Source organism: Helicoverpa armigera, chromosome 10 (genome assembly GCF_030705265.1).
Source record: "Helicoverpa armigera isolate CAAS_96S chromosome 10, ASM3070526v1, whole genome shotgun sequence".
Lineage (NCBI taxonomy): Eukaryota > Metazoa > Arthropoda > Insecta > Lepidoptera > Noctuidae > Helicoverpa > Helicoverpa armigera.
The window spans coordinates 7,334,463-7,469,818 of NC_087129.1; the positions used below are offsets into that span (position 1 = coordinate 7,334,463).

At 35.9% G+C, this 135,356-nt stretch overlaps 14 protein-coding genes and 1 long non-coding RNA gene across 26 annotated transcripts; 7 read left to right on the top strand and 8 right to left on the bottom strand.

The window, feature by feature from the left end:
* Positions 1-5,566: 5,566 nt before the first annotated feature.
* LOC110372332 (sodium- and chloride-dependent glycine transporter 1) lies at positions 5,567-17,315 on the bottom strand. 2 transcript variants are annotated; one of them, XM_021328955.3, is made up of 13 exons: positions 17,163-17,315; positions 16,146-16,305; positions 15,556-15,843; positions 15,259-15,412; positions 14,785-14,917; positions 14,295-14,429; positions 13,827-13,930; positions 13,507-13,744; positions 13,298-13,426; positions 13,002-13,211; positions 12,744-12,917; positions 12,486-12,656; positions 12,207-12,342 (listed from the first exon to the last, which is right to left on the bottom strand). In XM_021328955.3, the coding sequence occupies exons 1-12, from the start codon at positions 17,244-17,246 to the stop codon at positions 12,522-12,524; spliced, it is 1,944 nt and encodes a 647-aa protein (XP_021184630.1). In that variant the 5' UTR covers positions 17,247-17,315; the 3' UTR covers positions 12,207-12,342; positions 12,486-12,521. The 2 variants fall into 2 exon arrangements, with proteins under 2 accessions (XP_021184629.3, XP_021184630.1); XM_021328954.3 differs by lacking the exons at positions 12,744-12,917; positions 13,002-13,211; positions 13,298-13,426; ... (6 more) ...; positions 16,146-16,305; positions 17,163-17,315 and having other exon boundaries at positions 5,567-12,342; positions 12,486-12,625.
* Positions 17,316-20,693: 3,378 nt separating this feature from the next.
* Positions 20,694-27,695, bottom strand: LOC110372359 (probable transaldolase). Of its 2 annotated transcripts, XM_021328990.3 has the most exons (8): positions 27,566-27,695; positions 27,358-27,479; positions 26,837-26,960; positions 26,588-26,695; positions 22,376-22,507; positions 21,939-22,064; positions 21,512-21,737; positions 20,694-21,208 (listed from the first exon to the last, which is right to left on the bottom strand). In XM_021328990.3, exons 2-8 carry the CDS (start codon positions 27,452-27,454, stop codon positions 21,023-21,025), a joined length of 999 nt encoding a protein of 332 aa, XP_021184665.3. In that variant the 5' UTR covers positions 27,455-27,479; positions 27,566-27,695; the 3' UTR covers positions 20,694-21,022. The 2 variants fall into 2 exon arrangements, with proteins under 2 accessions (XP_021184665.3, XP_049697025.2); XM_049841068.2 differs by lacking the exon at positions 27,566-27,695 and having other exon boundaries at positions 27,358-27,559.
* Positions 27,696-28,771: 1,076 nt separating this feature from the next.
* Positions 28,772-37,313, top strand: LOC110372358 (97 kDa heat shock protein). Of its 4 annotated transcripts, none has more exons than XM_049841067.2 (15): positions 28,772-29,066; positions 31,043-31,283; positions 31,392-31,533; positions 31,676-31,812; positions 31,893-32,047; positions 32,228-32,430; positions 32,528-32,646; positions 32,996-33,142; positions 33,665-33,782; positions 33,873-34,204; positions 34,729-34,863; positions 34,965-35,174; positions 35,269-35,411; positions 35,611-35,779; positions 35,932-37,313. In XM_049841067.2, the coding sequence occupies exons 1-15, from the start codon at positions 28,951-28,953 to the stop codon at positions 36,085-36,087; spliced, it is 2,523 nt and encodes an 840-aa protein (XP_049697024.1). In that variant the 5' UTR covers positions 28,772-28,950; the 3' UTR covers positions 36,088-37,313. The 4 variants fall into 4 exon arrangements, with proteins under 4 accessions (XP_049697024.1, XP_021184661.2, XP_021184663.2 ...); XM_021328986.3 differs by having other exon boundaries at positions 34,750-34,863; XM_021328988.3 differs by having other exon boundaries at positions 33,873-34,126.
* A 3,987-nt stretch (positions 37,314-41,300) lies between these two features.
* LOC110372294 (cytochrome b-c1 complex subunit 8) lies at positions 41,301-42,357 on the top strand. The gene is made up of 2 exons (XM_021328908.3): positions 41,301-41,547; positions 42,189-42,357. The coding sequence occupies exons 1-2, from the start codon at positions 41,394-41,396 to the stop codon at positions 42,281-42,283; spliced, it is 249 nt and encodes an 82-aa protein (XP_021184583.1). The 5' UTR covers positions 41,301-41,393; the 3' UTR covers positions 42,284-42,357.
* Positions 42,358-46,051: 3,694 nt separating this feature from the next.
* Positions 46,052-48,945, top strand: LOC110372292 (UDP-N-acetylglucosamine transporter). 6 transcript variants are annotated; one of them, XM_021328904.3, is made up of 7 exons: positions 46,052-46,273; positions 46,359-46,420; positions 46,656-46,844; positions 46,923-47,033; positions 47,142-47,356; positions 47,449-47,721; positions 48,020-48,945. In XM_021328904.3, exons 3-7 carry the CDS (start codon positions 46,784-46,786, stop codon positions 48,380-48,382), a joined length of 1,023 nt encoding a protein of 340 aa, XP_021184579.2. In that variant the 5' UTR covers positions 46,052-46,273; positions 46,359-46,420; positions 46,656-46,783; the 3' UTR covers positions 48,383-48,945. The 6 variants fall into 6 exon arrangements, with proteins under 6 accessions (XP_021184579.2, XP_021184581.1, XP_049696733.2 ...); XM_021328906.3 differs by having other exon boundaries at positions 46,696-46,844; XM_049840776.2 differs by lacking the exon at positions 46,359-46,420 and having other exon boundaries at positions 46,052-46,283.
* LOC110372293 (large ribosomal subunit protein uL22m) lies at positions 48,891-50,699 on the bottom strand. The gene is made up of 3 exons (XM_021328907.3): positions 50,395-50,699; positions 49,377-49,590; positions 48,891-49,162 (listed from the first exon to the last, which is right to left on the bottom strand). The coding sequence occupies exons 1-3, from the start codon at positions 50,569-50,571 to the stop codon at positions 48,942-48,944; spliced, it is 612 nt and encodes a 203-aa protein (XP_021184582.3). The 5' UTR covers positions 50,572-50,699; the 3' UTR covers positions 48,891-48,941.
* A 1,404-nt stretch (positions 50,700-52,103) lies between these two features.
* Positions 52,104-53,510, top strand: LOC110372363 (RNA polymerase II subunit A C-terminal domain phosphatase SSU72). Its single transcript, XM_021328995.3, has one exon. It carries the CDS (start codon positions 52,394-52,396, stop codon positions 52,970-52,972), a length of 579 nt encoding a protein of 192 aa, XP_021184670.1. The 5' UTR covers positions 52,104-52,393; the 3' UTR covers positions 52,973-53,510.
* A 1,833-nt stretch (positions 53,511-55,343) lies between these two features.
* LOC110372347 (ethanolamine kinase) lies at positions 55,344-68,422 on the bottom strand. Its single transcript, XM_021328975.3, has 7 exons — positions 68,035-68,422; positions 67,731-67,864; positions 67,452-67,635; positions 62,258-62,346; positions 59,606-59,832; positions 59,079-59,307; positions 55,344-55,675 (listed from the first exon to the last, which is right to left on the bottom strand). Exons 1-7 carry the CDS (start codon positions 68,167-68,169, stop codon positions 55,609-55,611), a joined length of 1,065 nt encoding a protein of 354 aa, XP_021184650.3. The 5' UTR covers positions 68,170-68,422; the 3' UTR covers positions 55,344-55,608.
* Positions 68,423-68,669: 247 nt separating this feature from the next.
* LOC110372308 (coiled-coil domain-containing protein 22) lies at positions 68,670-71,894 on the top strand. Its single transcript, XM_064036694.1, has 9 exons — positions 68,670-68,770; positions 68,810-68,932; positions 69,011-69,182; positions 69,266-69,524; positions 69,608-69,888; positions 69,988-70,212; positions 70,296-70,435; positions 70,519-70,684; positions 70,915-71,894. The coding sequence occupies exons 2-9, from the start codon at positions 68,883-68,885 to the stop codon at positions 71,131-71,133; spliced, it is 1,512 nt and encodes a 503-aa protein (XP_063892764.1). The 5' UTR covers positions 68,670-68,770; positions 68,810-68,882; the 3' UTR covers positions 71,134-71,894.
* On the bottom strand, positions 71,887-73,460 carry LOC110372309 (uncharacterized). Its single transcript, XM_021328923.3, has 2 exons — positions 72,274-73,460; positions 71,887-72,196 (listed from the first exon to the last, which is right to left on the bottom strand). The coding sequence occupies exons 1-2, from the start codon at positions 73,321-73,323 to the stop codon at positions 71,924-71,926; spliced, it is 1,323 nt and encodes a 440-aa protein (XP_021184598.3). The 5' UTR covers positions 73,324-73,460; the 3' UTR covers positions 71,887-71,923.
* A 3,560-nt stretch (positions 73,461-77,020) lies between these two features.
* Positions 77,021-78,282, bottom strand: LOC110372352 (uncharacterized). Its single transcript, XR_010276850.1, has 2 exons — positions 77,935-78,282; positions 77,021-77,734 (listed from the first exon to the last, which is right to left on the bottom strand). It is a non-coding gene; the product is annotated as an uncharacterized LOC110372352 (long non-coding RNA).
* A 1,609-nt stretch (positions 78,283-79,891) lies between these two features.
* LOC110372336 (uncharacterized oxidoreductase YrbE) lies at positions 79,892-84,121 on the top strand. Its single transcript, XM_021328960.3, has 7 exons — positions 79,892-80,048; positions 80,659-80,744; positions 81,010-81,261; positions 81,861-82,168; positions 83,110-83,349; positions 83,574-83,729; positions 83,856-84,121. Exons 2-7 carry the CDS (start codon positions 80,665-80,667, stop codon positions 83,993-83,995), a joined length of 1,176 nt encoding a protein of 391 aa, XP_021184635.2. The 5' UTR covers positions 79,892-80,048; positions 80,659-80,664; the 3' UTR covers positions 83,996-84,121.
* A 2,030-nt stretch (positions 84,122-86,151) lies between these two features.
* On the top strand, positions 86,152-88,122 carry LOC110372305 (DEAD-box helicase Dbp80). Its single transcript, XM_021328920.3, has 2 exons — positions 86,152-86,311; positions 86,598-88,122. Exon 2 carries the CDS (start codon positions 86,607-86,609, stop codon positions 88,005-88,007), a length of 1,401 nt encoding a protein of 466 aa, XP_021184595.1. The 5' UTR covers positions 86,152-86,311; positions 86,598-86,606; the 3' UTR covers positions 88,008-88,122.
* Positions 88,123-90,585: 2,463 nt separating this feature from the next.
* On the bottom strand, positions 90,586-92,745 carry LOC110372306 (ER membrane protein complex subunit 10). Its single transcript, XM_064036543.1, has 5 exons — positions 92,597-92,745; positions 92,344-92,511; positions 91,695-91,966; positions 91,332-91,428; positions 90,586-91,108 (listed from the first exon to the last, which is right to left on the bottom strand). The coding sequence occupies exons 1-5, from the start codon at positions 92,648-92,650 to the stop codon at positions 91,025-91,027; spliced, it is 675 nt and encodes a 224-aa protein (XP_063892613.1). The 5' UTR covers positions 92,651-92,745; the 3' UTR covers positions 90,586-91,024.
* A 19,387-nt stretch (positions 92,746-112,132) lies between these two features.
* Positions 112,133-121,409, bottom strand: LOC110372375 (delta-sarcoglycan). 2 transcript variants are annotated; one of them, XM_021329012.3, is made up of 6 exons: positions 121,269-121,409; positions 116,485-116,770; positions 116,020-116,209; positions 112,846-113,038; positions 112,546-112,669; positions 112,133-112,465 (listed from the first exon to the last, which is right to left on the bottom strand). In XM_021329012.3, exons 2-6 carry the CDS (start codon positions 116,728-116,730, stop codon positions 112,277-112,279), a joined length of 942 nt encoding a protein of 313 aa, XP_021184687.3. In that variant the 5' UTR covers positions 116,731-116,770; positions 121,269-121,409; the 3' UTR covers positions 112,133-112,276. The 2 variants fall into 2 exon arrangements, with proteins under 2 accessions (XP_021184687.3, XP_021184688.3); XM_021329013.3 differs by lacking the exon at positions 121,269-121,409 and adding an exon at positions 120,512-121,146.
* Positions 121,410-135,356: the final 13,947 nt, after the last annotated feature.

The following is a 135,356-nucleotide window of genomic DNA, read 5'->3' on the forward strand; positions in this document are numbered from 1 at the left end:
CCTCTATTAACCTCAATTAACTTGTCCTATGCATAAAAAGCTAATTGTTTGGACCCACTTATTATAATATCTAGTTATCTCCGTTATTTTAAGGCGTATTAGCAAGTCGATAAGTAGATTAAGAGATCCGTTAGCAAATTATGTCAAGATTATTTAATACCAGAAGATTTAAGCAGGGCTGATTAGTGAAATAATTAGCATTCGTTTTGTTTTCATAGGAAGATTTAAACATCAACAATAATCAACATGTTTAGAGTCCATAAACGAATTATGTGATTTGGTAACGCAACAGACAAACCTAGATACTAATTTTAATTTTATGATCGCCCAGCTAAAAGATATAGTTTTGTTCGTAAATAATATTTTTTTAGAGGAGTACTTACGTTTCTAATTAGGTAGGTGACTGAGATATGAAAAGAAATATTAGTTTACAACGGATAGTGATGGTGTCTACATACCCAGCCGATATTAATAGAACAAAAAATAGAAAAAATCTCTCTCTCTCCTATAATAAATACCTGCATGTTTATTATAGGAGATCTAAAAGACTCCCAATTATGCTCAATAGTAAATACATATCACCGTCTCCTCCGACTAGAACTGACAGAGCTAACTATTCAACAATATGACAGAATCGTGCAAGTGAAAGTTTAATGGAATTGCATAAAGGTACACTTGCCACAAAATGTACTATCCACGTAACCTTCTTTAACTCGAAACTCTTATAAATGAAGTATTCACTTTGAATACGATTAACTGATGAGGATGACACGCTTCTTAAAAGTTTTTATCATTTATGAATATGCCAAATCCCTTTGTGTAAAAAATGCATGTAATTGTGGGCATTAACAACGTTAGGTATTAACTGATTCTTAAGCGATAAAATAATATCTTCGGAGACTTATTCCTCAGCTAATGTAATAAAAGCAATATTATGCCATTTGTCCACAAAAGTGTTCGTGACTCAGTGTCGCATTTGTTTAACTTTGTAGATAGCATTGTTGTAACAGTGAAATAGAGCAAGTGGCGTGTGGTGTGTGCGCAATATCGGCTAGTTGCTGATGGTGCGGCCGGTGCGGGTAGCACGGTGACGCAGGTGGCGAGGGCGCTCAACCGTGAATCCCCGCCGCCCGGTCGACAACTGTTCCTCGTTTTTCCAACAGCTCGAGATCAATGGCCGAACGAATCCACGTAAGCATTACAAGATCATGGATAATCTGCCTTTATTGCGGTTTCATTCTTGAGAACATGCAATCTAAATACAGTCCTGTCTACAGTATACCAACATATAACATTAGATAAGTAAAACGTATGTCTAGATAAATCAATAGATAACAAACCCCAACTGCGAGCCTACTACGTAGTGTTACAACCACAATATTCCTGAACAGAACATAAATAATAACGGATCGATATTGCTAGGGAACACAACCAAAACTTTGGGGAGTCGAACATGCTTACTAGAGGGGATTCTTAATTTCCGGCTAAACTGGGAAGGAAGCCTCACTGTGGACAGCTTACACGCGACTGTATTGTATTACAAATTACAACCCTACGGCAATAAAGGCAGGTATCATAAAAACAACTGGATTTTCTACGGCGATAAAACAGCGTATATTGCAATAAATATGACCAAAAAATTATTTTTATGACAAAGAAAAGGATGTGCTAGTTAACAGAATTAGCAATGGTGTTGGAGTGTAGCGCAGCTCGCTTACAAGACTAGGAATGTCGTAAAACAACGCCCGGCGGGCAAACCGGCCGTGGCGACTCTTCGCCAATTAACCGCCTCCGACCTCTGGGCCGCATGCCTGACCGATTATTCCGGCCGATACTCCTCATAGATACGCAAAAGCGGCTACTGATCAATCCAGGATCACTCGATACACCGATTTGTTTCCTCAACAATGTAAGACTAATAAATAATGCCTGGTAAATATAGCTAGCTACACGTGTTTTACCGTGTCCGTAACACAATGTGTGCAATCTTACACAATCGGGTACCTACTGTGGATTCTGCCTCAAGTTTATATAAAATCTACGTCGATCAAGTAATGAAAAGTAAAGTAATTGTTTCCACTTTTTTCGTTCGGGACTGTTCAGGTATCTTTCTTTCATATCAAGTCACGTAATTTTTCTATTTCTTGGATATGAATGAGCATATTTTCCAAATTGAAGTTATGGAGGCGTATGTAATGTAAGAATTTTCTTGAACTGTTCTTGAATACAACAATCGCTGATGAGAATCTAGTTTTATATGGTTATGCATTTTTTCTGAGGAGTAGGTAATTGTACAATATTGCACACACGGCTGAATGCTGCAAACAAAGAAGAAAGCTGGAAATCCAAGTTAAACAGAGAGGCCGAAAGAAATCGTTGGAAAAAGTTGGAGACTCCATGAATGGATAGAAAGTGAGCTGACGGACTAGACGCCGCTGCACCGAGGTTTCAGTTCACACGCTCCCATACAAGATGCTCGCTTTATTTTCTAACTGAATATTTTTAATTATTATTGTAACACCTATTATTGTAGCTTGGTACATACCTATTTACAATACATATGTAAATAATGGCAATGGTAAGTAAGGCAATGTCTTTAGTACTTCCAGGAATGTAGGCTGTAGAATAGGCCCGGTGCAATACCAACTCAAACAAGTTTCTTACAATTCGAACTAGGCCCGCAGATCAGTGAACACTGAAATTACAATAACTTTACTGACTCACTGTCTTAGGTTATTGCTAACTACCTACTAAACTACTAACTGTCATCAAAACTTTCATTATTCTTAATACCTAGATAATGACATTCTTGAATCCTCTGGATTTTCTTTTATCATTGAATTGACGCTCATGAACATGTTTAATACAAACATACAATATTGCAAACTCCTATGAATAGGTAGGTACTACCTATTTAGAAATGGCATTTAGATCAATACTTTTCTGATTTCTGAGGAATAGAAGTGATTTATGTTATTATCGAATAACGGTGAGTTTATTAGCTTGTTTGTTAAGTAGGAGGGTACCTAACTCAGCCAGGATATTAAACTCGTTCTCAATTAAATTTATCTCGAGGAACTAGGTAGTGACCCTTAGTTAACAGCATTGGATCCATTTTTTCCACTTTCATAAATTATACAATTTTACAACAAATATCAATTGATAAGGATTGATCAAGATTCTTTATCTTGACGGGAGATCAAGTACCCACCTAGCTAGATGATACGAGAGCACGAGATGACCAAGGGCAGACGATGTGGATATGGATAACGCAAAAGATAATGGTTTTACGGTTTTACCAGAAGCTTGGAATAGGCATTTTTCATTGTAACGTTAAGGGTCCCTTTCATCTATTTTAACATTTCGTTTATACTGCAATTATAATTTCAAGTTAGGTTTAAGTATCTAAATGAAAAAATGATATAAAAGTATATGAAAAACCGGCCAAGTGCGAGTCGGACTCGTGCACGAAGGGTTCCGTAAATTACAGTTAAATCAACCTATCTCAAAAACTATAAGAGATACTTTGATCAAACCAAAAATCGTTGAAAGAGTTAATTAGCATGCATCACCTCTATTTTTTTTAGAATTTTATACCCCGTAGTTATAAAAATAGAGGGGGGGGGACATACTTTTTACGACTTTGAGAGCTGATATCTCAAAAACCGTTCACTTTAAGAAAAATGTTTTTTAGAAAACTTTATATCATTTTAAAGACCTTTCCATTGATACCCACACGGGTATGTACATCGAAAAAAATTTCATCCCTCAGTTACATGTATGGGGGCCCCACCCCAATTCTTTTACTATTTAGTGTCATATTTTTGTAGCGGTTCATACAACACATATTCCCATCAAATTTCATCACTGTAGTACTTATAGTTTCCGAGTAAATCGGCTGTGACAGACGGACAGACGGACAGACGGACAGACGGACAGACGGACAGACGGACATGACGAAACTATAAGGGTTCCGTTTTTGCCATTTTGGCTACGGAACCCTAAAAACCACAATTAAAAATATTCTGCAACCTATCATTAAATGTTTAAAAGAAATAACTGAGTGGCAACTCACCTGTACGGAACGAAGTTAAACTATCAGTGTTTCACTTCGGATAAAATTAAAACAACGCAACATTATCGCATCGCTCAGTTTCATTTCACTTGAGTGTACAGAATTGAATGGATTTACTTCACTGGCTCACTGTTTTTACAAAATATTACACACGAAACTCGTTGAGAAGATTTTACGGTATAACATGTATTCACGGTTGGTTTGTGGCGGTAACGTCAGTGGCTGGCGAGGCAGCCGCGCTGGCTGCGAGTTCCACACTGGCGAGCAAGGGAGGGCGCGACCGGAGCGACCGCGGCGTGCGCTCACGACGGCTCACCGACACGAATGTCAGCAAAAATAAAAGCAGTTAAAGAAAGTTCGACGTCAACGCGATAAAAGCCTTTGCGTAGCTGCTCGAGTCCAAGCTAATAACTCATGTTACGCATGTAATAGTGTCTAACTGCGTGTCCCCGATCTGAACCTATTGACAATGGACCCAATGTCCAGACTCAGACAACATTTTTTGAGGTCCTTTTAGCGTTTCGTTTAACCTCATACTGATCGTTATTTCCTTAATTACTCTAACAACTGCGCTTGATTTAACTTAAGTAAGATTTCTTGTCTGACTATTGCTGCTGACTTCCCATAGTGATGACTGGCAATGATGTACAAATAGCAGCCAGGATCTATACATTTTACGTGCCGTCAGAGAATGAAGGAACTATGTGACATGATGACAGATGGTCACCGCCCAGGCATAAATTATCCTTATCATCGATTCACCTTAGTGGATACTTATTACTTAAAATCACGGGGCTGTAATCCCAAAATAGTAATAGTAAGATTTACCAGACAGAAATTAAGGTAGACCATAAACTTTTGCAAATATCCATGATCCATTTCTACTCTTCGTTCAAACATGTGTATAACACGTTTCAATGCTTATTAAAATTCTGTAAAGCAAACCTGATACATAGAACGTGAACGATTACTTCCCTATGCATGTAGGTGTAGAAAAGTAGGAAAGTAGTTTATAGTTGATGTACGTGTCTACGTAGAGTACATATGCGACGATTAATGCAATTAATATTGTAATGTACCAGTTATTTTTTGGAAAGGTCCAAGAAGTTTACCCTGCGGTACGCCTCACTAGGCCAGTACCTATTAGGGGATTCAAAATAAGGTTATTCAGACTTCAAGAACTATTTGCGAGTATATCAACAGAAATATATAAATAAAAAGATGTAAGCCTCTAATGGTCACTTTATTGTTATAAGTAAGCTATCCCTCAGTTGCACACTTTTTTTTTTCTATTGCTAACACTTTTTATCTTGTTGACCAAGAAAGAGTCAGCAATAGATTTAATGAAGCTTTAACTTTAATGGAGCTTTGTACAACTGACGGTAAATAGCTTACCCACTCAATCCAAGTAGGTGTACCTATACATAGTTACTAATTCCGCAATCGATATTATATGAGTAATTACCACGGAAAAGCCAATAAAACAACGAATAACCACATTTGAACATATTTTATTAATAGCACAACAACACTAAAACTAAAATCCATTTGCATTTATCACATCATTACCTTTTCTATGTCCATCTCATCTCATATCTGTTATTAGGTATATCGTGTTATTTTTTTTATATATTGTATGAAAGATATGATGCCTTCGTTCTAAAATATCACCCAAAAATACAGCCTTCTATAACACTCTAGACCATTCCATACTTCTTTGGCTTCAATTAAAGCTAATATTTACAATAAACATCTATATAACATCGATTTGATCAATAATTCTCTAAAATACATCAAGTTCAACAACAATATGCTAATCAATTTAGGCGTTTAATTGTCACGTAGAAACATACGTATTTTGGAAATACACAATATCCATATTGCCCTGTATCGGTGAGTGTCAAGTGGTCAAGTATCGTCTGTCACCGCTCCTGGCTGCAGCCGCGCGCCTCTACTCAATTATATCGACCTACAGTACTGTACCAACAACCCTATGTATGTTTGGACAACTAAACGGGTAGGTACCTATTTAAAAACAAATAGGTCAACTACTATTCCAATATCATACAAATTTCAGGTAGGTTCATTTATAAATTCGGTGCTACGGGATAAAACATGATAGTTATCAAAATAAAGTTATCTAAAAAATTATAACAACTTAATTTAAATATAGGTACTTATTTTCTTAAATACTATAAATCTACAATTTGAGTAAAGTATCTAAACGACAAATGTAATCTACAAACTTGATATAGACTACAGTTTAAGTTAAGGTACCTACTTACACAATCGTTCTTTAATAATTGAATTTAAATATTCCTTAGCAGTGCAAAGAACCCTTTATACTTCCAAAGCGTCTACAAACGAACCATTACTTATTTTTGTCTAATAAATTATTATTTTCGAATATTAGGTATGAGATAATATCAACCTCGAATGCATATTTCGTAAGTAAGTAGATAACATACAGAGAAATAGATTTAAATAAAAATATATGACTACGTATGTTTATAAGGTTTAATCGGTGTGAACTTTTCCTAACTCCTCTAATTACTAATTACATAACAAAATACTCTACTTATCTACATGACAACGTATTTACTCGTAACTTTGTAAGTTTTGGTGCAACATAATGTTTTGTGCAAATTGGTGGCAAGTACAACATTTAGAAAGATATTACACACAGATTTCCTAAAAAAATAACCTTATATGCTTGACAATTATTATGAGGAAAAGAGATATGTAAACGTTGAATTAATGAAGCTATTATTTTTATACCTTTGAAGAAACGATCTATTACAAGATATTTAATTATAGGATATACTAGGACCCAAATAATTTTAAATTTAAAAATAAAATCGACGTATTATTCGTAATTTGTTTACAGTGTTGCCTTATCACAAGATTTCTTACTCTCACGTATTCGTGGTGTAACACTATTCACTAAGTAACTACAAGAACAGCCTCAATACAGGATTAAGAAAAAGGGTTAAAATTATTTAACCAATTTAATGACACGATATAAATCTTAATAAAATTGTTTGTGTTAAAATCGGCCTAATTGTACTCGTACAGTCAACTTCAGGTCAGTGGTAACAGTTTTATAGGAAAATCGTACTTATTACTATGAGTTAAGGTGCATGACAGTTACCACTGATGTGCAGTCTACCGTACCTACATACAGACGGGACGAAAAATGTATAAACGAAAAACTGAACGTTGTATACTAATTACTAGGCACAAGTAAAAATAAGAAAACTATTTCTATGGCAGTTCATAAATTTTTTATTAATATTATGGTTTGGCATCATATTATAGGTGACAGGAATTGTACCTACCTAGTAATAGGTATGGGTGTACATCAAATCATACCACAAATGTGGAATTTTGTCATTATTTCTTCTTTTTATTCCTGAACAATCCTAGCAGAAATACTGAATAGATTTGTGTCAGTTCGGAACCTACTAATTAATCTTTCTCATGTAATAACTTTATATACTGACTTAGCTACTCGATGGTCTAGTGGTTGCTAGGACTGTGCTAAGGGCTCAATTCATAGAGTAATTATAATGGCAGTAGAAAAAATACTTAATATGCTGCATGAAAATCGCTCATTAAAGTCATGGGTGGCCACCGATTTTTGCAGCGATGTCAAAATTGAGAATTTCTTATATAAGACAATTTTGGCTTTTGATGGAAGTCAAAAAGAATTTGTAAAATGTATAAGTACTTTGATTTGCATATGATAAAGTACGAAAATTATCCGGGAAATCTAGCAACACACCGGAGAGACAACGTAGACGTAATCCTGACTGACAAAATTTGGCACAAGCCAGATTCCTCGACTGAACCTGAATTTACTAACATAGACGTTCAGCTTTACTAAGCTTATCCTACTTTAGAGTATTGGTTGGAACAAAAATCCCTGATTATGACCGTCATAAAATCCTATAGGCGTCTTTGGTATGCTATAATATTGGCATAACAAGAACAAAAATTGTGCTTATAATTAAATCAGACGGAATCCATTGTAGATTAGGTACACTACCTACTTTACAATAAATAAGGTATTGTGCTAGATTATGATGTTATACTACAATACGGCTATGTGTTTCAAAAGATATCACGGTGAAAACAAAACAAGTCATAGGTACAATCAAAAGAGAACATTTGTATATAGCCATTCGTTTGTCACCATTACATTAACATTTCGGTCACAAAATATTGTAATAGGTACCTAAGCATTTTAAGGCAGACAAACATCAATCTCTCCAGATAGTAAACTTACATTTTCAATGCCTTTTACTTTTGAACGGTGAAGCATATATCTACCATAGTTGTAGGTATAGGGTACCTTTTTCATATACAAATTCATTAATTTACACTGCTTCGTGAAGACATAAAGGCAGATATCATGCTTAGCTGAACAGTCATAATTCCTTTTACTGAGTAAATGGACTTGGCTCCATGTTTAAGAAAAATATAATTAATACTCATAGCAGTTCATAAAGAATTGGAGCCTTGAGGCTTAATCTGGGCCCGATACGTCTTTGAAAATTATCGGCACCAAAAACTTTGTCACATCTTATGTAAAGTAAACTTGAAGACATTAAATAAGCATAATTACATTATACAATTTCGGATAATTAATCATTTCATTGCAAAGAATAATATACTTAAATCCGTCCCGACATTGCTTTGTCTTAAAAAATACTATCAAATATCGCAATGTTCACATCGATGAAATGTTAACATTAAATAATTCTTGTATTATCCGATTCTACCCTGCGTTTTTATAATTTTCTCTCGACATTTTGATAAATAAATTTACAGAACACCTATAAATAGATACAGAATATGTTTATAACTTGATTTCTGGATATCAATGATACACATCAATTTAATATTGATATAAATTGACACTGTGAGATGAAACTAGGTAATCATCTCTAAATGGTATCGAAAATATAATAATAATAATATTGTCTATGAAAAATATGTATTTCTTAGCACCACTAGCCTACCATACGCATGTCATTCAAAGTACATTCCATGATTTGATCACTAGTAGGTAATATTGCTATGCATGTTAGTCGCACGAGTTTTTAAATGGCACTTGGAATAATTTATATGTAGTTAACACATTCAGGATTAAATTATCATCAATTTAATAAAATTATCATTTTTCAATGTACTTAGTATTTTGTCAATTCCTTTCATTTTATTATTCTATGAGCAATCAATTAGTGTGTTACATAGGTCAAACTTCACTAACATAATCTACTCCAACACGCATTTTTAACTAACTGCCTAACATAATTATTAGTATTACGTCATACATACAGAAGATTAGACATATTGACCATTCAGTTCACAAGTTTCTATTATAGGTATTTACAGCTATTTATAACATACCTACTATTCCACTACGCTGAGCGAGGAGTAAGGAATTGTCTATCTCATAAGAAAATGTGACCGTGCAACCTAGGATTCAAGCATCTTGATGGCTAGATTGTACATTTTACCTTGTGATGAAACTTGGAATAGTTATTTATATAAATTAATATTATTATCATTACAACTATGGATTGAGCGACTTGTTTATCTCCTAGAAACTCAAACTGTAACAATTGTTAAGCTTTTAAACTTTTGTTACCGTTACTTAATTCTTTGGATTTTGAGTCATTTCGCTTACTAGCGTCAGTAGACTTCGATGATGAACCTGACGAAACTAACGTAGAATTTGGAGCTGCAGACTTTCCACTCGTTGTAGAACTGACTGAAGTTGTGCTATTTTTGGCCACAGAGGATTTTTCTTTGCTTGATGAACTTATTGGTGTGATTTCCGATGATTGTGATGTCGTTTTAGTAGCTGTCGTTTTTGCTGTAGTTTGTGGCTTAGTCATCATCGTCTTCTGAGAATTAGTCATCGGCGTGACCATTGTTGAAACTTTTGCCGACTTCGTACTTATTGCAGAACTCGTAGGTTTTGTAACTAAGGTTCCAGTTCCTTGTGGTTTTTCTCTTGAGCCGTCATTTGTAGTTTTGACGTGCACAGAACTTGAAGCACTACCAGATTTATTTTCTGTATTCAGAGGCTTGGCGACTGTAGTAGGCGTTACTGTACCAACCTTCGTAATCGGCGTGCATATTTTAGAACTGCTAGATGATGTTAAAGGGTTATCAGATGAATTCATCGCCACTGAAGGTGTAGATGTTTTATCGGCAATTGCCCCCGTTGTTTTAGATGGGATTTTTGAAGCTGGGGCAGTAACAACGTCATCAGAAAGTTTACTTGTCGTCACAACCGTAGATATCGGAGCAGATATTTTGTTTCCAGCAGCAATAGTTGTAGATGCTGCAGATGTTACAGTTGTACTCATTAGAACAGATGTTTTGGCAGTATTGGGAGCAATTGTGGACGTAGATGATTCTTTGGCAGTCTTAGGTACAGTAACAGAAGTGGTCTTGATAGTAGCAGTTGCAGTATTAGTTTGTGTTGTCGTTACCTGCGTGCTGATTGTGGGTGGGTTATTCACTGATGTAGTTTTAGTAGGAGCAACGGTTTTGCTGGTAGTTGAATTTGCAGTCGTAGGAGCAGATGTTTTACTACAAGTTACAGCGCAATATAAATCGTCGGTTAAAGATTTTTTTAGATCGGCGTTGTGTATTTTAGAAACAGGAACGGAGGAAGTCGTTTGGGTAGGTTTTTTGCTAGAAGTCGAACTAGTAGTTAAGGAAGCAGGTATTTTATTATCAGCTGTACTGGCGCTTATTGGTAGTGTCGTAATAATAGTTGTTGGCACATTATTGGCACTATGTTTTGGCAATTTTGTTTTATCACCTATTTTATCTGCTTCATTAGAAATCGATTTTTCACCTGACTTATTTAAACTCATTCCTTCATTAGATTGAGGAGATGTTACCATATTCGGTTTTAATTTTGGCATTGTACCGTCCTTATCGATTACAATACTTTGACGTTGCAGTTGTTTATTATTAAAGAATGTGTTATTATAATCTTTATCAGCACTGGCTTTATCTTCAGATTTAACACTACCGCATGCATCAGTTTTTTGTGAATCTGGTTTAACAATCTTATTCAAATCGCTTTTCTTTACCGGATATCGGGGTGATTTATCTGACATTATTGTTAGTGGTTGTTCGATTACTTCACTCTTACCATTATTATTTGCTGAAGTCACTTTTGTCGTGCTTAGTGGAACCGCTCCAATTTGCAACACCTGCGGAAGTGTTGTTTTAATTTTATTTGATGATGTAGAATTAGCAGGTTGTGACACTGATGTTTTAGGTGGACACTCGGTACCGGATTGATCTTTTTTGCTAGTATTCTTATTTTCTGTCGCATTGTCTTTACTACTAGTTGTGATAGATTTAGGCTGAGTTAATGTAGATTCCTTATTGGATAAAGATGATAGAGATATTTTATCTGGCGCTTTAGTTGTAACAGTTTTCTTCTCTGTTGAGATTAATATTTTTGAGTCCATTTCTTTATTTTGCAGTGTATTAAGTAAAGGTTTCATATTCTGTTCTGTTATTGGTTTAGTATTATGAGAAATAGTTGAATACCCTGTACTAATATTTGAACTGACTTGCCCCGAATTTTCGCCGGTGTTAATTCCACTTTTAATTACGCTTACTTCGATTGTTGATAATATGGGCACTGGAGTCATTTGAACCGGTTCCATTTGCTTAGTTTTACCATCAGTGTGTATTTTCGCCGTTGTAAATATTAATGGACTTGGATTATAACCAACTTGCCTAGAATTATCAATTTCCACAAGGATTTGACTTTTAGGTGCAACGTAACCCTTAAGACCATCATGACTGTTAAAGACATTAGTATTCATGTGGTTATGTATGGGAGCATTAGAACTTGTGGATTTTGAAACAGAATTGTCTTTTACGTTAGAACTTTCTACAATTCTATCCTTGATGTCAGAAGTGTCAGACAGCCCTGAACTCTTTTCTGTAATTAATTTATCTTTGTCGCTTCCTTTTCCATCAGTTTCGGTCTTTGTTTTTGTCAAAAGATTAAATTTGGCACTTTGGGGCTTTATTGTTTCAGTTTTTTCTTTGTCTTTTTGCAAGAGAGGTTCTATAACAGCGTCATCAGATTCATGGCTAAAGTTCTGAACCTTTCGTTTAATAGAATTTCTTTTGGTTTTTATTATTGCTCCAGATTTTTTAATTTCATTTTCTAATCCACTAGTAATAGAAGTAGAATCTCCACCATCTTGTGACGTCTGGAAAAAAATGAAAAGTTTAAGTTTAGTTCATACCTGACAGGACAGCTCCTCATGGATAGTACCTACTCATGTACCTACAAACAATTCTATCTAAATTGTTTTTTGCTCCACCATGGTATGACACAAATCATTGTATTTACCTTCCGCATAGCAACAAGCGGATGCGTGTGCGGGGGTCAAGCACCTCGCTCGCGAAGCACGGGGCGGCCGTGAAGCAGCAGCACCGGCGGCGACAGCTCCGACTCGTGTCTCATCACTGCTGTCGCTGATGGGCCCCACTCTTCTGTAGGACGCGAGAGCGCCCTCGCTTTCTGTAATGTTTAAGGGATTTATAATAAACAATATAAAAAACATACAAAAATTTAAAAAAGCTAACTTTGTACATGTGGGATTCATACCTCCATAATGGTCAAATCATCAGGCCCACTGCAGATCTGATCGATAGCCATCAACACGACCACGACTACAGGCAGCACACCCAAGATCCAGCCGACTGCATCTGCCCACATCGGATACACATAGTATCCATAAGAAGCCGGCTTATACTCGATCCAGTTGAAAACCAGGATGAACTGATGACCGACAATACCAGAATATCAAAACTATGCTTGATTATATTAATTCAAAAAGTAATACGATAATATACAAGAACTTACCACTAAAGCAGCAGGTGTAATAATGCGCCACATGGCACTCCAGAAAAACACCCAGAGCTTGGTCTGCCGCCCAATCATTCTCTGGATGTCTCCACAAAACTTTTCTGCGCCATAGATCCAAGCTATTAGAATGCACTCTCCAATAGCTATGATAAGTACCGACCAATTAGCAGCATATTTGTCCATCAATTGTAGCCAGTACATACCACTCTAAAAAATATATAATCGTCTTATTATTTCTAACATTACTCCATGTTGTTAGTTGTTTTTCAAGTTATTATTATTATTGGTCTTACATTTGTTGTGAAGATAAGGCCACCAAGATAGCCAAACACAGCCACCGTCAACACGACCCAAACTTTCTTTTGACGGAAATTGGGAAATCTGTCCAGTATGGCAGTTGTTACAGTTTCCATTAAAGCAAACTAAAAAAAAAAGTCAGATTAAGGTACACAATATTTAGGATAATATTATTTGGAACAAGAATGAAATAAAAGGAACATACCTGCGAGTCAAGTCCAAGCGTTAATAACATGACAAAAAATAATATAGACCAAAGAGGTGACACTGGTAGTCTTGTCACTACTTCAGGATAAACAATGAAGGCAAGTCCTGCGCCCTGATCGACCACTCGGTCGACCTCAACATTCAGTTCATGTGCCAGAAATCCTATTACAGAAAATATTACCAGCCCAGCAAAAAACGATGTCGCTATGTTTGACACGGCAACGATCAACGAATCTCTGCAAAATAATGATAAATATAAATAAAACTTCCCCAACAATTGATGTCACTTTTGAAAAATAAATAATGAATGTGGCTTACATGTAGCAGTTGTTAGAAAACTTGTTGTAAGAGGACAATGTAATTAAACCGCCCCATGCAGGACTTAAGGCAAAGAATATTTGAACAGCGGCGTCACCCCACACCTGAAATTTGTTTTAGAAAAATGTTGTACTACTGTAGAAAACCATTAAAATCTACTTTGTCGTCTACCTCCACAAAGGTATCTACATATTCTAATATTAAAAAGCCGAAGTATTCCTTTGTTTTCTTGAACGCGCATGAGGCTTCATGGACTACTGGATCCGATTTGAAAGTTCGGACGTTTTGAAGTACCTGATATCTCGAGTTCGTCTAAGCTGAAATGACGCTCCCCACTACCGAATTTGGCGTTTGTTTTGTTGTGTGCACAAAAGCGTTAGTGAGGCGAATCATTTAAGCTGAAACGAGCTTTAATAATGAAATAACGTGCAAATAAACATTAACATCAAGTAAAAAAATAGTAAGTACCTGAGCATTGAGTAGTTGACTGAAATCTGGAGTCAGGTAAAAAAGGATTCCGGTCGATGCGCCAGGTAAAGTTACTCCCCGGAAAAATAGAATCACCAGTACCACGTACGGGAAAAGGGCGGTGAAATACACAACCTGAAAAAACGGATCATTTTATCTTGCATTGACTTGACATGTAGGTACCTATACATAAAAATCTTGAATCCTGTTCACTGTTTAGAAAATGGCCAATGTAACTTGATTTCATAATAAAAAAAGAATGAAGCTGGGCAAGCTACTTTCTTTTTCACCTAAACTATTTTGAGAAAATGCCGTTTGATATCTTCCCAAAACAATTTACCTACGATTAACTCGATATGTTATTGTTACGATCAGTGATACTCGTTGCTGTAACTGACAACATACATCAGCTTTCTCTTACCCGCTTTTGTCATGTTCTCTAAAAGTTGAAAAACCTCAAATGTTCATTGTATATTTTGGCTGGTCTCACCTTTCCAGAAGACTGTACCCCCTTACACAAACAAAGAAACACGATCAGCCAAGCTGCCAGCAAACAAACTGCCATACCCCAACGGATTTGACCAGTTTCTTCTATTCCGGAGGAAAGCCCCAGTACTTGATTTCTGCAAAGATACAAATAGAAAAGTTTTCCAAAAGACATACGATCTCTAAAAGAATGAAATTGTAATCAAAAACATAGGTACACATATCTGCATTACTCAAGAATACAGAACATATAAAAAGAACAAATATGTAAATAAATATAATCAACCGAGTTGAGAACATCCTGCCTTTTGGGATGTCGGTTAAAAAGGTCTTCCTTGCCACCTTTAACAGATTAACGTCGCTAATACATAGTTCTTTATTAGCAAACAGAGCTGCTCCAGAATATCTATTGCAACTCTATTCTGGAATTCTAGTGCTCTATATTTTTATGGGTAAAGGTACTACGAAGCTAACTTACGTAAAATATTCTTCGGCTGGTGGTCGTCGAAGTGCCCCTTCAGCTAGCGCGTTAATATTGTGCAATAGAGCATAGGTTTGATTGAAGCACTTTCTCAGGTAGTATGTTCCATTAATCGCTTCACAGCTGTCTGCCTCCTCATAAGAATAACAATCTGAAATAAATAACAAACGATCTCAAACCTCGCAAATCTGTTGAGCGTACATACTTAACGCTTTACAGACAACAGAAGTAGGTAACATTCGTAGTATTTTGTAATCTAAATTTCTCAGACCAGAAAAGAAAAACTCAACTTACGCTCAGTGCTCCATTCTGCATCACAATTCTGCCACGGCAGTTGATAGAAAATGCTCATGAAGGACACAGCCATATAGTAAATCGTCCATGCTATGATCAGATTGTAGTACAACATCACGATGCTGGAGACTATCACCATGCCATAACCAAGTCCTTGGAAGAGTGGACAGAATTTGTTGTATACGGCCACAGGACCCAACGCGGCATACTGCCCAAATGATAGCTCCATAAACATCAAAGGCAAACCAGCAATTATAAGCATCACAGTAAACGGAATGAGAAAAGCGCCTGAAACAAATGAAAAATATTGGATAGTCATACGAAATTTCTAAAATAAAATGCGTGTAAAGTGATTTTGGATAGATCAAATTTATCAAAAAAATTACGATTTTCAATTGAGATTTAATAAATACTTTCGAATAATTTTGCAAAAGTACGCCACATTTGTTTAAAAGGGAAACAGTTTCTTTAATTATCTGTCTCATAAACACCAAACAATTCATTATAGACAACGGTCGGTGCGTCCTGCGATTCGTTCATCTCACGCGACTTCATTAACAGTTTGAGCTGTTCGGAACAAAATTAAATACCTCCTCCGTTGTTATAGCACAAGTAGGGGAACCGCCAAACGTTGCCCAAGCCCACGCTGTAGCCCAGCAGTGACAATAAGAAGTCAAATCGTCCAGTCCAGTTGCCACGTGCTGGTTCTGCATCCTCTGCTGCTGGCTCTGGATTTAATTCATCTTTGCTCTGGACAACGACAAAATATTTTTATTCATCATGCTATATCAAACTCAGAAAAATTGTTAAATTGTTTAATATTGAGACGAAACAGCAATAACCAAAGCCTTTATGGAAGTATTAGTGTAAAGTGAATGCTAATGGAACCAATTAGATGCCTCTTATATACCTACTCGTGTAGGTAGACTCTTATATACACGGGAAGTTGTGGAGAGGTTCATTCTTCGCCGGGGACTACATGGCCTACTTTACACACAAATGAAACGATGTATAATTTTACCTGTGTAATAAACACGTTCATATACCAGAAAGGGGTGGTCTCCGTCAAAAGTCACTATTTATTTAACTTCTTGACTATTCTAACTTATAATTTGATTTGCTCCAAAAGTTAATCATAAAGTTTCGGATTTGAGAATTTCTTTTGAAAAATCAATGAAATACCTAATGGTAAAATAATATGAAAAAAATGTTTGCACTGTAAAACAAGTAGGTTCTATAAGACAATTAATGGCCACTATTGTTTATAAAAGTCAATAATTACATTCGAATGAAGCGATACCAAAGCAAACAAAATATGAAAGCAATGAAACCATTTATTTAATTCATAACGTGAATCAGCTGATGGCAAGCATGATGCGCCGTCTCCACTCAACATCGTCATTGTTACGAGACATAAGCAAGTATATGCAAGATATATGTAAGTAGATACCTCCATGTACCATATGACCTACATATCGAAAAGACCTATAAACCTTTTCGAGTTTATAATAATTAAACTGTAATTAACAAACATTTTTCCCATATCATTACTTTTAGAAAAAGGTCCCGTTTAAGGAATCTACTTCTAAAGGGCAATAGAAACTCACATCAGCGATTTTTGTATCCATTGCTGAAATATCCTTTGCCACTGCAGGTATCTGGGTCTTTGGTGTCTTAGATGACTTAGACATGTTAAACTAAATAGAAAAGGAAACTATTTGAACAAACATCGCTGCTCAGGCTTCATCGGCAGTCAGCAGCACGTCGTCAACAAGAGAACACCGAGTCTCGCACTGAACATCACACTCACTACAACTGAACTACGAATACCATTGAATACTTTACAAGTCGAGTGGATACTAGAACCAAGTAGTTTAGAGGAAATTAATCAAAAACCGAGCGAGTTAAGTGAACATTAAATCGAAAAATACAAAACGCAGGAACGCGCAGATGTCAAGTTTCGCATCGACCGAACTCTGAATGAACATCTAGGTCAATATCAAGCCTCCGCCCCCGCCGCCCCCGCCCGCTTCTTCACCCCCTTGTGAACATTTTCTTCACTAATACATAATAATATGGAAATTTTCTTGATTATCACTCATAGGAACATAGTTAACGCTCATTTGATATGCAATTACCATGACGGTGAAATACAACTTACAGGAGTCTGTCCATGTACAAATATACAATAGGTACGAGTACCTTCATGCAAACCGCACATCGAAAATTAGAAGTACTTTTATCTGAAACCGTACAAGTATTTTTACAGTCCTGTAAAAATAATTACACATCCACCAAGATTACGATCGTCACCTAGGAAATAAAAGTAACACTGCGCTATACATATCTACTTATGTAGGGTAACGAATGGACATACATAATGTACACACTATCGAAAGTACATAAATATACATAATTATTTATATTAAAAACAAATCCCCAAAATCCCATTATTATTTAACTTAATCAATACATCCGTAGCCGTAGCTTTCGTAGCATATTTCGTAGCGAGGCGTAGCAAGAAACGACGTCAATATTAACTTCGGTTCAATTTCAAATAATGTATTACATAATTCTACCTAAATAATATTATGTATTATCTTAGACTGATTTTCGTTTTTAACCGACTTCCCAAAAAAAGAAGGAGGGTCTCAATTTAGATGTTTGTGTCCGCGTATCTCCGTCTACTCGTTTACCAACCGATTAGATTATTTTTTTGTTGGGGTGGGACTTCCCAAGCGGTACAGGATCTGATGATGGGAACCCTGAAATACTGCGGGCTACTGACCTGAAATACTGGGTGACAAACATATAAAGCGACCCTACCTAGATAAAAACTTTTATGAAACCAAAAAGTACCTGCATACAATTCGGAAACGAGCTATTATTGCGGTGCACAAAAACACAAATTGCAGTGGTTTGTATTTCTCAGGGATTTTCCGGAATGCTTTAATAACACATATCCTTCATTTACCCAATTGAACATCTTTGGCAGTCATTACGGGTAGTCAGCAGCCCGGCTACCTACGACAAACGAGGCGAGGAGGTGAGAGTCGCTCCATATAAAACACTGGTACTCAGTTTGCATCTGTATAGACTTGAAACCAACCTCAATATACATAGTTGGGAAAAGGCTACGCATATTTAAATATACATAAAATTTCCCATCTTCAGAGTGCATTTTATTTACCCTTTTTCTTTGAAAAAATTTGTTTCGCTACAAATTGCTGGATTTTCTTTCGTACTGTACGTACATACAACGAATTTCCTTCAAGATACAGCTTTTCGAAAATGAATCATGAAATAGCAGGCGATTCAAATATATTTATTTATTATCCAGCTAAGTTAACGATCAATTACGAGTGTCATCAGTATCAACATTCGCGGTACCTAATATCTGAATACCCCTAAGTATTTTCGTTGTATTCCATGAGTGTCAGTATGACGAGTGACAAGAAAGATAGGAATAAATTGGGAATAGGGTAGGAAGAAGATTCCGAAAGTTATTTCAATTGAAACGTTTGTCTAATTATTCTTCGCCTTTATATTGTAAAAATATTTGAATTTTATGTATTTTTCTCCTCTCTTTTCTTTATTGACTCTATGTTGATTTCCATTCAAAAAGTCTTACGATCTCCATATTAAGATCTTATTCCTAGACTGTAGTCAGGGCTGAACCGCCTCCGTGTACAAAGTGTGCGGCGCACACAGGTGCCAAGGAAATAAGGATGCCACCTGCTACCTCTTCCAGAGCTTTGAGAACTTTTGCAATTCCCCCATTTCTAGCATTTTTGGATTTTTGTGTTTATATGTTTGTTTGTGCACACATCACGTAAATTCTACGAATTCAATGTAGACAACGTTTATAAGGAAAATGTACACGTCTTTGGCTATAACTTAATCTTAGTTTCGTCAGAATAAGTTCAATCAATCAAAAGATATAATTAATTAATTTAATGAGTTAAAGAAGTAACATATTACAATACAACACACTAACTAGCAACACTATTAGTTGACAGTTAGCTCCATACTCGATAGATGGCGTTGCAGTGATTTTATAAAGGACAATGCGTGCGAGAAATGCAAAAATCGGAGATTTCAATATCCAGTAAGAATTTTTATATTAAACTTTGTTATTGTTAAAAATATCTACTGGATATATAAACAATCTGTACCTACCTATGTAATTCAGCTGAAGACAGTAAGTTAAGTTTGTTTGCCGCTAAGCTCTGGAACTAACTTAAAGCCTTGAAGATGGATATGTATCAAGGAGCGGTGTATGTTTATTGTTTTCAAAATGCTGGAGGCAAATTAGCCACATAATTACATTACTTTAGCTTTTTTTTTTTGGCAGGGGGAAAATCCTCATGGACTTCCTTCCACCTGGGGTCGGTGGAGGGGGTGTGCCGGACTTTTACCGGCTAAAAACCCACCCAGTGTTGCCTTCTACCTTACCTATTGTCGAGCACGGGTGGCACGGGTATCGCCAAAGCATTCTTCCGCACCCCCGACAGGTATTGGCCCGCCAGATGTTCAAAGGCGGGCCCCGTCGACCTCTGTGGCCGTCACCCAGCGGCCACAGCAAACTCCACTAAGAGGCGCGCGCAACACAACGCCACCGTCTCGAGGCCTGTTTCTGATCGGACGACAGACGCCCTAGTCTGTCGCCCGCAGGCCCGCGCCCTGGTGGCCGGAGATCAGCCACCTGCGACGCCCACCACGTCTGCTGCGGGCGGGGAGAGAGGAGCAGTTTCTCTCTCCCTTTCCGCCGCCTCCTTTAAAACCATCACATCCTCACAAAAGGAGGCGACGGCGTTCCACCCTTCTTCGCTGCCGATCATGCAGGACACAACAGCCGGCAGCGAAAGACTTACATTACTTTAGCTTCCGCTAGACACCTACGCTGCAATAACGTAAAAGTTACTCGAAATTGTAAATCGATATATTTCCTTTCCTTTAAAAATTCAAAAATTTACTGGGACATGATAATGTAAATCTTTTGATAGCTTTATGTTACAATGGCTACTTATAGCCAATTTTTTTTAGAATCGGCCCAGTCGTTTGCGCTAGAACGTGTAAAATACAGACACTTCACACAAAGGAACGTTTTGAATTTAAAAAAAAAAAAAAAAAAAAAACAATTTTTGAAAATAGTTTAATAGGTATCTTCTAAACCCTCCAATAAAGATTTATACAACAATTTGTACTGGAATGTACTAATTTTGCGGTCCCTTTTTTACAATACAACAGGTGTGTTACACACACACAACAGGTTAGTAATAGAAAATGGAATACGGAAGTTATCTAATTAACAATGTAAAAATAACACATATAAAAAAACCTTAGGAAAGCCTCGTAAAAATATATGAAAAACAATTTATATAAATCATCTCCTTATGCTTAAATTTAAGCTTAGCCTAATTGTGCCTCTTAACCCCAGTTAGTGTGCATTTTTTCTTTTTCATATTTACTTCTTAGCCAATAGAGCTTTGATTAGAGTCTCAAGTTTCCTTGTGTCAGCAGCAAATTTCCTGATTCCGTCCGAAAGTTTGTCAGTAGCCATCTGATCTTCATTAAGATGCCAACGGAATTGAGACTCACTTAGGGAAATCTTTTCCATGTCACACTGAGCAGCAAACTTTGGGTCCAGGACCTGTAAACAAACAAAATACAATTATATTTTTAGTTACGTTTCTGACAGTGAGATTAATTTAATCTTCGGGATAGTTTCTTTGTTTTTATGCATCAATACTTTTAGTAAAAAATTATCCTCAACCATGCGCTTGAGAGACATTCAAATGCAAAAATACGCTTATGACGAAGCAGTAAATGATATTCTGACGTTAATACAAAAATCGCAAAGTAATGCTACTATGCAAGATTTCATAGATTGAAGATAAATTAATGACTTATCGCAGTGTTCTCTTATAATGAATCAAAAAGGTATTAAACTCACTCTCTTCAGTGGTTGCTCACTGGATGCCAACTCTTGTAAAAGTTTTGGGCTGATGGTAAGCAGGTCGCAGCCGGCTAGCTCGCGAATCTCGCCAGTGTTACGGAAAGACGCGCCCATCACTTGAGTCTTGTAGCCAAATTTCTTGTAGTAATTGTATACGCGAGTGACTGACACGACGCCAGGGTCTTCTTTACCTTCATATGTCTTCTTTGTGTGCTCAACGTACCTACAACATGTTATGTCCGGTCTTATCATCGCACTACTGAGTATGTACAAAACAACTTAGCGAGTCAGATGATCTGTTTGGAACATTTGTCAAATTATTAAAGAGGAAGCACAGCAAATCCTTCAAAATACTTTAATGGTGAAATTCTGTACATCCAAGTATAAAATTTCAATTCTTGTTTGCTAAATAAATTACACTTACCAATCCAGAATTCTTCCAACAAATGGTGATATAAGGGTGACATTAGCTTCAGCACAAGCAATAGCTTGGTACAAAGAAAACAGCAAGGTCAAATTACAGTGAATTCCATGTTTCTTCTCCAATTCTCTATAAAGTTAAAACATTAAATTAAAAATACCTGTTTGGATATCATTTTATAAACTACAACTTAAATTTTTGTTATTGATACATAAGTATTATCAGGTCAATAGTTTATTTATTGATAGATAATTTCTTAAAATTGGATATAATATTACACAAAAAGCAAGCAAACCCACTAGTCATTTCACTGTATGATTTCCCTAACACCTCTTATTACTTGACATAGGTAGGAACAAAACTTCTGACATTTGGTATAGCAAACTTGTATCATATAAGACATTTTAAAACATTTTTCTAATTCAAATACCAATTATTACCTAGCTGCCTGGATGCCTTCCCAAGTTGAAGCCAACTTTATTAGAATGCGTTCCTTCTTAATGCCATATTCAGCAAACATGTTGATCAGCTTGATAGCCTTGGATATGCTTGCATCCTTATCAAAGGACAATCTGAAAATAAAGATGTTGCAGCATTATAGCAAACTTGTATCTTGTTACTATACTAACATTTTAATGAAGTATGCAATCAGCATGCAATGTAAATAATTGATTGCATAATACAATGTTATTTTCTAATAAGCATTTAGATTAGATATCAATGATAATTAGTAGTAGTAATATACTGATTAAAACTGTATTGTGTTATTAAGAATATTTTTCGTTTTGTATTTCATGACATTTTATATGTTCATTTAACAACTAAGCTAACATAAGACAGCTTAAATAAGAATTGTGTTTAATGAGTTTCCAAAAAAGAAATATTTATATGTGTGTTAGGTACATAAAATTAAATAAATGATTACCGTAAAATGGGGTGAAAAGGGACAAATCTGAACTTCATAAAGAAAGTTAAGGCGTTTTTTTATACAAAATTCGCTGTAAGGCGATTGTAATAATTGAGTCGTGATGGTATCTTTGTGATCAAATATAAATTATGTAATTAGCATTTAAGTTTATGCATAAAAAAGCTTAAATATAGCCTATCCCTATTCACCCAGAAATTGGGGTCAATCGGGACGAAACTAAGGTCAATGGAGAAATTCTCTAGGGCTGCCACTTGTGTAATAAATTATAATTTCTGGCTACCTACCTATTTTTTTGCATTATCTATTTATTTAATTTATTCAACATTATTACTTATTAATATTTGTAATTCTTACATTTGAACATAATATTAGTTTCTGATTACTAATTAGTTACTGAAATAAAATCCACTTTCACTTCCATTATTTACTTTTAATCAACAAACCTTTTGCAAATTATTTATTAATGAACCTGTATAAACATTTCAAAATCAACAAACAAATAATGTCAGGTTTCAATCAGGTTATTATAAAATAGCTTTTAGCAATTAAAATATTAAAAGTCCAAAATTAACAACTCACTCTTAAAATACACTTCAATTTAAATAAAAACGTTATCTTATAAAACCTCTGTAGACATAGACTTAACAAATCAGTTTTACTTAACATAAAAATAATTCTAAATCCTACGCGTATAAGGTACCGTTAGGTAAATGAGATCATACATGGTTTGGTGTAAAAAAAAAAAAACAAAAACCTCAAAAAAAAAGAAAACAATTACTCCTCATCTGAGTCCATCAGATCTCGAAGAATTTCCTCGTCATCCTTATAGTAACTAGGTCTTCTGAGCCCACTTGTACTAGGCTTAGGTTTGTATATAACATCAGATAAAATGCGTATTTTTGGTTGTGTGTTTTTTTGGCGGTGGTCTTCTGTTACAATAAAATTATCTTCTGTCACATTTATATTTTCTTCTAGTAAAGCAGAATGTCCTTCTGTTACAATCAAATTATCTTTTGTTACATTTATATTGTCTTCTAGTAAAGCAGAATGTTCTTTTGTTACAATACAATTATTTTCTGTTAAAGTAAAATTGTCGTCAAGTAATAAAACAGGTATATTGTCAATGTCAGTTAGGTCAATATCAAAATTTTGTTGTTGTTGTTCTTCTAAAATTTGTTTCTCTTGTTCTTGTTGTTCTTCTTGTTGTTGTTCTCCAGATTCTTTATTTAGATTAATGTTACATTTTAGTGGTTTAGATTTCTTACCTATCCCTTTACCTTTTAGTCTTGATACTTCCGCTATTACATTTTCTTTTCCTGTAGGTATTAGATTTTTCTTTTTATTGTTTGTTTGACTTAGGCTTCTTTTTGATTTTTTAGACGTTTTCGTAACTTGTGAATCAACATCCGAGAGTGCATTTGAACTTGAAATATCGCTTTCTACATAATCGCTGTCTTCTACACTTTTTCCAGGTATAACATTTATTTTTTTGGGTTTACGAATAGTTCTAGTATTTTCTGTTCCATATCGCATTTCCTTTAATAATGATAACACTGATTCATCAATTGCTTCTTTTTCTTCCATACAAAATTCGCGTCTTAAGTTACTTCCTGGCAATCTATTGAGTACTTTGTCTTTATTTAGAGGGCTTATTCCTGCTTTCATAAATCCGGCTAAAATGTTTTGTTTTGTATTTGGTTCCATTTTATCTAGTAATTGCTTGAGTAATTTCGGAAAAACATTCTTAGGTATTGTGGGCATTACCCGGCCTTCAGATTTTTTCCACGTAAAAAGAATGTTACGCCACGCAATTTTCACAGGCCTAAAGAAGGCTACATCAAGTGGCTGCGTCAGGTGCGTTGAATTTGGTGGCAGAAATAAAAAATGTACGTCTTGTTCTTGACATTTTTTAATTAAATCTAAAGATAGGTGTGAAGACAGGTTGTCCCCAATCAATATTTTTTTTCCAGGTTTATTATTGAAGTATGGAAGGGCTACAGTTTCCACCCAATCTTCAAACGTATTGCCATCAAACCAGCCTGAGTTAGTGCGATTATATCTACAGTTAGGGGGGCCATTTGTAGTCCAGGTATTGTAAAGATTGCCAGCTTTATAGACTACGTAGCAGGGCAACAGTGTTCCATCCGCAGATGCAGCCATCATCAGCGATGTCGAAGACTTTGTGTGGTTCATAACCCTTTCAGGGTATTTGACGCCTCTTTTAGTCAAAACCTTCTTTTTACCAGGGTCATCAGCTAGATTGGACTCATCGTAATTCACGATGTTACATAAAGGTACATCCTTTAAGGAATTTTCAAGTTGCCTAAAATATTCCTCTATAATTTCTGGAGATACTGCAGCCCTTGCTCTTTTAATGTTCTGGCTTATTCTTTCTGAAATTTCTTTCTTGTGACGCTTTAAGAAACATTCTATATAATCCACACCAGGTAAGTTATTTTTAAATTTTTTTACTTCTATGCCAACTCTATCTAAGTATCCCTTTATTATAATCCTTAAGTCATAAGTATCAAGGGGATACCCCCACTCAGAACAAATATTGATATATTTTATTATATATTGTTCTGCTTCATCACTTAGTGCTCTTTGTCCACCTTGACTGTTCATTGTTCTCGTTACATGTCGATGCAAAACGGATTTAGAAATATTAAATTGTTTAGCTGTTTCAACTAGAGATTTATTTCCAGTTTCATAAGTTTCTATTGCAGTTTTTAATATGAGGGGATCATACCTCTTATAAGGTTTTGTACTTCTTGAGATATACACGCGAGGCATATCTGAAAAAATAAATTTGCATAATTGTATATAAATATTTCCACTCAATATATCAACACTACAATAAACTTTCGGTTACGCCCAGAGCAGGAGGTGTCATTTAATAATTTCCAGTCCCAAAAAAAAAAACTGAGGCACGTATTAAATGTGACAGCCACTGTTCGTCAGTCCTAACATACACCGGACACAATTTCGAACTCCATAGAATATTTCGAAATTCCAACAAAACTTGGCCCGACCCGGTAATCGATCCCGAGACTCCCTGTTTGGTAGTTGCACTTGCAATCTCTAGACTAACGACGCAGTATAATACTTGCTAATTTATGAAAAAAAATTCGACATAAAATATAAAGAAATAAACGTAATTATTACCTACCTAGATTACACAATAAAAATTGTTGAGTCTGCTTAGTGACAACCCTATAAAGCTGTACCTATTCATACATAAGTCGTTCCTATTCATCCCATCATCATCCCGATCAACCCCGCTTTCGTTGTGATTCATACTTGAGACGTCCCCATTCACCCCAAAAAATACAAATTTATCATGCCATTGTAAAAATCTAAATAATAAGTAATATTAATTAATAACTGATACTTACTTTTATGTATATGATGGCCCAAACACTAAATAACGTAAAAAACAAACACTCGTATCCGCTTAATACAAAATAACTTTAACACAGCAAAGTTTTGAACACTGTAAAAACCGTCGTCTTGTTTATACTATTTTCAACTGACATTTTTGACAGTTTGCAGCTAATTTCACGCTTGTTCAATGTTGCCATAGAGAAGTTCCAAAAATTTACTATTATCTCTCAAAAAATGGTAAAAGATGGAACGATTTACAAGCTAATATTCAGTGTCAAAAATGATTCCTGGTTTTTTCCCTATTCACCCCTGGATCCCTATTCCCCCCATTTTACGGTACCTGGCGTCAACTTCCACAGAGACTCTCCCAGGAATGATCTTAAGTATCTCACAACCAAACAATACGCTGAGCATGTCCAGGGTCTCTGCTACCTGCTCTTCCACAGTGCTGAAATTATAATGTAGAATAACTTAGATATTAAATTGTTGCCAATGACATTCCTACAAGTTGAACATAAATATGCATGCCTCTCTTAATAAATTATTCTACTTATATCAAAGAGAATTCAAAAGAAACAGTACCACATACCTGCCAACCTCCTTTGCATATTTGATGGCTTTATCCAGTATGTGCTGGTACTGCTCCATGGCAGCCGCAGACAATATCAAACTTGGATTTGTAGTAGCATCTGTTGGTTTGTATTCTTTCATTGCTGCAAACATTAAACAAATTATTATACTTATTCTCAGTAAAAAATCTATTGAATCTGTAAGAAACTTAATTGAAACATGTGGATGACCCTGACCTCTCCTTGTTGAATCTTAGTTAATATGAAGGTGTAAAGCAATCTTTTTAGAACCATGTTCACTCAATACGAGCATAAATAAGACGTATTTAGACTTATAAATCAAATTCCATATCATATTTTATATAGAACATAAAAAATAACATTATTCTACCTTCCCAACATTACGGGCCGGAACTTTCAATAACCTATTGCGAGGTCAGATCGCAAGTGTGTCGATAGTATAAACAAGTCATCGGGAACTTGACCCGCTCCGAAATTCTAACTTTAATAAAATAAAGAAAACATTATAATTATTTCTAACCTTCAAAATCACCGGTATCGGCCACCACCGTACAATATTGTTTTAACTGCTCTAGGGCGCTCATTTTTGTACGTTTCGCTTGGGGTTCACCACTCATACTGAAGACTTTACCTGAACGGAACCTGAAAGTGTTAATACAATCACTCGACGCTAATAAGTGGAGCGTGAATAAAAACGATTGAATTGACTATATAAACGTCATACACACAATCATAAAATCGGTGAAGGTGACCTCGGCATAGCAAAAAAACTTGAAGTGGATTATTCAGTGTGTGTTCCGAAATACAGACAAGCTGCTGCTCTAATGTTAATAATCTTAACTATCAACCTAACTCCATTTAGATGGTTATCTATGTTTTAAGTTCTTATTTATTACTGATTTTGGTAACACCGAGTACACCTAACTTGATACGACGCGTGCGTCACACTTGCATGACTTACCGTCACGCATCGATATATATGTACTACGTACCGTCACGTCAGTTGCACAAAGTTCCATTAAAATTAAAGCTTCATTAAATCTATTGCTAACACTTTTTATCTTGTTGGCAAAGAAAGAGTCAATAATAAATTAAAAGAAGCTTTAACTTTAATTGAGCTTTGTGCAACTGTCGGATACTCGTCTTACCCTTATAAAATTATGGTATGTCATTCTTAGCAAAAATAAATTAGTAGAGTTATATTTTGGAACACACACTCTGTCACGCCTTGCAACACTGATAGGATAGTGATAACCTATGATCGGCTGAAAGACTTGTATCTATGGCCAAGAATAAATTAAAAAAAAAAAAAAGTGATAACCTATGACATTTATTTATTAAATTAATTTATCTCATTGATCAAAATATAGGTTCTTAAAAAATATTGATTTATTGCGAGCTGCGTGAAATCTTAAACCAAACACAAATATTGTGCCATAATCGCTGAAAATCACTGTGCTGTCTTCAACACAGATTGCTAACACTAGTCGGATCTGTCAATAGAGCAAAATAGGTAAACGTTCGTCGTCTAGGGAGTTCCTTACAGGTAAAATTTAAAAGGGTCAGTGAATTCTCACTCAAATATTTTACTACAGTTTAAAAACTTGATAGTGTTTTGTGGCTAATTTTCAAGCAGAAGACTATGAATATGTATTAGCCTCCATCGGAGCACCGCGCACCTTCGCCGCGCGTTTATGGTTAAGTCACGGCCAAGCCATAGGAGCTTCCTAGACGGTCAATATAATTGAGCAAATTTACGATATTTTTTTTCAATTAAAATCACCTTCTAAAAATCAATAAAATTCCAAAGAATCGGATTGTTGTGAAGTTGATTGTTAATTTATGAATGGAAACATTATTAGAAAAAAAAAGAACTTAACGAAATCGACTAATGACAAATCGAATAAGATTACTAAATACAACACTACTGGCCACACTTCTAGAAAATTCGCGTACAAGCACGAATGAAGGAACTATGCGGCAATAAACCGGCGTTTGTACGATAGATTGATCGATTGTCGACTACAGCAACGTGTTTCTCTGTTCGTGTGATTCGGAAGATAAGCAAGATTTAACAATTCTTGTAAGAAATTAAGACAAATTTCAGTTAACGATGGCCGCTATGTCCGTCATTGGTATTGATTTCGGTAATGAATCATGTTATATCGCTGTGGCTAAAGCAGGTGGTATTGAGACAATAGCCAACGATTATAGCCTCCGCGGGACTCCGTAAGTACTAAACAGTGTTTTTATTTCTATATAAGGGTAAAATAATTTCTCATCATGCTGTCATCATGTTTCGCCCATTGACAAACCTAAAACCTTAAAACATCTGATTTGATTATCTGCTTGTCATGTTCGAGCTCAGGGATAATTTTCTTGTAGACTCACTATTCAATTCCTTAGCAGTTAAGATTTTTTGTAATCCCAAATCATCTAGTCCTTGGAAGATATAATTGACCTATTCTGACAGTAAACTTTTCCGTGATCAACAGTTTTCGTTTCAATGTCCTTGCAACAATTCGATTTATCATTGTAGGTTAGTCACACTTATCCAGAATATCACCTATATACAATTATAGTTTTAATTTCACACACATATTTGTCAGATTCCCAAATAGTAATGATTTAATGATGTCATCTTATTTATTTTGAGAACCTAATTAATTTTATTAAATTTATGAATATAATTTCGAGTGCTCATTCTCTTGTCATTTACAATAACTGCTTGCTAAATTAGATCAAGAATCCATGTAACTGACAGATTGACCTAATTTCTATAATGAGTATGTATTTATATATTTTTTTATATGCATCCTGATGTAATTCATTTGTAAGCCTTGTATTCTGAAAATATGGTAAGAGACTATGTCAGAAAAATATATATTTTTTTAAAGACATTGGTCAATTGGTTTTTTAAAGACATTTGGGTTTATGTGTAGACTCAGGCTGTAGCAATAAAAAAGTAAGATTATATGGAACATAATTATTATGATGTAATGAGTGTACCATTATAGCATTATGTAAGTTGAAGAGCAAGCTTTGAAAACAAAACATACTATTTATTGTAGAGAAAATAGACTCAGTTACTTGTGTCAGTGTTAGCGGATGGAAATTAATCACAACATTGTAACAGTTTAAATGGCACCAATATGATTTACTTACAGTAATCTTCTTACAAACTCAATGTCCATTAAAGCCAAAATTCTAATGAGTCAATTTAAACTTAATATAATTATGTCACTATTAACTGCAACTCTCATAGACCAACGCCATAGACAACCAGTTATTCTGATGTACACATGTCCATGATGCCAAGATACATTGTGTCATTACAATACTATTGCAGTTTTCCATCCCCCCTCATCATCATCAAAGGTTGATCCTTTCCTGTCTATCATTTTATTTGCTACTCTAATCAACACTAACAAAAGGATTTAACAATACATCAGAATTTCAAAAGAATAGAATTTTCATCCAATTACCATTAGGTCATGTACTTTGTAACTGTGGGTTACAACATTTCTATCTATAATTATCACCAAACCATTTGCAGTTGTCAAATCGCTGACGTGACCAAAGGGTGGCAGACAAATGGTTACAGTTATAGTTTGATGGTGCAACTCACCCTGCTATTGCATGTTTAGTAATCGTTGAATGTACAAAAAAATATAAAAAAGAGTTCACAATGAATGGGACTGTCTGTAAAAATCTGTAACATAGTTAAAATTTATTCATAACTTGGAAAATTCATTTTAGGAATGAATGTCATTACTTCCATGTTTGTGGTTAGCCAACATTTGATAAAAGGTTATCATAAATTAATTGTAGAAAAATCTATGATATTCAGTATTGTTATCTCTATATACAGCTATTTTTCATAAAATAATATACCTAATTCGATGAATTTTATTAAGTTTTCGAATGGTAAATAGTGTCTAAAAAAATACCATCACTTAGTAATTAAAAGTTACAATTACAACAGATAATTTTATGTAGATGGCATTGATTATTTCACTGGTAATCTTTCTTTTTTCCTAAAAAGTAATACTTTTTGGTACAAGGCTAGATATTATTGTTGGTCGGCAATAATTATATTCAAAACTCAATCTCTTACAAATATAGGATCACTTCAAATTATGTCCTTATAAGTATCCCGTCTACTTGTGATGATTTGTATTCAAATTGAGGAATTAAATTTTCAGATCATGTGTGGCATTTTCATCGAAAAATCGAATATTAGGTGTGGCTGCAAAGAACCAGATGGTTACAAATATGAAGAATACTGTTTTTGGTTTCAAGAGACTATTAGGTAGAAAATTCTCTGACCCCTATGTTCAAAAGGAGTTGAAATATTTCCCATTCAAAGTCGAACAAAGACCTGATGACGGAATTGGTATCAGAGTGAACTACCTGGGTGAAGATAACGTTTTTACTCCAGAGCAGGTATAGTCTTGTGTAATAGTTATAAAATAAAATAATGTGATAATTTATTTATATTAAAAATAAAAACTAAGTTCTAAACAAGTAAAATGTAACATGTGTGATTTTCAGATAACGGCTATGCTGTTTACAAAGTTGAAAGATAGTGCAACAATAGCTTTGCAGACCCCAATTAATGACTGTGTCATATCTGTGCCTAGTTACTTTACAAACTCTGAGAGAAATGCTCTATTGGATGCTGCTAGTATTGCAGGTAAGAACATCTATAAGTTCTTTCATTAAAGTTGAATGGAATGAAATTGTATTTATCTGCTATTGATATTTGATACTGCACGTTTGTTAGCATATAAGGTAACATAGCCATAGTTAATTTGGTGTATATTTATTATTTTCAGGACTGAATGTATTGCGCCTTATGAATGAAACAACCGCCACTGCTTTGGCTTACGGTATTTATAAGCAGGACTTACCTGCACCTGAAGAGAAGCCTAAGAATGTAGTGTTTGTTGACTTTGGACATAGTTCACTGCAGGTATGTTACTACCCATGTTTTATGTTATACATGTATGTTTACTATGGTTTAAACTAAACTTTGGATAATTAAATTTGTAGGTGTCAGCATGTGCCTTCAACAAGGGCAAACTGCGTGTCTTGGCTACATCAACGGATGCCCAATGTGGTGGACGGGACATTGACATGGCTCTGGCTGACTATTTCTGTCAAGACATCTTCAGCAGATTAAAGCTGGATGCCAGAAAAAATCAAAGGTTAGTCACAGTTATATTATCATTCGTACATATAATATATTAGTTTGCAATTAAATTGTTGTATGACTATTATTTGAAAAAAAAATATGTTTTAGTGCTATTGACATCCTTTACTGTTTTATTATTTATTAAGTTGCTCTAGTTCATCTTGAGTCTTACACACATAATATTTCCTTGCAGGGCTTTCCTTCGTCTTCTTCAAGAAGTGGAGAAGCTAAAGAAACAGATGTCAGCTAACAGCACCCGTCTGCCAATCAATATCGAGTGCTTCATGGAGGAGCGCGATGTCTCAAGTGAGATGCAGCGATCGCAAATGGAGCAAATCTGTGCTGAGACCTTCACACGCATCGAAAGAACTATGAGGGCCATATTGCACAATGCCAGTGAGTAGCATTACTACCGCATTCTTATCGTTTCTGTAGCTTTATATCTTCATCCACAACAACACATGCCATGTTAACATTAACATCATTGTTTCAGAGCTTAGACCTGAAGACATTCATTCCGTGGAGATTGTTGGAGGTTCTACTAGAATTCCTGCAGTCAAAAACTTGATTGAACAAGTCTTTAACAAGCATGCTTCAACCACATTAAATCAGGTAACATTAGCTTAGATATGGTTTTTACATACTTCCTAACATTTATTTCTTTCCACTGACATATACATCACCAGCTGATTATAAACTGGTTATAATAACACCATATATACACATAAACTACTACATACATATAAACTTATGCCGGGGCTGCGCATTCCCGTATAAGAGATTGTTCGAAAGAGACACCACGGCCCTGGAACGCAATAAGCTTAAGAAGGGTCATGGTGGGTTTTGGTCAGTAAGAGTCTGACACTCCCTCATGCTGCACCCGCAGCGGGAGGGATTATCTGATGTGTTCCAACAAAAAAAAGCCTTAAAGGGACAGTAGTGACGCTTACGCGTTGTGCAGGACGAGGCGGTGTCGCGCGGCTGCGCGCTGCAGTGCGCCATGCTGAGCCCGGCCGTGCGCGTGCGCGAGTTCAGCGTCACCGACGTCACGCCCTACGCCGTGCGCCTCGCCTGGGACGCCGCCAAGGGCGAGGACGGCGACATGGAGGTCAGCAACACATAATATCCTTTATTCCAGTCTTCCCGCGGTATCGTCCGTACCCGGATAAAATATAGCCTATGTTAACCGGCTATATTGTAGCTTCCCAACAATGAAATCATTTTTCAAACCAGTCAAGTAGTTTCGAATCCTATTCATGTCAAACAAACAAATCTTTCGTGTTCAGTGTTGATTATTATCCTCTATTGCAGACACTATTAATAAATATATGTTTTTCAAAAGATAATGCACAAACACAAGCTTAGCCCAACCCAAAATTGGGTTTTCTTACAGCAAACCATATTGTAAAAAGTTTATACATGGTTAGATAGTAATTACGTGTTCTACTTGTTTGTGTAGGCTCTTAACAAAGATAACTAATCTCGATAAATCTTTTTATTTAAAGTAAGTTTAAACCATCTTGTTCATTAAATGGTTTCAGTCTGAAAGCATACTGAGATAGAAAGATTTCCTTTAGATTTACACTACTACTCATATGGACATTTAATTGGTAAAATCTTTTGATTACAGGTGTTCTCTGCATTCCACGCTGCTCCATTCTCCAAGATGTTGACATTCTACAGGAAGGAGCCCTTCTCTGTTAGTGCTTACTACTCTGATCAAGTGCCCTACCCAGACACCTTTATTGGTATGTATCACAGTCTCAATTGTGCTAATAAATATGTTATGGTCAAGACAAAAATAAATAATTTCTAACTACTTACATAAATAATTCCAGGTCAGTGGCATATAAGAGATGTCCAGCCTACAGCTGAAGGCGAGTCACAAAAAGTGAAACTCAAAGTGAGAGTGAACATTCATGGCATAATCACAGTCGCCTCCGCCTCCCTTGTTGAAAAGAAGCAAGATGCTGCTCAAAATGATAATATAGAGATGGAGAATGCAAATGAAAATTCTCAGGGACAGGATGCTGCTATGGACACAAATGGCGCCGCCCAAGATCAACAACAAAATGGTCCTGAGAACCAAGAGGTGAGAGACGACGAAATGAAGGGGGAGCCTCAACAAAAACAGTCGTGGACACAGAAAGTAGGACAGTGGTTCAGCGGGGTACGTGTCGGTAGCGCGTGTGTCCAGTCCCGTGTTGTTTGTTGCCCGCCTTCTCTTCATAACGCCTAGTTTTACAATCTAACGCTATTTTGTTATCTCAGCCCTCGTTATTATAAACTTCTGGCAGCAGACATCACAACGTTACATTTCGTCCCCACCCTCATCTTGAGGTCCATTTGCACAAATTTCTAGTTTGATGAGGTTAGTACCGCCTCATGCGATTTCTACTTGTTTTTGTTCTTTTAAACTTATCTCTGTGTCCACGCATGTTTTTGTCAAGCTTGAAGTTGATTGTTTCGTTTTTTCATATTTTTCGTTCTGCAGAAACCCTGGAGTATGGAGGACTTGTGAAGCTTAAGTTATTTTTATTATTGTATTTTATTAAATGTTGAAATAAATGCAAATGGGTCACCTCATTGCTTGGAAATAAAATTGAAAGAAAAAACTTAAAAATACATTCCAAGCAGTGATGGTAGTGGGGAAAAATGTTTTTTTTAGATTTGAACTTGTGTGCTTATTCGCAGGATAACCCTGATGATAAAAAGGATAAATCAAAGGACAAGACCAAGAAGGTTCTCGTCAAAACTATTGAGCTCCCAATTGATGCCCAAACACATGGACTTGCTAAGAATGAACTTAATGCTTATTTGGAGCAAGAGGTAATTTCCATTTGTTAAATATAAAATTAAACATTTATTATGCGAATTAAATAGTTTGAAAGATAGACAGTAATCTCTTTCTTATATTTTTATATTTTCAGGGTAAAATGCAAGCTCAAGACAGACAGGAAAAAGAACGGGCTGATGCTCGTAACGCTTTGGAGGAATATGTATACGAACTGCGCGGCAAACTCTCAGAGGGAGAAAGCCTGCATGACTTCATTGCGGAAGATAATCGTAACAGACTTGTTAATCAGTTGGACGCCCTAGAACAATGGCTGTATGATGAAGGAGAAGATCAACACAGACAGGTAATGTTAATTGACATATGCACAATTTTAAAGTAAATTTTTATATCTGAAGGAGAACTAAGAATGTTTTTTACGTTATTTTTGTTAATTCCAGGTATACAGCGATAAATTGACGGAGCTGAAAACTGAAGGCGAGCCTATCAAGCAGCGACGCCTGGAGTTCGAACTCCGTCCTGGCGCATTAGATGATTTCTCTAGAGCAATACAGTTGGCGAACAAGGCTGTTGACTTGTACAAGTATGTTACTTGTTTTGTGCTAATATTTCAAACACAATTATTAGGACCTTCTGATAGCTTGCAACACAGTTATATTCACAATATACTTAAGTCACCATTGTGACAGAATTACTTACATTTACAGCAACATAAATCAGTTATAATACTTTCCATCGCTAGTAGTCACATGAACTATTTATGAATCTTTTGTTTGTTTCAGGGCGGGCGACGCGAAGTACTCGCACCTGTCGGAGGCGGAGGTGCAGAAGGTGGCGGAGGCGGCGGCGCGCGCGCTGGCGTGGCTGGAGGCGGCGCGCCAGGCGCTCGCGCGGGCCCCGCCGCACGCGCCGCCGCCGCACACCACGCACCACATCCGCCAGGAGAGACAGGTACACACACATACAACATACTACTTGTACTTACCACAACATTGACTTCTACACATAAGGATATAATTTATGTTAATAAAATCTGAAGTTGCAATTGTTGAATAAATAAAGAGTAATAAATTATAGTTATAATTATCAAATATCTTTTTCAGACGTTTGAGAACACTGTTAACCCAGTGTTAAACAAACCGAAACCTAAAGAGAAGACACCACCCCCGGCCAACCCCACAGCTGGAGACGGCCAGCCCGACGCCGGCTCCGCGCCTTCTGACGCGCAACAAACACAAGAACAAATGGATGTCGAATGAACGTCAACCTCTTCTTCATCCTACCTCCACATATAATACACTAGATCATGACACTAAATAATTGCCCTGTCGTCGATGTAAACTGCAGCGATATTATTAACTGCGTTTAAACACATTCACCTGGTGTTCTTATTTAGTTTTATGATTAAACCGCGATGTTCACCCTGAAAGAACACACAGTTAAATTATAGTGTATATTTATTTTTATTCAAATGATGAAATATCTGGTAACTTTGTTGTTATTTTCTAATATGCTACTTTTTTACATATTTTTTGCAGGCCAATAACTTGATTAATAGCGCATTTCAAAGTCTAGGCATATAATTCGAGTAATAAATAGTATTAACCTAATTTATATTTTGGTTACAATTTATACACCTAATTAATGCATTTTTGTGCGGTTACTACAATTTTATTTCATGTGATGTGATAAAATTGAATTTAGTGAATAAATATATAGCCAATAAATTAATACACATGAGCATATATTGAATATAAAGGTGAAATTAGAATTTAACAGAGTTATTACAAACAGTTTAAACAGACATTTGATGCGTGGTTAAACAAACACACATCGAGTGGATATTTAACCTTTTAGTAATAACAGCATTTGTCGTAAGTAGTAACTATTTGTTAAATTTTACTTCTTGACTGCTTTATTGATGACTCCTATAGTTTTAATTCCACCTGTGTGCTCATGTTCTTTAGTGTAATTAAGGTTTTTGTGTTGTTTAAATGGTATAATAAAAAACAACCGTAACAATACTTACAAATGTTTAAGGGTATGTTTGCTGATTTATATGATATAGCTGTATTCTACATACATTTATTTCACTTCTGTTATTGGAGATTTTGGTACTAAACAATCACTTTTTGTTATCTTGGTGATTAGTTGAGAAATCTCGCATTTTGGTAATCGATGAGAATAAATGTGTGTTGTACTACACGATTCCAAATCTTGGTTTCGACTTTGAATAGATGAGCCTTAAATAACGAATACTTTTAATTTTCTTCTCTATAATAGTTGGTATTACTGGCAAAAGCATAAGAAGATTAAATATATTATCACTTCTGCTGTGTTCTTAATGCGAACAAAATGCACATGCTATAAGTAGAAAACTATATTCATCGATCCTTGCAGAAGTTAAGACATTAAAAGGTACATTTGAAATACTTACACTCAGTAATTTCTCAAATATACATTAATTTTGCCACTCACTACAAAATATTTGTTTTTTTTTGTCTCGTAAGATAAAACCCCATGGTTTAAAAAGTACAACAATTTATATACTGTGCAGAACATGCTGAGGCAAAATCGAACCATTTTTATTGAACATCGTCATCCAACTCCTAATTTGGCCTGTGGTATCTGAGAATGCTGAGATTTAGATCCTAGGTGCGGAGTAACCAACCACTTTGATTTTTGTTTTTATCACTGTTGTTTAATCATAATTGCATTTCTTTGGCAATACTACTGCGCACCACAGCTTAACTTCAGAACTGTAGTTCACTAATATTATAAAGAATTGATTATTAGCTCCTTAACTACTGAATGGGTTTGAAAACTTTTTCATTGATGGGAAATAACTGCCAGGGAGAGATCATCACATCACATCGCGAAAGAACCTTATTAGCGATGACGTGTACGTATTTGGGCCAGACGTAAATTGTTTATAAGTAAGTTGTATTTTTTTTTGCCTGCACTCTCACACTTCAGTATTGCCATATCACTGTGTGTTGTTGTCACTATAGTTCTACGAACGTTAAAAAAGAAAAAAAAAACCCTTAGTGCGTTTAGTGTCATAAATTCCAACATTTTCAAAATTGCAATTAGGAAATAAATACTAGATAAAATCATTCCATACCTAAATGAAAGATGCTGTATATGGAACTTTCTAAGCCATAAGTTTGTTCCTACCTATTTTTTGCAAAACTTTGTTTATCTCGTATTTAACTTAATTAATTTACTGGATTCCCTGGTTTTACAGCAGGATAAATTGTTGTTCTGATAGTTACCTTAATGATTCTTTCTATTTTACTGATGTAATTTCATCGAGTTGAGACAGTGTTTTATCTGCTGTTTAATGATTGGTTCATCTGGCCTATTGTACATTTGCTAATATAAATGGTCCAACCATTACTGTTATTTGTGCATTAAAGCTTAGTAAATGGATAATTTAACATAACATACTCTTTTTATACTTCATTGCCACAATCGTGAGGCCCCCCAGTCCCATAGCTAGTTTTAAGGAAAACTACAAACTGACGACGTTTTTGCACTCAAAAAGTCATGGTGGGTTAGTGGGTAACGCACCAACCTCTGAGTGCATGGGTTCGATTCCAGGGGCGCGATTCAACTTATTTTACTTACGTGACAGACGATTCACATCCGACTGAGATCCAATCACGACTTAATTACGATTGAAGCGTATGTGGCATTCCTCTAGTTTTTCTTTTAAATAAATTTTTTCATCAGGTTCTGTGATCCAATAATGAATCATATTGTCTGCAAATGATTTACGATTGCAATATGATTGTAGGGCAAACTACCGTATAGTATAGATAGACCAATCGCAAACCAATCGAATATCATTGGAATACCATTGGACTTAGAGCTATGCCTCATTAGGACGCCAATGGCGACGTCGCCGTCTACGTATCCAATCAGTTATTTCTTACAAATAAAGCGAAGCCGCGCGATGCGCTTCGACTCTGGGGCCCGATTCTCCTAAGTTAATAATGACAAAATCGAATCGAAATATGATCGCAATAGCAGGTTTAACCATCGGGGCCCTGGGGCCCGATTCTCCTAATTTTACTTAAGCGCCATTCGATTGACGTTCGACTCGATTCGACTGAGCTCCAATCCCGACTCGATTACGATTGAAGCGTATGTGGCATTCCGCTATTTTTTCTTTGAAATAAACGTTTTTATCCTTTTCTGTCATTCAATAATGAATCATTTTGTCTGTAAATGATTTACGATTGCAAAATGATTGTACAGCAAACTACCGTATAGACCAAAATCATCAAAATAGCAGACCAATCGCACACCAATCAAATGTCAATCGAATACGATTGGTCTTCTATTAGGCCCTCTTTTATTAGGTTAGGGTTAAATTCTAGTTAAAGTAAAATTAACAGGGTTTAAATTCAAAAAGCGTTGTTGAACGTTAAAATTTCATAATAAAAATGTCAAATTAACTGTGGTCAAAATTGACATCGGTCAAATTTTAACTTTAACTTTACCGTAACGTACGAACAACCGGCCCTAAGTAGCAGAATGCCCGCTATGGTTAAAACTGTTATTGCGATTCAATTTTGACATTATTAACTTAGCAGAATCGCCCCCCTAATAAAAGACCAATCGTATTCGATTGACATTTGATTGGTGTGCGATTGGTCTGCTATTTTGGTGATTTTGGTCTATACGGTAGTTTACTGTAGAATCATTTTGCAATCGTAAATCATTTGCAGACAAAATGATTCATTATTGGATGACAGAAAAGGATAAAAACGTTTATTTCAAAAAAAAAATAATAGCGGAATGCCACATACGCTTCAATCGTAATCGAGTCGGGATTGGATCTCAGTCGAATCGAATCGAACGTGAATCGTATCGGAAGAAGCACTTAAGGGGAAGCAGGTTGAAAATAAGTTCTGAGTAACAAAAAATATTTTATTCGGTAATAATATCGTTAAGATAAACATGACTGGGTATATCGGTGCTTTATCTTGGACGACATAAAGGTTGCTCTTCAGGGGGAGTTTCAAACATAAAGTCTCTTGGGTTCTTTCTTTGCGATCTGCGGTAAGTTTCTTCAATAGATATATAAGTGATGTAACCCACAATGAAAACTGAAAATATGTAGGTATTTGTACATATCGTAAACGCGACTTGAATATTAAGACAGAGGAAGGCAAAACAAGGAATGTAAAAACAGAATAGTGTAACTTCCGAAGAGTGAAAGAAGTTTTCAATTTTCGCAGCTTAACGAGTTTTCCCTCTTACTCTGGCCCACCGCGGCGCACATTTTAGCTGCGTGTATTAATTTGTTTGATATCGTGGGTCTGCGTTGCGTTTCTACTGGATTTTCGTGTACTCCAATGGAAACGTAGACCCACGTCGATAGCGTTGAGCTATGTTACCGCCTATTCAAGCAAGCCACGCATGTATCAATGACGTCAATTCATGTTTAGAATCTCCGTGGGTTGCAGTGGACACAACCTCATAGATTTTCTTCCAAAGCAAAGCTTAATACACGCGCGTAGCCTCTCCGTGCACCGCGGTGGGCCTGCGCCTTTACAGAGTCGGGTTTGATAATGGAGACAAAAAAACAATCAAATCATTAGTTTTATAAAAATCCATTTGATTTTACCTGGCAACCAGGTGGGCATAGTTGCTAAAGTCCTTGGTATAAAGTTAGGTATTCCATGTGCAAAAGCAGTAGCAAAAGGTTTTTGTTCGTGTGGCGATATTTTATAATAAATAATCCCACGAATTACAGCTAAATCACCGAATGTTCTCCCCATCTTTAATTAATTTAAATAATCACCGATTATCAATAATGCAAGAATTGTACCAAAATTACTGAAAATATAACAAAATGGTGTCATACAATAGAAAAATTGACATTTCAATTTACATTTATTTTTAAAACGTGATTAATGGTCAATCACGGGTCAATCCGATATAACGTGGTGCAAAAAATAGTATCGATAGAACTCCTTATTACACTTGACTAAATTCAGTCGTCTTCCTTTACTAAATTCAGACAAATGTAATCGCATTTAGGAAGGTAGGTTTCATTAAATCATTAAGACATCTAATTAGACAAACCTAATTAGACGACTGTATTTAGGTAAAGGAAAAGGTCTTACTTACAAACGGTTCCGAAGACCACATCTAATCTCCCCACCATCACTAAAGGTGGGATGAGGCGGTCGCGGTTTTTTAAATGAATTCTAAAATATTAGATTAGATTAACTTTTAGTTTATATTACATTACTAGCCGTTTTCCCGCGGTTTCACCCGCGTCCCGTGGGAGCTACTGCCCGCAACGGGATAAAATGTAGCCTATGTTACTCGCAGACTCGCAGATAATATAGCTTTCTAATGGTGAAAGAATATTTAAAATCGGTCCAGTAGTTTTTGAGTCTATCCTATCTATTTGAATCTGTCAATTGTCATGACTGTCATTCATTGACATTTTTGACACTTGAGTATTTTACTTACTGCATGCATGTAAGTAGTAGACAAGCGATTATATAATTCAACGTTTAGAGTGAATTAAGTCAATATAAAAATGGGCAAGCACTTTGGGGAACTTGCTAAAATCCGAGGATTGATAACTTACAAGCTATCGCCCCATGAACAACGTGCTTACGCTAATGCTGTTTCTGTTGGATTGCCCAATATATTCCGCAGATTCCGCGAAAGCGTCTTCAAGTGGGCCCCACGTAAGTATTAAAACTAAATAAGATCAAGATATAGTGCATATTCAGAAAGCTTTATTGAGTCTGACAATTATGCAACAACTGGGATGGGTTTCATGCAAAGTTTAGTAGTGTAATCATCATTGTAACTAGAGGTCTCCAATTAGTGAATTTTTATCACTGTCCTAATATAAGGAAGTGGCAAAATATCTTAAGCTCTTGTTGTTTGTGTAGTTATCCCTACAAACCTGTTACTAAAAAGTAGTTTCTTAATATTGGAATTTGAAGTAAGTTACATTGAAAATCATTGACAATAATCTAAAATCTTAGTAATAGAGCTCCGTTTTACCCTTTTGGTTACAGAACCCTAGAAATCAATAAAAGGAATAAGCATTTTTAAAATCAACAATTTTCTGATTTCTTTTTGCCAACTAATACTATAAAACAATAAAGCAAAATTTTGTTAGGTTATTACATTATTTTTTAATTGTGTATGAACAAGTTATAGTTATCAGCACGGATATTGGGCTATGACCTTCACCTTCCAGAAGCGATTTATTGGTTTATTGCCTTATGTGTACAGTGCGCAAAGCGATCCCCACTCTTCGGCCGAGAGCTCAATATCTGTGCCGATAACTATATATGAATTTATTTCCTTTTTTCAGCCTTCATCATTGGTTACTTAGTCTACGAGGGAACTGAACGAGAACATACTCGTCTAGCACGCAAGAATCCTGCTGATTTTGAAAATGATCAATAAATAGATGTATTATTTAAGCAACAATATTTCAATATTTATGTTTTAGTTGTTAATTAAAAGTATGTAAAAGCACAGATATTATTTTAATAACCAGATTTGAGAGACTGTGATGTAAATTGTACAGATTGTACTTAGCTGCATCTCACAGCCTGGGGGAACTGCTTCCGTTATTAGCCACAGACCATTACCATGGGGGTTTACTAAAAATTTACTTCCAATGCTTACTGGTACAGTCAAAGCCAAACTGGCTATACGTCTATACACATACAAACATCCAAAACTGCTACACAATGTAGAGTTCATGAATTGCTTGACAAAATGAAGTACACGTTCTTAAAGTTTTGAAGTAGCTTAACTCTAACTTGAGTAATAATGACTACATAGTACCTACTTATTAGTGACTAACCGACATGCTTATCAACCAGAACTCCAACCCTCTTATTATAAAACGTGGTATCAAACAAGTATCGGCTTTTGTACTTCCTTTAAATCAGCTTAAAGTATCATAAGTACTGTAACTAACCAAGACGTCTTCAGTCTGGTTTACCACCACTACCTTATAATATGGTGGCAAAAGTCAGCATAAGCTAATAAATCCAAAAGTAGGTAGCTTAGCTTCTAACGAGCCTTTCTCAAATCCGGCCTAACGGCCTCTGACGTAGTATTATAACTGAAACTGCAATTGAGTAGCATTTGTGGACACCGTCTCGGGTCTTTACGTGCCCTCTCAGGCACGGGTGACAGGGGTGTAACATTAAAGGCCTATTCAAACCTGAGCGATATTCGCTGCCGCTGTGGGTAGAGGTACGTACCGCGCGGGGTTCGCTCAGGTATGTAGTATCAAGTGCCGCGGCTAGAGCGACCTGAGCGATATTCACTGCCGCTGTGGGTAGAAGTACATCCCGCCCCTCACTCCGCGAAAATTTCTTATCTCTCTGAGCGAAACTCGACTACCGCGCGTTATTCTACCCACAAGGATAGCGAAATCCGTTTTGGTGTGAACAGTAATATTACCGCATACCCACAGGGTTTTCTCTGCCGCAGACGGTAGCGAATCCGCTTAGGTCTGAATAGGCCTTAATACCGTCAACGTCGAGACTGGGCTGCACAATGCGTAAAGACCCCAGTACACATTGGCCCAAGCGTGGCCAATACACGCCATTACCAATGTGAACACGGGGTATTGGTGCACGTTTGTCAATGTTTCGCGTGCATTCGGCGAGTTGTCGGTTTTTTGGGCACACATCAAAGGAATCGTGGCCCAGCGTGGCCTATGGTGTTTACACATTCGGCCAATGTTTAGTTCGTCTCCGGCCGCTGAGGATAGTAGACTTTTGTATTGCGTGTAAAAATAAATATAGTACTGGGGCCAGATTCTCCTAATTTTACTTAAGCGCCATTCGATTGACGTTCGACTCGATTCGACTGAGATCCATTCCCGACTCGATTACGATTGAAGCGTATGTGGCATTCCGCTATTTTTTCTTTGAAATAAACGTTTTTATCCTTTTCTGTCATTCAATAATGAATCATTTTGTCTGCAAATGAATTACGATTGCAAGATGATTGTACAGCAAACTACCGTATAGACCAAAATCATCAAAATAGCAGACCAATCGTACACCAATCAAATGTCAATCGAATAGGATTAGTCTTTTAATAGTAGCAGAATGCCCGATATGGTTAAAACTGCTATTACGATCATATTGCGATTCGATTTCTATTCGATTTTGACATTATTAACTTAGGAGAATCGGGGCCCTATAGTATACAAATAAATAGCCGCAGCCTTAGTTACTTCGACGTCCATCGCAAGAGGTTTGCCAGGCAGCAATGAGCCATGCATTGGAAAGCTTGGCCCAACACAAGCCAATGCGTACTGGGGGCTTAACGTAATATTGTGCAATTTTATTGACATCTAGAAAGCGCCTAAACCAGTGGTTCTTAACCGGTGGTCCGCGGACCACTGGTGGTCCCTGGAGGCATTCCAAGTGGTCCGCGAAGCTTAGCTTCGCGACGTTGCTATACGTTATCTAACTTCGCGTATTCAGAAACTGTGTGCCCTTATTTATGCATTTGTCAACAAACAAAAAGTTAAGTACGTTTGGGCAAAATTTTACGTAATATTTGGTTGATGTCCGATAAAATTTCGCGCTCGCTTCGCTCGCGTGTTCAGAAACTATGTGCCCTTATTTTGACATTTGTCAACAAACAAAAAGTTAAGTACGTTTGGGCTAAATTTAACGTAATATTTGGTTGAAGTCAGATAAAAATTTCGCGCTCGCTTCGCTCGCGTATTCAGGAACTATATACCCTTTTTTGACATTTTTCAACAAACAAAACGTTAAGTACGTTTGGGCTACATTATACGTAATATTTCGTTTAAGTCCGATAAAAATTTCGCGCATTTGGAAACTACATAGGCAAGTTTTTCTTTATTTGCATTTGCTTGCCAACACAACTGCCGACAGGCGTTTAGCTTTGAGTAGAACTGACCCAAAAATTCAGATTATTTTTTGATAAATAATAAAGAAATGAGTGCTAATTTAGGTAAACCGATGAGGTGGTCCCCGGCAAGACAAACTTTCGTTAAGGGTATAATTTAGGCGATCACCAAAAATATTTTTAAGACTCTAAGATGAGGCACCAAATAAAATAAACCACTCCAAAAAAAAAAATTGACTTTATTAAAAGGGCACTAAAGTATATAATATTATGATCCAAAAAAAATAAAATAACATCAGAAAAATCGCAAATCTCGCACAAATATTATTTTTGGTTCCCAAAATGGATTAATGGTCACCAAATTCTATCCAACTAAAAGATTAATATTACTACCAAAATCAAAGTTAGTGACGAAAACGAATCGCTGCAAAACCGACTCCACGTAGTCTTGTGTACCCTACCCCTAGAGTGCAATTCAAAACCGCGTAGGCGCAGAGGGGCGCGGCTGAGGCTGGCCGGCAGAGCTGGCCAGCAAGCCGAAGCTGCGGTGGTGAGCGTGAAAACCATCTGCGACGATAAGCTCGCATGGGACCGCCGGGGCCCCGCAGCGCCGGAGCCGTGACAGAAGCCATGCTTGCTGCATGTTGCGTGCTTACATTTTCCTACTGAGTTACACACAAATTCATATAACAATAAATAAGCGACGTACGTTTGGGAACCCCAGTATATTAATTGGTATTTGGGAAATATTCTAGCGATCGTTAGCTTTTTTAGTCTAACAAAAATGACCAAGTTAGGAGTCATGGTATTACATAATTGGTAACATCTAAGTAGTGACAATATATAATATTTGGTCTAAAGTGTATTTTAAAGGCGTCCATATATTTTTTTAGTAGTCAATAATACGAAAAAATGGTTTTACCTAATAATATTTTTGGAAACGTTATTTGGTGACCATTTATCCATTTTGGTAACCGTTTAGAATTTTTTTGGTAGTAAAATAGGTACTTTTTTGGGTGGTGTTTAAACACAAGCCTTTAGTTAAAGTGGTCAAAAAGGTTAACAACCACTGGCCTAAACAAAACATTCAATAGAGGTGGGTGACATTAAGAGCAAATTCTTAACACGTTGAAAATCGAGTACGAGAAAATGCCTGCACTGGTAGAGGTAGAGATGCGAGTGCGGCTTCATGAAAACATTTTGGAATGGACAAGACTAGCGTTATAATACTTTAAACTTTGCGGCCCTTGACCTATGATAACATTAAGCAATATTACAAATCGTGAACGATGCACGTCGCGTCGGGTGTCAATAATGTGTTTCTGGCTTTACACTCTGTGGCCGAACGTCAACAGTTCATTGGCTTTGCTTGCCGTGCCGACGTCAACAATAAAATTTTATTGTGATTGTGAACCTAACTTATACAAGATATATAATTACATTTTAATCGAATTTTTCAATGAAATAGCGCAACTCCAAAGCGATTTCAAATGAATTAGTATCTTCAGTGGATTTTTTAATGTTTATGTGGCCCTACGGGAACTGGTAATATTAGGTTTATATTTCTTTATAATTTATTAACATGTTAACAATTTAAACTTAGTGGATTAACATAATTTTATTTACCCAGGTATCTTCAACTTACAAACTTAATATAACAATTTAGTCAATTAACAAAATGTTAACGTTGTTGTAAGTACTTTCACTTATGTGTTTAATTCTGTAGTTTAATAATAAGTAATAATTAATCAGTGAATATTATCGTTACAATCTGCTATCGAAATACTTTTAACTTGTGATCAGTTTGTATCCCTAATTAGAATTTAAAAGCAATGTAATTAGATATCTTAACTAAAATCAATTTTGTGTTGAGATTATCATATTACTTATCTTTAGTTGTTTTATTAAAAAAATTCCTTTTCATAAGCTTCCTATGAAGTCTACTGACTCAATTGGAGAACCTTCAGTAAACACAGATCTTGTTGGGGAAGTTGTTGAGCGGACATCGCACAGGAGCAGGCAGTTGTTGACACACAACTAAATATTGAAGAAGATATGGACGGTGACTCAAAAAAAGCACAATCCTATGCACACAACAGAAGAGTGAATAATTATGGTAAAAATATTTTTTAAGAAACCGTTGTCAAACATTGCTAAATTGGCTCCAGAAATAATTAAGTAATGCTATTTTCAGGCTATATAAAATATGTAAGCTTGGTGATATTGACATTGCAAAATGCAGCATTAGGTCTAAGTATGCGATATGCTCGCACAAGAGATGTGGAAATGTTTTCATCTGCAGCAGGTAAAGTATTATGTATTTTATGATTATACACAGTATAATTTGTTTATCATTGAGTTTAAATTCACGCTTATCAGCAACATGGCTAATCAATTATGTATTTCTTTTCAGCCGTTTTAATGGCAGAAGTATTTAAATTAGTCATATGTGTGTGCCTTGTTATGCAAGAGTCTGGTGGTGTTGAAAAAGGTGCACACTCAATGTACAGTGTAGTAATATTAAATGTCAGAGACACATTACGAGTCTGTGTGCCATCATTTTTATATATTGTACAAAATAATTTGCTTTATGTGTCAGCATCTAACTTAGATGCAGCCACTTACCAGGTAAAACAATTTGACTTTGACTTTGAAAGCACATAAAGAACTTAATAATGAAGCCTAACTATAATTCTAAAACCTAAATATGTTATTTTCAGGTCACATATCAACTAAAGATACTGACAACAGCATTTTTTGCTGTTCTTGTATTGAAAAGACAGCTCAAGAAGTGGCAGTGGTTTGCATTAGCAATTTTAGCAGCTGGAGTAGCTCTTGTACAGCTGTCCTCTACTGAAAAAACAAATGTCGCTAAACCACATTTACCAGAGCAGTCCAAAATATTAGGATTTAGTGCAGCATTGGCAGCTTGCTTTATATCTGGTTTTGCAGGAATATACTTTGAAAAAGTACTAAAAGAATCTGACATTTCTGTAAGTTAATTTCTCTCAAAATGAAATGCTGTTCCTAAATTAAAAATTTGTTTCTTTTTAACTAATAATAATGGGGCTACAAAGTGTACAATTACTTAGTTAGCTTAGTTTAGTCTAACACTATTTCAATGAGTATTCTAGCCTGTTATTTACTTCTATTTAATTAATGTTCACTAACAGTTTCAATTTACATATTATTTAACATAAGAATGAGCTCAGGGCCAACATGTTTATATGTTATGAAAGAACAAAAGATGTGTTTGTAATGACTTCAATTCATTTTGTTTACTTGTTTCAGGTGTGGATGAGAAATGTACAGTTGAGTTTACTGTCTTTACCATTTGGAACCATTACTTATCTTGTAAATGAAGGAACTCAAAATAATTTGCTTAAAGGCTTTGATGGTTTTGTTTGGTATCTAGTCATATTACAAGCAGCGGGAGGCCTTATAGTTGCTGTAGTTGTCAAATATGCAGATAATATACTAAAAGGTTTTGCAACATCTGTTGCAATCATCATTTCCTGCATAGCATCAATTTACATATTTGATTTTAACCTCACTGTACAGTTTGCTGTTGGCACACTGTTTGTTATCGTCTCAATTTTCCTATATGGTTATGTACCCAAGAAACCTGAGCCAAGGACGTCTCTAAATGTATGATCATTTCTGTGCTTTACTTAAATTAAGTCCTTTTTATTTAAAGTATTTTATCAGTGCTTGTTTATAATAAGCTTGCCTATTTTCATAAGACTTACAAATAGATATTCATTAAGAATGATCAGGGTAATATAAAGTGTACCCTAGCAAGTATAAATTATTAATTTTGATAGGAACCGCTAAAAACAATGAATTTATTCGAGTATTAGTCAAGGATTTTTTAAACATCCCTAAACAGGAAATGTTCAAAAATGCTATGATAAGCAGTGGCTGAGTTTGTAGCTGATATTTTCACAATGGATACTTAACATTTTAGCAATACAAATTATTTTATAATTATAAATAATAATCAATTCATAATCAATTTGTGAAATAACAAACCTATTTTTGGTACATAACTATAATAAGTTAATTATGATTGTTTTGCTAATTAAGTTTTATAAAATGTCAAATGGCATTTAAAATATTTTCATGATGGTAAGTAAGAATTAAATATGAATCAAAAGCAGAATCTATGCTATCTTATATTTATAAGTAAATATGTTAATAAATTATTTTCAACTTAATATGAATTTATAATCTTTCTCTTCCTCATTTGTTCCAGCCAATTAGCAAGTTGTTGTTGAGGAGTTAGTGGACTCCGTTTGTAATAGTCTGCAGGTGGCTTTCCTTCCTCCAATCTTACAAAATAATGACTGAATTGGTATCTCACTTCTCCCATACGTCCCCTTGCATGTCTTCTTATTCCTTTAATCACCATTCCTTGACCAGAAAATGATTCAGCTGAAACAGGAAGATGCATTGTTGTAACATAGGTGAACTTGGTTATTTAATTGCTAAAGTATTTTAACTATAACTATATTTATTTATATGCAGAGGAGAGGTGTAAATAAAGCTATTTCAAAAACATAAAATATGGGTGTATTTGGGAAGTGGTAGCAAAGTGACTTTAATCAATACTTGGAGAGTTGTTGAGGCTTTTGAGTTATTTACTTACCAATCCACAAATTGCTCCTAAATTCTACATTATGCTCTTTTACAGCTAATTCTTGAGCTTCAAGTATGGCTTCCTTGACAAATATTGCTCCTTTTTTATTAACAAAGCTGAGTTGTTTTACAGCCTCATCTACTGTCATTCCTCTGACAAAACTAGCAATATACCACAGCTTCTCAGGACTATACTTTATATTGGTCTTCTGATGACATACAAACTAAAAATAAACACTTAGTAAATCATTGTGTACTAATTATTGTTACTTCTTAAATTTTTATATTAGTTGATATATTGGTTAATAGTATGATATAATATTGGCACAACTTTTATACACTGTTGGTTGAGACTCCAAATTAAGCTAGTGATGCTAGTTGTTTGTGCTATGGGTGCTAGCATAAACTGATCATCTTCTACTTATTAGACAAGCATACATATTTAAATATAAATGGCAGTTTTGGCAGTATACTTTACAATTCATATGCAACAAAATTTTTGGCAATATATATGTTCTTATTATTTCAGGAACAAGATAAAAGCAATGCAGCGAAATATTGAGAAGATTTGACATCAAGATTGAATAATAATAACTATTATCCATGTGCACTCCACCATTTCTTTAACACTATCTCAAAAGGGCTTCGACGTGTTGGCTTTAGCCCCACGTTCACCTTAGAGAAATCTGGGACTTTGTAGTCCCATGGTGGTAGATTTATTATCAATAAGTATAACTCATTATATTATTAAGACATTATTTTGTACTGCTTTTTTGTATGCTTTCATCGGAACCGAATTCTAAATAATATAATAATCATAAATGTTTTATTACATTAAGAGACATATTGTTTCAGGGCGTGCATGTATTAAGAATTCTCATAAATCCTGCCTTTTAACAACAATATCTCATACGTTAGCCTGTTACTTATTTTTTATTAAGCATAAGTTTTTACAAGAATATCTACACTAGAGAGATAAAGCTTATACATTTTAATCCGTCCATCACCTAGTAAACTGGTGTACTCACCGCTGGCCTTGGCTCTTCATCAGATGATTGTGGAGGATAGATTTTCTTGTTATACTCGAGAAATCTTCGCGGTACATCTGATTTTGACCATGCCAGGACTGTCGAGCTGTTGTGTATATTCCTAGTCAGATTTGTTTTCGAGCTACTGAGACATAGATTCTTAAATAATTTATGCATTTTTCCAGTTAATATAGAAGTAGTTGAAACAAATTTGTAATTAGTTAAACACTATTCTGTAACATAACATAACCTAATAAAACAATTCTCATAGATTATCCGAGGTTTAGTTTTTTATTTTATTCAACCACAGATAAAGTATGCACAGATTACTGTAAGCTAGAGAGTAAAGCGCATACTAGACAGTCATAACGAGGGTTTTTTTTTCTTAGCTACTAGCGGACATGGAGCTCTGACGAACGTAGGCGCCGACATCCGTTTATAATATCAACGACGCCGACGAAGCTCGATGCGCCGACGCGACGTTATATAATTTTGAGTTCGCGTAACGAAACTTTCATGTCATCAATGTATTTATTTCGCATAGTTACTTTGCCATTACAGATATCTAATTCGACATAGTACATACTTACAAATATTTCCTTAACTATAACTTAACTATATCCTTACATACTGGATACGTATTAAGTGTTGCTTAAGTATTTTAACTATAACTATATTTATTTATATGCAGAGGTGCAAAGGAGATGGCCAAATTTTCATAGAAAAAAAACCCAGAATCGACAGCAACGAAATGGGTACCAATGGGTTCATTATTATTGACCTTTGATGGTGCCAAAAAATCCAGCCTGAAATCCATGGGGTATAGGAGCTATATCATATTTTCACAAAAATAAGTTATGTTGAATTTATGTTGATTTATAAGATTATTGACATCAAGGCACATAAAAAACAAGGTACACTAACATTGTATAAGCCAATGGTAATATCCCCATAGTTACAGAGTTTGCCTGGAGATTAAAAGATCTTGTATTAAACCACTCCAGATACGATTAAGCACCGACCTTACCTACTTGGAGAGGTTTCGCAGTTACATGCAACCTTCACAACTGGCTATGAAATGTTTTTGGAGAAATTGTCTTTGAAAATCGCGCCATGTGACATTGTCAAATATAACAAATGACTTAGCAATGCAAAACGGTCCAATCACGAGTCTGCATTCAACTTCTAACGAACATCAAATAGTAAAAGTAAACTTTTTTGTGAACTAAAATCTTGATCGAAAAAACGTTATAAAAAGAGAACCCCATGGTTTTTAGATGATTTGAAATACTTTTTAAAATCCATAAATTATACTGAATCCTATCATACCTATGAAGTTCCTGTCGATTCTGGGTGTTTTTTTGGCCATCTCCTTATGCTAATTCAAAAAAAACATAAAATATGTACATACTACACAGTAAATTATCAACTACAGAATAGTGTTCTTTAATTATTCTATTAGGGAATAGAACAAGTCAATGGAATAAAGGGAGAAAATTAGATTAGATTACATTTTTTTAGCTTTGGCATTTAAGGGAAAGCCTAGTTACGTAGTCAAAGAAATTATATTAAACGTAGTAGGTACAACGCCACGGAACGAGTTCTTGGAAACAATATATTTTATTCTAAAAAGAAAAACTCCGATTCTCTGTTAAATACCATAGACTATCCTCTCATAAATGTGCCGTGTGTGCTGACCTTACAAAAAAATTGGCTGTTGGTGACATGACATCTGTGGTATGTCGATGTCGACTGTTCCGTATTTTTGTTGTTGAAGAGCCAGAGGATTTTTTTAAAAGAAACTTCTCTGCGTTTTGTAAAATTGCGTATGGCGTAAATTCTACAAGAGAATTTATTGTGAGTGACGTAAACTAAAGACAGTATAGTGAAAAATGCGAATAGTCTCCTGTACAATTCGTTCGAATATATAGCTGAAGGCTGATGAATATGTTTTCTTTAATTTTGTCAATCTTTAGTTGAAAAATATTGTTAAAACACAATGTGCGATATTTACATCGCGGTTGTATGTTCCTCGAACATGAACCGTAGTATGGAAGCTCATGCATTTCTTGCGAAGAAAGGCTTTAAAGTTAAGTCTTATGGCACAGGAGAAAAGGTTAAGTTACCAGGTGCATCTGCTGATCGACCGAATTGTTATGAATTTGGAGTCCCTTATGACGATATATATAACGATTTAATGGAAAAGGATAAAGTTTACTACACACAAAATGGTATTCTGCACATGTTAGATAGGAACAGAAGAATTAAACCCTGTCCAGAGAAGTTCCAGATATCAACTGAGCGGTTTGATGTTATAATAACTTGTGAGGAAAGAGTATACGATCAAGTCATAGAATGGTTTGGTTCAAAAAGATCAGTTTATAATCAACCAGTCCATGTTGTGAATATGGATATTCAAGATAACCACGAAGAAGCTACCATTGGTGCATTTTTAATAAGTGACATGGTCACAAAGATGGCTCAAAGTGACGATTTAGATAATGATATTGATGAACTTTTGCATGAGTTTGAAGGAAAATGTCACCGGCCAATTCTTAATTGTATAATGTTTTACTAACATACCAGCCAAATTAATTTTAAAAATATGCTTCCAATTTAAAAATGATTGACAATGCTGTGAATATAATTTATACTATCACTGTATTCATAAGCAGATTAATATTTTCAAAAATGTTGATGTATACTCACAATGCCTTCTCATTTTGTAAGCATTTTTACGAGAAGTTTATATTTCGATTTAGAAAATCCTGATCTTTTAATGAATAAAAACTCAATATGTAAAGCAAAGGTAACATTGTTTTTGAACAAGTTATCTGCTAGTATACCAATAAAGTGACCAGTTCATTAATTTAAAAAACAATTTGATCTGTTTGAAGCAAATCCACATGAGTTAATATTTATTGTCTTTTATACTACATACACAAGTTTGTTCGAGCAGCAATTCTTGTTGTAAATATTTATACACTTACCATAGTGAACTGAATAAAATTTTAAGTTCCATGTATAAAGACTAAAAATGTCCATAATATTCATTAATGAATTTATCTGTAAATGTGTGTTTTCATTCTTATAAAAGGATAAAAAGGTTTTTTATATTTATTTTATTCATTTTTTCCGAATTTCTATCCCAAATGTTCTTCAATAGATTTTTAACCTTATCACAATAGTGGAAGGTTAATGTTCGATTGGAAGTCGGGTAGGTTGACCTGGGGCCCGATTCTCCTGATTTTACTTAAGCAACATACGATTTACGTTCGACTGCAATCCAATTACGATTGAAACGTATGTGGCATTCCACAATTTTTTCTTTGAATTAAAGTTTTTATCCTTTTCTGTCATTCAATAATAACTACCGTATAGACCAAAATCACCAAAATAGCAGACCAATCGCATCGATTGGTCTTATATTAGTAGCAGAATGTCCGATATGGTTAAAACTGCTATTGCGATCATATTGCGATTCGATTTTGACATTATTAGGAGAATCGGGCCCCTGCCGGCGTCTATACTATTTGCTGATTTTCGTAAATCTGCTTTTGGCTGTCTTAACTAAACAACGGCCCGCGAGTAGGATTATCAGATGGAAAAATCAAAAAACCGATTTCCGTGTCTGAGATTGATTCTTCACATAATGAGTGAAGATATCTGTTCATTACAGAACTAATTATGCATCGATTTTTAAGGATTGGTATTTTTGCCAAAGGAATACCTACTTATAAAATATCACTGCTGAACGACTCCCCCAGTTGCAGCCAATCCAACCACCTTAGGTTTCCCGTATCTAAAAAACCGGCTATAAAATATAAGTTTTTAATTGAAAATTCAAAAAACCGGTCAAAATTCTGAAGAGGGCCGACGTGAGTCCAAAAATCCTGATATGGTTTATGGTAACCCTACGAGCCCACTTTGTGCAACCCGTGGGCCGCGAATTTTATTTTTATGCAGGTACACAGTTTCCTACAGCCGTTAGATAGATCACCAATGCATAGATAACCATTTGCGGTATGAGTCCAAAAACGAGAGGAAGTGATTTTGAAAAATGATTTTAATGTTCTATGATCAAAATCAAGAAACACTACAAAAAACAAATACGTAGCACAGTAACAAGTACGTAGGTATCCCTTGATGCGAGTTTGCCTGGGTACCTGCCCATACAGGAGTTAGATTGCCTATATTTTTAGATATTGTGCTTGGTGAGTCGATTAACCGTTGACATTGATCACATTCTAGTTTCGTTCCGTACATGTTCTGTGTTCCGTACCTACCTACATGTTCAGGCGATTCAGCGGTGCGGTGGACTCGCTCTGGGCCCCGATTCTCCTAAGTTAATAATGTCAAAATCGAATAGAAATCTAATCGCAATATGATCGTAATAGCAGTTTTAACCATATCGGGCATTCTGCTACTAATAAAAGACCAATCGTATTCGATTGACATTTGATTGGTGTGCGATTGGTCTGCTATTTTGATGATTTTGGTCTATCCGGTAGTTTGCTGTACAATCATTTTGCAATCGTAAATCATTTGCAGACAAAACGATTCATTATTGAATGACCGAAAAGGATAAAAACGTTTATTTCAAAGAAAAAATAGCGGAATGCCACATACGCTTCAATCGTAATCGAGTCGGGATTGGATCTCAGTCGAATCGAGTCGAACGTCAATCAAAGGTCGCTTAAGTAAAATTAGGAGAATCGGGCCCCTGGACAATGCAGACATTTTATTTTGTGACTATATCTGATCTACCATAGGTTGATATAGATTTTAAGCCCGCTCTACACTTAGCCCGCGGACCGCACGCAATGGCCGCGAAATGCTTTTCGAAGAATATGCGAAACGGCTGCGGCTCCACACTTGGCGTTCGCGATTTTCGCGGCCATGGCGAGCGGTCCACGGACATTAGGGAAAAGGTAAAATACAAAGAAAACTGACTGTAATAGTAAATTTTAATACATAACTACAAATTGATAATCACGCTAAGTTATTTATAAATACGTATTACAGAAAAATATAAGTAGGAATGTAGGTATTTAAATAAGTAGGTAGATATCCCTAATATTTATAAATAAAAAATTTTTCTACTTTACATAATAATTGTACTTTTCATCTTAACTCCTAATATAATATAATTTTACATCTTATGAACTAGCGACTAAAATGAATGGAGCATCTCGATGGCTAAATAACGTTCAGTCAACTAAGTTGTTTGAAGATCTTATCTTTCAGCTCATAATATCTGTTCAATCTTATTTCAGCATATCTGAAAAGAAATATAATTTAAAATAAAACCTCAATAAATATGACCAAATTAGGAATTCTGAGAATTATCCGTCATCAATAGCACAAAATACATAGGTACAGAAGTCAATCTACATACAAAGCGCGTTCGAGTCACGCAGACAAAGGTGTCTAGGGTCATTTCGCCTGTTCGCGTCCATAGCCCAGTTCGCGTCCATTTTGCCGATCTCCTTTTAAAAATCCTCGAAAACAAGTCAATTAACACACTAATCAAACGAAAAGTCATTACCGCTAATACGTTAATGTATAAGAGGCACGCACAGATAGACAAACGTTCTGTGCGTCCAACCAATCCTTTTAGAAAAAATAATTAGTCTAGGCTCTTCAACAAGAAAGCGAAAACACGCAGAATTTTAGATAAAAATTAGTGTGCAGCGGCGTGTTTGATGGTAAGTTTTATATTGTTTTATGTGAATTTTAGGATAGATAGCTATTTCTACAGTTTAATGATGAATAAAAGTATAATGTTTATTATGAATTTGGTAATGTTTTTTTTATATTTAACGAGTAAAATAAGGTGGACGCGAATTACTACATCGAATTTTACGAAACTTCCACTTTGCGTCCACAATGGACGCGAACTAAAACTATCCTCTATAATAATAAACCAAATTGCGTCCACTGTTTTCGTTAAATACTTGCTTATAAAAAATAATTAAAACATACTGTTTAATATTAATATACTAAACAGTAAATTTTTTTATTAAGATATATACGTGGTTATAATTAACTTATCAACTGATATAAGTAATTTCATTTAAGATAAGTTCTTCCGATACAGGAAAAAAGAAGGAAAAGACAACGTACACAGAAGAAGATTTAAATAAAGCGTTAAATGTTATTCGAGAGAAGAATAAATCGATAAAAAATATGCAAAGAATATGCTACCTTGTCTGATAATTTATTGACTCAACAATTCTTTTAGTTGTATGTTTACACAAAATTATTAAATTGTTTTGTTAATTTAATATGAAAGGAAATCGATCTACGGATCGAAAACGCCTGGAAGAGCTACTGGTCCATGAAGGAGAACTCCTTTATGTCTGAAGCGGAAACTAGTCATGTGTATTCTGCCCATCCTAACCTACGGCGCTCAGACTTGGTCTTTGACAGAATCTCAAAAGTCCAGGCTAAAAGTATGCCAAAGGAGCATGGAGCGTAGCCTGCTCAACATACGGCTTAGTGACCGGATACCTACGCAACACCATTATCCGGTCCAAGATCCGGGCATAGTAGATTTGGGCAATAAGTCTGCAAAGTTGAAGTCGAATGCACCCGGACAAGTGGGCCAACATCACCACACACTGGATCCCTGAGGATGGAAGGTGACCGAGAGGGAGACTAAGAAAACGCTGGAGAGAAGACTTGGACAGCTTCCTCTCGGACTGGCCACAAATAGCGATGGACAGAGAAAAATGGAAGGCTATGGGGGAGGCCTTTGCCCAGCAGTGGGACAGCATAGGCTAATAAAAAAAATAATATGGCAAAAACTTAGTATAATCAAGGCGGATCTTAAGCATTCCCTGTGATTTAGAGTAAAATTAACAGAATTGATTACTGTTTATTCTTCAAGTTTCAAAATTAATTGCCTAATTTTAAGTTACTTAAACCAATGTTGAGAAGAATTATTTTTATTTTGTAAAGTGAATTTTAAATGATGATAATGTTGATTTTTAATAATTAAGTGTATTGTTAAATAAAGAAATTGTTCAAATACAATCTTTCTTTATTAATTCTTAACAATTTCACCCCTATATTCCTTTTCAAAGCCGCTGGACGCGAACTGGACCATGGGTGGACGCGAATTGGATTTTGTGGACGCAAACTGGGTAAAACGCCTAATTCTGAGGTTTATCGATTTAAATAGAAAACGTAAGATATTTCTTATACAACTGAAAGTTAATCTTAAAATAGAGTATATAAGGAATACACTACACAAATTTGACATGGAAATGAGTGCTGGAGCATTTTTATTATCGCCGTCAAACTTGCCAACTGCACTAAATGGTCGCCAACAGGCGAAATGACCCTATGTGTGCGTGTTCACAGACGCGCTGTCTCAAAACAACTCAAAACAGTGCGAGCGCGGCTGCCGCTTTCTTGAGATAAGCGCGTCACACAAAGGTAGATAAATGTGCACGCGTTGTGATACCTACCTAACTGTAATTTGACTGTAATATTTTTAATTTTAATAACAAAAGAAAAAGTAATAATGGAGCAACAAAATTCGTATTATAATTGAACAAGTTGACGGTTGTTTTATACAACAATAAACAGTGAATTGTCGTTTTTTTAGCCTGCCGTATTACCTATAGTATGTACCTACCTACTTATTTTCTCATATTTCGATGGTTCGTTTAATAAACGCAGTAGGTAGGTACAGTTAGGTGGGTAGGTAAGCGCCCCGGCGGCGGCCTCTGGCCCAATGCCGTAATAAGTTTTGCTAGTGTCGACCCAGGCGAACCTGCCTACCCTCAAAGATTATTGCTAGTAGGAGTTGATAATTTTTGTGATCATGGCGAGACTATGTTGTAAGGTAGACGAAATAAAACTCGCACATCAAGTTTTCTGTAGGTAGAAGCAAGCTTAGATCAGGGACTGTACCAACCCATTACATACAAAAATATTTTTTTCACAAGTAAAGAGTAGGGTAAGTATATATGTATGAATAACAAAATTATAAATTGCGGTTTCTGAAAAACGGTATCTCGTTCAAACGAATTTCCGTTGAAAGTGTTTATTAACCTCTTGTATGCCACATTAAATATTTTATTATTATTGGTTTATATTTCATTTTTCCTGTTTTATTCTCAACAATACATCAAATAATTAGATACGAGTACCACTACCACGTTAGTTTTATGCGCATAAAACAGTTGACAACCCTAGCGCGACCGCCGAGTTTAGGCATGAAAAGTGAAGTACATACATGAGATTGACTTCTGTACCTATGTATTTTGTGTCAATAGTGATTCTAATTAGTCCGCGTTTTAGATTGCCCAAAAATATTAGACACGTTTTTTTTTATTTTAACAAAACATTTTTTTTTCTACAAAGATTGAGAATGGGGGCTCGACGTCACGTCTTTGTCATAAGTGACGTAACACAAAATTCAATTGTGTTATATCTTCGTTGTTAGTTTTTTTGTGAGAAAAAATAAAAAATAGGTACGTGTCCATTATTTTAGGGTTATCAAAATGTCGCACTAATTACTTTTTTTTAGTCATCATGCCTATTGAGAACTTGCGCCTTTTTGAGAAGTCGCTTGAAAAGCTGCCTACGGCACTGCTTGCATGCAGGTACTAAGGTACCGACGTAAAATAAAATTATTTAGTATCTAACGAATACAATTGAATTAAATTTACCTTCCAAAATCGAAGTCGATATCGGAGTGTTCATATTGTACAAGAGACCATATTCCCCAAAGGAAATGAGACAGCAGTGACATTTGCTGAACTTCAGTGCATACTTTATACACATGCGCATCAGAAGGATGGCTTATATCCAAGTATATAGCTAGATATACTTTGATCCACTCAAACTGAAATTCTTCGCAGGGATATTTGTCGTAGTCGATGTCTTCCACAGTCAGCCCTAAAACGAGATAAAAATATTTTATTTACTGATTATATAAAATAATATATTAACTTTTTAATATAGGATGGGGAGGGGCTTGATTCTGCTAACTTGATAATGTCCTCCTCCCCATCACAGAACAATCGGTTCAACCGTTCTCGAGTTATAAATAAATAGAGTAAAAACGCGACTTTTAGCAGTGCGATCTATGCGATTAGTCGAATAATTGGACTAATCGCATGCACGGTGTGCCAATCAATAGTAGTAATAGAGGTATAGATACAAATAGATAGCCATAATAATAATTTGAACTCACCAACGAACTCATTGAAGTGATTGGCTATATCGTACGCTTGATAGCCGTACGCAGCATATTCATAATCAATGAAAGATATTGTCCCTTCATCTTTGTTGTATATTACGTTTCCTAGAAGCAAATCATTGTGAGCAAACACAACAGGACTTTCAGTTTTTGTTAAGTGCGATTTAAGACGCTCGTACTCTATCCTTAGTTTTGTTACCGAGCCGAAACTATTTGCGAATCTATAAAAAAAAAAACATTGTTTTTTAGTATCAACAATATCGTGCGATTGAATGGATTATGTGTAGGATTAAGAGTCATCAATGATATCAATACACTGGAGGATCATTTTCGTTCAAAGTGGAGGTGATTGTCCATTTTTATCCTAACAATACAATGTAGTTACTTCCACACTATTTGCGAGTTTCCTCGGCGAGGTACCTACTCCGGAAGTTGATTGGAGCCGAAGAGGGCGCAGCTATCTACTTGTATGGATTGAGAAAAGTATATATATTTTTTATACTAGTAATCAAGTACTAAAAAGTCGTGGTGGCCTAGTGGGCAAAGAACCAACCTCTCGAGTATGAGGGCGCGGGTTCGAATCCAGGTCAGGCAAGTACCAATGCAACTTTTCTAAGTTTGTATGTACTTTCTAAGTATATCTTAGACACCAATGGCTGATAAAAAGGTGAAGGAAAACATCTTGAGGAAACCTGGACTCTATATAGTCTGAAATCACCAACCCGCATTGAGCAAGCGTGGTGATTAATGCTCAATCCTTCTCCGTGTGAGAGGAGGCCTGTGCCCAGCAGTGGGACGATAAATAGGCTGTAACTAATCAAGTACCTATAGTATGTTGAAATATATCTAAATATATAAAACTCAAAGGTGACTGACTGACTGACTGACTGACTGACATAGTGATCTATCAACGCACAGCTGAAACCACTGGACGGATCGGGCTGAAATTTGGCATGCAGGTAGATGTTATGACGTAGGCATCCGCTAAGAAAGGATTTTGATCAATTCTACCCCCAAGGGGATAAAATAGGGGATGAAAGTTTGTATGAAACTTTGTCAATTTTAAACCGATCGGACTGAGACTTTGCATGCATAAAGCTACTATGGCGTAGGCAACTCTTAAGAAAGGATTTTGATAAATTCCATCCCTAAGGGGATAAAATAGGGGATGAAAGTTTGTATACATCTTCTTAGATTTGTACACGCTAATCTTCCGAACTACTGAACGGATTTCAATGATTTTCTCTTTGTTGTATTAGTATTAAGCCTGGTCAACATATAGGCTATAATTTATCTTCGAAACTTGAAGACCTGATGCAGAACTCCAACAGACTAACAAAACTATAAGAGATACAAAAATGGTGCCATGGCAAAAATTGTTTCATGTGATGAGCATTTTCAGCTGAGATAATAAATTTTAAGATCTGGAACACCTGATGTGGAACCCCAAGAGCCCAGCTTCTCTATACCATATACAGGTATGACGTTTTAGCAAAAGTTGTTCAATTTGATAAGCACTTTCTATTGACTTACACAAATTGAAGATCTAAAACACCTGATGTGGAACTCCAGGGGCCCAGCTAGACTATAGCATATAGAGGTATGACGTTTTAGAAAAAGTTGTTCAATCTGATAAGCACTCTCTATTGACTTATAAAAATTGAACCACACCTACACCTGATGTGGAACTCCAGGAGCCCAGCTAGAACCATGACGGGGGTAGGTCTCACGCCTCTGGTTTGGCTTGGCCGTCCAGAGTGGAGTCGCTAGAGCAGGATTAGTAGCCCTGCTCGAAGGGTAGGTGCCTCATGGTAAGCACAGGGAGCGCGTAATCTGCGTTTAAAGTCCACCGAGGTATCCTCACCCTTCAGCTCATACTTGAGAGATTGGTTCTCTACCCACTAAACCACCACGACTTCCACTAAGTCACCACGACTTTGTCATCTATTTAATGTTTTTTTACGTAATATTACTTGTGTAATATTTTTGCCACACACAAATGCGGACTAATTAGAATCACTACTTTTATCCCTATGGTCACGTCTATTGCGGTTCAGTTCTCAGCGTTTTGTTTAATCTGCTGTGCTTTTGCTGTTAAAGTACAAAAATTAAGTATATAGAACGTTTCTCTTCGGTCCCTTAAAATTCAATATCAGACTATTCAGATCTTTGATTTTGCTGACCCCGTAGTCGCTGGCATAAGGGACAGGATCCGCGTACGAAGTCGCGGGCAGAAGCTAGTAGGTAATATGCCTTTGAAGAGTAATTTCATATCATGTTTTGTTTAGGTAGAATGTTTGCGGGGAGCCCAAAATAGGCTCACATTCACTATAGACAGAAGGCTGGGCCCAGCCCAGACCCACCGTTTCTTTGGTTTTTTTAATAGAACAGAGTTGAAACTGGGAACTCAGTTGAACTGGCTAGAATGCTATAGAAAACAAGCCGTCACAGAGCTACGAGCCCCGACCAATCCGGCCGAACGCCGTTCATCAGGCAACCGGACTTACAACGCCTCCAAGAAAAGAAGTGAAACGGCTGGGGCCAACCAAAGTGTTATTGATATATTCGCATGGGCGAGCAAGGTCTAAACTCCTTGTTCATTTTTTTTTTTGAAAATTGTTGGTCGGTATATACCTATATAGTTACCTGGCTTGCTTATCTTCAGATGAATACGGATCGGGTAGCAAACTCAAAAATTGTTCAATCTTATCCCAAACGAATGGTTCTTTCGGTACCTGTAATTTAAGACAATTTTGATCTTTATTATAATCGTAAGTACCGTCATCGTCTAACAACCTTTTTTGTTTTAATTATCACTAATCTACGACTGGATACATTTTTGAAGTTTGTTTTGCATAACTATAGTAGCTAAATAAGTCAAAAATATGTCCTATAGGTGTGTATTTTTCCGATGAAACTCTGTTTTTCTTTCAGAGCCTATTTCTTAAGTACATTTCTATAACCTGACTCATTTACTAAATACCTACCTATTTACTTAGGTAGGTACCACTGTAGTACATATAGGTACTTAAACAATGTTGATAGTACCTACCTATGACTTTTTATTTAAAAATATTGTAACTTTAGTTTACTGCACTGAAATGCAGTATAGTTAGTAGTTACCTACTATTCAGAGTTTTAGATAAATAACGTGAGCGTTGTTGCCGGACTTTGTTCGTCACGTAGCTACTACATGAGAGATATTATTACCGTGGCGACAATAATCAAATGACACTTGTATTGTTGTGCAAGACATGAGCGCGTTTGGAAGACGTGCTTAGGGGCTAGAGCTGTGAAATAGCGTTACCGATAAAGGCATTAGAGCGCTTTGAAACTCTCGGCCTTACACGCGACGATTGCGAGTCTAACAGAAACAACTAACGAGTTACCTATAAACATTTCTTCTGACTTTGGAAATGGTCCAAAAGTTAGCTTCAACGTAGTCAAAATTTCTTATAGATAGGTAGAGATACTGTGCTAAATAGCCATGTGTAGGTATATGTTATACATTAACACCCCCATCTATTTATACCTACATACGTACCTACTTGCATGTTTTGTTTGGAAAAAAGGTTAATCCTGTTTTTTTTGCAAGATGATTTATCAAACGTCGATGTCAAGAGTTTCTAAAACATTAGATTGTGTTGTTTCTAAATTAGATAGTGTTTCTACATTTGATAACATGGTTATACAATAATGTTTTAATACTTTTGTAGCCGTAGATAAGACAATGAAACTATTTGAAAGCAACTTAATTAGGTACATCGAGATAAACCTATCTCATATTAACATTACTTATTGTAATAAGTACTTTGTCTAGTAATTAATTACCAACGTATTTGTCTGAAGTAGGCACCTAGAACTGAGACTGCATGAATACATTAGCATTAGGTACCTACTAAGTTGTAAATCTACGTATGTAACATTCCCATATAAAGCTAGTAAGATATAGGTACCTACCTACGTCCGGCAATTGATTAAATAAAATGGTGGAAAACTACCAACGAGGTATTTTCTAGTCAGACCATGATTGAATAAGTGAACAGTTATACGGTCCGAGGGAATGATAATGGTCTGCAATTTGGCCGCAGTAGTCAATACCTTATCTATTATAGAACAAGGATGTCAGGAATCGTCCTGGACTAAGAGGTTTGTTGGCAGCTATATCAGAAAAAAAAATCTAGTCTGAACTGTCACACTGCTGGTCAAGGCCTCTTCATGTCTTATATCCTTGATTTTGCTGATCGCGGCCACAAATCGCGTTTGTAGGTACGCGCCCAGGTCATCCCACCATCTTGCAGGCAGGGCCTACCCCGTCTGCGGTAGTGAATGTGTAACTAATCAATTTTAAGTTTTAAGGGAAAATTAAAAGAATACATGAAACAGCAAAGTGTTAGTCATGACTGACAGGACTAATAGCCAATAAACCTTATGATGAGATACAACCAAAATGCCAGCAATTCATTCGCGACTAAAAACCATGAGCAACGGCTTAACAATTTAAGTAAATTACACGCGTCAGCAAGACGACTGCATCGAATTGCAGCTAAATATGCAGTTGGGCCAAGGCGAAGATTTCTAAAGGCACCTTGATACGGTTCATGGCGATTTTTTTTTTCAATTGAAATCAAATCTGAAGCCCTATCCACCACCAATCAAAATATCAACCAACAAAATTTTGCAAGGCGTGTGACGAATTTGCGTTTCGATGCCACCGCGTGGACCACACCAGTCTGCAGAACGAGCCGCCAGTCAACGTTACGCAAATTTGGCCCCTTATTGTGATACTACAGTTCTACAGTGTAATATTATTGGTATGTCAACTGTGAAGCGCACAATGCTATGACGAGATAGAGTAATATGTAAATATGAAGATCATAATGTCTGTACCTAATTGACAAACACTTCTATTCTCAGTCATACATACTCGTGTTTCATTACCTTGTCGCTGCCTACATAATAATGAACCTACTTACTATAATTCCAATGTTTTGTCCAGTTAACATAAAGGCCTTAAAACAATTATAACTTAAGTAGGTAGTAACGATTTCAGTAATGATTTTGTTTTTATTATTTGTAACCTTGAGCTAAAACTCCTTTAGCCTAGTTACCACTCGACACTTACGGACTATAACAGATACATACAATGTACCTACATACACAATATTTATATTTAATTGGCAGTAAATGCTTGAATATAAATCCAAGCATTTCATCAAACAAACTTTATTTATGTACCTAAGTGATTTTGAAAAAATAATTTTGAATTAAATGAAGCTTTTGAACCCAATTTGGAAATTAAAATTTGAAGATTAGAATGCTTGAATATAAACATTACATATGGCTCTTAGCTCTTTACTAGATCATTGTCTAGTTACTACTCACGTGGTCTACTTTATACTAGACTCTAGTATAAAGTAGACCACGTGATTTATATTATACCTATTATATCATACGACTATATTATGACCTGATAATAAATTTGGGCTATCGAACTTTATAATATTTTTGTTGTTTATTCAAATAGTGCCTAATTAAGATTACATTTTAAGAAAAACTAAGGTCACGTTATGCTTGGGTAAAAGCTAAACATTACGTGACTTCAGTCTTTCTTATATATAACAGAATCGTATTTTTGTTATGTCCCTATCATTTGAAGCTCATGATATATACTCAAATAAAGTAACGTTTAATCGGTAAACTGAAACCACCTGAAAACGTAAGAACCGTCACAAAAATACATTTGTAATTGTGAACTAAACATGAGTCTAAACCGATTATTATGTACATTATGTCATGACGGCGACGACTCGTTGTTATCGGCATAATGCTTATGTAAATAAGATATAATAGACTTTAAAAAATCTTTTTGACAGTTTATCTTTACACGTTATACTCGCTATTATATTCGTTTCATGTCGTAGTTAGTGGCCTTGGATTTAAGGTAGTCGATGGATGGTCACGTACGTATGAGGGAATCAAGGGGAGGTATGCGAATTCGAAAATTGCATAGGTTAGGTACATATTTCTCCCCAAACTTTTTATCGTCATTACACATTGCGCGAATAGATGCGCAGAAACTAATTCTAGGAATCAGCGAGTGGTGGGGCTTGCGGAGGGGTGTTGACACATACGTGGACTTGTGTGAGGACTTGTTAATCGTGAGGAAACAGAGATAAACCTCCATCATAGAGCAAAAAATTGTTTCGGGCACACAATATGTTTGTTTGTCAAACAATGTTTGTGAACAGCCTAGGCCATAGTTGGTGCGCGATTTTGGATAGACCTATGTATTTAGAGACAACCGTCAACCATATTCAAGTTTCAAACTATCTCCACAACAAAACTTAATATTTAAATCCGAAAGCAAGTCTTTTTGGAGGGAACAACACACAACAATGATTCGATTTCAATACCATTATTTTATTGTAGAACATTATTAAAAGTTTCTAATGCATCTGGCTTCAATGCACTTATGATTTTCTAGTACTTGTAGTAAGTAGTTAGGGAATCCATGTTCGCGTTTCAAGCGTTTGCTAAGCGGCCGTTCAGTGGCCGATGATGTTTGAGGCACAGAAAATGAATGTAGTTGACTGTACTTTTTGCTTGAAATCGGGTTAAATTCTTAAACGTGTCAAGTTGGTAAAAACATAAAAGTCTATAATTTAAGTTTCACCAACTGGACACGAATCAAAAGATTAACGTGTCGAGTTGACGACATGACAAAAGTTAAAATTTTGAGTTTCACCAACTGGACACATTCGTGGTGAGTTAAGTGTGTCGAGATGACGAATGACCCGATAAAAGGACGAAAATACAAACAAATTAAGTATAAATTCAAAGTCACATTTAATTGGAGTTGTGGCCGTTGTGCCTCCTTGGTCTAAGTCTAACTCTTACGAGGCTTCAGAGTTTGCTACAAGCGATCAAACCGAAATCGTTAACGTAAAGTGGGTGTGCGTTCCCGAAGGCTCCTCCCCTGACTACCACCGGGTGAATCAACGGAATTTTATTAACTAAGAATCAATAACCTACTGCTTGTATTATGGTAAAAATAAACTTCAAAACATAACCCAGTATAATTAGGTTTACCATATCATCTCAAGATTTTAGGACTGTTTAAAAAGGCCAACTTGACGTTGCGCTTCGGATCGTAACACATTCGCGTTTGCGATTCACCCACGCAGGATGCACCCTAGGTACCTACATTCGCGAGGTCCACAACTGTTGTCACACACAAGCCTCGCTTTTCGAAAATTTGAGTTTGCGAGGTTGTAGGGGTAACCTCCGATCTACTCAGCCTTTTTTTTAAATTCTTTTAGCAACAGAAAGCCATATAAGTTATTAATGTCATCGGCTCTTTGCCATGATAGTATGAAACAGGAAAGTAGTTCCCTTAAAACTTTGATGTAGAAACATCTATAAGTTTATAATAATTTGATTTTAGGAAACAGGAATCACAACTTTCATGGTACAATCAAATATCATTACTGTACATATTCAATTTGATATAGCTGTACTGTACAAATGTTCGTTATTCTGAATATGCAACATACATGGGACAAATCATACCTTAGCATACACAAGCTTGTGAAGATGGCAGGTGATCCATCCAATGCAGATAACTTATGTTCAATGCAGCCAATACCTGAATGGTAACCATTTATTTACTTGACACTCCTGATTTATACTCTTTTTAAGCCAAGTTTGCTACATTACGTTACAAGAACCTATGCATTATGTTTACCTCTGGCTTGTAATGGTTTTTTGAAATGAAAATAATGATTTAGTGTATTGTTCTACCCATGAATATGAATAAAATACTTTTAAATATACATACATCTTTTCCTAGTTCAACTCTGTGCATTTTTGCCATTTGTGTTGCCACTAAAGGCCATATATTATTATCTGTAACAGATTCAACATCCAAAGTAATTCCCGGATAGTATTGGTAAGCAAGTCCATTCTCAAATACGCCGTAAACTTGAGGTGCTAACCCAAGCACATTAAGAGTTTTGATGTTTCTAAAACACAAATAAGAAGTATGCAACTTTTTCTATTTATTAGTATCTACCTGGCTGAATGTACAAAAAGTTTGAAATTAAAAAAAAAGATTTACCTGATTTCAGCTGTACGATCAATAAATAAGTCAGTTTTATTTCCATATATGCGAACAAGCACAATGTCGTGTTTTTCATTCGCGTCCAAATATTGACATGATACTAACTTATTAGTTATCCCATCTGTAAGAGTCTAAAAAAAATATTTTTTTAATCTGGAGTAAACATTTCATCTAATTTACCATGTTATTTTAGACCTCAAGGGTTTCTATAGAAACTTGTATGTATATAGTTAAATTAATTGGATTCAAACAATAAATTATTTACAATGTGTTTACTAGTAGGTATGACCATATGACTTACCTTAAGTTTAATATTTTCTTTATTCCATTTTGGCCTTATATTTTTAAGAAGTTTTGTTACACCAGCATAAATATCATTTTCATCAATTTTAATTGGTACGAATATGTCTCCAGAAGCTGGGCAAGCAGACGACATAGCTTATTTGTAATTTAATCTAAGTAATAAAATATATTGTTACTGTAAGACCTGAAAGTACTGAACAGTTATATTATTATCCAACCAAAACAGTGTTTATGTTCTCTTTAAACACAGGCTTTAGTGTACGACAGTTTTTCCCAATTCGTCAGAGAGTAAATTATTATTTTTATAAACACAAAATTTTAATAACAATATACACAATAATGTCCTATCCGATCCGACCCCGAACAAGCACTGACTGATTGGTGATTGACACTGACAGTCTGACAGTGACACCAACCGAATCTTCTTGTCTTCTATCTTCTGTCTACGTTTCGTTAACACTGAACGAGTCTTTTGACTACTTTACACTATTTTTTAAAATTGAGTTCTCAGTTGCAGATTAACTTTAACTAGTCTGTGTGATTACCTGATGACTAAAGTGACAATCAGTACTATCATCGATATAGAAATATAAAAAATAAATTGTAGAATTTTTATTCCCATTCGATTTCAACCTGTCAGTCAAGTCGACTGTCATTCTGTCAAGCAAGAATGTCAACTGATTGAAAAGTGTTTGTATTGTACCAAATAATAATTCTGAGTTATTTATTGTAATATTATTGCTCTTATTTTCTGATATCTAACTAAGTTATACATTCATCTAGATTAGCTATTTTTATTTAAGTTTCCGCTTAGAATTGAAACAAATTAAGAACGTGAGCTTAAAAATGGAAGAAGTTGATTCCATTATTTTACATTTCCTTCGACAGCTAAATATGTAAGTACTTATGATTTAAGGAACCACGATATTGTTGACCTCTCGTCCATCCTCTAATAATTCTGGATTATTTTGCAGCAACATAGATGATGAGATCAAAAACATTAATGAACTACCTGTCCACATCATTATCGAATCCGCGTCGACATGTTTAAGCGCGATTAATCCGTCTGTTAAAGTAACAAAAAATCTGCCACCGGGTATATCGCAGAGAATAGAAGTGGCTTCTCAGATTGCTTCTATTTGTAAGGTAATTTTTCATTAAGTACCTTTAATGATTATGTATTGATCTAAAGTTTGTGGAAATTATTTGGAGGACTTTATTCTTTACAGGACCTTGGATACAAGAATGATGTTGGTTATCAAACCTTTTTATATCACAATGAGTGTGAATTGAGACAAGTGTTTATGTTTTTAATAGAAAGATTACCAAATGAGGGGAAACAAGCACCAACAAATATACAATCTGCCAACAGAAAATCATTGCTTAAAAGAAATATTAGCAATAAAATTGGAGAAGAACTCAAGTCTATTTGGATCACACCATGTTGCAAACCTAATTCTAATAAAATTGGTGACTTTAGTTCTGCAGGTGAAACTTTATACATATTAATTTTGTACAAACCTCTCTTAAAAATAATAAGAAATAGTAGTATAATTTTCAATGTTTTTTAGATATAACTTCTACCTGTAGCTATACAAGCTTACCTGATGAACAGGTCATAGAAAAGCTGTTAAAAATTAAAGAACTCAGCAAAACGAATGTATCACTGCTTTCTAATGAACAACCAAGCAAACAAACAGAGCAACAGATTACTCAGACAGAGCCTGCCGCTAAAATAAATGAACATTCAACTAAAAGTCTGAAAGAGTTAAAAGAAACTGCTATTGTTTTAAGGCAAAAGTTGGATACCCTTGAGAATGAAAAGAATGTGATGGAGGTTGAGTTATCACAGGTAAGTTTTACTACATGATCCTATCAGTCAAGTAATATTGTTTAGTTTTTTATAACGAACTGTAAACATAAGAATATAATTTACACTTTTATGTTTCAGGCACAAAAGTCATTTGAGAGAGCTGATGCAGACCTAAAAAATGTGCTGAACATTCTCAATAGCATTGGAATAACTGATGTTGATGCTGAAGGAGTGGCAGGTTTGATAGAAAAAGAACAAATGAACATCGCTAGCTTACATAGACAGAGTGAGGAACTAACATCAAGAAACTTGTCTGTTATGGTTGAAATTGACAAAATTACTAATAGCATGAACTTGACAGAAGTATGTATATTTTTCTATGTTCTTATATCATTCACTATAAATAATATTCATGTAATATGCTGAATAACACACTACAATTTCAGTCTGAGAGGAGCAGGTGCAGAAAAATCTTGAGTACCTTGAAAGAGACTGCTAAGGCTTTGAAAGAAGAACATGACAAGAAAGAAATATTAGGGAACCAATTAAAGGAGAGTTATGCCAAGCTAAGGGGAGGAAATAAAAGGTACTTGGTAAAGGGATATATGCAAATATTGAATTGCACATACAATCTGCCAGTTTTTTCATACTCTATGTATATTTTTGTAGGTCCATATACACAAAAAGGATTTTAGAAATTATAAGTAATGTAGATAAGCAGAACATGGAGATAAAGAAGATTCTTGATGACACAAGACAGTTGCAAAAAGAAATAAATAGCTTAGAAGGTCAACTTGATAGATGCTTCTCAATAGCTGATGAGACTCTTTTTAGGGTAAGTATTATTTATTTGAAACTAATTTTCACCCGCGTCCCGTAGCCGGATAGTGACAAAAACTATCCTAAAACCTTCTCCCGGGTCTAAGTTAACTCCCCTCTAATTTTCAGCCAAATCTGTCAAGCCGTTTTCATGTTATGTTGTGACAACGGAAAGCAGGTTTCATTTTTATATATATAGATAACCGCGTAGAATTAATGACTATTAATTATTTTCCTTTATTTAAGGATGCTAAAAAAGATGACCAAGCTAAGAAGGCATACAAGCTGCTGGCCTTGCTTCATTCAGAGTGTAACACTATTGTTTCCCTTGTGAATGATACTGGTACATTGGCCAGGGACATAGTTGATTTAGAAGAGAACATTCAGACTGAGACAGCCAAGAGAACTGAGGATACTCTAAGGAAAATACAACTTGATCTTGCTAAGATACAGGAAGAGGGATAATTATTTTTTAAACACATGTGCAAGAATTGTGATGTGTAAGGAGCATTTCATTTCACTACTATTACTCAGGCCTTTCTCTTTAGTTTTTGTATTGCTAAGTATTGATATTTAGAAATTTATTTATTCCTTATGCATCCATGAGACATAGTACTGATCTTGAATAGCTTTAAAGAAATTAGACTTTAAAGTTGCTTATGTACTGGTAATTTCCCTCTTATTTATCTACTAGCTTCTGCTTACGTGGTGAGTTGATAAAAAGTAGCCCATGTGTTTATCCAGGGTATCTACTTACCATATAATATTAGTAGGATAAGATAGGAAGTGTATATTATTTGTTGTATATGAGCATAGATATAATAGTAAATAGATTGGCAATCAAATGTTTGAGTGACTTTTTCATGTGCGTAAATATGTGCTGAAAGATGCTAAATGTGCTAAAGCTGCTGTTTTTGTAATTCATACATATTTATCTGTCACACATTGTCAGTCATCAATCTGTAGTGGAATCTTAAATCCATGTATATGAGATACCCTAGGCCAAAAAAACTACATTTATTTTATCTGGGTACAGGAAGTTTCCCCAGAATGCTGGTGAAACTGTTTATATTACATTATAAGTTGGAAAGTAAAGCTTTTTTTGGATTAAAAAAATATTTTCTAATATGATTTTAGATATAAATATGATGAGAAATGATCTGCTAAATCAAATGTTATGTATGCCAAAATTATCTATTATATATAATAAAATTAATATTTAAGTATTCTAAACTTTTATTCTATCAACTTATGACTACTTCCTTCTTGGCAAAATCTCTGGTGGAATATAGTTTTCTTCAGATTTTTTAGTTGCAGTCTTCTTTGTAGTAGACTTGTCAACTAGTTTTTCTTTTTCTTCTATTTGAAGGTCTATTTTGTCTTCGTTTTCAAAGAACCACAATTTTTGTTCTTGATCCTTCATTTCATTTTGTTTTTGTTGGATGACTTGTATTCGCCGTGCTCTGTCCAGTCTTTGAGCTTGTTCTTCAAGTTTTTCATCTCTTAATTTGGCCCAGGATTGGTACAGCTGAAATTATTAAGTAATATTTTAGTAATGTGTTAGTTTTATTAATACTTTTTTTTGTGAAGAGTATTAGCAGTTACCTGTTTTTGTTGAGATACATCATTTTTATGTGATTTGTTGATAGCATTCTCAATAGCAACTTCCAGTGACTTTTCCAATGTGTCAGAGTTCTGTTCTGCTTTGCTCAGTATTGAAATTACATTTTCTAATGTTGGCTTGATTTCAGCTTCTGCAGCATCATGTGCACTTTGTACAAGTTCTGTAACTTCTTTGTAAACTTTAAATGATTTGTCAGTACTAATTTTTTCACAGAAAACTGATAATTTATCATATTTTTTGTAGATTAGCCACCCGATAAGTTGCAAGTTATTGTTTAAATTGTTGGAAGCCCTTTCTGAGATCCATGCCAATGTTTTACCCGATAATGTGAGTGTATCATTTATGTCAAAATGATCATCAAAGTAAGGGTTTCGAAGGAATTTGACTCTAATTTTAATTTCTTCAACCTTTTTACTTTTCTCTGTTGGTGGTTCTTCCGGTGGTGGGGGAGTGTAGCTAGTGATGTACTTGTAGCAAGCGTACTGACACAAAGTGCATGTTATTTCATTATTATATTCTTCTTGAAGCATTACTAATGAAGCCACTCTGGCAGCAAGTTCGAAGTCTGATATGGTAAGTAGTTTGTCCAAAAGCATATTTGCAGTGTAATCATCAAGAAAAACTCCATAGTTAAGAGGATCTTTTAATATTTCTATCAGTTCTTTGACATCACCAAACTCCAAAAAATGCCTAATAGTGGCTTGATGTGTTGAGTCTAACATGTTACCTGTCTCGGCAGTTGTCCTAAGTTTATGGAGCAGGTCCTTAAGTTCTTCGAGGTGACTGGGATCTTTAATTGCATTAGCGAACAAATCAACATCTATTGCACTGATTACGCCTTTCGAAGCATAATTTTGATCGAGTATGTTGTAGAAATCATGAATGACTATTTTATTAAATACAGGAGAAGAATTCATGTTATTCCAAGAATCGGTACATTTGTATTCTTTGGTTAAGAAATTCTTCTTCTGAATAATGACAGGACATAATATGTTATTCCTAATAAAAACTTTTCGACAATTACGTAACATTGTGAGGAATAGTTTTTATATTAATTCTGTGGAATACACTCGGTATTTCAGTAAAAATATCGTCAGAATAAAATAAATAATTATTTATAGGTTAACTGAAATGTCAATGTCAATAACCCGTCCGGACATCGACAACAACCACAGAGTATAATAATAGTAACAGACAACCACCACGCATAGTAAGGTATCGCGCAATTTAATTAGTCGTCTAGAGAGCGCCTAAGAATCTGCCGGACTTGAGTCATGACTCGAGTGATGAGTTTTGTAAAAAAAAACACAATATTTTTAGACAAGTGTTCTAATGAATCCTATCAAGTGTTCAACAGATGTTTAAGTTTTTGTAGCAAGGCCCAATATCTAGAAATCGGACTTTTTTGAACCAAGCCACGTAAAGGGTTCGGCGCAATGTTTTTTTTCAAACGTTGGTATTTTCGCAAAGGTTCAACGCCATCTATCACTTTCTTGGTTGGCTACTTAATTATTTTTCTTTTTGAACAGAAACCTAAACAGAAAACCTTCCATTGCATAACGGCGCGGCGCGGCGGCGCACAGTGATTCACTCTAAGGCCATAAATCGAAAAATGTCATCGGCTTATCCCCATTAGATCTACTTACTAAGTGATTAACAAGTTAAGAATCTTCCGAAAACTCTAAATACCAGTGTCATAAGGTCAACTTATTATTCACTTTTGTGCATCGGAAGTTAGCGCATCTCGAGTCTAATTATCGCAACGTGTGAGTCATCAAAACTTAACACTTTGTTTTTGAGTGTCACTATTCCAAATCAAGTGTTTACGTATGGTGACAGTATGGAGGTCCAAGACCAAGGTATGTACTTCTATTATCAACTACTTTTTTATTTTTTTTAATGCGTTTAATATTTTATTTTATTTTTTTATTGAAGGTAGCGTTTTTGTAGATTTGTTTGGTATACTTTGATTTCATTTGGACCTATAACTTTTTGCTGCTCAGTGCTGCACTTGAGGCAAATGTTTTTCGAATGAAGAGGATGTTCTTATAAAACCATATAAGTTTCATCTGCATCTTTCTGCCCCTTCTTGGGTTAAAGGAGTGTCAAAGTATGCATGTCCATAGTAAAGAAAAAAACTTTATATTTTAAGTTCAGCTTTCATGTTGTTTTAGGTAAAGTTTTCAAATGTTCCGTTTCGAGGACGACTATTTTTGACATTTGGCACTCTAAAGAGGGTAGTCCAAATGAAAATGCAACATGTCCTGAATACTTTTACAGAAACATCGTGCCTTTCGGATGACATCGAAAATATCAAACTAGAGACTTTAAGTAATAAAATTATGAATGTTTGTAAACGAATTTCTCATTATTGGGCAATATCAAATCGTAGTAGGTCTAAGTTTATAGAGAAATATTCAGATTGGCTGAATGTAGTTGAAAATATTGATGTAGAGCGAATTGAGTTACATGTATCTCAGAAGTCTGACAAAGTTGAACCATCAACTTCTTCATTCAGATCCCTTCCTAACAGGTTTACGAAAGTTCCTGTCAAAACAAAAGGTGTACTATCAAAAATTGTACTAGATTTGTTATCTGTTTGTAGTAAATACTTTTGAGCTTGAATGTATTCTGGTATATTTTGTGTTTTGTGTGTATTTGCAAAAAAGGTTGTTCGTGTATTTTTGTTGTTTTATTTTATTCATTTATGGTTGTTTTTAATATAAATAACCATTATTTATATAGATTTTTCATTAAAAGTCGCAGTATGACATGTTCTAGGTTTATCGTCTAAAACAAAATTACTGCGAGACATTTTTACACCTAAATAGTAATGATATATTTTTTAATGAATGTGGATATGTTATAATTTTAATAATTTACACTTCTCTTAATATATTTCAACGTGTAAAATAAATAAATTAAAAGTATTTGTGAGTTTCGTATTTATGGCCGCCTTTGTATGGAGCGTGAATCACTGTGCGGCGGCGCATTTATCGGACGTACTTGATTATGGCGCGGAGCTACGCTTTGTCTATGTCGCATTTTACTTTTGAGTGTTGTCATGTATACCTATTTAACACTTTAAAATTTTAATATAATAAAACTGTTAATATAAAAAAAACAATCAGTGCTTGAAAAACTGCCCCGTAAAAGACCTCAACTTGCTGGAAGAATGTATCCGCTTTTAAAATGTATGTCTACGATAACTTTACTGTGTGGCGGATGTACACCTACATTCATTAATGGACATAATCATTTTAATATAATAAGTTCTTTAAGAAAGGTACATACCGGGAAAATAAAATTGACGCCTACTGTTTTCCAACAAAATGCCTAGTGATTACGAGTAGATTATTTCTGACAGGCAGAGACTGGTGAACGCTGATAAAATGTTATATCGGGTGTGTCGCACCTAATCACATTAAATTAAATACGTTAATATACTGGTTAATATACGTCGATTAGCACAAAATAAAAAAAATACGCAAGAATAAAAAAAATGCATTTTACGAACAAAATTAATGCAATCAAAATGTGCGAAAATTAGAACACCATTTAAAAGTCAGTTAATAGAAACAACGGAAATTCTCCCTTGAAAGCTTATAGCTGGTCAAAACATTCGATACTCCTAACTTTATATCTGCTTTGCACATGATGTTGTAAATTATAAAAACGAAAAATGACTCCTGTGGCTAAACCGCTAAATGGATTAGGTATTTTTTTTTACACTTCGGATTTAATGTGATTAGGTACGACACACCCGATATAGATCATAGTAAGACTACTTGTTGAAAATCGATCTCAGTGGCGTGCACTTGGAGAGGCCTATGTCCAGCAGTGGACTGCGATAGGCTGATGATGATGATGATGATGGAGACTACTTATTTATGCAGAGAAATGGGAACTGGAAGCCGATCCCAACATAGTTAGTTGGTGATTCCGTTCTTGTATTATAATTTTGCTGCTTTTGATGCTTGGCTGTTGGTGCAGATATGGTAAACCTTGAAATTATCAGCAGTAAAAAAATATTACGATAATATTATTTTTCCCATTACTTTTGGACAATCGCATAACACTTTATCATCGTTGTTTACAATATAGCTTACAGAACACATAAACACATAAAATGTTGTTGTTTGATATGGAATAGCTATAGTTATACGTAAGTAGCTGTCTGTTATCAAATTATATTAAATTTTATTATGTTATAGGGTTACAGTTATCACGTTTATCACTTAACTCCAAGATATAACAAATTAATTGTTTATTTTAACCGATTTGTTAAAAAGAAAAATATTATTTCGAAAACAAAAACGACTGCGTCTAGCTAGAAAGATAGAAACAATTGAACCACAGCAGTTGGGAGACAGCAGTTCCTTGGTAGGTACACTAGCTATCCGAGACTCGACGAGAGAAACAGTTATGGCCAGTTTCACCGGTAACTGGTACCTAGTCTCTGATAGCGTCAGGAACTTATATGACAGATACCTAATCTACCTATAACTTTTGGATCCACAGGTCCTGGGTAACATTACCTACCTGGGAGAAATTATAACAATTATAGCAGCCTTTATCTGGCAGTTAGCATTAACAGTGAAATAATTAACTGACACTTTATTGGTAGCCAGTGAAACCGGAGCTTGGCGTTCTAAACTAAACTATAATAATCTATTAAAGTTCAGGAGCGGGGGCGTACGTAACTGTGTTAAGTAAAATAAGCGTGAATGAAAATGCAAAGTCCAGTAATTTAGGCTAATTAAAAACATTGACTACTTACTTTTCAAGCCTATTATCTAATCTAATTACATAATAGGCAACATTTATTCCATCGATTGCTGTCTCGATTGGTGGAATGAAATCTCATAACCTTTTGATTGTTTAACCCCAAAATTTCAGATTAAAAACTATTATCGAAACATGTAGGTAAACACATATGTAACAACAACAAAGCTTTCATTGCACTGTAGATTTACAACTTCTGGGGCCCGATTCTCCTAACTTAATAATGTCAAAATCGAATAGAAATCGAATCGCAATATGATCGCAATAGCAGTTTTAACCATATCGGGCATTCTGCTACTAATAAAAGACCAATCGTATTCGAGTGACATTTGATTGGGATTGGTGTGCGATTGGTCTGCTATTTTGGTGATTTTGGTCTATATGGTAGTTTGCTGTACAATCATTTTGCAATCGTAAATCATTTGCGGACAAAATGATTCGTTATTAAGTGACAGAAAAGGATAAAAACGTTTATTTCAAAAAAAAAAATGGACTCTGTCACTCTGTCACTCGGGGATAGTTTCAATAGTATATCATCATCCTCCTCTTGTCCTTATCCTAATTTTATTTGGGATCGGCGCAGCGTGTTTACTCCTTCCATACTCTTCTGTCTGCCGTCATCAAATCGGTTCGGCAGTTTCGATGTTTTTAGGGTACCTACAAACAAATAAATGTTTCCTCTTTAATATGTAGATATAGTTGTACTCTTTATTGTATAGAACTATAAATATGTAGTAAATTATATTGTTGGGATGTAGTAATTTACTGCCGGGCAGTATCTTCGTCTCTAATTATATTAACCTTCAATTTAAATATTACCTATATTAAAAGGTCAACTGGCAATTAATGATACCTACACATCTTAGGTGACAAGTGGATACCAAACGACCAGTCCAGCTAGAATTATGACTATGATGTTCACCTAAGGAACACAAAAATTTCATCAATACAGCTCTATTTGTCGCACATACCGAATTAAAATATCGGGCCAAAAGTTTATAATAAGATACAAGAAAACCAGCTTAGGTTGTGGATGGATAAAGACAAGGAATTTGCTGAGAGTCTGAAGTCTGAAAATGTTTTACCGGAAAAATTGGAAATTGTAGAAAAAAAAAAACTAAAAGCACGTTAAATCTAAAATTGTGACTAGGACTAGGATAGCGAGCACTACACCGTGACATGTTATCATAATCAACAGTAAACACAGACTGGCTAATAGGGCAGATGTAATAAAATTAATTTAATATAGTTAGGTAGGTCTTAATTAAAGGCCGGCGCGCACTACTATCATACATTTTATATTAAAAAAAACAAGAATTTATTTGTAAAAAGTTTTCTCCGATTTCCGATTCTGTCATTTTTGTTTTTTTAGTTAAATCTTCTTTGACAGCCCAGTATTTTCTTTAAGATCACACGATTTTAGAATACCTACTTACCACTTTTTTATGGAAAAATGACGTATCTAATCACTTACCCCCAAACAACGTCATACGCAGCATTTCTGCGGTAATATTATGTGAGCCTGGCCCTAAATAGCAACTTGTTTCCTCATTTCTTATAACCAAAAAATAATAAAAATTAATAACAAGATATACAACAAATATTGACTAAGTATTTATTAAGAAGATCGGTTACACTTCTGATATCTATGGTTAACTGGTGATGCTAACCGGTTCACCGTCATCGGCAATTGTTTACATTTGCCATGATAACCTTATACAAAATCAGGGAGCACTATAACAATTATAAACATCAACATACCTACCATACTTGAAAAACAACCATAAAATAATTAAGAACAAATCGTAATCACTACAATTAGGTACTTACGTAAAATTACATAATAGATACTTATTATTATTACCTATATGTATAATCAGGAGGATTGTTATGTGGATAACAAACTCTAGGAAAGACAAGATAGAAAGAAAGGGAATAGAAACAAAATAAAAAAGCACATCAATATAATACAAAACTCCCCATTTTTGAAATTCTTAAAAAAAGAAAGATTCTCCTTCTCATGGTTTTTTAGGTTGTCCTGTCCGCCAAGTAAATAATTAAGATAATCGTTAGAGAATTGTAACAATTAGCAGAAAATCGACAAAGGTAAGAGATTACTGAATAGTTACTACGTAAGTAGACTCTATTAGCTAGCTAAGTCTATGTTGGTTTGGTTGCTATCACCCTATCATTGATAGACTGATAGCCGACTTAAGGCACTTTTCAATGAGCCATAGGAAGCGACATCAGAATTTTGAAAAAAAAAATCAAATCTGCAATTTTGGTATCAACGAAAAAGATGCGACAAATACGTATTTTTTTATGTAAATTTGAAAAACTACAAATAAAGAATTTTCCACGAAAACACATGACTGATTTAGATGAACAATCGTAAACCTCTACTTATTTTGTTTTGCTCTCGGTACAATGTTCTCTTTCCATCCTTAATTAGTAAGGCCGTAGGCAAGTGGAGACTATCTGTAATAGTCTCCTCCGCAAGGGTTGCAACAGATCTTTCAGACGTGTTTAGATTCTGAAGCAAACCTAAAATCCCTTTTCGTGTTCTTCAACTCATGCTTAAACTCAAGATTGTCGGATAAGCCAAGCGATTGAAGCTACTTATTATGATGATTTACAAAATATGGGGTGATATGTAGGCATTAATTTATTACAGTTATTTTCCACCGTTATCGTAAGGTATAGGTAATTTATTAGTTTAGATTTAGATAGTAATACATATTATATCTGCATTCAGGTGGTCTAGGTGGATTCACTTCACCAGTTTATCTTATCCATGGAGTTTATTATAAAATTCGATAGAGATTTGCTCCCCACAGTATAGTATTGATGACCCGTCGGTTATCGCGAATATCTGTATCTGTTTTTAGTATAAAAACAAGATCGCACTACATTAGATGTCACAATACCCAGCGCGGCTGTTGTAAGTAGATCGTTCCTTCGATTCGTTCTGGTAAGCAAAACCAATATATTTTTATTATTTTTAATCGGCCTTATTTGCTCCCATGGCTAAGACCCAAGTTCACCGAAAACATAAACATCAGTTTTCCTAAATAAAGTGTTGGCTATGATTTTTTTCGTTCAATTCTCAAAGTAAACAGTTGTTTTTTAAAAACGGCTGTTTATGTTGTCGATGAAAATGGGCCTAAACCAAGTTTTTTTTTCCATTTCAAAGTCATTCTTTAAAATAAGTTGGTAATTCGTAATTTTGGAAGCGCTTTAAAACGAAATGGTTAACAGGCCAATTTTTAAATGAATGATACCTACCTACTTAGGTGTTACGGTATCTAACATATGATGTAGATACATTAACTAGATACTTTTCAGATTACAAAAATACAAATATCTGAATTGAGATCTTCCGTTGTGGAAAGACGGTTAAAAAAATAACAATTTTACATTCAACAAGGAGTTTGTTAATAGAATTTTTTATACGTATTATAAAGATATTAATTATTTTCATAATTAAATACAAAAGTTAAGTGATGTGAATAGAGAAATAAAAGAAGACTATTTATGGACGAGTGCGATTAACGGTATTAACAATATTTTTATGCTTTCAGTTAAACATGGCAACCAAAAAGTTCAGCGGACCTTCCCCTTACAACCTACCTCAAACTTACCCGAAGGACGACTACTTACACACCGAGTAAGTTATAAATGTTTTCTATAATATTTTTAAGTTTTCTAAGTTTAGGTACTTAGTTACTTACGTCTATTTTATATACCTACCTAGTCTAATAAATCTACATATTTTTTTTTAACCTGAAATTAATTACTTACCTCAACGACACCGCTAGGCAGTCCCGAAATTGACGATAGAACATGTCCCAAGTAATAAAGTCTTTAACTCGATCTGTAGATGGTACTAATTAATTGATGTTTTTTTTTAATATGGAATATTTTGTTTACAGGTACGTGAACAATGTTACTCTGAACCTTGATGTCAAGCCCCAGGGTAAGCCGTTGGTCGCCGCTATCTTCGGTCTCGGCCGCGCTGGATCCATCCATTTGTCTAGCATCATCAACAGCCCCCGCATCGTGCTCAAATACATCGTCGATGACCGCACCGAAAGATTTGCTGATCTCAAGAAATACTGGAACTTCAGCGACAAAGTTGTTCTGATCCCATCTTCTGAAGCGAAGCGCGTCTACAATGACAAAGAGTAAGTTTTTCGTTATATTCGTACTTATGTCGTTAAACATGTGGCACTTGTATACCAACACACTTCGCGTTATACCTACACCATCCTTATACCTATATGTATACAATATCGGGTGTGTCGTTCACAATCACATTAAATCCTATCGCATATACTTTATGATATTCTATGGCGAATTGTAAAAAAAATAACCTAATCCATTCAGTGGTTAAACCACAGGAGTCATTTTTCGTTTTTATAATTTACAACATCATGTGTAAAGCAGAGATAAAGTTAGGAGTATCGTATGTTTTGATCAGTTGACAGCTGTCAGTTTTCAAGGGAGAATTTCTAACTAAGTAATGACTGACTTTTATATGGTGTTCTAATTTTTGCACATTTTTATTCCATTTACTTTGTTTGAAAAAAAACATTTTTTTATTTTTAAGTATTTTTATTTTATCTTTGTGTTAATCGACATATATTAACCAGTATATTAACGATTTCAGTTAATGTGATTATGAACGACACACCCGATATATCCTTTGTATTTTGAAAAAAAAACATTCGATGATTACCTAAACGACTGGGTATTCTAAACAACGATTATGTATTTCTTATAGAGTCAACGTTGTGTTCATCGGCTCCCCCACATGGACACATCACGACATCGTTGTCAACTCCATCGCTAACAACAAGGATGTCTTCTGTGAGAAGCCCATTGCTGAGAACATCGAGGACACCAAGAAGTGCTACGAGGCTGCCAAGGCCAAGGGTCGCGTCCTTTTCTCCGCCTTCAACCGCCGTTTCGACCCCGCCTACAGGGCTTTGAAGGAAAGAGTGAGGAACGGAGACGTTGGACACGTGCAAATCCTGAAAGTTACCGCCAGAGACTCACCGCTGCCGTCCATTGACTACTTGAAAACATCAGGTAAGATATTTAAAAACCTACCTAAATTCCTTTAATAATATAGCATGTTGAGGATCTTTGGTTGGATGAACGCATTTTAGGAACTGTACAGATCCAATTAGTTTTTTTTTTTAGTTGTAGACAGCTCATTTATCGAGAAGGGCTTTATATTTTTCTCCGATCAAAGTAGTTAGTAGGCTTTGTTACTATATGGGACGTGGGTAAAATCTATAGTTTTTTAATAAAGAGGAAGGGCTTTTAAGAGGGTACCTGCATGACGCGTATAGGTAACTGACTCACAGCTTTGACTTCATGTGTCGAACAGCAATCGAAAGATAAAACATTTATTTTGATGTATATGATATATTACATTAATAGTCATAAAATAAGTCGCCAAATCATCAAGATTAAAGAATTAGATATTTATTTGTAGGCAATGCCAACATCAACAATACTATGCAGATAATAGTAAGCTAGCTTATCATGATGCTGTTATGTCATTAGCAGACGCAGTATGGAAATTTTCATCGACATATGAGTAGCTAGACTGTTAGCAAATAGACAAACTGCCTGGTTCTAAATAAATTCAATTTATTAGTCCTAGTTCTTTCTCATGATTTCACTGCCTCCCGAGGTAACTTCTGGCCGTGCCCGGACAAAATATAGCCTGTGTTTCTCATAGATTGTCCAGTTTCCCAACAGTGAAAGAATTTTCCAATTTGGTTCAGTAATTTCGAAGTCTTGAGGGGGGTACAAAGAAACGAAAAATTATTATATTTATTATGTTATTAGTATGTAGAAGTATACATAGATTAGTAAATTAGTAAGGTACGAGTTTTCATAACAAACACGCGTTGGCCCTGACTTTGTACACACGATTCAATGCCAACTCCCTATACTTCCTTAATGATGTAAGGACGCTAGTTAGTTCTGATTCTAACGTTTTTTTCACATTATTTAAGGTGGTGTGTTCCACGATTGCTTGGTGCACGATTTCGATATGGCCTGCTGGGTGCTCGGCGAGCTGCCGATCCGCGTACAGGCCTCCGCCACCGCCCTTATCCCCGAAGTCAAGGCTATTGATGACTTCGACACCATCGCCTTCCTACTCACCTTCCCGTCTGGAACTGTCGTGCTTGGTGACAACAGTCGCTACTCTGCATATGGATATGACCAGAGATTGGAAGTTTTCGGAAACAAAGGTTGGTAAAACTTTTCCTTTGCACGCATTTGTTTTCTATTTCTATTATAAAATTATAAAGCTAAACATTAAGGTCCAAAACCGACTTAAGCTTTAATGTTTCTTCTTGTACCTAGCTAGCTATACAATCAAACTCTTAAAAAATAATACTCGTTTAAATGATTTCATAAGGTAGTGTAAAATACTTAGGTACATCAAAATGAATAAATTTAAACTTATTTCTAGGCATGATCAAGGTTGAAAACGAGAGACCCTGCCACTCAACTGAGGTGATCCTCGGTCACGAAGGAGTCAAGAAGACCCCCATCTACTACTCATTCCCATCGCGCTTCAAGCTAGGATACAAAAACGAATTGGAACACTTCTTGGACGTCGTTACCCGTAAGTATCTTTGCGATCGTCGCCTATCCTATCCTTCCAAATCTTTTCAGCATTTTTTAAAATTCCGTATTAATTAATTACTCTTTAAATAGTTTTATTAAATTTACAACTGTTTCATTTTAACAGGTGGAGTTCCAATGGAAGTGACTGACTACCAGACCCTCGCCATCAGTAAGATTGCAACTGCTGCTGAACACAGCGCACGCACCGGTCAATCCGTCGAGATCGACTGGAGCAACGACAAAATTCCCGCCAACTACTCATAAACAGCTATAAGATCCGGATTTGTAAAAACTGGAGATAAACTGCCTACGAATAATGTAAAAATATGACTGTCTAGTGAATATTTCTTTCACTTTTTATTGATCTAATAATAAAATACTTTACAAATACATGTTGTTTTTAAATTCTGCATTGTGTCCATACATATTAGTTGAAGATAGAATATACCTACAGGCTGACTGGTAAGGTAATGACCGATACTTGAATAGGTCATTATATCCATGATTACAAACAACTTTCCCAAAGTGTCAGTTGCACAAAGTTCCATTATAGTTAAAGCTTCTTTAAATCTATTGCCGACTCCTTCTTTGTCAATAAGATAAAAAGTGCCAACAATAGATGGATGGGCTATCTAACACTGAAATAATTGTTCAAATCAGACAAGTAGTTAATGAGATTCGCGTGTTCAAACAAACAAACAAACTCTTCAGCTTTACAACATCAGTATAGATAAAGCTAAAAAGTTTGTTTGCGTCCGATATGATAATAAAACTCGCTATTCCCGTTTCTTTAAACGTTATTTACGACAGATACTTACGTATTGAAATTCTGTAAAAAATGGAACAATTACTTTGCACAACGAATAATATTGGTCATTTTCATTGATCGTCTAGAGCAGTGGTTCTTAACCGGTGGTCCGCGGACCACTGGTGGTCCCTGGAGGCATTCCAAGTGGTCCGCGAAGCTCAGCTTCGCGACGTTGCTATACGTTATCTAACTTAATTTTGCGAGCGGGGGTATTCGCATGGACGTATATCGGGTGTGTCGTACCTAGTCCCCCCCATTCATAAAAATGTATGTTTGGGCTACATTTTACGTAATTTTGGTTTTGACTCTTAAAAAATAATTAAAATTTCGCGCTCGCTTCGCTCGCGTATTCAGAAACTGTATGCCCTTCTTTTGGCATTCGTCAACAAACAAAAGGTTAAGTACGTTTGGGCTAAATTTTACGTAATATTTGGTTGAAGTCCGATAAAAATTTCGCGCTCGCTTCGCTCGCCTATTCAGAAACTATATGCCCTTATTTTGACATTTGTTAACAAACAAGAAGTTAAGTACGTTTGGGCTAAATTTTACGTAATATTTGGTTTAAGTCCGATAAAATTTCGCGCTCGCTACGCTCGCGTATTCAGAAACTATATTATGGCCCTTATTTTTGCATTTGTCAACAAACAAAAAGTTAAGTACGTTTGGGCTAAATTTTACGTAATTTTTGTTTAAAGTCCGATAAAAATTTCGCGCTCGCTTCCCTCGCGTATTCAGAAACTGTATGCCCTTATTTTTGCATTTGTCAACAAACAAAAAGTTAAGTACGTTTAGGCTACATTTTACGTAATATGTGGTTTAAGTCCGATAAAAATTTCGCGCTCGCTTCGCTCGCGCATTTGAAAATTACATAGGCAAGTGTTTCTTTATTTGCATTTGCTTACCTACACAACTGCCGACACGCGTTTAGCTTTGAGTAGAACTGACCCAAAAATTAAGTTTTTTTTTTGATAATTAATAAAGAAATGAGTACTAATTTAGGTAAACCGATGAGGTGGTCCCCGGCAAGACAAACTTTAGTCTAAGTGGTTCCTCATGTCAAAAAGGTTAAGAACCACTGGTCTAGAGAGCGCCTAATACCGTGGTGGTTGATGGTCGTGTCGTTTTCCTTTTTTTTATCGCACTAGATATGTCCAGATTTTTTTTTTTTGGTATGGCATCTCGCAGTTCAGCCTATTAGGCCGTGTACTGCTTAACCGGTCTTTTCCCTGTGGATGCCTAGGCCTTTAAGGCCTCCAGCCAGGGGAGTCCAGTAAAGTTCTATAATGACACTTTTTCAAGATGGTATAACCCGACTGATGGCAAAACGTCACATTTTTGTGTAAAATGTTCGCAGTATCTGTGATTTTGTCATCGGTCGGGTTATACCGCCATCTTGAAAAAGTGTCATTCTTTGTTTACCTTTTAGCTCTTGCTTCCGTGGATAGAGTATAGGTAGCTTCTTTCTTGTACTCTGCATTTTGCACTTTTAAAAAAAAAAAAATTTTTAATCGCATGGCGTTCTAGCCTTTGTGCCAAATCTTCATTTTGATAACATAAGAAGCTAGAGCCACAGAGTACATTCATATGATTCGTACATACTGAAATAGAGCTTATATAAGCTGTGGCTGGCCGCAGCCGCGCTCGTCAATGTCATTTAATTTTGTCTTTGTCTATCCTATTGTCAAATTCTAGAAATTTGCACGCATTGCTTAGGTGTTATAGTTGAATGGCCGTTGAATATTGTTTTCTAATATCACTCAAATAATTAACAGGTAAGCGCAACTTCAACTTGTCCCTTTTGTATACCGGACTAGCTAAGATGTTGTTTTAGTTAAGTTATAGTGATTGGGTTAACTTTTTTAACACAGTGTTTCGTACCGGAAAACTTTTAGTTTACGTGACTGTAAATTTGATTTCACATTGTCATTCTTGATTTCTAGAAGTAATTGCTCCTTAAGCAGTAATAAATAATAAGTTGTTGCATGTTTCTGTCATTTTGCATATCATTTTTTTGTTGATTGATACAAGAAAACGATAAAACATTACATGTTGTTGCAGATTCTCAAAATGGCTAATCAATGGGGACAAAAAGCTGAAGAGTTGGAGGTTTCAAATAAAATAGCTGGACTCGGTTTAAATAAACAGCCTCTCAATCAGTCTGCAGAATCTGATGAATCCCCTGATGCAGCTAACCCAGCCGACACTTCGCTTTTGATGAAAATTATAAGACAAGGCTTAGTTGAGTCCAAGTTGGACATAGAAGTTCAGAGAAAAGATCCAAACTCTCCTCTTTATTCTGTAAAGACATTTGAAGCATTACACTTGAAACCCAATCTTTTAAAAGGTGTCTATGCTATGGGTTTCAATGCTCCTTCTAAAATTCAAGAGACTGCCTTACCAACCCTGTTAGCTGACCCGCCACAAAATATGATTGCTCAGTCTCAGTCAGGTACTGGTAAGACTGCAGCTTTTGTGTTAGCTATGTTAAGCAGAGTTGATTCCAGTAAAAATTATCCTCAAGTTCTTTGTTTGAGTCCTACCTATGAGTTAGCTATTCAAACTGGAGAAGTTGCTGCCAAAATGGCAAAATTCTGTCCAGAGATCAAATTGAAGTATGCTGTGAGAGGTGAAGAGGTACCTAGAGGAACTAAGATCACTGATCACATTATAATTGGAACACCAGGGAAAATGCTTGATTGGGGTGTCAAATTTGGCATGTTTGATATGACTAAAATTAGAGTATTTGTACTGGATGAAGCTGATGTGATGATTGATAGACAAGGCCATCAAGACCAGTGTATTCGGATTCACAAATGCTTACCTTCAACGTGTCAAATGATGTTCTTCTCTGCTACTTATGATGCTGCTGTTATGGAATTTGCAGAAATTATTGTTCCCAATCCCATCATTATCAGACTTTTGCGTGAAGAAGAGTCTCTGGATAATATAAAGCAATATTATGTCAAATGCAAGAACCCAGAAGAGAAGTACAGAGCCATTTGTAACATTTATGGTGTAATAACAATTGGTCAAGCAATTATATTTTGTCATACAAGAAAAACTGCTAGCTGGCTGTCTGAGAAAATGTCGAAAGATGGACATTCTGTAGCTGTATTATCTGGTGAATTGACAGTTGAACAAAGGATAGCAGTACTTGATCGTTTCAGAGCTGGTTTAGAAAAGGTACTGATCACTACAAATGTGCTGTCCCGAGGAATAGATGTTGAACAAGTAACATTGGTTGTTAACTTTGACATGCCTATGGATATGGAAAAGAAAGCTGATTGTGAAACTTACTTGCACAGAATTGGGCGCACTGGTCGTTTTGGTAAAGCTGGTATTGCAATAAATTTAATTGACTCCTCTCAAACCATGAATATTTGCAAAGAGATTGAATCTCACTTTGGGAAGAAAATTCAATTGCTAGATATTGAAGATGCAGAAGAAATTGAAAAAATTGGTGCCTGAGAAGCATTTGTTTTGTTATCATAATGTTAAGGATTATTATGATTGCTTGAAGCTTACATTTAAGTACTACACTGTTTAAGTAACATACATATTTGAATAAATAATTAATTTTGTATTTATGAGTTTTGTATTAAGACTGCGCCGAGCGAACACGGCGCGCGGAAAATAGGTATTTACTGCGGCGCGCTAGTTGTGTGCGTCGTTACGCACACAACGACAAGTTCGCTCGGTGGCCGCTTGCGTTGCATGGCAGAAGTGAGTAAGTCAGGATTTTTAGAATTTGAGTGACTGAGTGTAACTTCGAGTTTTTAAATTTTGAGTGTATTGAGTGAATTGAAAAGACGAATAATGAATATTTTGACGGTTCTGTGTAGGTACATAAATCCGATTAATAAAACTAATCCTGTTAATATTATGAACGTGAAAGTTTGTTTGGATGAATTTTTGTTACTCTTTCACACGAAAACTACTGAACGGATTTGAATGATATGATGAAAAAAAGACAAGTTTTTGGATTTTTCGAAAATCACCCCCAAGTTACTGTAATAGGATAGGTACAGTTATCGGCACGGATATTGGGCTATGACCTTCACCTGCGCAGAAGCGATTTATTGGTTTATTGCCTTATGTGTACAGTGCGCAAAGCGATCCCCACTCTTCCGCCGAGAGCCCAATATCCGTGCCGATAACTACATATATTCAAGTTTAAAAGGGTGGATCTTTAACCGCTGAACGTACGTCGGGTTATAGACCCGAATTTTGGTTTGGTAGGTGAGTAAGTAGGTAAGATATATGGGTAGGTTGTTGTAATAAAACCAATCTGTAATAAAAAAAATCTTTAATTTAACCTGACGTAAACCAACTTGATAAGAATTTTACAAAAACATACTTAAAGCGCAGAAACGTGGTTAATTTATTATACAGGTTGTACCGAAGAGTTGTAGTTTTTTTTAATAAAAAATGAGAAATCAAAGGCATTAATAAATTTCAGAAAAAATAATGTTGATTTTCCAAATTTGTCATCAGCTGACCAAAATTTGTGTGAGAATACATAAAAAGAAACTGTAAAAGACACAAGAATGTATCATCCTCATTCAAAAAATATAATAGTTATTTCCAACCTTTTCTCTTTTCTCTTATGCCATCGTCAACACTCATGTCTCTGGCTGAATAAAGACAGTTAATTTCCACAATTTTGTCCTCTTCTACAATACCATCCGGACTTGCTCCTAAAAATGGTAAAAGATTTTAAAATTAATGTCAGATTTGCAATCGCCGCCCCCAAAAACCTATTACACGATACCCATATCGAATATTTGACAAAAACTAGCATCCGCCATCTTGAATTTTAAAATTGATGTCAGATTTGCAATCGCCGCCCCTAAGAACCCATTACACGATACCCATATCGAATATTTGACAAAAACAAGCATCCGCCATCTTGAATTTTAAAATTAATGTCAGATTCGCAATTGCCGCCCCCAAGAACCTATTACACGATACCCATATCGAATATTTGACAAAAACTAGCATCCGCCATCTTGAATTCTAAAATTGATGTCAGATTTGCAATCGCCGCCCCCAAGAACCTATTACACGATATCCATATCGAATATTTGACAAAAACTAGCATCCGCCATCTTGAATTTTAAAATTGATGTCAGATTTGCAATCGCCACCCCCAAAAACCTATTACACGATACCCATAACGAATGTTTGACAAAAATTGAAGAAAAGATTATATCCGTTATAAAAAAAAAGAAATACGTACTTTTTCCGAGAACATTTTTTTTTTCGTAAATTAGCGCCAACTTTCTTCTTATAATTTTTTTCCTTAAGTTTTCCCATTTTACTAAAACAACATTTTAAAAAATGTTACAAAAATATGCATTGAATAGTATAAATAAAACATAGATATGCACAATATAATAACAACTCAAAAAATATGACTTACCTTATTCAACAGTTTGCGTTTGCGTTTGGCAAGGTATAAACACACAATAGATCGCGAAGTATCGTTATCGGCGCGTCGCTTCCCGATGAGACGTGACCACTCTCCGAGCTCTCGTGGACGACTGAACTTTCGGCCGGTGTACGTTGCGTATGATTCAAAACAGGGCGCGCAGCGGCCCAATTTTAAACAAAATAATGTCTAAAATAACCAAGCTACATTTTCGAAAATTTTAAAACGACAAATTGTAGTATGATTATTATAGATTGATATGCATTAAAGTTTGTGAAAAAATGTAACAGTTTACTATCAAAATTCAACTAAATACGAACGTGCTATTTTAAGATTTTTGTCCATGTTTACACATTTTTGTTATTTTAACTAGACAATAATTATAATTTTTGCCAACGATGAATTGTAAACACAGTCATTGTGGTGCTCAATACATATTTTTTATAGTAATTTTGATAATAGTATTGGTGATATCCCTTTAACTGTGACGGCCGTTTTGTATTATTTTGCACGACGCAGTCTTAATATTTGTTGCAGTTGTTGTTAAAAATGTGAGATACAAGGAAGGGTGTACTGGACTGAGATGATATTGGGTACTTTTAAATAAAAATTCGGTTAGGTATTATATTTTTAATAAATAGTTTCACACAACTGTTTGCATAACCCAACACATGTGAAAGACATTTGAAATGTAATGTTCATAAATAATGTGGTAACTTCTGCAACACAATCTGAAAGTAATACTATTATCCTACACAGCACTAAAAAAAAAAAACTATTTAATTGTTTACAATGTAACCTTACCCAATTTATCCTATCATCTTACATATAAAAATTTATATCAGCAATGGTCAGTTTGCTTTACTAATATCTGAAGCCAACATAGTTAGGGAAAATGCTAGACAGATGATTATGGATGTGTCTCAGACCATTAAATAATGACCAGTCTTAAATAATGCTGAATATGATAACCTTGCATAAATAAGATTAACCTTAATAGTAAAGGTGTTCTAGTATTTATTGAAGTTCATAATGTACAGTTGTGTTCTTTGGTTTATCGTGCCCCTTGAGCTGCTGGCTCTGGGTTGCTTGCTCCAGATATCATGACAAATATTGCAATAGGCACAATGTACATCCACTGAAAAGAGAAAGAGGTGATTAGTTGTTGTATAATAATTACCATCCATATAATGAATTATTTTAGTCGTATTTTGTGTAGCAGATTTGTGGGGTCCTTATAAAGTTACTGATTTGTAATTGATAAATTTATTGACTACTGAATGTGTTTTCTCTGAGGTTTATTTGCAGGTACACTGCAAGAACATTAAATCAGCATTATACTTTACTAAATAGATACTTACATATTTGGCTAAGAATGATTTGTTGTCTTTCATGTCACCCTTCTCTCTTGCTTCCCTTTCACGTTCTAGTTTTTGGATGTATGATGCTGTGTCAGGGCTGTTGAAAAAAAGTATTTTGGTATAGCTTAATCTTTACTTATATTACAAAGCTGAAGGGTTTCTTCATTAGAATATCTCAGGAATTACTGGTCTGATTTGATTAATATTCAGTCTTAGATAACTCATTTGCTGAAGAAGGCTACAGGCTGCTTTTTATGTATTTTTAGGTAGAATTTCTATCGGATTGTCAGTGAAATTGCTGTTGGAAGCTAGAATTTTATAATGGTAAACAGTTAAATAATATTTATCAAAACTATAACTTACACAGGGGCTTGTTCAACATAGCGTAGGTAGAAGTTAGAGTTAATTCTATAATTGTTGCCTTCTCTGGGCAATGGCTGCGAGGAGTTGGTCACTTGGAAACTGACAGCTATAACTGCTCCATTGGGCAATACCCAAGCATTAATTACATCAGACAGGCCATTTGCAAGGAAGGCTCCAGCCTTGACTGATGAAAAGAATTCAGTGCCGTGACTATTTTCAGCAGATGTCACCACTGTTCTTATGGTGTAGAACCCATCAGTTTCTGCAATACTCTGGAAAGTTTAAATATTTTATGAAAAACCATGCTTTGCATGCATAAAGCATGAAAGACTAGAAGAGTAGAATTTCTAGGTAAACTTTGAGTGTATAAAGGTGAAAATGCAGAAATCACACAACATGTAAAGTATTAGTTAGTAGTTAGAATCTTTGGACAGATTGACAACTCGAAATTAACTATATTGAACATTTGTTCTCTCAGTAATATTGTGATTATGACAGATATTGTCTCATAATTTATGAATCACATATTTTCCTGCTGTTGATACAACTAAGAATGTTAATGGGCTCATTTATTTACAACACATGGTTTGTATGGTGTATGGTTTATGAATAGGGGTGGTTTTTAATTGATTGACTGAATAATACATACTTTCAATTCTTCTATATGCTGCTTCGTAAAAGGAATTTGATCAATGACTGAGGCACCTGCTCGAATACTCTTCAAAGCTATATTGCCTCTCGAGCAATAATTTTCATCTCCACAGCTTAATGAGTGTTCTATCTTTATGTTCAGCCATCCGTCATAGTCAATACAAGCCTGTAACAGAACATGCAATCCAATTAGTTTTGTAATTTGAGGATTTGCTTTTGCATAGTATTGGAAGAATAAATAAAATTAGTACCCCGTATTTGAATAATCCCAGGAGCGCTATAACTGCAAACGATTGTGAAATCATTTTTCACTGTTATAAATAAAGCTTCTGTTTGTCTGTTCCCTTGTAGGAATGAATTTCAGAATCAGATTTTATCATCGGATTTTATCAGTACGGTGCACTCTGGTGATAGCATGACATATAATGACAATGACATTGACTAGTGACTGACAGAAACTCATTTGACAGTTGATGAAATTGCCATTTTTGATCAGTGTTGCCAGTGTTCATATAACATGGTTGAAAAATATGCGAATGTGAGGACAAGAGCGGGAAATTGAAAATTAAAATAGTTTTATTATATAACATCTACCTACCCAACTATGTTGGTGTCGGCTCTAGCTTCTTGTCTAATCAGATGCAGCTGAGAACCTGTATTCTACATGGTGAGACTGAGTAAAAGATCTCCTGTTAACAGACTTTTTAGCAACGGTCAAACACGTTGGAATCACAAGAAACGCGAAGAAACTTGAATTGTAATCTGTTAACGCAGGTCACGAAGTTAGCACACTTGGGCCTTACCTAAGGCCAAAAGTGCTGGAGCTATGAGATTGTTCGATAGAGCTACTTACCTATACCCTGGGCACTTATGAAGAACGCAGTGGGTTTTTGATCTACAAAAAAGCTCGATCAATAATATTTATAGATTTTAAAGTAGGCAAGTTCCGTAGATAAAAATGTTTGTTTGCTTGTCCAATTTCGAATACTCACGAAGGAGTTTTGCAGCCTAAGTTTCAGAGTTTTATTTTTAACTAGCTTTTGCCCGCAACTTCGTTCGCGTGGAATAGTGACTACCAGCAGATTTTTGATTTGACCAATAGATGGCGCTATATGTCCGTAATAAATTTTATTTTTTATTTTTTGTAATAAAAACTATCCTATGTCCTTTCTCAAGTTTCAAACTATGTCTGTACCAAATTTCACACAAATCGGTTCAGTAGTTTAGGCGTGAAGAAAAGACAGACAGACAGACAGACAGACAGAGTTACTTTCGCATTTATAATATTAGTTTGGATTATGTATACTAATACTACTATAATTAAGATATATTTATGTACTTATAAGAAATTGATACGCCACTCTTCTGTTACGCTGTCGTGCAATCCTAACAAAATAGTGAAAGGCCATCGATATATATGTACTACGTACTAGATAGAACGTTCCGAACAAAAAGCTTACCACACTGAACTGCACTGCAGACTATGCAGTGCCCAAAATGGCAAATCAGAGCGATTTTGACACCTGCGTCAGATGGATGTCTATGAAACTACAATTATAAAATAGAAAATACATATCAAGGTATAAACTTACACATATAAACTATTCGAGAGTCAAGTTAGTAAAATTACACGCTGTTCATGCTATTACAACGCTTGTATATCATACTTTTCATTTACAATTCAATTTTACAAATATGCTTTAATTTGCTCCCGCCCGCCATCTTGAATTATGGATTAAGAAAATCGTGCAGAAACAGATGTGCCATAAAACTAGCAGTAGGTAAAATATCAATGAAAACAGACTTCACTTTGTCATGGTATGTTCTTACGTTCAAGAAAAATTAAATTATAAATTTAAAAAAACCCCCGACCCAAAAAAAGTACGCAATAATTATGACAAAGGGTTAAAAACGCTAAACCCTATAAAAAGCAAAAAATAACTTTTAACACTACGTAAACTAAATTTTGTCGTGTCGGGGGACCGCTCTAATTCATTACTTTAGATACGGGTTTTTTTTAAACGAATGTTGTAATTAGGTAGGTATCATTTGATTTATGTAAGTATTTATGAAGGTAAAAAGCGGTCCCCCGACACGTCAAAATTTAGTTTACGTAGTGTTAAAAGTTATTTTTTGCTTTTTATAGGGTTTAGCGTTTTTAACCCTTTGTCATAATTATTGCGTACTTTTTTTGGGTCGGGGGTTTTTTTAAATTTATAATTTAATTTTATTTCATGCTTTTTAAAGGAGCTCCTTAATCTTTCCTTCTTGCATTTAATTTATTTAATCTTAAGATGGGGTCGCTATGCGATCTCGGCCAAAGGAAGCTGTTTAACAATCCTCGTGACAAACTGGCTCTGGGAGAATTGCACAGATTGAGAAACAATAAAGATTAACCTTTGGACATTCTAGATTTTCAGCAAAAATATAAATCGGTTTATCCGTTTCATTCCGGCATTCCAGGGTTTCATCGGCCAAATCCCATTTCCAGCATCAGGTTCTCGTCAGTCAGAAACATGAAGAGAACTCGTCAAGACAAGTTCAACGAGCCCAAACTCGATGGGTTTACTAAGAGGCAGTTCAGGGTTACGTCTCCTACCTTCGTGCCCTAACAGCAGACCAGCTCAGTGGTTCCAAAAGACATTAGTGTTTCAAATTTCAGATCCCACATATAGGTACTTGCAAGTAAACTGAGCGTGTAACATTCCTATCACATCTAGCAAACGAGCTGATGACCTTGAAGACCTGAACCGATTTCCACCAAACATAGCTAAGAACACTCCCGACTGACATACCTTTTAAACAAAAAAAACCGCATTACAATCGGATCATCCGTTTGGGAGCTACGATGCCACATACACACACACACACACACACACACACACACACACACAGACACGTCAAACTTATAACACCCCGTCGTTTTTGCGTCGGGGGTTAAAAAATAATTGAATTCGCGAAAATTTGTGATAGCCCTCTTAAGAAAAAAAACATCGTAATTAATATTAAAAACCCTAAAAATAAGTTCCTGGTTTTAATATATTACATGATTTTGCATACAATTAGATATAAATAAACTTTTTGATATATTACATGATTTTGAATTCACTTAGATATAAACTTTTTGAGTAATGAAAAATGTAGGCAAAATACGAGCGACACTTCTGCAATTAACATCAATGAGGATGACTACATGTCACAATACGTCAACGAAATGTCAACAGACGACATAGCGGGTAAATTATTTGTATGGATGTTCTTGTCTATCGCTAGAATATATGTCAATGTGAAAGGCATGCGGGATAAAAGAGTTGGTCTTATTAGCAGCGGTGTACCAATCTAAGTTGTTAATTCCCTACAGCGTGGCACGCACCTACGGGATTACGATTGCTTGTTGTTTTGTTTTGCAATAAAATCGTGTTAACGGCGTGTGGTTGAATTGGGATTACCTGCCTATCAAGTAATTGCCTTAACGAGACATACAACATATGTATTAAACTTATGCACAACAGAATAGTCTGAGATGGGTCTAAAACTTACCTAGGTACTTATTTAATTTTTATGTGTTTCAATTATTATAATATAGAGAATGCCTTGCGGCATTAAGTCCGTCAATGTACCAATTTTGTACATAAAGTATAAATAAATATTATATGCACGTTAAAAAATGAGTTACTGAGAATTTCAAATCAAATTATGAGAAAAACGTTCGCGAAAATCCCGATAAGGCAATTAGCCTCGTTAAGTCATATTGGTCTATTTTAAAAATAACAACATTACAGTATAAAGCATATTTACTTGATAAAATACTTAGGTACTATCAATCATTTCAAAGAAAATCAACGAATACGTCACTGCAAAATATCAACGCGGGTAGCAATATGTGAGGTACTTATAAAACAATTCATTGTTAAGAATTCGGGTCCAGATAAAAGATTTTTTACGTGCTCTCATACGGGATGAAATTAAACATGAATACTTGCTTTTACCTCTGACGTGGAACATTCCGCTCCAATACATCCACTTTGAACACAAGGGAAACTCCAAGGAGGTAATCGGGTTTAGTAACATATATCTCCTTTAACCCCCGCCGCAATGAGATAAATGACTAAAATCATCTTGGCTTTATTGAAATACCTTAGCTCCCCAACCAAGTAAAAATATTTAAAAGAATTCTATGATCGGGAGAGCATGGAGCAGATAGGTACTCATCTATGAAGGGTTATTGAATATTTGGCTTAGTCAGAAGGACGTTTTCTTGAGGTTTCGAGATCGGCACACGATCTTGGTATAGGTACCTAAACTTGTTCTGTTCACCGTTACAGTACTTACCTTATTGCTAAGAATAACTGCACTAAAGAGTGCTAAAACCCTGATTTACAACTTGCAACAAAAACCCGTCGTTGTTCAACAAAATTATACAGAGTCTGTTAGCTTTCAGCACATTCACATACATTTCGAGTGCACTTTAATACTATTTTGCAGATAGGTCAACTAACTGGCTCGACTTAAGCAAAAAGTGCTCAGGTCGCTGTGTCGTATCGTACGTTGCACCGGCGAGGGACGAGCGGTGAGACACCCACTACTAACGTAATTTAGTACTAGTTGAAGTGGATAAGCGCGACTAGAATTATTTATCCGATGGGGACTCTTGGTGGAGGTGGCGACAGAGAGGGGCTCAAGCGCGGCTACAAAATTCAACACAAAAACTATACTTGGTTATCGTCATCATCGTCAATTTCTTAACCTTTGCCAACTTCTTTGATTCTTCCTCTTCTTTCTTATAGGTATTCTAACCAAATGCAGTTGAGCTGAGTAGACTGTTTAACATGATACGACTACCTATCTAAGCCCTGAAGTTATTGAAATGCTCAGTGGGCATGAAAATCGAAAGATTTCTTCTGCAACTGAAAAAAAAACCTTCAACAATTAGTTTCAGTTTTAACTTCTAATGCATGAACGGAAACTGTTCTTTAACTCTGAGTCACTGGCGGCTACAAACTGTCGAGTAACTAAACTGTAGACAACTGTAACGAGGACTAATTGTTTATTGTGATTTCTAAGGGGAAAAGAAGCCGTAGCAGTTATTACTATTTATTACTTCCTACCAACATATTATGACCCACTCATACTCACCCTATGTTGATGGTATCAATAGGTGAGTTTATTATAAGTATTCAGTTTTTACATTACTTTGCGTCGCACTCAGTTTTAATAGTGGTACTTATATTATATACAATCGGCTATGAGGTCATCATCATCATTATCATTAATAGTAATAAAACTTGTTTTTTTTTTTATTCCAGATTTACAGATGATAAATAAAGAAGTTTTCTGAATGGCCAGTGCTGTGCCTATATTACGAGCGAGGGAGCGGAAAATTACACATCGCGATACCGACATGAGATGTCAGACTCTTATTGTAACTTCAGATTTATGACGCATAGACGGCGACTACCTTCTTGAGAATCTATTTTTATTGGTAGTCATATACGAAATGTCTTTAAAATAAAAACCATTTTAACTTTTGATAGCCTTATTAAGAAAGAGATAAATAAATAAACAAATGAAATAGTAAAATATTTTTATAATCCACACCAAATTTTTATAGGTACTTCTTTTATCTTCTCACTTTGCTTACAGATAAGTAGGGTATATTCCCAAGTCATCTTCACTCAATTAACTACTTACATACTCCGTTTAGGTGTCTATCCAAGCATTAAGCACTAGACAGAACAATTAAAGGAAGCATTACGAGCTTGCTAACTTTTAGAATCGCACGGCGTACTAGCGAAGCAAATAAAATGTTTAGTTGTCACTTGTTTCTTGAAATGATCGTTAAACCAGTGCACTAAATACGCCATCAAAGTTTTTATGACGAAGTGGAGATCTGAAGGAGGTAATTATTTCGAACATTGGCTATCACACTCCCACCATCGGCGTGTTAACGTGAACACTGCACGGTATCAGTGCTGTCCAGCCAATAACGTGCTGAAGCCCATGCTGGCCAGTTTAATTGAACATGTTCGGCTTAATGAAGTTTTCTCAGTGTGATGGTGCGTGTACATACATAATTTTGATGTTCATTTACCTAACATTCAATAACATTGTAACCAAATTTCTGGTTACCGAATCCAAGATCCTGAAGCAGAACTTAATGTTCACGTAATTACTAGTATGGAAAAGTTATTATACCTACATTGCATCAGCATGTTATTTCATTCTTCATAATATGAAGTCGAGATGAAAATAAATCAACACCAAATAAAAATGAAAAAAAATAGAGATCCTCTCAAAACTATTGATTCATCGTGGTTTAGTCTAGATACCCACTTACCTACGTGTACGTTGTGAGAAAACTTGAAAACGTGATTGCTGGTATTGTGACATCTCAAGAGCACTTTGATGAGAACTTTTACGGAGAACTTGGGCAGCCATGTTCAGCGAATTCTCAGTAATTTTATGAAATTCAAAGTATTTACGAGTGGGTACATTTTTAAATTTTGTTGCTGAAGATTTTCCGAGGCTATTTCTTTACAAATTGGTATTGTCTGGAGTGGTTGTTGTGAAAGGGTAAAGAAACTTCATTAACCGCATGATTTGACAAGAACAACGTGATTAGGCAGTATTCATCAAAAACAAATTAAGTTGCCGTGTTCTGCCCTCCCGGAGGAATTTGCAGGACAATTTAGGATTTATACGAGTGTACCTAATATCATGAAAATTTGTTTAAGCACGCCGTATAATCACAACGTTAGCCGCATGTAAACTGAAAATAATACGCTTTTATAAAATGCTTCTCGACGCGTAAATTGCAATTTAATATTTCAGTAGTTGTACGAGTTACGGGACATAAAAAGGACTCGTTATAAACTTATTAACAAATCTACGAAAAATAATGTAAATATGTATTTTAATTGTGCCTGCTTGTGTGTGCTGTTTTTGATGTTCGTTCATTATGAATGGGGTTTTTGACACTTTTAATAACGGTGTAGGTCCAGTATGTCTACCTAAAATAAAAAATTACCTAAGAACATTTAACTATGTAAACTTGTCATCTAGTTATGGGGCACCTAGAGCTTATATGATTTATGTACAATTTATCCTCATGGAGTCATACTTACCTACCTATTACGTTTTTAAACTCCGGTAGCATGTTGTGACAATACCTCATAAATAAAAATTGTAATAAGGAAATATATGTAGGTATTCTTGACCAGCACACATATAATGAATTTTCAGCTGCGAATAGATACGAGTCTCGATAGGGATTTCATATCGAGCGGCCGGCTAACAAAAGGTTAATCGTTCACATAAAACACGGCACAATAAAGAACGTTTCACCATTCATGAGGCACACCGAGTCAGACATCTCACGTTATTATACTCGTAAAGTTCGCCCTTTCCTTGCATAATGACATGACGAATTGCGCTCGCGATATTTTTGCTTCTTTATACGATGAGGTCATTACGCGTCAGTTACGCCGCTAAAGGCCGGAAAGTAATGGCTTCCGAATACTTTTGGATATAATATTAGATAGTATCTGATTAAAGCTGTACCTACTAGAAAAGTAATCAGCGCTCGTGTCTGCTGAAAAGCCTGCAGCTGAAGTGTAACAGTGCTTACAAAACTTTAACAGCAACGTGCTAAATACACATGAGTGCGTATTTTTTTTTAAGTGGCGAGGAAATTTTAAAACAAATTCGGTCGTGGAGATAATGGAGCGCGAGTTTCGAGTAATAGAGAACGTGGCTGGCAAGCTGCGGCGCGGCTCTGTGAAAAGTACAAAGTTGAGTTCGCCCGCGTTAAAACCAAGCTGCGAACAAACGTGTTTATACCGCAATAATACATCACTTTATGAGCCTTCCTGTTTTGATAACGGCTTTCAAAATTTTCTACTACCTAGTTTGTTTTTTTCCAATGGAAGCCTTATTTGAATGGGATTTTTAACAGCGACACATTAAAAGTTTGATATTTTCAGCTTCAAATAAGTTCATAAAACTTGGCGCAACTTTGCTTCCTTTCAATTCCGATTCATAATTCTTCTTAAAACTTAAATGCAAGTTAAAAGCTTAAAATAGTACCTAGTAAGTACTTTGTTCCATTTTTTTAATTTTATTTTGAAGTTTCTTTGTGGACGGAAAATTGAGTGTGCTCACTCATTTTTTTTGAGACTTTCGGATTATATGTCATTACATAAAAAAATAATAATATGAGAGTAACAGACAAAATAGAATGAAAGCGTAAAATATATTGCGGTGATCCCAAATAATTTTTTGGGTAATGATTGGTTGGGCTCTTAGGATAAGGAGCTAAGTTTTTTGTTACCTTAATGTCAGTTACATACTTAAGCCAACGTGTATTGTGTACCGAACTTCTGAGAAACTTTGGCTCACAAGCAAGTTCACACATCTCTTTTCAATTCCGAATCGATCATTACAAAGAAAAATGAGTTGTATCTTTAATAATTTCATAAAAATAAACGAGCAAATCTCCTCGCCAGAGTGGGAGAGCAGTTCGTGCCTGGAATAAATTTCTTCAGAGGGATCGTTTTCAATTTCATGGCTCAATCTTCGGGATCTCAGTGAGAATATGTAAAGGGGCATTTGTCGGTGTCAACACAATGTAATGAGCCCCTTTCGCATTAGCTACGTGCTTACGGCTGTTTTTATCTACCCTCATCCATGTGTCTATCGTCGCAATCATATTATGGATATAAGGATCTGATTTTTTAAGGGTTTTCGTGTCGTTAGACGATGATTTTATGATTTCATAGACTTTGATTTTCTTCACTCGTATTTAGGTAAGGCAGAAGTTTTCACGTTCGTCACTCCACATCCCGTATATTTTTAGAGTTGATGTCTCTTATGCTAATGATTAAAATAAAAAAAGACTACCATCATTTAGTTATTCACAGATTCCGGTCATTTAAATAAAGAATACAATTTGTGGAATTTTATTAATTGGATTACAAAATGTCGGTAGCCGTGACAAAGATATTACAAACGTAACTGGCTTTCTAACCCAACTTATGGATCCCTCGTTACCTCAATACGTAACTTGGTTAATTTAATAAAGTGAGTAAAATCTTGTCGCGGGTTAACGACTTAACTCTATCACAAAGAGGCATTTTGAATACTTAATTACCGCCGCTAGCTAAATGCAACGAGGTACAGAACTGTTCCTTCAGTTCTTAAAATAAAACTTACCCTTTATAATTTGCTTTAATAAACTTTTACACAATTGTATTGTCTGTGGTGGAGTGCTTCATAAATTGCATGGAACTGAAATGTATGTAAGTTAGGTAAACATTGTCATGTATGTTTAACTATTTACGAGTACCTATATTGTTAATATAAACTCTTTCAATGTTTTAATTAAGGTAAGGTTCCTTTACTAAACTTATGTCTTAATTACTTAATTATTATTTCAATTTTTTGATTTATTGCTTATCGTTTTTAGTGGGTATTGTGATAGTTGCCTTCGATTTTTGATGGTTTCCCTCATCAGATAAATGATGAAGTTGTGAACAACTGCACTTAAAAATACTTATGTTTAGTAAACATCCTAAAGGAGAACCTACTTACTTTTGGGAAGTCAGTTATAAAACTCGTTTAATCAAAATGAACCCTGTAACCCAATTAATATGAAGATAAAATCATGGCGTGGTTTATCTGAAACAATAACGAGGTGTGGGAATAAGGTGACGCGGGCCCTCGGCGCTCGGCGCTCGGCCCGTGAGTGACGGCCCGTGTCTTCACCCGGCCTGACCCTCGTGTTATGACAACGGACGTATCTATCACAATATGGCAACGTTTGTGTTTGCGCTTTTACTAGATAAAGCGAATGGAGTTCCCGTTCGTTATTTAGTTTTCATGTTAAGTTTGAAGCCGCGTTTAGGTGGGTGTTTTAAAGATGTTTTTATTTTAGTTTATAAGATGGATATTGCTATTTAAGTGGTCAAGTGGTCAAGTGATCGCATTATGGGAAATATTTATTGAAAACATACAGTACTAAATTATTTAAAACATAAAGTTAGGTGTTACCATAAGTTCAATTTGAAGCACTGTTTTACTTTATTTAAATGCATTCGCACTCACATCATTGAGGATTTCAACTGTCTACGTATATTCTTTTAAATTCTTGCATTCAAATTCGCCAGCCAATCTCCTCAGCCTTTGACATTGAAGTTCCCGCTATTGTGAATTGTTTCAGCGGAACATTCCGCTATTGGAGCAGTAATAACGTTTGTTCAAGAAATTCAAACGTGAAACTATTGCGAGGCGCGTTCGAGGGTGCGCGCCGTGGCATAAACGTCGCCGCGATATTGTGCGATGTACAGTCGACACACCGCACACCACCCAGCCATTTGCACAAACATTCACTCCAAAACATAACAGTTACCATCTAGAAATTGATTTCGTAAAACGTATGGCTTTGATAGGACGCCAACTTGTCGAAAGCGATAAAAATATCGCGATTTACATGAGTCGTCGCAACATGTGTCAGTCTTATCGTGACTTCTGTTACATGCAATGTTGCTCGTTATTTTTGATAGGTGAGAAGGTACATACAACGTGTTTTGAAAGCTGTGATGTTTAATAACAAGTGCAGAATAAAATAATTCTAGCATGGGATGACGCCAAAGATGAGGTGATTACACTTCACGTCTTTGGAAAAACAATTTAATCCACATGTTTGTGTTTGCGGAACGGCCGCAGCAGTCGTTGCTATTGAGAACCGAAATGTCACAATGAGTAGAAAGAGCCCTTGTTGATGAAGCTGTGTTCGACACGGAGCAGGGGGTGAGGTGAGATTGCGACCCTTCTGATTACACAATGTTGGCTTTCATCCCTTGTGCAAGTCGCGCACCGGAAATCTTTTGTGATTCGACTTCGGTTATTGTGGCGTGGCATACTAATACGGCGTAGGTGACGCCGCTGAAATATGTGACGAGTTGAAACCACAGGCCACCTCTCATTTCATACTCCACACGTAATAAACGTGCCGGCTGAAGAATACCGCGCAAATTGACGCCTGTATGTGCCTCATAGGAATTGGGTTCGTCACTTGCACAAAATCATCCAATAAGAATGTTCTATTTATATTTACTCATTTATTTAACAGCCTTTGAAAATTAAAAGAATGTAATGATAATTAGACAGTAAGAGTTCCGTCAGGTGTTTAACAACACTAAACAGACCAGAGTGCAGCTCCACTTCTCGAGTCCGCGGTTCCGCGAGCGAGCTTTACCGGCAAGCCACATAACCGCAGTCTTGCTGACTCTCAGAATACTGGCTATAGTAAAACTAACTTTTGTAAACTTACTAGTACTCGTAAGCTACATATAAGTATAGACGTGAAAGATAACACAAATTAATTTAAAAAACCGGCCAAGTGCGAGTCGGACTCGCGCACGCAGGGATCCGTACCATTATTTAAAATCACGTTTGTTGTATGGGAGCCCTTCAAAATATTTATTTTATCACAGTTTTCAGTAGGTATTTGTTGTTATAGCGGCAACAGAAATACATCATTTGTGAAAATTTCAACTCTCTAACTTTCGCAGGTCATGAGGTACAGCCTGGTGACAGACGGACAGACGGACGGACGGACAGACAGGTTACCCTTTGGGTACGGAACCCTAAAAAAGAACTGCTACTTAACAAAACTCTGGACTTTACTTCACGCACCACTGTTAACAGTTGTATTGGTTTTCTTAAGCTTGATGTTTTTTGTCCCGCATGTAACGCTGAGACTAGCCAGCTTATCCGGCAGCGGGCAAGAACTAAATTAAATTTGTGCCGCCTGTCGCTCTCATGATCTAGTGGAGTCTGAAGTCACAGGTCACTCGCACATTTCACTTGCTTTGTAGACAGTGCAGTGTGTGATGCTACATCTAAATCTGAACCTAGTGTATATTGTGTAGTCATGGTTATTTTTTGTAAGTACAAAGTGCGTGATAAAACATAATTGATTAGCTTTTGTATTTATTAAGACAACAATAATTACATGCATTTAGATGCTAATGAGTATTGTTTACTTTACATTTGTCTCGCTACATGGCCCCATAAAGGCATTGCCAGTATTGTAAAAGTACGAACATAATTTAGGTTTACCTTAGTTTTTAAACTTTTAACGCGTTTGGTTTAACATTTGCAGCTTACTGTAAGCATAAGACGTTCAGAGCAAATGTCTCGTTAAGGTAAACCCGATCTAATTTACTTACGTCATTAATTATAGTAATGGCTGAAGCTGGAAACAAAACTGTTTATTCCTTTTGGGTATAGGCTAGCAAAGCGATAAATAGTCTAGTTTGAATAAAGGAAAACTAATAACGGAAACTTGCATTGCAACAAAACTTGAAACCATTTCATACCCAACACTACGGTCTAAAAACAAAAACCTTTCGTTCACTCAGATATGTTCCATAAATTCCAATAAGTAATCGTATCATCGTCCCTTTTTACGTTAAACCCTAAAATTGCCACAATAATATTAAAGAAAGACGAAGAAACTGTAATCCAAGACAAACTTACATTCTTGGGAAAAGGATTTAAGTCAGTATGTCAGAAGCTCTCCCGGAGTGTGTCTCTTCTCTGATAAGAATACGTAAGAGCATAAAAATAAAAGTTCACATCGAAGGAACGGGAAAATGTCGCCGAATAATATTTGGGATTCCAGTTTTATTTGACTGCAGACCCTCTGCGAATGGGGACAGAGATTTCCCGAGATGGCCCTATCAAACATTTATGGAGTAGCTACATAAAAGGACAACACTTAAGAACAGTTTCAATAAGTGTTCGACGTAACACGAGCGTAACGATATTACCAACGACGCATAAAACTTCATGGCTTCGTTTGAATCTAACATTTAACTAACGACACGAACATTTTTAGTACGCTTTTCTCATAAAAGTCATACGCTGCGAAAACACGAGGCTCATAAGTTAATCAATGTGGTTAATTAAGTTCGCGTATATCATGCGAGTATGACTACATGCCAGTAATCAAAACATGTCAGCTCGCAGGCTATTAAGAGATTATCTAATCGCTACACGAACCACTAGCTATTGTACTTAGTTATGCCTATGTAACTTGCCACGCCATTGTGTCATACCTAATTAGTAATTAAGAGAAATGTCTCTTCACTGCAGCTAATTACAAACAAACATGTGCGTCTGAATAAAAATGTTGCTGTGAAATGCAACAAAACAGACGTTCACGACGCAGGGCTCATTATTGAAATAGTTTGAAATCTTTTAAAATGTGAGAAAATAAAGTTATTTTCAGAAATTCATAGGTATGTTACTCGCACTTGTTACTCGAATAAAACTATCTGAACAAAAGAAACGTATGAATTTTGCCAGTGTTTGAAGACAAACCGTTTAGATATCGATGCGGTTTGACCGAGCGCGAGCGCGAGTAGCTCGTATAAATGCAAATCAGCCGATTGTAGTCTTGCCTTGATTAATTTAAAACATTTACCAGTACCCTCTTACTCTTAGCGGCTGCTCTTTAGTTTCATTGAAGCTGCCATTTGTTTCACCGTCTACAAATACATACGTCTTTTTATTTTTCACGGATAATAACTGTTCAATATTTGATGGCAGCTCAAACGTTGCCTTTTCACTTCTTTGTCACATCGTTCATATAATATTTATAGTTACTGTAACAAAGAAATTCCATTTTGGGGCAAATGCGCAAATAGTTCGACGTTTGAATTTCCCCTGTGTAAATGTTATTACAGTACGTTCCGTTAGTGTGTTGCAGGTGAAACATTCCGCAATAACAGGCAAGTCGGTGCCTTGACAAAGTGGGATTGCCATATAATGCCGGAGTCCCGGAGAGGAAGCCCCGCGCGCGCCGCCTTGTCTTCACAATACATTTGCATAAGCGAAACATGCTAAATCGTAGATCGGTACAACCGCCATCATACTTTGATAAAAAAAGAAACGATCACAATATTAAAGCGTCTGCCACTTTAATATTTCATTTTAAGATAATTAAATTTCAATGTGTATCAATCAAAGTTTATGTTCACCGTAATCACCTGAGCGGTCCTGTAATTTTTTCGAAAACAAAATTAACTAAGTTACCTTGGTAAGTAAGACTGATAGACATTTGTGCGGGCCTCAGGCAGGAAAATGCTGTGATTGACATTTTATTAATGATGGTTTGTAATTTATGTATTTAAATATAACGTTTATTAGAATTTTCTCAGAAGCTTTGCATACATATTTATGTTTTTGGACGTTATGAGGCTTTTTTATTTTAATTTAGTTTTATATACACATCCTACATATATTATTAGTTAATATCTTAAAATTAAAGCCTAAATACAGTTTCAAATTCAGAAGTTCAGAGTTGGTTATAGCATTTTGTTCTCCATACATATGAGGAACAAGACTACCTAATTTAATTAAAGACACAAAAATTGCTTCTGACATAAATAGCTCAATATGTAAACGATTCAGAAAGGAGCTAACATGGAGATAACGAGAAAAAAAATAATCCGTATGTCGTTTCCTCTTCACTCCTGGCGCGAGCCGTGAGATTATCACGCGCGCCGTGATTATGATTAAGCGTACCACCAGCCGTGGAAAAAGTGCCAAGAATAAAATTAAAATTACATTTTGTGCGTCCTCATTACACTTTTATACCTTCAGGAAAATGTTTTAGCATTATATTTGTACTGTTATACAAATGTATATCTGTTTAATGTACGTGGCCCATAAATATTATTTTACTAACTTCATTTAACACCTGTTTTTGGTAAAGAGGTTGCTCCCTAACTGCTGAATATGAACAGATATGTTTTTTCCTGTTTTACATAGTACAAGTACAGTTAGCATAGCGTTACGTAAATACTGGTTGCAGACAGGTATCGCAGCCAGGTGGCTTTAACAGCCGTATTTGTCATCCGCGCACCAACTCCCAAATGTTCCTATTTATCACAAATTTGATATTTATCTACTGTTTCTTGTATTGTAAATACTATGTGATTCACTTTGTAGGAGCCATGTTTAAATAGCTGGGTAACTTAGGGTTTTAATTAGTTATTTATGCTTCTTCATTTCTTAATTATCTGTATAAGGATTTTTTATTTGTATATAAAAACTAAATAATTAAATAATTCATTCGTTACTTATTCTACAGATTTTTACATTATTATCAAACACCCGTACAGAATAAAATGTTAATAATACAAAAATACAGACAAAACTGAAATAAAATCACACAAATATATTTGAAGTGGCATCATGACATTATGTATAGTTTCCCGCAAGACGACGGCAGAGGGCGCCATCCACAAATAGTGAGTGTAAGGGTCGTTTTGTTCGGCGAAGTTTTTATACTGTGTACGCCTGGCCACATAACGAGCACCTGCGGCCTCATCTACATAATGTGGACAAGTCGATGAACTCCGAGCTGGACACTTTCTGCTTCAGTCCGCAACTTGCCGGCCGACCACCAGCCTTATTTCTAAACAATTTCCTCCGCGGCTACCAACATTATGTCATTTGAAGGTTGATTCAATTATTGTAGAGAACTGATGTGTAAGTATGTGTAAGTGTGCACTTGATGGCTCAAAAGCCCGTTTCGTTTGTTCAGCGACGCCAACAGAATCAGATTCGCTGACAGCATTTATTAGTAGTAATGGTGACATTAATGTAGAATAATATATTCTTGTGTTTGCTGTTCGTGTTTTGCGTCTTCAGACTTTACAGGTGGATTTTTGTAAGTTGCTAAAATGCAGCTAACGATCATAAGTGAATATTTACTATTTAAAAGACCAAACCTAGATTCTTATATCATTTTTTTTTTGAAAATTGATGATCTTATCAGTATTTACGTTAAGAAAATTAAGATTTATCTAAAGAATTATGATATAAAACAACTTTACAGACTCGAAAAAATTATAACAGTAATAAAAATGGCAACTTTTTTTGAATTTTGAAATTCTAATGTATAATCCTAATAAAACGGAACAGAAACACAAAAAAAACGAAACATATGAGCATGTCGTGTGTAATGGGAGGTGATCTGATAAAACGGCAGGCCGTGATGCTATAGGGAGCGCATTTAAAAGGTATCCGGAGAGTCGTAAAGAAACTTGTGCCCTTAGCGACAAATGAAACAACGCGGAAAACGGAAACTTGTAACATTCCACAACAAACGTAAGCAGTGTCGTTGGGGATATGCTAACATCTTACATGACCGAAACACAATTCAATTTCTTTAAAGTTGTCTTATGGAAAATCTGCCGGCACTTTCTTTGACGCTCCGCGATTGTTCTGTAACATTTTATTGCTCAAAAGATTGGATAAACAAACAAAAATCAAAATGTGTACAAATATTTGCACTCGATTGTCTTTGTTTATTGAGTCGTAACTAAAAAAAAGTGTCGTGAAATAAATGTAACAGTTCACAGCTCCTTTATGTCACGGAGGATAAAGTAAACAAATAAAATTCAGTCTCAACGAGTGTGTTCCTTCGGCTCGTCTTCCCTTTGAGTATGGTCGTTGCGTTATTATTTGCACGGAATACGATTTACATATAGATAGCACGCATAGACACATTCCCGCTGAGTGGCTGCAATTATCTAATATAGGTATCTGGATCTACGCACTTATAGGATTATGGGAAGCTGCGGTCTTGATTGGTGTTGTTGTAATTTGGGGTGAGCGGATAGGTTATCATACTATTAAACTTATGTTCGAATGAATGATTTTGTTTATTAGTTACGATAGATTTACTGGATTGAATTTACTGTGTTATAATCTTTAAATGACGTTGATATAGGTACCTACACAAAATAAGTTTTCTACTTTTAGTCTTTGCACATTTATTTGTGTATTCAATTCCAAGCAATTGTAAAAGCGCAAAGCCAACGGTTACGGAATTAGCTAATTACTCAAACAACTGAAACCGCACCGTATTGAATCGAGGACGTGTACGAAGTAAGCAAAATTCTAAAGATGCAATCCTAATGTTGCCCCTCGTTAACAGCGGCAGCGCGGGAAAAAAGCGACAGAAACAGAACGTTGTCGTTGCGGTTTCAATTAGGGTGGCCGGTGGCTAGCTCTAATTACCGAGGACGCGGTGCGGTGCGGCGCGGTTCGCTCGCGAGCCGCGGCTGCGATGCTCCCCACACTAATCACTCGCTTGGGATTTTAACCCGTGTGGATATTTAGGAATTAGCTCGTTTATGATATTTCGAATTCTGTTCTAGTAGTGTCGGTATACCTACTTAGTACTTATGCATTGAACTGCATCATTTGTTAATTAACATTAAATCTAAGTAGGTATACGGTTTCAACGGAAGCTTTGTGTTTTAGATAGAGTGTATTAATTATGACTCTATCTGACATATAATGCGAATAGAATAGGTCTTTATTTGATCTGAATATATAGAAAGAAAAACAAACTGCTTTTCTATTATAAATATTTATTAACAATTTAAAATGCGTACTAACCAACATGCAACATGATCTACAAATTGGCTATTTTCTTGAATGGCCCGAGCAATTTCTCTTTAGGCCATTTACATTGTGCGTTGCAATTAGGGCTTTCAATACCGGTATTACGGGATCCCGTAATACCGTGATCACGGATATATTTTGGTATTTTTTCAATACCGGTATTGAGGAGCCAATACCGTGATTACGGTATTACATCTTTTTATAATTTTAATTATTGTGGTTTGTTGTAATAAGTAACAGGAAGTTGTTTTAAATAAGATAAATAACTACGACTCGTAAGATGTATGTACCACCTCGTAATCTTATTCTCACACTTCACACTTGTGTATTAAGCGCCAACCCGTCCAGCATACTCGCCCGCTGATAGTTCTTCAGCAGGGTTTTGTCTCCCTTTTTGAAGAACAGGACGACAACACTCCAACTCCACGCCTCTGGAGTTCTCCCTTCAAACAGGACGGCATTAAAAAGCTTCTGGAGCTCCCCCAGTATGGGCTTAGCTTACCTCCTGTTTTTAATAGCTCTGTTGTAATGCCATCCTCGCCAGGGGCTTTTCCATTTTTGAGCTGTCTCAGAGCGATCTCGATTTCACCACTGCTGACTTCTAGCAGGTCTTCGGTGAAATGGCGTGTTAATGTAGCTCTAGAATCCTCATTTCCGGGATAAGGTCGAGATGCATGCGATGCGTATAACCGGCCATAGAAGTTTTCCACTTCCGAAAAGACTGCCGGCACCGAAGAAATGACTTCTCCACTTGTTGTGGTCAGCTTCGTCAAGTGGCTTCTTCCAAGAGATCGTACGAATACCTTTGACCCCCGATTCAGCTCAATTGCTCTTTCAAAGTCAAGAGTATTGGAGCACCGGAGGTCGCGTCGTACGTGCTTGTTGAACTCTTGGTTTAGAGCCCGCTTAGCTGACGAGGCGGGTTTTCACGTCGTTTCTTCATAAGCACTGACGCTGCATGTTACAGAATCTCGAACCTTCCTCCCTGAGGATCCGAACCACATGTCCACCCCACATCGAACATGTCGAACCACATATTCGTGGTTCTGGTTAACGTCTGTTGTGGTTTCCACGGCGGCAAATCGGTTCTCCAAATTTGACTGGAACTTTTCAGATCCTGTCATGGTTTGGAGCAGTGTTGGTCGGAGCCTGGCCTTCATCAGACGGAAACGTTCGGCCTTGAAGTTGATATTCAGAGAGCCTCGGACAAGTCGTAATCGCTACCGGTGTTAAACCTATTGATCACGGAGACGTCTCTGAAGCACATAGTCTTCTTGTTCGTCATGATGAAGTCAATCTCATTTTTAGTCATAGTGTCGGGGCTATGATTGGACGATTTTTGAAATTAAAGGATTGTGTTTTAAAAGTTGTAATCGATCTAAAATTAAACTCCGATTTCGAATTAGATGAATTCGATTTGACAATATTAAAAAATGTTTACAACAGCCTTTCTGTAGTCAAAGTAACTATATTAGTACTGTACTATACGGGATGCCAATTAACTAAAAGCGGATATTGCGCTAAAATTTATGTTGACGAAGTTAGATGGTCTAGCTAATGACTTAAGCCAAAATCTTGCAAAAGCACTTCGAAGACGCATAAAGGAGCGACAACTTTTAATATCTGGAGTATTGCAATATTTGCATGACCGACAATACCGTGATCACGTGATCACGGTATTGAAATTTCTAATACCGGTATTGATACCGGCATTGAAAAAATCCGGTATTTGAAAGCCCTAGTTGCAATCGCTATTCCGTAACACTCGCGTCCTGCCGCGGGATCACGTCTGGTATAATGCAAATGCACGCTCGCATAGCATTAGATTTTATCTTAATCGTAGAAAAGTAAATATTTGAAAAACGTTTCTGACTTTCTAAAATTAACCTCAACATTTAATTGGTAGTCTTTAATTTTTAGGTTGATTTAATTATACAAATACTCTGAAACGAAATTCAAAATGTAACAAATCTTACTTATTTCCTATAATGACTCACTAAAATGACTAGTTGGAAAATGTGACAAGTTGTTATGATATGTACTACTTACATGATAATAACGTTCTTATTTCTATGAGAATAATTCATTATTTGCTACACAATATCTGCTTGCATAAGGCGACTAATCATAAGAGCTTGTAAAAGGCATACATTCAAGTATATAATTGACTAAAAGTGCAACTAAACACTATTTTTTAATAATACATTCGATATTTAAATATAACATGTAAATGCTTTAGTTTTTTTAGTTTTATAAAATCCAATGTGCAAAATGTAAAAATCTGTTTACCTCGACTTATATATCTAATACGTATTTTCAAATAACAATATTTTTGTTTCTTATTTGGAATATTTTCAGCTTATCTAAGATATTTCACTATCTATTTGGCACTATGGTCAGTATTGGCTACGACTAGGTGCATCATGATCGTGTATGTTCGGTCATCATCGGCACAGTTCGGTGTCATCGTCGTGCGCAACGCACGGCGACTCCGGCGCGGCCAGGAATAGTTTCCCCGTCGCACACGCACATAGCTGGTACACTTTAGTACTTCTCACGTTTTTATTACGCGTCTCAGTTCTCACAGCTTCTTTTAAATTATTGATCACTATATTTTGAGCGTTGAGTTTTATCTGAAATTTAAAATATGTAATGGAATTGATATTGATATACGTTAGAATTTTATATTTAGATGTAGAAATATGGAACTTACAGCACCAACAACTGAGTCTAGTTTGATATTGCCGTGCGATGTAATGTCAATTTTGCCTGCTCTGCTCTCAAGGAATATGTTCTCAGGCGCTCTCAAATCTAACCGCCTTGTTAGAGATTCCAACCTGGATCGGAAATTTGCTATTAAATTCTTTGTTACAAAATATGCAATATTGTAAGTTTACCCTTATAGATCATTTTGGCCTTGTAAAGTTTTGTATTAAGTTTCTGGGGCACGATTTTTTTGAATACTGCTTTCTGTAGAGGCCAAAGATGTTTGTAGAATTTAAGGGCTACATACTGCAGATCAAAAGCTGGAGGCGCTCTCACGATAGGCACTTGCACGGCACTGCGCACGTTGATGCCGCCGGGTCCGTCCACCGCCAGCGAGTCGGAGAAGACGCGCACCTCGTCCCGCGCCGCCGAGAACACCGGCCCGCCACGAGCGTCGCGCACGTGGAGCGCACGACCGCTGAATTCCAGGTGATCGCGCTCTGAAATTGTTAGAAAAAAAAAAATATCTTGAGAAAATAATCCTTTTGTAGTACAAATTAAAACATTACAAAATTAAAGGGTCATTTCCAAAGTATCATTGAATAGATGTCTGGTGGTGTCCGAACCAAGACCTTTGAAATCATTGAAGCAACAAATTGTTCTCAGCACATAGTTTTGGCTACAAATATGACCTCTTGACTACGATCGTTACGAAACTGGCTTTTTTGTAGCGATCGTAGCCGCTACAAATCGTAGAGGTAAAATTGACAACTTATGTAAAGAAATTGAAAACCTGTAACTCCCTTGTGTAAAAGTTATCCCACCAAAAACATTAAATGTAAAAAAATGCCAAGTCTCTCGATGCAGTCTTTCCATCGTAAAAAGTTTTGAGATCTCATAGAAGCCAAGTCCTATTCAAAATATTTTGTATTTATAAATCAACATTTAGTAATTGTATCAATAGTTTTCTTTATATTATAATTATAGTGACTTGGCAATGAGCACAAGAAGAAACAAATCAAATGGCATATTTGGAGGAGTTGAAAGTTACACACACCGCATGCGTCTTTTGGTTTATCCGTGTCGTCCCAACCGAATTTCGGCAACGGCAGTCAGTCTTAGTGTACTCTCAATTCATTTACTTTCATAAAGCGATGGCCCGTAAGGTATTCTTAATTATTGTATTGGAGCATGCAGTCGGTAGTGACCATCATGATTCACACATAACAAATAATCTGATCACTGGTCTCGTCAGTAACATTTGCACATAATTCCAGGCAGCAAGCAGCTTTTAATTTGTGCTCATTGCCAAGTCACTATAATTATAATATAAAGAAAACTATTGATACAATTACTAAATGTTGATTTATAACTACAAAATATTTTGAATAGGACTTGGCTTCTATGAGATCTCAAAACTTTTACGATGGAAAGACTGCATCGAGACTTGGCATTTTTACATTTAATGTTTTGGTGGGATCTCATTTATTTTTTGTAAGTGTATTTCTTTTTTTTTGGTTGACCTCATAATTTCTTGGACTTCAGCTACTGCTTTGCTTAGAACCCATTCTCTATCTCTATCTCTTTTATATATAATATATACGCATATATATGTGTAATAAATAACTAACAAACTAAATAGAACTAAACTAACTAACAAATAACTAACTAAATAAATATATATCTACTAACTTACTAACTATAACTAAACTAAATAACACGTAAAGTTCTCCGAATATCAATTATCACTACAATATTTTTTTTAGTTTGGAAATGGTTTTTCATAGACAGATGGCGCTATCAAATGAAAATTATCGAATTATTTTGAAGTACTACTTAGACTGCGCTTTGTAACGAAACCATAGCGCGATTCAGACAGGTACAACGCCATCTATCGAGCGCGCATACAATATTTATGGCAATATAATGGAGTTTTAGCTTTATTAATTTAATGAATTATGAACTTTATGTATTAGTTTGTAATAATGATAGTCTAAAAAAAAAGTCGTGGTGGCCTAGTGGGCAAAGAACCAACCTCTCGAGTATGAGGGCGCGGGTTCGAATCCAGGTCAGGCAAGTACCAATGCAACTTTTCTAAGTTTGTATGTACTTTCTAAGTATATCTTAGACACCAATGGCTGATAAAAAGGTGAAGGAAAACATCTTGAGGAAACCTGGACTATATAGTCTGAAATCACCAACCCGCATTGAGCAAGCGTGGTGATTAATGCTCAATCCTTCTCCGTGTGAGAGGAGGCCTGTGCCCAGCAGTGGGACGATAAATAGGCTGTAACTAACTAATGATAGTCTATGTATTACATGTATATTATTCTTTTCTATTCTATGTATGTATTCACCCAATTGAATAGGTACTTAAACAACGAACAAAGTTAACACTGCAGTCAAATCCATACATAATGTTCTTGTCAAACCGCAAATATAAAATTGTTTTCTATGGCATATTATTTTTTAAAGTTTTTATAATTTTTCCTTTATATGTGGCTAATGACCTATCTTGGTGCAAAATTTGAAGTTTCTAAGTCTGCTAGAAGTACCTTAGATTTTTGATGATCTGTCAGTGAATCAGTGAGTCAGTGAATCAGTGAGTCAGTGAGTGACAAAATGGTGTAACTTTGATCGACCGTAACTCCTAAACTATTAATTCAATTGGCATGTAATTTCGAACTTAAGCTTGTTCTAATGCCTACTATTATTCACCGAAAACCTAAACTCCTAGCTTTGTCCACGTCGAAGATATAGGGGGGGCGAAACAGCCGCGAATCGCTTCGAGAAAAGATGGTACGGCCGTGCCCGTTTTGCTCGAGACTTGGCTGGGGCACTGCCGTGCCCCCAGATTAATATTGTCTTATTGAACAAGTATCGATCGATATATTTCTAACATGATGTTGAATTGTATACCTCGTTTGTTTCATATAAGAAAATACAAAAGTTTTTAATAATGGATGATTTAAAACAGTACACGTAAAAAAACCTTTTCAATGAGGGTTTTTGAAATTTTTTCTGCCACCGGGTGGCGCCACGTATGCGTCTGGTCCAAACAGCTGTCAAATAGTATGGAATTGTAGGTGCCGAACTTATTGTTTATTGAAATTCTGTTATATTGGAAGTGTTATTGATTTTATTATGGACTACGGTCAGAATAAGGTTTCCGAACTAAAATTGAGCTAAGAGAGAGGGTGCAAAGTCACTGGTACTAAGGAAAGCTTGTTGAAAATTTGTTAACACAATATGATTTAGTTTTTTTTATTTACTCAACCGCAATAGTAAAACAATAATGCAGTGCTTTAATTATAAAATAAAAAAAACACTAAAATCGTTCACTATTCATAGTAAAGATAAGCACTTTGACAGTTATTAGACCTGACGACTCGGTGCTGCCACCTCGTGGATTGCCATTTTAGAAAACCCTCATTGATTTTGAAGACTTCAACCATGACTAAATTTAAGAAGAAGTACTCACTTATAAAGAGCTTCGAGTGGTCGGAGCTATCAGGTTCAGCCACCTGAACGGTGAAGTTGCGGTGTGAATGGATGGTGATGGGTTGCGCAACCTGCGACGTGATGGTGGACGCCACCAGGTTGTCCACCACCCACGCCTGACCGTCCACGTGGATGCCACCTTTCACTATTCTTATTGGACCCACTCCGTTCTGAAAAAAAAAGTCTTAGTTACATTTGTGCATGGAAAAAATTGTGTAATTCATTAATTTCTCAATAATATATTTCTTGAACCCTTGTAAGAATAAATTCAATATAAGATAGGGTTCATTTTAGTTACTCTGAACATGAGAGGCAATATGTTCACAAATGACGTTTTAAAAACTAAAGCATCCTTTATAGGGTTCAGCTGCCAAGTGTACTGCCACACGATAGGTAATCGAGCAAATAAATAATAATGATTCATAAACCCGCTATAAAATCTTACCATAGTGAGCTTCAAAGCGCCGACTATCCACAAGGTGAGCGCAATGTTTAGAAACACGAGGATCATTAAGAACACCAGTATGGCGTATAGAGTGGTTCGTCTCCAGCCTTTGGTGAATATCGTGGCGAGGCAGCCTTTACTGGTGCTACTGGTGTTCTCAGTGGCCACGGCTGCTGGTGGCGGCTCACCAGTAGGCGTGCAACCCCATCCCCGGATCACGTTTGTGCTCGTACCCTCGACGCTCATGTTTTCTTAGATTAATGTTTTTGAAATCGTGTGAATATAACTGAAACAACAAATAAATAAATATCGGTAAGCTATTTATTGACTTGTGTTATGGATGCTAACACAACTGATAAACTACTTATACTTTACTATATTTCATATTCTTATAAATAGATATTATAACACCTATGACATTAGTTAATTAATGTATTGATAAGTTTATTTTGGAACAGAATAAATGAATTAATACAGAAATAAAATAGACAACAGATTTCATAATAAAGGGCAAAAGATACATTTAAAATAGCAAAAACTTCTACATTTTACAACTTTAAATATTTTGTTTGGGGGCTTAGTGAAACAACACCTCAAGACATGTAAGATCGATAAGTCAGGTAGGACTTATGCAACTGTTGTGCCCAGGGGCCCGCCATAGCCACCTGCACCCCGGCTTTGTTCTACACGAATGCAGAAATTGCACATTGATTCTCAAATAAATCAAACTTTTATAAGTCTGAAATATACGTTTACAGTGCACAGCTATACTACGAACTCGGGTTATTTGTTAAGGTCCCAGTAATTGCTTCGCTTACTGTTAATCAAGTAAGATAAATAATTATCATTGCCGCTAAATAGATCTAAGGTCGACCAATTAACAAAATTGCTCACAGTCTACCTATGTACATTACTGTTATAGTGTTTGGCTATCTCTCAAATTAGTTCAGATTACTAAGAGAAAATCTGGGGAATCTGGAGTTACATAACTATTACACTTTCATACACCGCGATATAATATCGAGAACACGTCTCGACCCACTGTAGCCAACCATACAAACATAACATCTACATACTCTTCAGCGTGATTTTTCAATTAGTTGGCTTGTAATTGAATGAAAAACAAGGTAGAGCGAGACAAAACTTGCAGATAAAGCGCACAGTACTAATGAACGGCGCACAGCGAGCACCCACTAATGAATATAACACTGGAGCTTTTCGAAAAACATCCATTAAGTAGGCCGAATGTTGTTATTAACTGTTCTCAGAAATCTTCTCTGCTAATTTATTTTACTGGCCTGTAAAGTAGCATTATTTAAGATGCGCCTGACTTCATTGAACATGTCTAAAACGGTTTACGTGATGAATAAATGTCAGTTTTGGGAAGAATACAGTTAAATCGGAGATAGTGTCACTTGAAGTAATATTTTAGTGTAGCGTTTTATATAGATTTGTTTTGTATGATTACCATAATGAAAATATACATTACATACACATGAAAATGACTTGGATCTAATACGGTAAGTAGCAGAATGCCACGAAGATTTCAAATATTCGAGTGTAAAACAGAGTGCAAAAGTATCAAGTCAATTAAACTTGCAGACGGGTGAACACTGCTTATTTTTGTCGAGTTCCATGCCAATGCTCTCTGGCTATATTAAAGTCGTTTCACACATTGTTATACAAAGTAGGTAAATGAAGTACATTACCTAAGAACTCGCAGAAACTATTTTAGGAAAGGAATGTCATCTAGCTAACCATGACTGTAAATTTAAGCGAATTAATCGTGTTTGAAGTTCCTTAAAAATTATGGATTTTGAAAGTTCTAGTCACCCCGTTGATAAGATTTTGGATAGGATAAAATAAGTTTCAAGAAGTATATTCATCAGTTTTACAGCCAAACTGTGAAAATGTTTTCCGTATACAATTGTTATCTGCTTAAAATCTTCATAAATCAGTAATTAACCCGACATCTAGTCCGTGAAACAACCATGATTCAATAGAGAAATCGACGATGGAAGTTCTATTCTTAGGTAAGATCAAGGGCAATCACTCATAAAGACATTCCAATGTCATACGTGTGAAATACAGTCATATTGATTGACCGAAATATTTACAGCTGAATCTACCAGCTACCTACAGCAAAGCTATCACTACTAAATATTCTTCGCAACAATAGAGTTAACTCCAAAAATTCTTACACTGAAGGAGCTTACTATTATCAATAAATAAGGTCTATACCTAACCTATTTTATATATCTAAGGCACAAAAGATAGTCATTGCTATAAAATAATACGGTTTAGTTTTTGAATCTAGTGAAAAATATTAGAAGTGTTCTTAAAGAACGGTTCCGTTCCACTGGCATCCAATAGTGTCTGGACCGCAATATAATATTTATAAGCTAAGCCTGAATTGCTCGAGGTCACCGTCTGGCTATACAGTCGATAAATACGAATGTAGTTCAATGCCAATTACGGTCTTAAATGCAGATTTGAGTTACGAATAGGAATATTTGTTGCATTGGAGAACCCTTTTACTAGATTTTTTTGTAGATAACTATTTTTGATCATTACTGAAAGATACTTTCAATATTTGGAAGAGCAAACATGGGACAATCTAAGTTTAGTCCGAGATCGTTGTTGTTGCTGTAGTGTTAATATGAAATTAATTCGGTATCTATTGCCAGTGCATATACAACACATAATGGAGTATCTACTATATTTAATCTATACTAATAGCGTATTATTAGATATTACTATGGATCAGTTCTAAACATAGAAACAATAAATTAATAAATTCTAGCACTAGATATAGGGAGATGAATAGATTATGTGCTCAGGCTCGGCCCGTCTGACCCATTTTCGTTTTTAGTTTAAAATGAACTAACAAATGCGTTCGGCTTATAATTATGACTGACTTCAAACTAAGAAAGGCACTTTTGTTTCACGCCTATATTTTGGTAGTCCAAACATTAAAATTGCATTTAACATTTTTATTGTTCCACAAGTCTAAAATTAAACTGCAGAGCTTATTACTTCCATTATATTCATGAAGGCTATTTTCCCAGTTTCTTCGAAACTTTATGAGGAATGCCTTTTACAGATATTAATTTAATTAAGTACAAGCGTTCAATGTTACTTCAATTTATTTTTATTGCATATCCAGGTAATGAATCTGGTAATTTAGACATTACGAAAGTGCACATTCAATTTGTTTTGATAATATCTTAATTGTGTTTGCACTGCGGCACGAGCAGTACCTATCTGATATTAAGTAAGTATGTGAAAACATATCCAATTTAAAAAGATATTGTAACTTCAAATTAATTAATTCAATGTTAATTATAAAATTACAGAAATAATTAGATGTAGCATAATTACTTGATAACTTAAGACTGCCCTAAACAAACTAGTACATATATTTATTATTAAGTTATTGTAAAAAGTTATTTGTAAATAAAACTTAGATACACAGTCTAAACTAGTACATTATACTTAGTAAGAATGTCCCATGTTCTGTCGTTAGTGTAGTGTAGTATGTCATTGCTCCTGTGTCAGCGCCGGGTAGCAGGCTTTGTGGACGAACCTGTTCACAGTACAATAGCCCACTCTAGCCGAGAATGAACATTCCTTTATATTTAAGTTTTTCCCCACATTAATATCTAGTATCTACTGTGGACGTCAATTTTCCTCTCCCTCTACCAAATCTGTAATACCAGCCTACATATGAGTGCTGTGACAGTTATTGGATATACTATAGGTTGAAAACTATAGATAATGACTCTGTGATGTAATTAAAAGTAATAAATATCCTAGGTATCGATATTTATACTTTTGTAGGACAGTCAAAAGTATTTGAAATAAAATATAACTCCTACTTACATGTGTAAGTACATCTAACATTAGTCTAGACACAATACAATAACAAACACGTAGAAATCCCAGATAATTAAATGACGTAGGTACTTTCATAAACATAATGTTGTGTAAAATAAAACATGAGCGCGTCCCGCGCAGTCAGACATACCGGTGTCTCGTCGACCGCTGTGGTTAACGCCTGGCATCGAGTATGCAAATTGTATGATAGCTGTGTTTTACGCACTTAATTAAACACAATCATAAAGCACACAGCTAATGAACTTTATTTAAACGTGAACTTTCCACTATTGCATTTGGTGTAGGGCCATTAAAACCATAACCTTGCCAAATATAACTTTTGATGGTAAACCGTAATATTTCCGGATATCTCCAAGCAAACAGTATCGTTAATATTAATTGAGCGATGCGGCCGGCTGCACCGGGCGTGTGCTGTGACTGAGACTAGGTAAATTCATAGGTGGTGGAAGCAACACTCGAAATATCTGGCGCGAAGCGAGGTGAGGCGGCGTGCTCCAGAATATAATATCAGGCAGTGGCCTGCGCTCGAGCCCGCGCGCCCGCCCTCAGTGCGCCCATGCCGCCGTCGCCGTCGGCCCTCATAATAAACGATATAGTGCGAAAATAGAAGCGGAACGGGTATCGCTGTGCTCTCCACGTAAATAAAATACCGACGTTTGCAGCGTTCCTGTCTCTCGCTAGCCGCGTTTCTGTTTTATGAATGTCAGTAGGTACCAGCGTGGCGATCGATCTGATGGTTTAAAAATAAATGTTGCGCTTTATCCCACGTCAACGCTTGAATTTGTAAACTAAGCAAATTGGCCTGCGTGTCACAATTTGGGCAAAAAGTTTCTGCTACTGCACATATCAACACTGTATTTTAATGCACTTTTCAAATAGTAACTTACTTCGGACGTTATAATGATAAGCGCCACATTAGAGCTGTCACGCGACACAACAACTGCATCAGGCGCACTATACGTATGGCGGTGTGAGAGCGAGCTGTCTGCTCCAGCGTCATAACAACACTGGCTGCGCGAGCGACGGTGCTGCCGAATCCAGCTCGTTTTGAAGTGTTGCATTTTTAATCGGGCGCCTGTCTCGCGCGGGACATAACTCGACAACGCTCTGGATACAGCTGGGCTCCTCTCTATTACCAAGTCTAGTTAACGTTAACGTGTCATTAACTGACACGTTCATATAACTTGTAAATAATTAAAGCGGACACGACCCTGACAACAGTAATTACCTCTGTGATGCCTTCCTCGTACCGCACCGCACCGGTCTTACGTTCTTGAGATATAACTAGTGAATTTTGGAATACGGTGGGATTCATCAGTTTGTGCTTGTATAGTGTCTATCAATGAATATTAAATGTCTTCAAAATACACAGTATAGTCTTGTTGAAAAACATTTTAGAATTTTCCTTTTGTCTACGACTGGTCAAAGCAAACACTTGGAATAAAGAATTCGTAAACACATTTTGATAGTCAAAATTTTATGTATATTTATATTTTTTACGATCACGACCGTCACACACCACTGTTTGCCTTCCAATATAAAAGAGAATTCAAATACTGCTTAGGTTCAACATAAAAGTTTACGTGTCCATAACAAAGTAGCGAGCGAATAATAATCCGGAATATTTCATGTCCTTTTTCGGGGATTTTTGGAAACAGCAATGAAATCATATTGGATGTCACTGAATGTTTTCATGGAAGTTTTATTGAGCTGATAAATGTCAACCCCGGGGGACTACTGCGAGGACATTTTCAGAGAAAAAGGCAATGTTACTAAGGCTTTCAGATTGTTTTTTTTTTCTTATCATAAAAGACCTAATGTTGCGTTGACTGTATTATTAAATACACAAGTGGGTTTTAGAAAAAAATGAGTGTTTATTTTTTCAATATTTGTATGTGAGATTTTTCTAAAAGGGGGAAAGAAGCAAGTGCGATTTGTTTCAGTCCCGTTTAATTCAGGGCCCGCTCCCACTCGATCCTGTTTTAGGAAACAATCCTCGTGATCCCCGCGTGATGCTGCATAATGTCGGCGCGCCCCGGACCCCGGACCTACAAGCTATTATCAATTTAAATAAAAGTGCGCTCCACGACATTGTTAGAACGAAGAAAAAATATTTAAAAGAAGAAGCGTCGTTGTGCAATTCTACCCCATTTCAGGAATAAAATCATATTTTTACTGTTTTGTTTTTCAGATTATTTGAAAGCAAATAACGAATGAATGAATATCTGTTTGGATTCATTTTTAAATTCCCTAACTATTTTTAATAGGTTTAAGAAGATCATTACTTCCATGTTCTTCGGTAGAATGTCTTTTCTATGAATGACGTTGACTTTAACTATTTCCCGCGCTTTTGCCAGCGTCTCAATATTTGGTAAATAGTCTATAACTGTCTCCAGAGTAAAATTTATGACCATGAAATAGTTTGTTCCTATATTTATTTATATGTTAATTGTAACAATATTTTAATTTGACTGTGATCACTTCACATTCGACCAATTTATATACACAAAAGTAGAGATACACATCCCTCACCATTAAGAACATCATACAAGTTGAGTGTGATTCATATAAAACAATATCAGCTTTCAATTCGGAGGGAGCGGTGCGGTTGCGGTGCGGCGGCGTTGCGTCCGAAGCCAAAGTTCTCCATCATACCTGCGTCACTTGAAAATTGAAAAACTTTCGCAATGCCTTTCTTATGGAAATAGTTCGCGTTTACATTTGAGTGAGTTGTCATTGTAGGGATTCAGCGCGCTGTCTTATTGAAATAATAGTTGAGTGTACGAGCGTATAACTTCTAGTTGGCAAATCGTGAAGCTCTGGCTGCGATAAATTAAAGCGGAGGGTGTTTATTGCTCACTTTGCAATCAAAAGCTGCGTAGATATTTTAAGGATAGCAAAATGCAAAGCATCGCGATAGCTCGTGTAAATCCGCATGAAATATTGATACAGTTTCGTGTAAACGTGTAACAAATGCGGTAATTTAAGCCACCTGCCGGCGCGCGGTGGCCGCTTCGCTCCGCTCGCTCTGCTATGCACCACTTTTGAACTGCTTACCTCATATTGCTGCGATTTTACGTTGATACTATTTTTGTCGAGCTATTGGTTTTTAGCACCATAATTATAGTTGATTTGGCCTAGAATGAGAAATTAAACTTTAAATTCTATCAATTCCGATTTCCACAGGTAAATTATGTAAATAAACCAGCTAAGTGCGAGTCGGACTCGTACACGACGGGTTCCGTACACTATTACAATAATATATTCTGCCTATGGTTGTTATTTCTTCAAGCGCAAACGGGCCAACGGATTTTGAAAAATTTTGGTAATAGGTAATATGGCTTGCACAGTAATAAGTGCAATATTTTAATATAAATGTTATTTTTATATTTTGTGAATAATTCAATTAGTAGTCGCTTGAGTTATTGTATAGGTATGTAATGTAAAACATTTCAAATCGGTTCAGTAGTTTCGGAGGTCGTGGACAAACTGAACTTTATAAAAAGAAACAATATAGTTACACGACTTTAGAACAACTGAGTATCTAATCTCAAAAAAATAAATAAAACGTCTTCATTCATTCAAGATCAACGTTTATTACTTGCAATAAAAATATCATAGACGTCAATATATCGATGGGATGTTTAACAATATTATCCGAGTCCTTGCGCAATGGGGTCCCGGACGCAGACCTTGCCGAGTCCACTTCACAAACTCTTGTATTTGTTCGCGATCTATTTACAAGAATATCTACACCGGTGCTCCGTGTTGGTTTAGGTCTGATACCGTGATGGAGAGTCAGAAAACCTCTTTAGTTAATATCGCTTCATTAACTCGATACTTTAATTTGATAACTTGATAGATAGAAGTGTTGAAGTATTTTGTTGGCTTTGGGAAACTTTAATAATCCGCTCGGCGCTCTCCGATTGTTGTACCGTTTACACAGTCTTTCTTTGGTTAATTATATATTGGGTATAACTATTACTGAGTAGATATATCAGATACTTTGAACTAATGTGTTTGCAGATATCAAGAACATTAGACAAATAGGTAGGAGATTCAGCAAAGAAAATAATATAAATCATAGCCAAATATTTCTAATGTTGTAATTTTCATACATATGATCACAATAAATAAACGTCCTAACAAGGCGGAGTCGTTCGGAAAAGAGTCCACTAGTAATGGTGCAATCATCTAATGAATGCTTCCGGCCAGATAAGCTTCGATTAAATGGTCTCTTTATTGCTAAAGGAAAGGCGCGTTCCCTTTATGTGCCGTTGAGATATCTATTTTAGTACAAAGATACGGGAAATATGATACGATTTAAAAGTACGTTAGCAATTGGAATGGTATCTCTGATGTGGTTAGTTTATCGCTCTTAATAAATTGGCATTGGTTTGCTAGATGGCATCGAAAGAACCACCACTGTCTTTATATTGATATGATAGGAATTCCTTCTTTTATTACTTTCTCATTATTTCTTTACGGATGCGATAAGATTGTAGATACTAAGTAAGCGGAGATACGCGTGTAGGTAACAGTGTACAATTTATCGCCTGCATATCCTTTCAGCGGGTAGATAATGACCGCAGTAAAACGTTTAAGCACGGAATAACTGCTGCTGGAAGCCGTTATTACAATATTATGAATGGCTTCCCTCGCGCCTCGCGCACGCGTCTCGCTTGCTATGCCTTCGCGGGCCCTATCAGAGACTACTATTTAGGAATCTACGAAGCCAGTAGTCGAAGTCGAAGAAGTCGTTAATAGCCATTACGAAATAAGACAATCGTTAAAACGTATAACTATATTATAACCAGCAACAGCGTCCAGTAAATTGGGTACCAAAACTATTGTATTGTACCAATTGCTGAATTTTACCAATTCTTTTTTTGGGACCACTAATTTGAACTGCACTTGAGAAAACTCACGAAGATTATGGAACATTGAAACTTTCTTTTAACAAATCTATACAAAACGCCACTCATTTTTAAATTATTTCCCTTGGAACATAAAAGAGAGCGACTGTATTAGATTGTTTCCCTAACTGAGAAATTGCTCTGGGATTGAATGCGCAAACAAAAAGCGATTTAACATCAATTTAGGATAGCTGGCATCACGTACGTCTTTCTACGATGTACCGCGGGACTGGGTTTGAGTGACGCTATAGGTACTCAATTTGCTTTGAGTTGTAAGTAAATGTGCGTGTAAGTACCATGTAGAGATACAGTTGTGCGGTTTTTATGAAGAACACAATTGATAAGCAGTGCGTTATGAGTAAGTTGCAGTACGTAGACTTCCTCTGCTTTCAGTGAGTCTGCTCGCTAGAGGATGCGAGCTCTGGCTTAGCTCCGGGCGACGCAAGTAATTAGCACGGCTTTCCTTCCGCTCCCTCAGTCTGTCGCCGCGCGCCGCCGCCGACCTCGGACCCCTTACGTCACTTTTTACCTCAATTATCGTCCTAACCCTTCGAATTTGCCAAACACATGAGCTTTTTATCCATCGATGCTGGTGGCTTTTCATTATTATGTGTAAGAACTCGCCTTTAAGATAACAATATGGAAAGCCCTTTGTTCGTTTTTACCAATGCATAACATGTCTTATAATGAAATGGGAACATTATGAGGGTCTGCATGAAAGTAATTTATTTTACTGTCATTCGTCAGCATACAAAGAAATTCTAATCAGTCTGCTTTCTGTTAATAAAATATAGTAGACGCTTTAAAGTGTCCTTTTAGTGGAAAATGAAAGACCTTTTGTGTCACAAAAAGGGAAAAATTAATCTAATTTTAGAGGATACTTTTCTTGTTCATATTCAAATTGTCATCGCCCTTTAAATTCCTCATAATCCGTCCAATTCTGAACCGTCGAGCGGCGCCCGGGTCGCAGTAATCAAGACGGCTTCAGCTGGATTTCATTCTGCACATCAGATGAGCGGACGACTGTTATGGTTCATTTCTGAAAGATAAACGTTATTAATTAAATAAGACTCATTTTATAAAACTTAAGTAAATGGCGTTAGGCAGTTATCCGTTTATTAAGGGACTTTATTCTAAAATCATATGGCTGTGTAAACTGCACTTGCACTACATTAAATCCAGTGGAACTCGACATGGTGCATGAATGTGTTGCGCATTTAAAAAAACTCATTACAGGCGGCAACCGGCGCGCGGACGAGTGGCGTCTTTGAAGGCCCGCGCCGCTACTGCGGTATTATTCCAGATTATACCGGCTTCCATACAAATGAAATCTCGCTTAAACCCACTGCAATTTCGGAACGAGAAAATAAGGCTCAAAAGTTGTTTTACTGCACTCGCACTTTCTCGAAATTCTTTTGAACTTGTGGGCGGGGCGCGTGCAGATTAGTTACGCTCTGTGTAGCTGTATTGATGAGACACACAAACGACAATGGAGTTTTTATGTACCCGAACTCATTTGGCTAGGTAGAGTAAATAATGAATGAACAGGTAGGTAGGTCGGTAACATCTGAATTATATTTGAAGCATGCACGTAACTTTGTCTGGTCAATTTCAAGCGGGGCCTAAGTGTAGGAAGACCGCTTCGAATAACCATTACATATTTAGTTAGTATGTCCCCGGGGACTGCGCTTGCGGTTCTTGCCATTAGCGCGATTGAGCACTCGCCGACCGACCTCTGCTTTGCTTAAGCCCACTTCAATACTTATGATTTCTGTTCATTTAATTTGTAACCGATGACGCGAATGGTACGAGTCGACACATTTGTTATCCCGGTAAGGAAGTTAAAGTAAAATATCGATGCTTTGTTGGTTGCGGCGGCTCCGACTCGTATAGATGCAGATGAGCTAACTATTTGTCTTGCCTGATAGCAGGGGCTTGATTAAACCGTGAAACATTTAGCGGGGTTCGCCTGCTAGGCTTGCCCGAGCCCTCCGCGCGGTACAACACACCGGCCTTTGTAAATGTATTAGTTTTATTCGCGTTCATTATTATCCTTGCTTAGTATAAAGCAGGGGTGAGTTGGCATTTAGCTAGTTTGTTTATGTAAGCTATTTTTAAAATAATCGCATGGGCACAGGCACGGGGCGAGCGCTCACACAGTGATTAGGACAGATAAATGACGGACATTACTTGTAATGAATGTTTAGGTGGTCGTAATCGCATCGCGTAAAGTGTCGGCGCCATTACTTCACAGCTGCTGTTGCCGAGATATTGCTTGAAGCACCATTTAACGTTTTGGCGTGGATTTATCCTTCTACATACTGAAGGGACAGTTTTACATGTTAAGATAAAAATAAAGTTGTAACGTTTTATTAAGGGATTATGTTAACTTTAAAGGTGCCTGAAGAAATAAATATTAATTAAAGACCGTATGAAAGGTTACATTTGTATCGTGTACGTTAACGTTCGTTCCCCTGAATATGATGTACCCATACATTTGCAGAGTTGATTATAGGACTGTAGGGAAGAGTGAAAGCAGTTAGCGTTTGGTAGGTGTGCCGATGGAGGAGTCACAATTTCCTGCACTTAACAACGCAGGAAGCAATTTTGACGAGTCATCAAACGACGGACACCGATTGACGTCGACGAACATCAGCCTATCATTAGCTGCTGCCTGGAGACAAATTAGAAACGGCAGCTTTATTATAGCAGGTGTGCACTTAGTGGGCGACAGGCGGCTTAAGTTTCATTAACGAAAATTAAAAGGCGTCCTCGCAACTTGTTCCTTTTAAATGTACCCAAGTAGTCGCCAACAAAAGTCTACAAATCGTTGGTTCTGTCTGCGGATGCCGGGCGTCGTCATCAAAGTTTGGGAATTGTGGCCATCTGCCGCGCGCCGCGTCGCTCTCAGATTACCACCGAGAGCTTCCTTTAATCGTTTTATTAATACGCCGACAAATCGTTTAACTGCCACTTGCTTCCGCTTCGTTGCTCATTTTACAGGATTTTTGATAAAGATAATTTTCTGATGGTTATGGCGAGTATTATTTTGTTTTGTTTAAGTTTACCATAGTTCCTTAGTAAACATGAAGTCCCATTTTCGGAAATCACAGACACATCAGAAAAAGTTTAAATTAGGTAAGATACGTTAAGCCAATACCTTGCCGTCTAACATAGGAAGTTTTTTGGAAACAAGTTCATGAAGAAAGTTTTTCGTAGACCACCCTACTTGTAGACTAATTTATGTAAAGTTGTTAGTAAATAACCGTTAAATATTCCAGACGGGTACCAAGCAGGCGCTGTGCTGGACGTAGTTCCTGCTGGCTAGTCAGCCGCCGCCTGTTATTAGGGCCCGTAAATAATACACACTGTTAAACCCTCACCTGCTTTATTTGCAAAAATTCACCAACTACACATAAATACACCAAGATTCTACCAACTTGTACTTATTTAGCAGCCTACGTAATTACGAAGTTTTTACCGCACTGAAATGCATATGAATACAGATGCACGTACATTAGGACGGCGATGACAGGAAAAGTGGTGTTGGCGGCGCGATGTGCGAAATTGACACCCGTGTCCAGCGCCATTGGCTTTGATTGGATTAGGTTCGAAGCGACGTCGCACGCTGATGCCGAGCTCAAACGTAAAATTTTACGTGACCACTTTCCAAATGTCGACTTTCGTGACGCGATTGCATACTTGGACGCCGTCCGCGTCGCTCCTGCAGCTTTGATAGCTCACTATCCGCCACAATATTATGTAAATTTAGCAAAGCCAGCAATAGAGCTACATTACCTACCTATTGACGTTTCGCCTCTAAACGTACACTTCTGAAATTGAATTCCAAGTATCGTATCTTCAGCCCCCACGGATCACAGACTTGGATGGTCCATTTATAAATAGATACAACTGCATCGGTTATTTGGAATGTTTCGTGATAATACTTATTGTCTAGAAGTGTATAAGAAATTCAAGGGTCCTACAGTGAACGCAGTGGGTATTACTGCGACTGTGATCCTCTTACCTTGATGGTACCGCTATCGAAACGTTTTGTCCGACAGACCACGGGAATGCTTTTGTATTCTTTGTCTTATGTATTTTATGTAATACCTATTGGAAATAATAGAATTTGAAATTTCTAATCAAAATTATAGTACTTATGTACAGTTTCTTACTGCACGGGGGTATTAGCAATTGAAATCGATTTCAACTTGTGTACAGTCATAAATTTAATGCTAAGTTAACCAATGCAAAGCCATTTTTACGGTTTGTACATGTAATCTATACTTTCTTAATGCCCTCCGCTTATTCTCGAAGCAAAATTTATGCGCCATTTGCCGCCATGCCTCTTTCACTCGAACTAGGTATAACTTTGACTATATTTAACACATTTTTGTATATGTGGGTGACTTAATGCAGTATGTTTTATTGCAAGTTTGTAGAAGTTCCAAGCCGCGCGGCTCTTTGTGCGGGACCATCTAAATCTCATAAGAATGCCGTAATATCCACATCTCATTACACGTAACTTTGAAGAATTATGACTTGGCAAAGTCCTTTATTGGAAATACCTTCACGGGCCTGAAATATTGCTATGTCGTGAAGAGCTAAAATTTCTAATTAGAAATTCTTTAGTAAAACTTTATTAAGTTTTTACTTACTGCAACGAACCTAATGAAAATGCCGCGCTGTCAGTCGCGTTTGTGCTCATACCTAGCTATACCTATCTAAATTAAATAAATTATACTCGGAAGCGATGCCTTGGTTTTATGCAGTCTTTATTAGGTATTTCCTTAAACCTTCAACAAACATTAGCTATTTCATTAAGAAAGCTATTTTACTTTATAGCACAAAAGATAGATGGCTGTTATTAAAGATGACTTATTATCTTTTGTAACAAAGTGAACTTTAATCAATGTACCTTGGTACCGTGACTATGGTTGGGGGCAGGTAAACTGGTGCAATTGTGTATGTTTGTACGAGAGGTCAATGTTTGATTTGCTCGTACATTTTTATGAGTTATGGATTAGGTGGGTCCGTGTTTCTGCTTCCCCTCTAATTGTTTACCATTGAAATAATATTGTTCCTGTAACTTAAAATAACTTCTTTAATGAAAAGATATGCCGATGTTACAGAAATTAAAATGAGATCTCATATTTAATATTTCCTGTTTTTAGGAACAGCCTTAAAAACATATTTGTATTTTGTTGTATACGAATATTGTAAATTGTAAATATACAATGAAATAACAGAAGTTAAAGTTGCATGATCAAAGAGCAACAAATTCTCGTACGAGGCAATGTTATACGGTTTCCTCAATCAGTTCAAGAGTACCACCAGAGTACCTACCACTACAACCAGTAGTCGTATAATAATATCAGTATTCATTCACTTCTGAAAAATAAACCAGTTTGAACAAATCAGTAGGTTAGTTCGGCAGTCGGCTACAAATGGCTGGTGTTATTTGGCGACAATATTTATGCGAATATTTCCTTCGCGCCGAACGGAACGTAGACGCGATACCTCCGTCGTTACCAGTGCATTAGACGTCGCGCAAACAATTACATTACCCTTGCATGCATAGTTTGGCACGGAACCAAGCTACTACCACTCGTTGAACACGACTATTTTCAACTGTTATTGTATGTTAAATTTGAGTTTATGGCACTCTTTACCGACTGGCAAATCGATACCTATTTTACGATGAACTGTGAGATACACAAAGTAAAAGTTGTTGCGAGTGAATGCGAACGCGGCGACGATTCTCTTTTGTGTTTTAAATTTGAGATCAAAGTGAACGTTTACATAGTTCATTGTTCAGACATTGTAATTTGCTGCTTAAAAGACAATGTTGTGTGTAAATTTGAAATAATTAAAAATAGCTTACAATGAACACGACTGTTTCTAGAAGAAAGTTTAATCTTAAAGCAACTAGGTAGCATTGAAAGGCACATAGTAAACGTCTGACAGACAAAGGTTCAACAAATTAAAAGCAACATCTCTAGAATTCATTTACGCCGACAAATTATAACTGCTCAACACAGGCGTCCATTCAGAAATCTGAACCAGAAAGATAAACAGTAAACAATAATTACATAACTATTAAAAGCCAGTCTACTTAGCTTCATCGTCCATCGTATTATTTAAAATGGGACGCCCGAAGAAACCGTGTTGTATCTAAAACAAAGAGATCTTAAAGAAATGGAGGAAATAATTTAGTTCTTTGTCTTGGCAATATCGAGCAAGCAGACAGACTGGTGCGCCGGCGGGCATCGCGGTATTAATCGAGCTAAAGCTGATTATGCACTTGTTTCTAAAGTTGTCTTTTTGATGGTCTCCATTCTCTTTCTTACGAGGTTTCATTTTATAAGATGCTTTCTAAGTAATTGTGTTATTGGTGAATTATATTTCGATGAATGGGTATCATTTTGTAATGTAGTAGTACCTATTGGTTGGAGTACTGTAATGTAGTTAGTTAGAAACTTTTTTATTGTAAGGTTTTATTCGTTATATTTGATACTGTCTGGACAATCATTTTAAATTCGTTCTATGAAAAATAGTAGATTAGGATTTTTATATTAAAGTTTCCACGTGATGCGGGTGAAACCGCTGGCAGAAGCTAGTAAATAATATAATAGTAAATATATAATAGACGTAAATATAGTTTCACTTTATTAAAACTTAGTTAAAAGTTATAGTTCTGTAGTTATTTGCAAACAAAGTAATGGTACGTGTAAGTGCAACTTGTTATCCGGACACCCAAAGTAAGGATAGGGTCAGTGTCCCATTTATGTCACAGAATAAGATATTCCACATAGTGTGGGAATAAAATCCTAGAGACACTCACGCTCTGAGCATTTTGTGGAATATGAAACGTAATAAAACGCTGTTAGTCTAAGTAACTTGAATATTGATAATATGCATATTAGGTATTTAAATTTTTGAAGAGTTTTGATTAAGAAATGATAATTCTGACTAATTTCATAAGTTTTGCGCTTTTACGGAAACAAGATCGTCTTTAACTTGAGAAGAGTTAATTTTTATCCGGATGCTTGAAGTAGTTTCCTCAGAATACGGTTGGAACCGTAGGGAACAGTAGGTAAATGGTATAATTTCATGTTGTGATTCATTGTTAGCTACTTAGAACAAAGTTTTCAAAGATTTTTTAGTGCTGTTAACTAAAAACCTTAGTATATACGTATATACGACCAAATCAATGTAGAAATCACTAAGTTACAAGTCTTATAAAGTACCTAGACAGAAGATTAAAGTGAGCGGTCTAATGTGGACAAATGTAACATGATTGCATTCATGTGTAGCATCCAAATGGTCATGTGTCGTAGCACTTGTAGCCGTAGTGCTACGTCGTAGTGCTACGCCGTAGCCGGCCCGCAGCGACCGAATACTCACTAGGCGGCTTAAAGCCTTATTTATATTTAACGTCTCGGTCGCGAATATCGTTCTGGATAAACGCCTCGGGGTCTTACTCAGTGTATACTGCTATAGTTTACGAAGTAGGCACTTTAGAGACATTGGAAAGTTTTGAAAAGTTTCCTAAAAATACTTTTATAAAAACAATACAAATTTTAATATACTCTTAATGACGCATTTGTTTATGGAAAAGGTTGCGTTGTTAGTTTAAATACCTAATGTGTTTTCATGTGTTTCCTATTATTTTAAATTATTCTAGAATGTTGATCACATATTGATATTACATATCCCTTAACGCATAGTTAGATATTTATATCACAGAAGCATCACTCTGGCACATTTTTTTTTTAATTTTAAAATATTCTAAACACCCGCTAGTTGCGTGGCCACCCTATAAGACAGACCGAGTGTGCGGCCGGCCTACGAAACCAGCGAGATTTGCAAGATCCGCTCTATCACTGGCGAACACGCCCGAACTATTTCCACTACTTCACTCCCACTGTGTGCTATGTTAGACACCTTATAAAGTAGCCCAATAAAATATCTAGGACACTTTTACACAATAAGATTAGGTTTGAGCATAGATAAACCACTAATATGAATACCTGTGGTAATAAGTTTGTATATTTTTTTAGGTAATTATTACATAATTATTAAGTAATTTAATTGTGTTATTTCTAATTATTTTAGCTGTAAGTCTTCTATGTTACATAAATAAATAAATAAAATAATTTTAGCTTTCCCATATTTGAGATTTTTTAAAGTAAATACAGACACGTACCTAATAAAGATGCAAAACTTAGGGTAAATAAAAATTCGTACTCTGTCAAACTGTTCAAAAAGCGCCAATTTACAATTCGGCGTTGACAGTATTATTGCTTTTGACACATGCGATGAAACTTCGATACAGCTTCGTGGTTGTTTATGTGATTTTTTCGCGTCGCACAATTTGAATAAAAATGAAGTATTCAAATAGTTACGGTTTTTGAATTACTTTGTTTTGGCTAAATATTACTTTTAGTTACAGAAAATAAGAAAATACGTGTAACTTGGATAGATGTTTAGTAACATAAGTGTAAGAAAAATTAAAATGTTAATGTTAAGTTACTTTTAAATAAACCCTCCGCCATGTTAAATCACTATCAAGTCTTATCCTCCATTAAATTATTAAATCGGGATCTAAGCGATTGATATGACTAAAGGTGTTATTAAATTCCAATCTGAAACAAACTTGACTGGAAACATTTGAAGAATTTTGATATACAACCGAAAATCAAATGTTTAATTCAAATTAGTAATAACAGCAGCGACTGACGTGATTCGTAATGAAAATGGCAATTTGTCCCTGGCCGGCGGTAAGTACATGCCAATAAATAGTTCATACAGAAGTAATTTTGTAATTAGGGGCGTTCCCCGTAACCACCAAATACCTATACAATGCGATTGCGACATAAATGCCAATTGTCGAATTGTGATCCGTGTGTCGGCATTTATTGCATAGCACGTCTGTAATTTGCATACGTTTGAATACTAAGTACCGCCAACGTCATGGTTTGAAGCTACTTTAATTGAATAGTTCGATTTATGCTTATTAGTTCTACTTTGTGTTTTATTGTTAAATTGGAGGTTATTAGCGATACCAGTTATCTGTGCTAAGTTGCACGTAGATGTTATGATACTATTGTTATTCACGGGCGTGTGATGTAGTAAACATAAGTTTTGAACCGTGACACATCACGTAAAGTAAGAGGACGGTGAAATCGTGTTGAGTTGGCAGCGGAACCAAGACACGGGTTAACCAACAGTCATGCCAGATATCTGGCGGCGGTAATAAGTTATTTATATCAAGTCTCTTCCACGACGGCTCGCGTCCCGTCTTCTACGTGCTTCTTCATACAGGCTCTCTTTCCTCCGCAGAGATGTTATGGTCTCAGTTTTGGAAAATAAGTAAAATTCTAAGTCCTTCACAATAAGTCGAGTATTTTTTCTTTAAAATATGTTATGAAGAGAAGGGGAGGTAAAATTGAAACTGGCGTCATTACTTAGTATGCATTGGGCGGCGCGACGTGTTGCGATCGCCCCCGTCGCGGGATCGACGCTCCGGTCACGTTTTTCCAATTGTTTTCTGACGACGTGTATCATTCTTTTAAATCAGATTTCATGATTTATTGTCGTATCGTACACGGTATAGGTACGCCCCAAGTCATGTAATGATTTTTTCGAGAAGTCCTATGACATATCAGTGTCATTTGTGTAACAGACTCAATTTCGCGCACGTGAACGATCCACAATAGCGTCTTTAGTATTCATGGCTCTGGTGGAGATATGGTATGACATTTGCAATTTTTGTTTCATTAAGAATTCAGATGTAAGGGATTGTGGGAATGAATTGTCGCGCGCTGTCACGCGGCTGCCGCTGTTACACACATTTCGCTTTGTATTTATTACGTATATTTATAGACGCGCAAATAATTGATTCCTACGGTCTATAACTAAATATGCTTCACGTTGTTCAGTAACGGATTTATGTATGAGCAGCGTCGAAAATATTTTTCAGTAGTTAATAAAGTACTTTAAATGCAAAATATAACTTTTTATGTAGCATTTAAACAACTTTTGGTCACTTGT

Bases quoted from the DNA above. Each gene is read 5' to 3' on its own strand.
- LOC110372359 (XM_021328990.3), bottom strand. From the start codon at position 27,454: ATGAGTGGTGAACCCCAAGCGAAACGTACAAAAATGAGCGCCCTAGAG. The intron at 26,961-27,357 runs GTTAGAAATAAT...TAATGTTTGCAG, and splicing joins CGATACCGGTGATTTTGAAG to CAATGAAAGAATACAAACCA. The intron at 26,696-26,836 runs GTATGTGGTACT...TTATAATTTCAG, and splicing joins TATGCAAAGGAGGTTGGCAG to CACTGTGGAAGAGCAGGTAG.
- LOC110372358 (XM_049841067.2), top strand. From the start codon at position 28,951: ATGGCCGCTATGTCCGTCATTGGTATTGATTTCGGTAATGAATCATGT. The intron at 31,813-31,892 runs GTATGTTACTAC...TTAAATTTGTAG, and splicing joins TTGGACATAGTTCACTGCAG to GTGTCAGCATGTGCCTTCAA. The intron at 33,783-33,872 runs GTATGTATCACA...AAATAATTCCAG, and splicing joins CTACCCAGACACCTTTATTG to GTCAGTGGCATATAAGAGAT.
- LOC110372294 (XM_021328908.3), top strand. From the start codon at position 41,394: ATGGGCAAGCACTTTGGGGAACTTGCTAAAATCCGAGGATTGATAACT. The intron at 41,548-42,188 runs GTAAGTATTAAA...TCCTTTTTTCAG, and splicing joins CGTCTTCAAGTGGGCCCCAC to CCTTCATCATTGGTTACTTA.
- LOC110372292 (XM_049840776.2), top strand. From the start codon at position 46,784: ATGGACGGTGACTCAAAAAAAGCACAATCCTATGCACACAACAGAAGA. The intron at 46,845-46,922 runs GTAAAAATATTT...TGCTATTTTCAG, and splicing joins CAGAAGAGTGAATAATTATG to GCTATATAAAATATGTAAGC. The intron at 47,722-48,019 runs GTAAGTTAATTT...TACTTGTTTCAG, and splicing joins TAAAAGAATCTGACATTTCT to GTGTGGATGAGAAATGTACA.
- LOC110372293 (XM_021328907.3), bottom strand. From the start codon at position 50,571: ATGCATAAATTATTTAAGAATCTATGTCTCAGTAGCTCGAAAACAAAT. The intron at 49,591-50,394 runs GTGAGTACACCA...GTTTATTTTTAG, and splicing joins ATGAAGAGCCAAGGCCAGCG to TTTGTATGTCATCAGAAGAC. The intron at 49,163-49,376 runs GTAAGTAAATAA...TTCCTGTTTCAG, and splicing joins TAGGAGCAATTTGTGGATTG to CTGAATCATTTTCTGGTCAA.
- LOC110372363 (XM_021328995.3), top strand. From the start codon at position 52,394: ATGTGCGATATTTACATCGCGGTTGTATGTTCCTCGAACATGAACCGT.
- LOC110372347 (XM_021328975.3), bottom strand. From the start codon at position 68,169: ATGTCGTCTGCTTGCCCAGCTTCTGGAGACATATTCGTACCAATTAAA. The intron at 59,833-62,257 runs GTAACTATATAG...TTTTTTTTATAG, and splicing joins TCTGAAGATAAGCAAGCCAG to ATTCGCAAATAGTTTCGGCT. The intron at 55,676-59,078 runs GTAAATTTAATT...ATTTCTTTTCAG, and splicing joins ATCGACTTCGATTTTGGAAG to ATATGCTGAAATAAGATTGA.
- LOC110372308 (XM_064036694.1), top strand. From the start codon at position 68,883: ATGGAAGAAGTTGATTCCATTATTTTACATTTCCTTCGACAGCTAAAT. The intron at 68,933-69,010 runs GTAAGTACTTAT...ATTATTTTGCAG, and splicing joins TTCCTTCGACAGCTAAATAT to CAACATAGATGATGAGATCA. The intron at 70,436-70,518 runs GTACTTGGTAAA...ATATTTTTGTAG, and splicing joins CTAAGGGGAGGAAATAAAAG to GTCCATATACACAAAAAGGA.
- LOC110372309 (XM_021328923.3), bottom strand. From the start codon at position 73,323: ATGTTACGTAATTGTCGAAAAGTTTTTATTAGGAATAACATATTATGT. The intron at 72,197-72,273 runs GTAACTGCTAAT...TAATAATTTCAG, and splicing joins ATGTATCTCAACAAAAACAG to CTGTACCAATCCTGGGCCAA.
- LOC110372336 (XM_021328960.3), top strand. From the start codon at position 80,665: ATGGCAACCAAAAAGTTCAGCGGACCTTCCCCTTACAACCTACCTCAA. The intron at 81,262-81,860 runs GTAAGTTTTTCG...TATTTCTTATAG, and splicing joins CGCGTCTACAATGACAAAGA to AGTCAACGTTGTGTTCATCG. The intron at 83,730-83,855 runs GTAAGTATCTTT...TCATTTTAACAG, and splicing joins CTTCTTGGACGTCGTTACCC to GTGGAGTTCCAATGGAAGTG.
- LOC110372305 (XM_021328920.3), top strand. From the start codon at position 86,607: ATGGCTAATCAATGGGGACAAAAAGCTGAAGAGTTGGAGGTTTCAAAT.
- LOC110372306 (XM_064036543.1), bottom strand. From the start codon at position 92,650: ATGATTTCACAATCGTTTGCAGTTATAGCGCTCCTGGGATTATTCAAA. The intron at 92,512-92,596 runs GTACTAATTTTA...GTTCTGTTACAG, and splicing joins TGGGATTATTCAAATACGGG to GCTTGTATTGACTATGACGG. The intron at 91,109-91,331 runs GTAAGTATCTAT...TTCTCTTTTCAG, and splicing joins AATCATTCTTAGCCAAATAT to TGGATGTACATTGTGCCTAT.
- LOC110372375 (XM_021329012.3), bottom strand. From the start codon at position 116,730: ATGAGCGTCGAGGGTACGAGCACAAACGTGATCCGGGGATGGGGTTGC. The intron at 113,039-116,019 runs GTGAGTACTTCT...TAACAATTTCAG, and splicing joins CCACTCGAAGCTCTTTATAA to AGCGCGATCACCTGGAATTC. The intron at 112,670-112,845 runs GTATGTAGCCCT...TTTCCGATCCAG, and splicing joins CCTCCAGCTTTTGATCTGCA to GTTGGAATCTCTAACAAGGC.